We start from the raw sequence: 144179 nt of genomic DNA, 5'->3' as shown, positions 1-144179 counted from the left end.
CCTTTGTGCCGATTGGTTAAAAGTAAGCCTTCTGACTGAATGATGGGGCAATCGACATATAACACAATTAAAAGAAATATACTGATTAACAAATATATGAATTGCGGGTTTAACACTTGAGGTCCTAAAAACTGGAAGGATTTTAATCCACGTGAACTGGGAACATCATCACGTGACCTGGTCGCACGTGCAGGAGGTAATCCAGTACTGTATATCGGCGGGAAATCCCCACTGTACATTCTGTAATTTACGCGTCACCCATTGTTTGGCAGAGCGAATAAAATGTTTGACGTCACAATGAGAAAAGAGCGAATGGAATGTTTGACGTCACAATCAGAACATATAAATTGACGCGTTCTGGATCAATCCTGTTCAGATCATTGATTCTCTGAGCGAAAGCAAAGCTAATCCTTGACAGCTATTACAGACTTTCAGTCCGTAAAACACTTGCATACCAAACGTTTAAACGCGACAAGTCAATAACACTGTTACAGACTGTCGTGAAATAGACTGAGGTAGAAATGCCAAAATCAAATAATCAGCTCAAGAGCGGCTTTTCCCTTCCGGGAGCCATCATGGAAGATGAGTGGATGCCACCAGGTCAGTTAATCACAACATTTGATATTGAACTGATTAACAATTTGAGCCTTTGACACATAAGTTATCTGTGACTCGGACAGCGTCCGAAAACAAGCGGAGACAACACAAGCTTTCGTCAGGGAGATACGCGCTAGGCGGATTTTACTCACAAATTTATTTGCTCATTGTTTTTATAAACTCAATAATATTATTACACTAGACAACCAAACTAGGCACATTAGTACTATGATGAAAGTTTCCGCTGCTAATGAGAACATATAAATCATTAGCACCGGATTTAAAGTGACAGCGCCTCATTTTTGGTCCGTTAAATGATTATTAGCACAGAGTACGAACCCCATAACAGCTTGATATTACTGATGTATAATTGTATATTATGTATAGTGTTAGAAATTTATATTTATAACAGTTTATATTATATTATAAAAGTTCTTTCTGGTTCTTGAAATTGATTGGCTAAGAGCCGTGCGATATTTCTCCTCAGAGCCTTTTACATTGAGAGAGTTACATTGAAATACATAGAGTTAGAGGCAACGAGCTGTGATTTTTCTTAATTAATTCATTGAAATACATTATTTATGTGTCACACCAATATGTGTAGTATTTTTATGTAGTTCTATCAACAATGTTTTTTAAAAATAAAATTCACTAATATGGGGAGATTAGTATGGTCAGGTGCCTTGTTAAAGGTGCAGTGTGTAATTTTTAGAAGGATTTCTTGATAGAAATGCAAAATAATATTCAAAACTATATTATCAGTGGTGTATAAAGACCATTCATAATGAACCGTTATGTGTTTATTACCTTAAAATGAGAAGTTTTTATCTATATATACATGGAAGTCGCCATTTTGTGCCGCCATGTTTCTACAGAAGCCATTAATGGACAAACTTTTTTACTAAGTTGTCTCCGATGACATGTTTGTCCGGTGGCAGCTACTGTCGCTTCTCTATGTGATTAAAAAACGAGTGGTAAGCAGTGGACTGAGCCGTTGGTTGCAGTTCACCAGCACTTCACCACTAGATGCCGCTAAAATTTACACACTGCACCTTTAACATGTTTTACGCCGCCTCAACAACTTTAAAGGTGCGACGAATCGTCTCCTTTATTGTTTTATACTGTTGTCTGAGGTCTACATTTGACGTTCGTGTGGTTTTTACATTCAAAAACATCAAAGGCAATAAGTAATAGGCTAGTTTGTACCCTGGTGTTGAGGCTGGCTCGAAAAAAATGCTCTGTTTTGATGGGCGGGCCGCATTGAAGACTTGGATGTAAACGGCCACTGCCAAATCTTGTTATGTGGTCCAGGGTTTACACTATAAAATCTAAAATATGTTAGATTTTAGTTAATTTTATAAAGTGTTGTTGATTTTTCTGTCTGTCCAGCTGTTAGACAGAATACAATTCTGTCTGCATCAGCTCGTGGTCTCGTGACCAGCAGCAGTCTAGGTGGTGCTCAACGGCGGTTGAACATCTCTAGACCTGCAGCTGGTCACATGAGGTTCACTCTTCCTGGAGCTGTGGAGGATGATGAGGAGTGTAGCCCGACAGGTCAGTCACACTTTTATGATGACACCTCAAAAATATACATATGTAATAATATATTTTATATGTTTTGAAAAGCACATTATATATTTTTTTCACATTAACAGTAAACTCAATAAACATTTGGAATTGAAACACAATGTAACAGTAGCATACTGTATATATAATGTTTGTTAAAATACCACAATAACTATACAGTAAAATATGTTAGATTTTATAGAAGTTTATAAAGTGTTCTTGATTTCCTGTCTGTCCAGCTGTTAGACAGAATACCATCCTGTCTGGATCAGCTTGTGGGCTTGTGACCGGCAGCAGTGTAGGTGATGCTCAACGGAGGTTGAGGATCTCTACACCTGCAGCCGGTCACGTAGAGGAGGACGAGTGTAGAGGAGCAGGTCAGTCATTCATTATAATGACGCCTCAGATAATGAAACAAAAATAAACACATTCACTATATATATATATATATATATATATATATATATATATATATATATATATATATATATATATATATATATATATATATATATATATATATATATGGTAGATCATTGCTTCCCAATTCTGGTCCTTGAGGACCCCCCTCCCAGAAAGTTTTTTTAAGTTTTCTCTTTATTTAAAACACCTGATTCAACTTATCAGCCTCCTTTCAAAATTGTAAACATGTCTCCCTAACAGGCTGATGAATTAAATCAGGTGTGTTAAATATTGGAAACATCTAAAACATTCTGGGAGGGGTCCTCAGGGACCAAGGTTGGGAAACACTGTTGTAGATAGTTAAGACTATTAGAATTCATGAAATTAAAATTTTATTTTAAATGCATAAAAAATAAAGTTATTTTGTCTAGCATAGTATCAGGACTTTGTTCAGTATTTTTGGTGCTTTTGTTTTAGTTTTTAATTTAAATGTGTATTATTATTATTATTATTATTATTACTACAATGTTTGTCAAAATACCACAATAACAATAAAGTATGAAGTTAATCATTAGAGAAGCTTATAATGTGTTGTTTATGTCTGATTTGTCTTCGTCAGCTCGTGGTTTCGTGACCAGCAGCGTTGTATGTGATGCTCGACGGAAGTCAAACGTTTCTACAACTGCAGCTGGTCACGTAAAGTTGCAGGAGTGCAGCCGAGCAGGTCAGTCACACCATTATAATGACACCTCAAATATATACATATGTAATAAGTTTCTCAATAGAGGTGTGGAATAATATAAAGTAACCGTAGCATACTGTATATGCAATATTTGTTTAATATGTTTCATTATGTTTGTCAAAATACCTCAATAACTATACAGTAAAATGAGATTTTACAGTTTATAATGTGATGTTCTTGTCTGGTCTGTTCAGCCGTTAGACAGAATACCATTCTGTCTACGTCAGCTTGTGGGCTCGTGACGGGCAGCGGTGCACGAGATGTTCGGCGGAAGTCAAACATCTCTACAACTGCAGTTAGTCAAGAGAGCACCCCTCCAAGGGCTGCAAAAAAGGAGGAGAGGAAAAAGAAAAAAGCAGGTCAGTCACAACATTATTATGACACCTTAAAGGGACACAACACTTTTTTTTTTTAAATATTCCAAGAGTTAAATATTAGATTTTTACCGTTTTGGAATCCATTCAGCTGATCTCCGGGTCTGGCTGTACCATTTTTAGCATAGCTTAGGACAAAAACATTGAATCTAAGACTGACAGAAAATTAAAAGTTGCGATTTACTAGGCCAATATGGCTAGGAACTATACTCTCATTCTGGCGTTATAATCAAGGACTTTGCTTCCATACCATGGCTGCAGGAGGTGCAATGATATTACGCAGCAGCCGAAAATAGTCCCCTGCTATTGAAAGTTACTAAAGGGATTATTTCTGGGCACAGGGTAATATCATTGCGCCTCCTGCAGCCATGTTACAGCAGCAAAGTCCTTGATTATTACACCAGAATGCGAGTATGTAGCTACGCAGGGAAAGAGTTAACAAATATATTACTGGTATCTGTTGGTAACATTATTATTTGTCTTTTCTGTCTTTTAGATAAAAAACCAAAACAACGAACGGCAAAGAGCATCCGTGCTTTTTTCCGTAGAACAGTCGAGGCTATACAGCATGCCTGCTGTATCTGCCAAAATGAGGATGACCTGGAGTCATCTGATCCAGATAATCCTCAGCCAGGTCCATCCGACCTGGCGTCAAGTACCCGTGAATCTGGACTCAAGCATACGGGTTTTCAAGAACCAGCCTATTGCCTGGCTGGTTCATTTACCTTGGAGAACACAGAAATCCAAGAAGAGACTGATCCTAACCAAGGTCCATTCGACCCGGCGGAGCTTCGTGCTCAACCTGATCAGACTTTTTGTAAGCCAGGCCCTTTCGGCCTGCCCGGAGCCCGTGAGCAAGACAGTCCCTTCGGACTTGAGCAAGCGCGCCATGAAGAACCAGACTATTGCCTGTCTGGTTCATTTACCTTGGAGAACACAGAAATCCAAGAAGAGGCTGATCCTAACCAAGGTCCATTCGACCCGGCGGAGCTTCGTGCTCAACCTGATCAGCCTGTTTGTAAGCCAGGCCCTTTCGGCCTGCACGGAGCCCGTGAGCAAAACAGTCCCTTCGGACTTGAGCAAGCGAGCCATGACGAGCCAGTCTATTGCCAGGCTGGTTCATTTACCTTGGAGAAAAAAGAAATCCAAGAAGAGACTGATCTCAAACACGGTCCATTTGACCCGGAGCCACGCGCTCAACCAGATCAGACTTCTAGTCAGCCAGGCCCATCCGGCCTGCAAAGTGCGGTCTGTCATAAACCAGGCTGTTGCCCACCTGGTGTATCTAAATTGAATCCAACAGATCAAGATCCAGCTGACCCTCAGCCAGGTCCATCTGGCCTACAGTCAAGTGGCCATGACGATTCCCAACCTGCTAGTGAGTTTACTGTTATTATGTTCTGTTTTTTATTGTTAGCTTTATTTTTAACTGCTCTTCTCCTAATTGTTTCAAAACTGTGCCCAGTCCCTGTAATAAGTGTATTTATATGCCATATGTTTATGTAATGTTAGTCTGATGGAGCTTTTTCATTCATCTTGTCCTGATTTTGTTATTTAAAGGGATAGTTCACCGAATAATAAAAATTACGTAATAATTTCAAGTATAGGTCAGAACAAAGAAAGGGTGATCCTTAATTAATGGGCATTTCCAAATTATATAGGCATTTTTTAACCACCCAATGAAAAAAGAACTGAAGCCCTTTTCAATCGTTTGCATTTTCTGTTAACTATTTCATATCATAATCGTGAGAAAACAAGAACCAGAAAAAAACAATGCTTTATATTTGTTTTTTTGCTCAGTCTATCCTTAAAGTAGTTACTGACTAAAATCTTTAAAAGCAATGTTATTGCTATTATGCGCATGTGCACGTGTGTGTGTGGACCAAATGCAAATCTCTTTTGTTTTTTAAATTGATTGTTTTCCAGGAACATTTAAATTGCTTTATGAAGTGGGAAAGCAGATAGGACAAGGTGGCTATGGTACAGTTTATGAGGGCATTCGCAAATCTGATGGCAGAAAGGTAAAACCACTCTTCCCCAAACTGCCCAATGTGTTTTGATGTAAATATGTTTTTATGAATGGCTGTTGTGTTTGATGTGGCTAACATTTAATTGTTTTCCTTTGTAGGTTGCCATCAAAATTGCCAAAACGTCGTTTATGGATGAGTACATTGAATTGGTAGGTTGGCAAGATTTAATACTCAAAATGTATCATGCAATGGGGTCCAAAAATTTGAGAGCATAAAAAAAACAATCTGGTATTTTGAACAAAAAATGATCTCTCTAAGCACAGAAGATGCTCTATGAAACATTTAAATCATGCTGAGGTTTTTTCCATGTTAGCCTAAGGGAAACGAACCAAATAACAATACCTTCTTAAATTCATGTGCTTAAAGTAATCCAGTAGTTATACACATCAGATGTACATTAAATAGATGTCCACATATGTGGGCACACCAGGTCTTAGGAGGTTAAAAATTGTTATTCTAATAATATTAAATCAACAAAAGTTTATTAAATCAGAATAAATGACCCCACTAAATAGTTTACCTACAGTCAACTAAACTCTTTTTAATGTTTTTTTACCAGCCTGGTTATGCCGAGCCTTTGGTTTCAGAAGTGGCTATAAATCTGCTGCTACTAAAACCAAAGAAAAGCCCACACATTGTAGAAATGTTGGACTGGTTCGAGGAAGATCAGCACATCATTGTTCTAGAGTTTCCACATCCCTGCGTGAATCTCTCCCAGCTGTTGGAAAGCAATGATGGCCGTCTCTCCGAACCACAGGCTCGTCAATTAATGCGCCAGGCAGTCGTCGGAGCCAAACACTGCATTGACCACGGCATCTATCATGGTGACATTACGCTAATTAACTGCCTGGTCAATACAACGACGATGGAGCTCAAATTAATCGACTTTGGAATCAGCGAACTTGTGGAAACTTGTGGCATTCAAGGCAAAGTACAAATGGGTGAGTTGACTTTGTGTTTTGTTCACCTAATAGCACACCACTTAAATTTACAGGAATGGACTGGATGCCTTTTTACTACGATTTGGATGACTTTTAGTAATAAAATGTTTTGTTTACATTACAGATCAAGATTTTGCGATGTCACAGACGATCGATTCTCTTGGCGTTTTACTGTACAAAATGCTGCATGGACAAGATCATACTAAACTCTATCGCAAAATTAACAGAAAAGATATGTCTAGCACTATATCAAAAGGTAAGACAACGGCACTAACAAAATATACACTGTTAATCACAAACAAAACTTCTCACATCATGCAGATATAAATTAGAAGATATTGTTTCTTAAACTTTTACCATTGCTTTCACCAACCTAAATCTGAATCTATCTGATGTTTTTCTACATAAAATCATCCTATATGATGTTAAGAACATGGAAAATAACCTTGATATCTTTAATATTTACTGAGTAATGTCATGTCAAAGATTGAGGTTAATGTGAAATCATTGAGGATGTTCCTAAAATCATTATTGGATCATGAGACTTTAGCCTGGATTTCACAGACAGGGTCACAAATGTCTAATCAGTGCTCTTGTTGTGCTTGCTGTACAGAGTGTCGAGACTTCTTTGATTTGTGCTGGTCCCGCGAGGGAGACGTATCCCCAACAATGGAAGATCTCTTAGATCATGAATGGTTGAAGAAAAAATAAAGATCAGGAGTTAATCTTCTAACAGAAATATTATTTTTTCAAGAAAAATAAAAAAATCTATTTTAAAAAATGTGTGTGTTTTCTTGAGATTACATGTCAAGTTGAAGAAGTTTAGAAATTTCTGATATGCAGGGGGAAAAAATCTTATTTAATTTGTATTACTTACTTATTAACATAAGATTTAGCCTACTTTTGTCAAAAAAGAACAAAATGTAAAGGTCTTTTTTAAAATGTTGTTTTAAGTCATATTCATAGCCTATGAAACTTTACAGTAATTATTTTTCCCAATAAATTGAGATCAGATAGATTTTTGTTACTCTTGCAATAGATGATAATGCAATTCATAGATTAAAAAAAGAATGAATCGACCTTTCACAAAACCCCGCCCCCTTGCTCCTAGTGTCAAATTGTGCACTTGGAGAAATGAAAAATTAAGGAACAACATTAAAGACTTCCACAACAAATATTAATTTACGTTCTTATACAATTTAAAACGTTACCTTGGAAGATACTGTCTGTCTAAAACAATTTTTAATCTCGTAATAATATGTGTATTTATCAAACGTAGCGCTCGGTAAATCGCTTATCCAGCCGTCCAATCACAATGAAGGAAAGGCGGGCCAAACACTACATCGACCAACCGGAACATTCTTCCTCTCCTACTGAACAAAAACATAATATTTAATAAAGCGTGTCGATTGATATATAAAAAACAATGTGCTACCATAAAATGAATACACTTTGATAAAACTAATTATATGCATTCTATTCATAGATTTAAAAAAGAGTTCAAATGAATTGACCTTTCACAAAACCCCGCCCCCTTGCTCCTAGTGTCAATTTGTGCACTTGGAAAAATGAAAAATTAAGGAACAACATTAAAGACTTCCACAACAAATATAAATATTAATTTAGGTTCTTATACATTTTAAAACGTTACTTTGGAAGATACTGTCTAAAACTATTTTTAATCTCGTAATAATATGTGCAGTATTTATCAAACGTAGCGCTCGGTAAATCGCTGATCCAGCCGTCCAATCACAATAAAGGGAAAGGCGGGCCAAACACTACATCGACCAACCGGAACATTCTTCCTCTCCTACTGAACAAAAACATAAAATTTAATAAAGCGTGTCGATTGATATATAAAACACAATGTGCTACCATAAAATGAATACACTTTGATAAAACAAATTATATGCAAAATCCGATACTTATAATACAGAAATTTAGCGGAGGTTTGTGTAATAGCAACCAAAGCACATAAGCGCCCTCAAGCGGCCATTTTAAGAACAACGCGTGGCGCGTTCACTCTGGTGGAGTTAATTTTACATCAAGAGATTGAATAAATAAATGACTTAATGTACTGTTCACTGCATATGAATTCTTCGTTTCGTTTTTACTTGTATTTTGAATTAAGTTTAGAAGTGAAAAAAAAAATAACTAACCCTGGATTTTTTTCTAGCAGTGTAGCTATATAACGGCTAAGGTATTAAAGGGATAGTTCACCCAAAAATGAAAATTCTGTCATTATTTTCTCATTCTCATGTTGTTCTAAACCTGTATGCATCTTTTATGATTTACACAAAAGAAGATATTTTGATAAATAATGAAAATATTTTGATAAATGATGGTAAATGCACAGCTGATTTACTTCCATAGTAGGAAAAACAAATACGATGGAATTTATTGGGTAGCCTACCTTTAACTGTGTGCTTACCATCAATTATCAAAAAATCTTCTTCGTCATTTATAAAAATATCTTCATCATCATTTATCACAATACTTCCATGATATTTGTTTTCCTACTATGGAAGAGAATGGTTACAACCAACTGTTCATTTATCAAAATATCTTCTATGTGTTCATCAAAATAAAATGAAAACTCATACAGGTTTGTAACAACATGAATTTTAATTTTTGCCTAATTATAGCCAAATAAAAATGTGTACAGGGATTCAAGTCACTGATTAAAGTTATATTACAACATTAAAACACCTGTTAATATTACAAAAAAATACAAATACTTGTCCTCATTCTTTACTTTACAGTTAAATCAAATCCATTATCATGTTTTATTTTTAACATTTTTAATGATCTAATTTGCGGTAAAAATCATAGTACATTTAGATATTATGATAGAGCAGTCTGACCCCCCAAATGTCAAGCTCACCTATGATAGTATACCATTATTATTCTGTCATCATTGCTACATGTACTGTTGCATAAGACACATAAATGTCATCTTTTAAATTTGGCCTTCATTAAAGACATCGTTTTTGTTATTGCATTAGGACATAAAATCACTAAGCCACATTAAAAATGTATTTTGAAGTCTAGAAACATTTTTTACAAAAATGACTACATAAGTATAGAAGTTGTGATTTTTATTCCAAATAGCATGCAACCTCAAAATATAGAAATTATTAATTTGCAATTGTGTGTGTGTGTGTGTGTGTGTATGTGTGTGTATATATATATATATAAAAGTTAAGATACTTAATACCCTTTTCTCTGACTACATACAAGAAAAAAATCCCAAGGTTTGTTAATTTAAGGAGATTTTCTTGACTTCTAAACAACATAATTCAATGCCTAATTCAAAACACAAGTAAAAACGAAACGGAAAATTAACATGCAGTGAACAGTACATTAAGTCATTCATGTATTAAATCTCTTGAGGTAAAATTAACTCCACTGAAGGCTGGACGCGCCAGGTGTTGTTCTTAAAATGGCCGCTTGATGGCGCTTATTAAATTAAACATCAAAGGCTGAACGCGTCAGGCGCTGTTCTAAAAATGGCCGCTTGAGGGCGCTTTGGTTGGTATTTTATTTTATTTTATTATCTATGGGTATTAAACAAACCTCCGACGAAGTACAGATTTTTCAGATATTTTTTTTCATCAAAGCGTATTCATATTGTGGCAGCACATGGTGTTATAAATATTAATATTAATTAATTAAATTGTATAGTTTTGTTTAATAGTAGAGGAAAGATGTTCCGGTTGGTCGATGTAGTGTTTGTCCCGCCTCTCATTCATTGTGATTGGACAGCTAGAAAAATGACGTTACTGAGCGCCACGTTTTGATCAATACATATTATTACCAGATTAACAATTGTTTTACACATTATCTTACAAAGAAACGTTTAAAATGTAAAATAACCAAATTTAATACGTATATTTGTTGTGGAATATAATTTATTTAAAAAAAAAACTTATTTTAGCCAATGGGGGCCTGCTGCAGTGTCACTTGTCAGACAGTTAATCCAGCCTCAAGTTCAGGCCATTGGTTATGTGAATGCTGTCATTAAAGGCTTGTGTTAGGGAAATTCATGTATTGCTTACTTGTCTTTGCATGTTAAGAGAAGTATTAACATAGAAAACAATGACACTCAATCTTTAAATAAGATTATTGAATAAAATGTTTTATGTAAATTATATAAAAAGATAAAACTATTTTAAACAGTTGAATAACATGACATATTTGAAAGACAAAGAAATCTCAGATTTTCATGGCACTCTGATCAGCAGATCACAGCGTACAATATCAACACTATTTCTTCAGATCTGCAGGCTCAACACTTCCATAGCCATTCATCATTTTAAGGCTGAGTTGGTCAGTAATAGTCAGGGGCTCTTTTCCAATCTGATTGATCTTAATAAAAGTTTTGTTTTTGTTTCAGGGACACGCCAACACACCACAGAACAGCAGGTTACAGAAAGCACCAGCCAGGGGCGTCGGACTGGGGGTAAAACCAGTACTGATTACCAGGGCCCCAAAGGAAGAGAGGGCCCTTGAAAAGTCTGAAATATATTATGGGGGTGGGGCATGGGGGCCCATCAGAACTGCCTATGCATACGGCCCGAGGTCTTGTTCAACGCCCCTGGCACCAGCTGACATCTGTAAAAACATTGCACAATATTCTTACAACTCATTTACAGGTATATATTAAAGTGAGTTAATATAAATGAAGGTAGTTTTGGGTGTTTGTCAGTGTGTGTGCACAGGTGTCAGGATATATGATTCTTATCGTAGCTAGAACCATAGCCATTGTATTATCCTGCATGAGTCCTGTTTTTATCTACAACATGATTGTCATTTTCACACAACATAATCTTTCTCATGTAACACACACCGCATAAATTCCCGACAGCTGCATTCCTGCATTTACCAAAATGATGGTGATAAGTTGCCAGCGCACTGACAAATCCTTTAAGAGCTGAAATACTGAGACGGTCTTCACAGATATCAGTTCGCTGCTTATCCTTCATCTCCTCCACCCCAGCCTGAATGTTACATGAGCATGGTACCAATTCATGGCTACGTCAAGCAGAACAGAAAAGCATCATAATACAAGAGAATCAGACGACAAGATCACATGTTATCATATGCTGAAATGTCAGATAATTAATCACCATAAAACAACAGAAGTAAGTTGTTCTCGCCAAGCGTTGTTCTAAAAATGACCGCTTGAGGGCGCTTAAGTGCTTGGGTTGCTATTATACAAACATCCACGGATTTTGCTGATAATTTGTTTAATCAATGCGTATTCATATTGTGGTAGCACACTGTGTTTTATATTAATCGACACGCTATATAAAATGTTATGTTTTTATTCAGTAGTAGAGGAGGGATGTTCCGGTTGGTCGATGTTGTGTTTGTCCCGCCTCTCCTCCATCGTGATTGGACGGCTGGATAACTGACTTACCGAGCGCTACGTTGTGATTAAATATACATATTATTACCAGATGAACAATTGTTTTATACATTATCCTACAAAGTAACGATTAAAATGTATAAGAACCTAAATTAATATGTATATTTGTTGTGGAATATAATTTATTTTTTATCAAACTCTAACCTAAAAGCTAAGCTTTTAGCCAATCGGAGGCCTTACCCTCTGTAATCTCCGCCTATGCATACTATTTACGATCAAACGCTTTTAACCCTGCAATGTGGGGCACTAAAATATAATTTCTTCTATTAGATCTACTTGATTTGAGAAAATAATCAACATAAGAAACCATCATATTATAAAATGTTATGTTTTTGTTCAATAGTAGAGGAGGGATGTTCCGGTTGGTCGATGTAGTGTTTGTCCCGCCTCTCCTCCATCGTGATTGGTCGGCTGGAGGTTGTGATTAAATATATATATTATTACCAGATGAACAATTGTTTTATACATTATCTTACAAAGTAACGTTTAAAATGTATAAGAACATAAACTAATATGTATATTTGTCGTGGAATATAATTTATTTTTATCAAACTCTAACCTAAAAGCTAACCTTTTAGCCAATCGGAGGCCTTACCCCCCGCAAGCTCCGCCTATGCATACTATTTACGATCAAACGCTTTAAACCCTGCAATGTGGGGCACTAAAATATTATTTCTTCTATTAGATCTACTTGATTTGAGAAAATAATCAACATATGAAACCATCATATAAAAGTACATGGAATGTAAATAGAAACCTCATTAAGATCATAAGAAAAAAAGAAAGAAACAAAAGGAGAAAGGGCATAAATAAATGTACAAGAATATTAATGTAGAATATAAATAGCTTTCTTGTTTTATTAGGCTATTATCAATGATCAAAACCTAAAGCATCATACATCATGATGAATTACAGTTTGACGATAAATTTAAACAACAATTATATTGAAGTAAGGAGACTTAGTTCACACAAAAATGAAAATTCTGTCATCATTTACTCACACTCATTTTGTTACAAACCTGTATGAGTTTCTTTATTTTAAAGAACACATTGAATTCCATCATATTTGTTTTTCATATGGAAGTCAATGGTTAACATCAGCTGTGTGCCTACCATCATTTATCAAAATATATTCTTTTGTGTTCATCTAAAAAAATAAGTTCTTCTTATTCAGGTTTGGAGGAACATGACAATGAGAAAATAATGACAAATTTTTCATTTTTGGGTGAACTTTAATACGTTACCCTTTATATACACTGCAAGAAAAAATTCAGGGTTAGTTCATTTTAATGTTTTTTAACTTCTAAACACAACACAATATGCAGTGAACAGTACATTGTGTCATTCATTTTTTCAATCTCTTGAGATAAAATTAACTCCACCAAAGGCTGGACGCGGCAGGGGTTGTTCTAAAAATGACCGCTTGAGGGCGCTTATGTTCTTTGGTGGCTATTATACAAACCTCAACTAAATTTCTGTATTATAAGTATCGGATTTTGCATAGAATTTGTTTTATCAAAGTGTATTCATGTTGTGGTAGCAAATTGTGTTATATATTAATCGACACGCTAAATTAAATTTTATGTTTTTGTTCAGTAGTAGAGGAGGGATGTTCCGGTTGGTCGATGTAGTGTTTGTCCCGCCTCTCCTTCATCGTGATTGGACAGCTGGATAACTGACTTACCGAGCGGTACGTTTTGATTAAATATACATATTATTACCAGATGAACAATTGTTTATACATTATCTTAGAAATGAACGTTTAAAATGTATAAGAACCTAAATTAATATGTATATTTTTTTGTGGAATATAATTTATTTTTTATCAAACTCTAACCTAAAAGCTAACCTTTTAGCCAATCGGAGGCCTTGCACCCCGCAAGCTCCGCCTATGCATACTATTTACGATCAAACGCTTTTAACCATAGATATCGCTTTTAACCCTGAAATGTGGGGCACTAAAATATAATTTCTTCTATTAGATCTACTTGATCTGTGAAAATAAGAAACCATCTTATAAAAGTACATGGAATGTAAATAGAAATCTTATTAAGATCATAAGAAAAAAATGAGAGAGGGCATAAATAAGTTTACAAGCATATTGAATGTTATAATTTTTAATAGCTTTCTTATTAAGAGATATCAATTCTTGTTTGAAGACATTAAAGTGTTTATTTTTAACTGTAGTATTCTTGGGAAAGTTATGCAGATCCTTCTGGCAATAAATATCACTGAATCTTTCTTTAAAGCTTTGGGCCTTCATTTAAAATGGCAAAAACACTGAAAAACTCAATTAATTATATCAGATAACATTTTGTAATGAACGCTGGTAAAAGGGTGGTCTTTTTTTATTTTAGTACTTTAAACTATTTTTTAAAAAATAGTTGTTTGAAACATTTTAGAAGAAATCCAGCGTCTTTATGAAACTTTATTTACAATTATGTTTCTTCTCAGTTTGGTGGCCTTTGTTTTCTTCTGCTGTGTGTAACCACAAAATTGAAAAATAACCAGCATCACTATCTGCCTTTAATAAACAGGCTCTTTTGGCTTGGCCTCTGATATACATGTGCACATTTTCACCTCATATTTTATTTGGAATAATTGTAATATTTTGTACAAGAACACATTTATATTTTTCAGAATTGGTTTGATAAAACATTTGTTCGTCAGTCAATTAATCAATTCTCAAGGGGTTTTTTTTCATTTTAATTTCTAGATCATTTTCAGTTTTTCCCAAAGAATTTTCAATAGTTATGAGTTTAACCCCATCAGGTGTCCTTGCTTTACTGAGAGGCGCCCATTATTATACTTCTCCAACATCTTTGCATCTGGTCAATACTCCCGTTGGGAAAATTGTGTTTTTCACCTTATAAAAATAATAAATCCATTCACTATTCCAGCAGGACATTCCCAGACGGCATTTTAACATTGAATCAACTTCAAGGACCAAGGTTGAATCAACATTGAATTCTCTTTAGATTTTGCAAATCGCATCAAAGTCGATATTGCGATGCAGTGTCAACTTCCTGTTTTTTCAACACTGAATACAGATTTTACTTTTACACTCCAATACTCACCAAATGATTTACTGTAAATATGCAGTGCAAGTATCATATGAATGCAACTTGCTGCACATAACTTACAACCCCATTCATAATACCAAACAACTGATGTAGGTAAAATTGTAATGTGAACAACAAATTAGATGGCACGTGCCTACCATTTCTAAATAAACATGAAAGCAGCTGTTAAAATTGATCAATAGTTGTGCAGAGGTGAAATATTCAAAGAATAAACATAAAAGATGAAAACAAAATCATTTTTATAAATAATTTTATTCATCTCAACAGAAAACTTTTTATTGAAGGAAAACTGCAAATATGAATTTTGTTGTTGGTTTACCTGACAGTCTTCTTATGGTCATCAGCACCCATCCATTCTGGCACATACTGTAGTTCCCATCTAAAGAGGAAAAACAAAACCACAAGTTATTTCATATTGGCTGTATTTTTATCTTATTGCACATCAGGGCAAGATTTGTGTTCTTTAATAGTCTGATTAGAAACATAGCATAGCTGTCTGATGAAGGAAGAAAGCTGTTTTGTTTACAAAACTGACAATTAGCTTCAGTCAAGATCATCTACAGTCACAGTGCATTCGGAAAGTATTCAGACCACCTTCACTTTTCAATTTAATGTTGTTGCATGAACAATTGTTGATATTTACCCCATGACAAAGTGAATTTTAAAAACCTTTGCAAATCTATTCAGACCCTTTACAACAACACCTGAAATTTTGCTCAGGTGCCTCCCATTTGTCTTGATGGTTGCTGAGATGTTTCTTCATCTTAAAGGTTTCTGATGAGCACAAAGGAATATATTTTGAATAACCAAACAGATCATAAGCAAGATTGACTTCCATAGTAGGAAATACAATTGAAGTGAATGGTGCTTCTGATCAGTTTGGTTACGCAGCAAGCTTTGCAACACCTGGATTTGTTTGTCAGACCTGAGGCTGTAACTGCTGCTTTAACTAAGTACTGAGTAAAGGGTTTAAATACTTAGATGATAACGACTTTATATTTCCACACCCCCAAATGAGACGTTAAACAAAGCAAACTGACTGGTCCATCTGTGAGAGACTTCAACTCGCCCAGACTGGCAAGGCATCGCGTTGGCAGACATCCTGACCTGATCAAAGAATTTAGTGTGAAATGTGATTGAATATCATTTGCTCTGTGACTTATTTTGTGACACACAAACATATTGGGGGGCACTTACATTATGCTTAACTGGCCCGAAGCGTAGTGCAATCATTCCCACTCCCTTGCTGGTCTGCACTCACACTACACTACACTACATGTACAAGATGTGATTGTACTGAAGAAAACATGAAGATGGAGTTAATCGTAATAATAAGTTTATGACTTCTTAGCTTTTGTTGAAATCATGCGCGTTATGCAGATTGATTGCCCTATGACTTTGAAAACAGCACTAGAGTGATTGCTAAGCAGACTGCTCTGAATATGCTTTTACATTTCTTTCACGGCTATTTAATGCCATAAACCGGTTGGTCTACAATGCGCACATTACTTTCAGCATCAGTAAAAAGTCAAAAAAGACAGAGCAAAATTAAACTATACATTTGACCAATTCCTAAACATTCGTTTTGTTTATAAAAAAACATAACCAAAAAATTGACCTTTTTTCTCTCAGAGTCCGACAGCTTCCAGTTCCTCCCCTTCAAACTTTGTTGGTGCAACCCTCTGTGTCAGGCTACTTAAGCACCAAAGCACTCTTGTAAAGCTCCAGCGAGGTCTTGCAGAACAATTACGACGACTTAAAAGTCTCCTGCTGGCTTCTATTCCATAGCTTGCAAACAGTCTGTTTACTGCAACTGTAAATGTAAAAAAATGTATGTAAATTTATCCCATAAAACATTTAACACATTTTTGGCCACCTGCAGCCACGGATGTTCTGCGACTTGGCCTCTCCTGAAGTCTTGCAAGTTTGCTCCAAGTTTGTTTCATTGGATGGCATAACTCCATGACCATGACAGACAAAATCACTCCCAGGCTCCATATAAATGTGCAGCATCATGCCACAAAAGGCACTAAATCACGTTCACGCTCATTTTCCTTCACTACTCCCTGCTGGTGAAATGATCTTCCTATGGGAGTCCGATCAGCCGCATCTCTTGCATCATTCAAAAAAACAACTAAAAAATCATCTAGTCCAAAAATACTCCACCAATTGATATTGACTGCAGACACACCTCTACTATCTTAAATAAAAAATAAAAATGACTAACTCTCTCTCTTAACAGGTACTATTTTGGAACAGTGAAAACTTGTATTATTAAGTGTAATTATTGTGACAAACTATCATCATTATGTTACAAAATTGGTGTTACCAGCAATATGGCAAAGGACCTGCTTTTGGTTTACCTTATCGAATTAAAAGAATGCACCCTGTTTGATGGCACCATGTCTGCCGAGTGCTCTTTATTAGTCACCGCCAGTAGTTTGGCGGCAGTGCTGGCACATGCTACATGCAAGATCTCCCTCACTTTGAAAGGAAGGCTTACACAGGAAAAAACTAAGGAGTGTGACAGATCGATCACAACAAAATAGTAAAAGGGCTGCCATGATTTAGGTTGGAGTTATGTAACAAGGGAAAATTATTTAAAAATAATTTTGAGCTAGCCTTGCCATGTTTGTTTAAAGGTTTTGCAGTTCCTAAAAAGTTTTATGTAGCCTCCTTTTTTGTGTTCAGTTGTAAATGTCACAAAATAAGTAATTTTGATCTATAAAGGCTTTCATTATTTGCTTTTTACCTCTTTGAATAAAAACCAAGAACCATTAGGAATCAGAATAGATGAGCGGAATCGATCAATTTGAAGCGATGCCCAACCCTACTTATGGGCCACTTCGATGAGTTCATGCCAATGAAAGATGTGCTGATTTTCATGTCAATGGAACGAAAAGTACTGTGTAACTGCGGCATGTCTTACATGACTATAATTCACATTTTTCTGGGTTAGAGTTGTTGCATATTACAAAGTAAATTAGTTTAGATTAGTTACACTAATTTTATAATAATAAACAATAGTACCATAATCTGTGTTACACAATTACAGTGGGTGTTACATAGAATTTGGCCATACACATTACAGTACTGTGAGCTCCATTACTAACTATGTTTAAAGAATAATTTCATTTGCAAATCACTTTAATTTATTTGTGAATTCTACCAATTGTAACTAACAACTATACTTACAAAACACATTTTTAATAACACCTGCACTAATCGGTCTACCAACAGTGAAATGCATAAAAGCATGCAGATGGGACAAATTTGTATACTAATATTTTACTACATCCTCACTTTATCTTTTGGTTTATACTTGCACTCTCTGTTACACAACGACTCTGTGCTTTGACAATGAATACATTTATTTAATAATCATGTTGTATTTTTCTCTGTGCTTTATTTTCCTTTGAATTCTACACTTTGATGAATGACTTCTGCCTCTGCTCTCAATCGCTGGAGTCAATTTGTGAATCTGCTAAATCAAGAAATGTAAAGAACTTTGTATTTAGCATTTGACTTTAGTTTTCTTTCCTTTAAAAAGGTCTGTCTTTGATGACCTAATGTGTAACATTTCTGAAAAATATGATCTGCTTCTGACCTTTGTTCCTCATTGAACCATTTAAATTGTAAGACTTCTTCGAATGTTGGCCTTCTGTATAGATCGCGGTCCGTGCACCGAGATATCACCTCATGAGACGCTGTATTTGCAAGTTTAGACAAGAGCATTGATTAGACATTTAGGTTTTATCATAATAATATAGAAACATATAACACATAATCAATGTTGACATTTTAAGGTTTTTCATGATTGTGCAGAATCTTTGCTTGTGTTAAACAATGAATTTTTTGTTAGTGCCGTTCTCTTACCTCTGGATATCGTAAAGTCGCTGCTTTTATGCAGATCTCGTCCATGCAACATTTTGTCCAATAAAATACCCAAACCGCCGACCATCTGAGCAACAGCAAAACTTAGCCCTGTAACATATATATATAAGAGGTGAGAAAATACTTCATTAGTAAAAGTCATCAGAGTAAAACAGCATCCAATCCATATCTGTAAAGTTCAGTAATGTGCTGTCAGAGGAATTATTCAGAAAGTCAACTCACCATTTGGAGATCTTTCCACAGTTCTGCAGATTCCAAAGTCTATCAATTTCAGCTCCATCGTGTCTGTTTTGACCAGGAAGTTGTCGAGCTTTAAGTCCAAGTGATATACACCTCTGTCAATGCAGTGCTTAGATGCGAGCACTGCTTGGCGCATTAATTGGCGTGCTTGGGTTTCAGACAGACGACCTCCATTAATGTTGACGAAGTCGTAGAGATCCATGCAGGGTTGTGGAAACTCCAAAATGAGGATGTACCGATCTTTCTGTTCAAACCAGTCCAACATTTCCACAAGGTAGGGGCTTTTCTCTGGTTTTAGCAGCATCAGATTGAAAGCCACTTCTGCATAAAGAAGCTTTGATTGTCCACGCTAGTACAAAAGCATTAAAAGAGGTTAGCTGAAAAAGCTGAGATGTTCAATTTCCATGCAACACTTTTATAATAATTAAGGTACAGTGGGGTCTTTATTTATGAATTTATTATAGCTGCTTTTTGTAACTTTTGCCTCTCTATTGCCATCTCTGTTTGAACTATAAAACTGCAGTTATTTGCTGAGTAATTTTCTGTATGTGCATTGTGCTTCGAATCTGATGTCTGTGATTACCGAATCAGAGCAGATCGGTCATTATACATCAACATGACAGAGAGAAAACATCCTAAAACTTTGTTTGATTAAAATATGAACAGTAACCTAAAATAGAATAGTTCATATTTCTGTTTGAAATTGTTTGTTTAGAAATCCCGATTGCCTCTTAATGCTCTCAAATGTTTGGACCCCATTCTATGTTACATTTCATATATATTAATTCTTGCTAACTTACCATTTTAATGAAACGGTCATAATCCAACGACTTCTGGATAAATTTGATGGCGACCTACAAGGGAAAGTAATCATTTGTAAGTCATATAAAACTATAACTTATATAAACAAATTTAGATCAAAACACTGAACATGGATTTATATGTTAGGTCACATTTGGCTGTTTGATGAAGAGCGGTTTTACCTTTCTGCCATCAGATTTTCGATTTCCCTCATAAACTTTACCATAGGAACCTTTTCCTATCTGCTTTCCCCCAACATAAAGCAATTCAAATGTGCCTGAAATACAAAAATGAAAATAATTTTTTTGTCTCCAATAGCAGTGCTGCTTATAATAAAATAGACAGAATAAATATTCATGTAATGAGAGTTGTTCAGTACATCTAATGATAATCAGCTACTAGCAGAAAAAAACAAGATGAATGTTTGGGATCAAGTAAGAATAAAAACCGCAGGACAACCATTACAAAAAACCTATATATTAAATTAGAGTCAATCAGAATAGCACATTACATATTAAAACAGTGAGAAGATATTAGTACATAAAAATCTGGCGTATAAATATACTTATACCACAGATGTTGAATGCTTTATTCTGATTGGCTGAGAAATGTTCCATTGGGGTTGATTTTTTTTTCTGTAAACGCACACCTAGCCTATCAAATGTCTTACAAATAGGCACCAGAGCAATGTTTGTGGTAATCGTGGTATAAGAGGAATTATTGACTCCTGTCCTTTAAATTATTTGAAAATAATGCACACTCTGCTTCGCGTCGTGCCGCATTACCACTTTGGGTGTGCATTATTTTCTTACAGCCCGTCAATTATTTCGTACTTATTACAGTCACTGGGCACATGTTTAAAATAATTAGGAAAAGAGCAGTTGACAAGGGAGAAAAATAAAGCTGACAATAAAAGCTGAATAGAGTGAACCAGAACATAATAATAACAGTAAACTCACTAGCAGGCTGGTAAAGTTCATGACCTCTAGACTGCAGGCCGGATGGACCTGGCTGAGGGTCAGCTTGATCACTGTGAGCACTTGGCTCCTGGTTGGACGAACCATGTTCAGGATCAGCTGCATCTTTTTGAGCGGTTTGCTTTGATTTAGATGAACCAGGTGGGCAACAGCCTGGTTTGTGACAGACCGCTGGCTCGAGTGCGAAAGGACTATTCTGCGCACGAGCACTTTGCAGGCCGGATGGGCCAGTCTGATCTGGTTGAGCCTGCGGCTCTGGGTCGAATGGACCGTGTTTAAGATCAGCCTCTTCTTGGATTTCTTTTTTCTCCAAGGTAAATGATCCAGCCTGGCAATAGACTGGCTCTTCATGGCTCGCTTGCTCAAGTCCGAAGGGACTGTTTTGCTCACGGGCTCCGTGCAGGCCGAAAGGGCCTGACTTACAAAAAGTCTGATCAGGTTGAGCACGAAGCTCCGCCGGGTCGAATGGACCTTGGTTAGGATCAGTCTCTTCTTGGATTTCTGTGTTCTCCAAGGTAAATGAACCAGACAGGCAATAGTCTGGTTCTTCATGGCGCGCTTGCTCAAGTCCGAAGGGACTGTTTTGCTCACGGGCTCCGGGCAGGCCGAAAGGGCCTGACTTACAAAAAGTCTGATCAGGTTGAGCACGAAGCTCCGCCGGGTCGAATGGACCTTGGTTAGGATCAGTCTCTTCTTGAAGTTTGGTTTTCTTCAAGGTATTTAAACCAGGTGGGCAACAGCCTGGTTTGTGACAGCCCACTGGCTTGAATCCCGAGGAATTCTGCCAGTCATCTTTACGGGCACTTGATGGCAGGTCAGATGGACCTTGCTGAGGATCAGCCAAATATGTTGGCTCCAGTTCATCCTCATTTCCGCAGATACAGCAAAAACGCTTAACATCCCGCCATTTTCTACGGATGTAAGCACGGATGCCCTTTTTCTTCCGTTGTGTTTTTTGCTTTTCTAAAAGACAGAAAAGACAAATAACAGACGTTACCACCAGAATTCATTAATTAATCTCTTAACCGCTTGACATGTACAGTGCCATATGTGGGATTCAATTCAACATCCCCCAGAGACTACGGTCCAATATGTGGGATTTCTGGATTACTGAATTTGTTGGCGTTATTTTGTCACTTATTGGAAGCAGTATGCTAGCTGGAGCCATTTATTTCCAGTCTTTCTGCTAAGCTAGGCTAGCAGTGGGTGCGTCAGACAGAGTTACGGGAAGCATGGAGATGAAAAAGGTATGCATGGACTTATCTAACTTTGGGGGATACAGTATATAAGCTAAAGTCCCAAAAAGTCGGCGTGTTCCTTTAAAAAGTGCGTTTGAACTGCTGAAAATCAGAAATGTTAATGTTTACATGGTCACTAGGGCACCCATGCCTTCATTTACATAAGTGAGGTGCCTGTACATCCCACTCAAAAACTGTCAGTAAACGTGAAATTTTTGCCTTTTGAGGTTTTTTTGTTTAATTTTAAGTGTTTCCTTTCGTTCTCATTCTATATCTTTGTTTATTTCTTAAAAGTTTGCATACATTTTTATTGACACAAAGGTAATTGCATATTTTGGGGCCAAAACTGTAAATTTTACCAAAAGGTGACAAGTTTGCAATCCTGATATTTTTGTTATAATCTCGGCCTCCAAATGTACTTAAGCTACTTCATTCATTATGACTAAGTTGGTAAATGATATTTTTCACTACCACTTAAATGTGGCTGACATTTCTCAAAAAAGGCTCCAAATGTCACTACAACTCACAGTACATGAACTTAAAACTGAAGTATATACTTAAATTATCTTTTAAAGGTATAGTTCATGCAAATACAAAAATTCTCCAATTATTTACTCCACTTATATGAATTATATTTAGGGTGTCATAATAATTGTGACTGACTGACCTGCTCCTCTCCTCTCCTCACCCCCTGGAGGGGTGATGCTCTCCTGACCAGCTGCAGGTGTAGAGATGTTCAACCTCCGCTGAACATCACGTGCACCGCCGCTGGTCATGAGCCCACGAGCTGACTCAGACAGAATTGTATTCTGTCTAATAGCTGGACAAACCAAACATGAAGAACACATTATAAACATCTGTAAATTCTAACTCATTTTACTGAATAGTTACTGTGGTATTGTGACAAACATTATAAAACATATTATAGAAATAATTTAAATATGTTTTTGTTGCATTGCGTTATTCCACACTGTTAATGAGTTTATTCTTATTGTAAAATATGAAAATATATAGAATGAGTGTAACGTATAATATATATTATTACATATGTATATAATTCAGAAGTCATTATGATGGTGTGACTGACCTGCTGGGCTGCACTCCTCCTCCTCCTCAATAGCCCCAGGAAGGGCAAACTTTATATGACGCGCTGCAGGTGCAGAAACGTTTGACTTCCGCCGAACATCATGGGCACCGCTGCCAGTCACGCCCCCATGAGTTGACATAGACAAGATGTTACTCTGTCTATCAACTAAACAGACCGGACATACAAAAAAACTTTATAATCTCCTCTTAATCAAACATATTTTACTTTATTGTTATTGTGGTATTTTGACAAACATTGTAATAATAAAAATAATAATAATAATAATAATAATAATAATAACAACAACAACAACAAAAATAATTTATTATAACATATGTGTATACATACAGTATGCGCACACACATATACATACATAAAAGCATGTGTTTATCTTTGTTTCATTATATTTTAAATTTTATTACAATGTGAGTGAGTGACTGACCTTCTGGGCTACACTCCTCGTCAATAGTCCCAGGAAGAGTGCACCTCACGTGACCAGCTGCAGGTGTAGAGATGGTCAACCTTCGTTGACCATCACGTGCACCGCTGCCGGTCACGGGCCCACAAGCTGATGCAGACAAGATTGTATTGTGTCTAACAGCTGGACAGAACGGCATAAAAAACACATTATAAAATGCTTTAAAATGTCATTGTGAACTGTTTGTATTCTATAAATACAATTCTATGAAATGACACTCCTGCTATGAGTTTTTTTTTGCACTTGAAGCAAGAAGAGTGCGAGGCTGCAGGCAACAAAAAACTAGCACTTTGCTGCCACGCCCCCATGTCATGTACGGTCGGCTTGCCAAGCGGGGGAAAATAAACCTCTCAGAGGTGCCTTTAAAAACATCGGTCCAGCGGAACACGATTTATATTTTAAACACGAGGGATGTATTACTACAACTCCTTGAAATGCATATCATAAACAGGATTACTACCTAGTGATCTGCTTTGGGACAGAGCGCAGCTCTCTGCACGTTCACGAGAGAGCCGCCAAGATGCAGTGGGTTATATTTTAAACAAAAGGGATAGTTTGCCTTAGCTCGCATGAAATGCATAAAACTGAACAAATACGTAAGGATTACTACTTTAGTTTATTTTTAGACTTTGGACAGATGCGAGAGCGCGTGCACGTGAGAAGGAGAGAAGCGCAGCTGCTTATGACGCACCAGTTTTATTTCAGATGATAGGAGTCCAAGACGCGCGCGCATTAAGTCCATCTGCGTGCAAGAAGGAATCCACTCTCTACAAGCTCTCTCGCGTAAAGTAAAGCCAACAAACCCCCATGCGAGGAAAAGCATGCAATGTGCATGTTAATGTGAAACTATAATAATAATAATAATGATGATGGCATATAATTTTTTGTCTTTCAAACAAAAAAATCATTTAAAAATCGAGAATCGAATCGTGTCATCAGAATAGAAAATGTAATCAAATCAAGGATTTGGAGAATCGTGACACCCCTATATATTACTGCAGTAAAATCGGTTTTAGGTTCAGTATTTGCTTGATATTAATTTTTCCCTGGTTTTGTTATAAGAACGTTATCGTTTTACACATACAACAATACCACAATTACATCATAAGAAATCTGCCCAGGATTTACAGGGTTAATTCTTATGATAGCTGAGCCACTGAGGTGTTCATGTTAAGAGCCTGCAAATGTGCATTAAATACAATTCTAACACAATTCTGATCAATAAAATTATGATTTTTGGTTGAATTATAACTAATTAAAATATGGAGATTTTTCTCTATAAAAATGTAGTACTATATTTGTATAAATATAAATTAATTAATAATTCATAATTCATTAATAATAAATTTAACTTTAAATAACGTCAAACTAACCTCACTGTGAGTCAAATACAATAATTAAAATGTAGTTGACTTTAAATATTAAATATTTAAAGTCATTTGCATGAACAACTGAATAGTTTAGGTTATTTTGCGCTGTGGGGTACCACGATTAAGTTAAGACTTTATTCAAATTATTCCTTTTATAGTGTAAACTTATCATGTATTGATTTGGATTGCGGAGGCATCACTTATCGCTTAAAGTATACTTCCCATCGATTTTTGTATTGCTAAGCCCAACTATTTCGTTTTCTCATTCTTTAAGCAAATCCAAATCGAAGAGTGACAAACTGCATTTGTTTTTATAGCACTAAAATTATATCAAACATTATTTACAACATGAGGATTATATGAGGTCTCTTATATCTGCCACCTCTCAATGCCTCATCAAGTGTTTCTCTTTAGGAAACCGTCACTAAAACTTAGCTAATCAGTGAACTACAGTAAGACAGACAATTTATAATAACTTTAATAAATGTTACAATTTTATTTAAAAAAGGTAAACATTCATAGCTAAATAGCGATATTGCTAGCTATTAATATTCTGCCTCCAGTTGCCAACTCGCTTTCAAGATAATGTTAAATGATCTAACACAACAAGAAACAACTGTCTAACTTGTAAAAGGTAATTCCCTGAGACTTGTTTTTTAGGTCTGTGACTGTCTGTACACTTCAAACTGCACACGACCGAGGCATTTTTACCTCCAGTTACTTTGAGATTAATGAAGAAATTGCCATCACTACTAAAATGGCGGCGCCGTTAACCCACGATGGTACAGCTGAGAGAGGCCATGCACTATTGTTATTTTGTTGTTTTGTTTGTAAACAGCAAAGGCATATTTTGCTAAATTAGCATGGATGAACAAAGAGATTTTTACTTCAGAGATTCGCTCAAGCTGAAATAGATTTGTCAATATTTACAATTTTACAGTGGTGAATTTAGGGACCGTCTTTAAGTTACTTAAAGGAATATTCCATTTTCTTAAAAGAAAAATCCAGATAATTTACTCACCACAATGTCATCCAAAATGTTGATGTCTTTCTTTGTTCAGTCGAGATGAAATTATGTTTTTTGAGGAAAACATTGCAGGATTTTTCTCATTTTAATGGACTTTAATAGACACCAACAATTAACACTTAATTCAACACTTAACAGTTTTTTTCAACGGAGTTTCAAAGGACTAAAAACGATCCCAAACGAGGCATAAGGGTCTTATTTAGCAAAACGATTGTCATTTTTGACAAGAAAAATAACAAATATACACTTTTAAAGCACAACTTTTCATTTAGGTCCGGTCCAGCACGACCTAACGTAAATGCGTAGTGACGTAGGGAGGTCACGTGTTACATATATAAAACTCACGTTTGCTGACTATTTTAAACAATAAACTGACACAAAGACATTAATTAGTATCAGTTGACAAACAACAATGTAGGAACGGTCCTCTTTCACCACATTTGTAAACACTGAGGCGGAGTTTCGCGTTCGTCCTCTGTGACCTCTTGACGTGATGACGTATTGCGTCGGGACACGCTAGCGCATGACGACCGGATTTAAACGAGAAGTTGTGCTTTAAAAGTGGATATTTGTTATTTTTATTGTCAAAAATGACAATGGTTTCTAAGTAAGACCCTTATGCCTCGTTTGGGATCGTTTAGAGTCCTTTGAAACTCCGTTGAAAAAACTGTTAAGTGTTGAGTTAAGTGTTAAGTGGTGGTGTCCATTAAAGTCCATTAAAATGAGAAAAATCCTGCAATGTTTTCCTCAAAAAACATAATTTCTTCTCGACTGATCAAAGAATTTTGGATGACATGGTGGTGAGTAAATTATCTGGATTTTTCTTTTAAGAAAATGGAATATTCCTTTAATATATACGTTTCTGGTTTTAACAGCATTAAAATGTAATGACTTAAAGTCAACAAACAGTCACAAAACCAATGTGTTTATGTGGTTGTCAGCTATAATGCACACTTTCAATATGTATTTAAATAAACTGTGAAATACTATTGAAGATAGAAACGTGTACAGTATTAATTTAGAGATGGTCCCTTAATTCACGAACATGAACCGTCCAACTTTATTTATTTATTAAGTCTATCGGCTTACACATTAGCTACACGTGTGGTAACGGCAAAGACCCCAACTCATATGCATTAGCAGTCCACTTCAAAATACACTAATATTATGGACAGGAAATTTCATTATGACATTTGGATTATCATGTCAGGATAACGAGAAAACAACTTTGTTATCTCGAGATCACGAAAAAAAACAAGCAAGCAAAAATAACAATAGTGCATGTCCTCTCTCGGCTTCCATACTACCGAGCAGCCAATGTAGTCATTTATTTAATGTACGCTTATAACACTATATATCCGTCAGAATACGTGTTAAAAACAAGTTGGTAAAGCGTTAATAATCTGTGCTAATAGTTGTTGGATCCTTTAAGGGTGCAAACCTCCATTTAACAGAAACAAAACAACGTTATGTCACTTTAAATCCTGACATTTACCAGCACAAATAGACAAGAGAGGTGTCGCGAACACTAATGGATTTTTTTATATATTCTCATAATAGCGAAAATTAATTTATTGTAGTATTTATGCGGTTGTCTGTGCAATACATAAAAGTTTGATCATTTAAATGTGTGAGGGAAAACCGCCTGCAGCCGGTTTACACCGCTTGTTCTCAGACGCTGTTTGGCGGCTTTTTCCACTCACAGAAATACGGATGAAAGGTTATCGAGTTCAATATTTGCTTATCGTGTGCTGTTTGACATACCTGCAGGGCTGCACTCATCTTCCAGAACCGCCCCCGGAAGGGCAACTCGACCGGCTGCAGGTGCAGAGATGCTTAGCTTCCGCCGAGCATCACGTGCACCGCTGCCGGTCTTCAGCACATCATTGGATTTAGACATGATGTTATTGTCTAATTCACTCTATTTCACGACTGTCAGTGTTGTACACTAGTCGGTTTAAATAGACGTGAAAGTTTGTTTTGAAAGTGTAAGAATTACTGACTGTAAAGTCCGTAAGATAGAGAGAGTTGTCAGTGCTCGACTAGCTTTCGCTCTGAGAATCACTGAACTGAAGGTTCTGTGATTGTGACGTCAAACGTTCCGTTGCTATGGGGATCCCCTATGACTCCACCCTCGTTGTCACGGTTACGCGTCTGTGCGGAAATTAACTCGTCTTTGTTTGTTTAGTGGCTAAACTGAACTCTGTAACCGATAACTCGGCAAAAATATCAAATATTTTCGTTTCCTAAAGACGAGGGGAGAAAACGATTACGGATTACTGCTATGTAAAGGCAGGTTTGACAGCCGATCTGTAGTTAACATAGTACACATTTTACACCTAACGTAAATTTAGTGTGGTTTTTGATACCCTTTAGCTATGATTTGAACTAAGGTAATCCAGTTGTTGTTTATTTTGCTTGTTATCAGAAATAAACATTTTTCAAATGACTCTGTTATTTATTATTTGCCAAATTTGATCGTAAGTTACGTTTATCCCACGAAAGTCATTTGTTTATATTGTTACTTCTGAAACTGTCTATAGATCTCTCCCTCTGCTTAACTGTTTTATACATTCATCCCAAGATATTTATGAAATATAAGCAGTGTAGTGCAAGGTATACACATGTATAAAGAGTATTACCACTTCTTTATTAGATGGCATGGCACTTATAAATATTTCTAGATATTAATGTATCAATATTTATTATTTAATAATGTTAATTTCATCATATTTTCAAATCCATAAGAAGTCCAGCTGCAATATGACAATATTATAAGTACAATAATTACCCATTTTGGAGTGAACCTAATATTATTAACGTCACCTAATTAAAATAAAAAAAGTGGGGATACATAACATTACTTAGTGACAGATCTTTCATATTCTCATTCATATATTGTGAAGTACAGACCTTTAGACCATCAGCTTTACTTGCAGCCACTTTGATGGGTTTAAATTATACACGCACACACACAGTATATTCCACTAGCTGCTCTTAGTTCCCCTTTCAACATGTTTGCTAAAAGTGTTAAACTGGTAAGTACACAGCTGATTGTAACCATTGACATCCATAGTAGGGAAACACACATGGAAGTTTTGTAATAAATAATGAAGATGATATTTTGATAAATGATGGTAAGCACACAGTCCTACAATTTAAGTCAATGTTTACAATCAGCTGTGTGCTTACAATCATTTATCAAAATATCCTCTTTTGTGTTGAACAAAAAAAAATCATACAGGTTGAGAACAACATGAGGATGTAAAAATGATGACAGAAATTTCATTTTTGGTTGAACTATCCCATTAAGGTCCAATGTCTGGGAAAGAGAGGCTGTATTTGAAGATTTAAACAAAAAAAGACAAAAAACCTATAAAAAAGTAATGTCCTGACGTTAATATTCATACATTACATTACACTTGTTAATATAAATATAATACTCATATTATTCATTGTTGCGTATTGATGTAATTCAGTGGTTAACTAAAGTACCAATTATTAAATCTAAATTAAAAAAGAGCTGAAGAAGATGTAAAACATAGAAATCAGATGGGATTTATTGTTACATGTTTTTTTAACATTTATAGTGTATAAAATGCCTATTAGATATATTTTATATATGTATGCATTAAAGTAACATTCAGCAAATGTCTTAAAATAAAAAAACTTATAGATCAGTCAGTTTATAGTCCAGCGCTGGTGTCGTCTGAAGTCCTTGGAAGGGCCGGTGTCATCGTTCCATATGTGTTTGGTCATCTGATGGAGGTGGGATCCAGACTGGAGCTGGTATAATCTTTACTGTAGTTACCTCAGGAGGAGCATAGCAACAGAAAAACAAAGAGAGAAAATTAGCGTAGCTGCTGTTCATAGCTTTTTAGGTAGAGGATAGTTATTAAGAAGTTATTTATAACTTATTACACGGCTCTCTGGAATGCTTGATTCTGATTGGTCAGTTGAGACATTTGCAGGTTCGTTCTTTTCAAATAATAACCGCTCCAAAATAACGCATAGCCGGACTACTTGCACGAGTAAAATCGCTCCGCGCCAATAAAGATCAATAAAGATTACTGTCTGTTTGGCGCCATCTTGTGACAAACACTCGACAACCACGACAAGACACAGCTTACTGTGACTGAACTTGACAAAATAGAGCATGACAGCTACGAAGCCAACACACAAAAAAATACAGAATGGGCATTAAAACTTCTCAAAGACTCTGGTTAAAGAGAAAAAAATGGAGACAGACAAGTATGAAGCAGAGGATCTTAATAAGGTATTACGATCATTTTATGCATCTGTGCAAAGTTTCGCGGAAGGATAAAAATGTTAATTTAAAACAAATATGCCAATAAAATGTTTCAAATTCATATTCATGTCCAGTTTTTTTTCTTATGTGGCAAGTAGCCGTGTAATCCGCTTCGCGTCGGGTCCTGATCACACTGTCGGGGCTTATTTCCCAATAACTACCGGCTGCCTCTACATTATCCCTTACTTAATGCAAAGTTACAGGGTGCAATTATGTGTATGCTAGGCTGAAGAGATGTGTCTGGGAGAGAGTGCGGTCAGGAAGGCTGATCAACAATTTAGGTGTGAGGTGGGTAAAAGCGCGACCTTCCTTGGTGGATTTTGCAATTAAAAGTACAAAGTGACAGATGCTAAGGTAGCGTAGCGTAGTTGTAATAAGTCATTGCACAGTGAAGAACTGCACTACAAGGCAATATGGAAGAAGTGGTTAAGATCTCTGGTGCCATATAAAGAGTGTTGTGTTTACCGTTCAGTAGTGCAACTACCTTAAGGGGCGGTCACACTAGACTTTGAGCAAGAAAATATTATTTCGGATGTTGCTGTAAATATGGGCATACTCTTTATATTTCCTGCTAGTCACATGTCTTCATGTGATATGAATTCACAGGTCAGAGTTCACCAGACTTGAACTTTGGCACACAGCGAAATGTTAAATATTGTTACACAAGCTTGCATTTTCGATCTGACGCATTCACATGTGCATGACTGGATGTTAATGGCACAAATAGTGTAGCATGACCGTCCCTTTATGTTAAACATTTTTGCACTACATTTTTAAGTACAACCAACTTGGGTTTACAAGTCATTTCACAAGTCTTTGATTTTTTATCTTGACTAATGATTCATTGCTGTAACTTTATTAAGTCAATGAACACATCGTTAGTCGAGTTAAAAAAAGTTGAAGCGAGTTGTAAATCCAAGCTGATTATAGACAAGTTTCCTGTGTGAAATAGGCGGGCCGCCATTAGCCTTTCACTCCGGTTGTGTCTGCCAAGCACTTCCGGTTAGCGAGTTTGTTTTCGCCACGAGTTGTTGCAACCGCGAACAGCACAATATGTCCCCGAGCCATGTCGGCGTGTTACATCATCCATAGTTTAATTTCTTCACGCTAACCAAAGACAGTAAAAGACGCTAACCGGAAGTGCTTGGCAGACACAACCGGAAGTCGTTGGCAGAATGAAAGGCTAATGGCGGCCCGCCTATTTCACCCGGGAAACTTGTCTATACTTAAAAAAATTTTTCAAAGAAAATGCAGTTTTTTAATTTATTTGTAAGAGCAAATCTGTACAATACTATCGTTTGCCAGATGCCACAGGGGTGAACATGTTGTGGCCAGGGTGTAAATTGCTGTGACCTTTCTGGGTGGAACGTGCTTTGTAATTGTCTTCCGGAGTTAGGAACCGAGATTTCCTATTTTCTGAAGTCCAGTCAGAGTACCACACTGCAATGAAGTGAAAATTGTATAAATCAAAAATCAGAGACACAAACAACAACAACAACAACAACAACAACAACAAGTTATATTAATATTAACAGTAAGGCTGGAACTGACAAGACACAATAAATTACTTAATTATCTGTAATAAGTGAAATTGGGCAAGTTTACCTCCAGCACCATCAGCACTGGTGCTCCTCAAGGCTGTGTGCGTTCTCTTCTTCTCTTCTTCCTTTACACCAACGACTGGATTTTAAAACACCCCTCCATCAAACTCTTGAAGTGTGCACTGTGCAGGTCACACCACAGTCATCGGCCTCATCCAGGGTGGTGATGAATCTGCATACAGAAGAGAGGTTGAACAGCCGAGTGTCTGGTGCAGTCAAAACAACCTAAAGCTGATACTGATAATGCAGTAAATATGAAGTGTGCATTCAAGGTCAAGCTACCAAAGGAGGAGCAGCACAGTGATGTGAAAGATGCAAAACTTAGATGATGAGAGTCTATGGGAGGATGTGACCTGGGAAGAGGAAACTGAGAACAAGACAAAGGTTGTCATGTTTTGCACATTCTCTGCAATAAGTTGTGCATGATGGTATGAAAGAAGCAAGGGCCTTTTCTTCAGCACTCATTTATTAAATTAAAACACTAATATAGTCCTATAACTAAGTATATATCTCCAATTCATACAGATTACAAAAAACACAAGGCATGAATGCGTTAAAAACTTTTCTCCTTAAGCACATTTTTAAGCACATCACTCCTTAATCCTGCTACCGAAAGCTAGTTATTTTCGTTTATAAAGTTTTAAATATGGATATTTCTTCAACAACACCGCGCGGAATACCCTCAGAAGACCTTTGTTTATCATCCTGGAGCCGTTTGGATTTATTTTGTGAAGGATGGACGCACTTCTTTTGGACTTGAAGGTCATGGACCCCGTAACTTCACATTTAATGAACTGAAAGATCTAAAACATTTTCTAAAATATCCGAAAATGTGTTTGTCTGAAAAACGATGGACATATGCAACTCGGACAGCTTGGGGGTGAGTAAATCATGGGTTTAATATCATTTTTGGCCGAACTATCCCTTTAAGTGAAATGAACATCCCTATACTCAAGTAAAGGGCAGATATTGTGATTTTGCAGCTGTTTACTAGGTCTTGTCCAAAGTAGATTTTTGGTTGCATGTTCTTTGACTTCAATCAAATTTATGAAATACCAATTAAATAAATAAAGTGACGGTTATTTAAAAAATACTTTTTCACTAATATCCAATAAATAATAAATTATATTTAACATCAATCTCTTTCCTGTCTGCTGTTCTTCTCATCCATCTCTGTATCTGGATTGTGGTGTTAACTCACAACAGAGTAACGGGATGAATGATTTTTATACACATTTCGTATACACATTTAGATAGCTGTATCAAGAGTTTTGAAAATGTAGCAACAGTATTAAACAATGCTTGTTAACAATGTAAATAATGTAAACTATTAATGTTAAATGTAAATAAAGCCCTTAAAGTGTCTTACCCGAGCCTCGTCTGAGAGACTGATCCAGTGTCACATATGCAAAGCTGGTCCACCGCCTCATACTGTAGCAGTGCTATGATAATGACCGTATGCAAGACGCTCCTTTAATTGAATCTTCCATCCGGTTGTCATTCCAATGCGTCAAGCCCTTAAGAAGATAGGCCTGAAAATGTTCATCACTGGCACTGGTTCCTAAAAGTTAAATAAACATATGTACAAAATATGTACTGCACATGAGCTGCTATAAAGTACTGGTTTCCTGCAATTGAGTTATGAAACACATGAGAAATTATTGTAATGCTTATGACATTAGAAAAGAACTGGAATATTATTGCAAGTGCCACAAATCACTTCATGAAATACCAGATGTCAAGGTGCAGTTTAAGCTCATGCCACTCAAAAACATGACCTTCACCTGAGACTGGCCGTGCTGACTACAGCAATCTCTGTTCACCTAAATCACTTTTGGGGCTCTCCTGCCTCCCAGTAGCATTTCATCAGGTCAGCTGCCATGGGGTGCAGGTCATGTCACCCTTCAGCTGTCAGCACAGACACAAAGACTTGGAAGTGTTCATTTTCCACATTTGTGCACAAGTTTCTTTATGACCTATTGCAAAAAATAAAAGGTCAATAAAAGGCTTAACCCGTGCAGACCCACTGGCGTACACAGCTTACAGACACGCAAGACAGGTAAAAGGGGAAGCTCAGCAAACACAGGAGGCTACACAAGGGAGGACCTTGTCACCTTGTAACACTGCAGGTTGCAGGTGGAGGTGCAGAGACACTGGAGGTTGCAAGTTACCTCCTTCTTAGGTTCGAACCTTCCAGACGCTTCACCTCTGCTGATGGTGTTGTGAGGAGCCTTTTTGATGTTGCTGATTGATACATTTTCTGAAATAAAAATCAGAGACTATTAGCTCTAGCAATCTGAAAGTTACCTGCATGTTAACGGTGTAACAATAATTTAACAAGCTACACATAAACCATATTCCTGTGGTTTATAAATAAATATGGCCATGACCACAGACTGGGCAGATGATGGGTTTTCTACAGAGTAAAGGAATCCCTAATATATAAAATATGTAAAAGACCCAGGATAATCTGAAAAACAAGCCTTGTGCATTATAGAGAATAGCCAAGTGTATTTTATGCATCCTCAAAATCATTGAATTATCTTTCTTTCATATCTTACTTTGTTTTAAAGGCAAATATATATTTAACCACGTGCCTTATTATGGACGAAATGCATTTTGTTATCTGAATAAATTAAAAACATAATCAGAATCACTTGAACAAGAACACAGAACAAGTGCATTTCTTCAAGTTTATATGTAGATTCACCGCTAGAGGGGGCACGGATCACACGTAAAAAAGTATGCAAAAATGCGGTCCTGTAATCATTTTATAAAAAGTTTTTTATAGTATATAATTTGTGAAAAAATGTGAAAAAACAGTCGATTGCATTACATTTACATCTGCTTACGTTGCATCAAAGGTTTCTTTTTATTCATTATTTTTGCAGTGTTGATCATTACAGCCAATCACAGACGTGACCGATGAGCTCATCAATGTAATGTTTAAATGAGTTGTAAAAGAAGATTTTTACTCAGTTTTCCATTCATGTCTAAAACTACAATTAAATTAACTCACAAACAATTCTCACCTTGCTTTGGCGTGTATAGTCTATAAAGAATATGGCGTTAAAAGGTTTTGATGGATTCTATATTGATATATAAATTAATAATTATTATTACAGTATGAGTTAGCTGTGCCCCTCTAAAATATTGGTGCGTTCAGCTTTAATATAGCCTTTGAAATTAGCATAATCTGAACGATATTTTGTGACTGACTTTTTAAATGTTTTAAAATGAATAATTCTAGTTTAATATGTTCTTACTGCCTTATTTATAGCCGCTGCTGTCTATACGAAGCCTTTTCCTGCCAGTTGCTGTTGCCCATCGCTTACTTGCGTGCTAACGAGTTTAATAACAGGTTGGTAAAAGTTTGATGCGGGTAACGTTAGGAAAAAAATGATCACGACAAACTTACTTGACTAACTAACAGACTACACTTGATTTGTCAAACTTTAGCAACTTGTACAAGTTATATGTCGATTTAAGAGCATAACATTGTTAGAAACAAACTTACCTGAGAATTGCTAAAGTACCACGAAAGTTGTCGATGAAAAATAAGATTAGGTCACGACCTTATCTTGCTTTTGAATGCTGATTGGTCAAAATAAAAGACGCGAGGAGGATGATTTACACGCGGGGCGTCAGCTTGGAAGATGGCCTGCGAGCGAAACCGCCTACTTACATACTAAATAGTTTTAAGCAATAAAAAAAAAAACATACTAAAAAGTAGGCGAAAAGTAGTAGGCGAGGCGAGGAGTATGTCCGAATTCCTGGTATTTAAAAACCAGTAGGCAAAAAGTACCCGGATTATCTACTACTTCTTGCAACATCCCGAAGTGTTCATTCGATGAGTCCCCGGGAGAAAAGTTATCAAACGAAGAAGAAGATGGAGGTGCGTTGTTTTTTTTTTTTTTTTCAAAAATGTCCAAATTCAAAAGCGGTTATGCAGCTCTATTCAAATGAAAATGCATATATTAAACAGCTGTCCCTTGTGGTTAAAAGTTATTCCAGGTAATGACCAACTTGTTGCTATGACGACGTATGTCACGTGAAGTATCAAAAGGGCGGATGTACGTCCAAATTCATTCATACTATCCATATTCATACTATGTAGAGCGCACTGTTTTAACTGTCGATTAGTGGGTACTTCATCTAATTCAGAACTGTCACAGTATGCGATTTCGGACGCAGCCATAGTCTAATTTGTTACTGGAGAGAAACGCGATTGGTCAAAAATCCACAGGAAAGAAACGCGATTGGTCAAAAAGTCACGGGAGAGAAACGCGACGACTTCTATCCTTTACTTTGTGTTTATTTTTCTGGATTGCCCAAAGTTCCCAACGCCTCGTCAGTTTGTTAAAACCATAACACGCGCACGCTCGCCCGCAACAGTCACATTTTTAATTCCATATTTGAAATGCTTATAAGGTCCCTTCAGAAGATCCGTACATATTGGTTTAGGTTCCTTTGCATTTTTAAAACTTTACTTTGTAAGATCACGTATAAAATGACTGTTAATCTGGTAATAATGTGTGTATTTATCCAAACGTGGCGCTCGGTAAAGTCACTTGACCAATCACGATGGAGGAGAGGCGGGATAAACACTACACCGACCAACCGGAACATCCCTCCTCTACTACTGAATAAAAACATAACATTTTATATAGCGTGCCGATTAATATAAAACACAGTGTGCTACCACAATATGAATACGCATTGATTAAACAAATTATCCGCAAAATCTGATACTTACAGAACTTCCGCGGAGGTTTGTATAATTGCAACCCAAGCACTTAAGCGCCCTCAAGCGGTCATTTTTAGAACAACGCCTGGCGCGTTCAGCCTTCGGTGGGGTAATTTTACCTCAAGAGAATTAATAAATTAATGACCTAATGTACTGTTCACTGCATATAAATTTTCTATTTCGTTTTTACTTGTTTTTAATTAAATTGTGTTGTGTTTAGAAGTTAAAAAAGTAGTAAAATTGCTATTTGTTGCAGTGTATTAATGTGTTTTAATATAAATGTAAGTTTAATGCATTTATTCTGCGTGGATTGCACATTGTGGTGCATTTATACATATGATCCCGGAGACATTATCAAATTAATTAATTAGCGTTTCGCTATTTATTGATATTATGAACTTATCTTTGTGTCTTCATGTGTTGGCCGATCGAAACTCCTACACAAAATCAGACTATTTTATAGGTTAAGTTTATATCTTCCTAATATACTTGAATCCTTATGTTTTAAGAATATAAACCAACATAGTTTAGTATATTAACTTAAAATATTTTAATATTTGGTTATTAATTCCCACTGAGCAATGTGACGTCGAAACAATGTCTTTTTTGCACATCCAATTTTGGTCCCCTGAAGGTGCAGACTGCGACGTATTCAATTTTTTAAAGTCCTAATTTACTTAAATTTTTAAGCCTATTTAAAAAAGCACACTGTGTGTGGGCCGTCATACCAGAAAAAACTACTTACAAATATTTAAACAGTACCCAATTATTACAACACATGTCAGCATCAAGTCGTAAAAAGAAATACCACCAAGTGATCAGGTAAATAGTTTATTATCTTATTACATTTGTTGGCAGCCAACTACAGAGAGTAATTCTTGTACCGCATTGCCACACAATGAAATCTTTCTTCTCACAAGAACAGGCAAACAAAAGATAAAAAAGATTGATTGCACAAGTCACGTGTGTTTTACACAAACACTTCTCCTTTTTAACACTGAAAATGATTTTTTTGAGGCATTTGAGGTGATGGGGTTTATTCACCTAGTAATGGCTCCAACAAAATAAAAAATACTCCTATACAATCCTCAACATTTTATATCAGTAAATATATTTGCTACAGTATCAGGGAATACGAAGTAAATATTGGAAAGGAATAATTAAGGTAACAATTTGGTTTGACTTGATTAATTCATTGTGTCAGACAGACGTCCCTTCTTTTGACTCCTCAGTTTCCTGTAGACAAAGAACGAAATGTAAAAGATGTTAAACAACAAAACCTATTCCTGTTATCGGCATTTAATCTGTATTTTGAATAATTGTATGTGTTACGTTTGTAAAGTACCTTGCCCTGTAGCTGCTCCTGCAGGCTCTTCACGGTCTCTTTCTCTTTGGTCAGCTCTTCCTGAGTGCTCTTCAAAAGATCCTGTAGTGCAGTTGCCGTCTGCTTCTCCTTCTCAAGTCTCTCCTAACATAAAAACACTGTTTGAGAGCAAAATTCTGCGCATACATGTTTAACTTCGACATCTTATAATGTTGTAGAAACCTTTATCTCATCAGATGGTCCTTCTCCAGACGCTTTCAGCTCTACTAACTGGGCGTCAAGATCCCTTACACGCTTCTGCGCCTAAAAAACAACAAGCATGTAAAATTTCAAAGGGTAAACAGCATTCTGCACTACACACAAAAAATACAGGGATATTTTCAACCCAGCACTCAGCCAAAATGTTGGGTTGTTTAAACCCATTGTTGGGTCAAATATAAACATTTTCTGGGTTAATATAACCCAATGGCTGGGTTTGTCCCTTTTTGTAGTGTTCTTGTGGCTTAAATGGTGGAGCATTGGATAAGCAGCACAAAACCTTACATTTTATACTCTTTAAAAGAAAAATGTAAGTTGACAAAAATTCATTTTTGTAAGCGTTACCAATTTAAAACACAAAAATATTAGTTAACTCAAAAAGTTGTGTAAAAATGGTTATGTCAACAATATTTTAAAGTTGAATTAACTCAAACTGTTAAGGCATTCAGGTAACTTTGTTAACATTTGTTTTAGGGATGCTAAACAATTAATCGCGATTAATCGTTAGCAGAATAAAAGTTTTTGTTTACATCACATATGTGTGTAAACTGTGTATAATAAATATGTATGTGTATGTATATGTATATGTATATGTATATGTGTATATATGTATATGTGTATATATATATGTATGTATGTATGTATGTATGTATGTATGTATGTATGTATGTATGTATGTATGTATGTATGTATGTATGTATGTATGTATGTATGTATGTATATATATATATATATATATATATATATATATATATATATATATATATATATGAACACATTCATGTATAATTTTAAGAAAATTTTTTTATATATTAAGGATTTATATATAATATAAATTATACATAAATATACAAATGTATATACACATGTAAACATGTCTAAAACATATACATGCATGTGTGTACATTTATTTATACAAAGTTATTATACACAGTTCACACACATATATGATGTAAACAAAAACTTTTATTCTGCTAACGATTAATCACGATTAATCGTTAAGCATCCCTAATTTGTTTATTTGAATTTAAAAAAATAATTAAAATAAAGGACAACTAAATCAAATTATTGATTTTTTTTAATTTATTTTTATTAGGCCTGATTTTTTTAAGTGTTTAATAAGTGTGCCTTATTTTGATTGATTGATCAGCATTTTTATTGGTTTAACCACAAAATATGTGATGTCCATTCCAGTGGACGCAGGGCCTGAAGGGGTTAAAATCCAATAAAATCCAACTAATATTACAATTAAATGAATATATTTTACATAAATTGAAAATCTATTTGAAATTAACCAAATCAACACCAAAACAATCAAATCTATACTTACTGGATTACTATTTTATCCAAAGCATCTTACAAAAGTGAGAAAAACAAAGCAGCGATTTCTCTTATGTAGCGTTTACACCAGACGCGGAAAAATGCGTTATTCACGCGTAGTTGGACGCTTGAACATTTTGAGTTTACGCGCTTCATTCGCGCTTGAAATTCTAGTCATTCGAGACATTCACGTGTAAATTCGCATCATGGGAGGGGCTTTTATAGCTCAAATTGAGTAAATTTACCAGATTGTTCGACCTTCTTACTCACTTTCTTCCAAACAAGATCCTTTTAATTCCTGTAAAAGTACGAAGATGTCTCGTGTATAGTAGTTTCTGTTGGGTATATTACTGATCAAATACTGTATTAATATTATATTAGGCCTAAGGCCTGTTGTTTCTACACAAGGCTGTAATGACACCCAGTTAAACTTTCGTTTTCTCAGTTAACTTTCGTTTCCTAATTAAAAGAGCCCAGGTGCGATCCTGCCACTATACCCCGATTGTTCTCGCCATGATTAGTTTGAGAAACAAGGTCGAAACAACTGAAAAACAAGAGTACGTCATTTTAGATTAGAGAATTTGTCCGGCTGTACTTCTGCACTTCTGCTACATAAAACAAATAAATTAATTGTGGCAGACCGTGACCAATGAGAAGAATGTACGTCATCTCAGATAAGAAGTGTTTGATCTTACTGTATAAAAATGGAGTCAGATGTTGGGGGCAGATGATCTTTGAGCACCTCTATGAGGGGTGTTGATTGTCTCACTTTGTTGGCTCGAGCGAATAAAGTAATTTTTGTTTGGCACCTGGAACCTTTGTCTCCTGAGTATTTTTCTTATGAAGATTCAAGCTAAGACTTTTTGCCACAACACGTGTAGCGATGATGATTGCCCTCCATGGTTTTGTTTTTCTGCCTCCGCTCGCTCTAGCAGTGACGTGATTACAGGAAGCAAGCTGCTGATTGGTTAACGCGGCTCGAAAATCCGCCAAAGTTCAGATTTTTCAACTCGTGCGGATCACGCGGCACCGCTTAATTCGTGCGGATCGTGCAATTCGCACTACCGCGCCGCAGGATGCCTATTCGCATCTTTGCATTGACTTAACATGTAAATCACTTGCGTTTGCCACCTCTTCCGCGTCTGGTGTGAACGCTACATTACTATATGTTGTCTAGCGTAAAGACAAATTGAAAGCCCACTGACATGCGTTACCTGTTCATAGTCGTTTGCTAGCTGCTGTCTTACATCCTCTTCAGTCTGCAGTTTATTTGTCACTTCTTCCAGCTTCATCTGCACCTGTGTCAATGACAGTGAGATACAACTGTTACGTTACAGCATCCAGACACAACGGCATGTATACAATATGGATGCCTGTGATGGTTGAATGGTTAGACGACTCGGCCTTAACTGAAGAAATCAAGATAAACCAAGACCAAACAAACACCTGTATTCGAGTTAAGAAAACCAGCACTGTATAAACATAACACGCCCTCTGTCACTAGACACACCCTCAGCCATTAGCCACACCCCCAGCATTGGTTTATGATTGACACACACAGGAAGTTCAGCTGACGATGGGAGATGAAAAGTTAGACACCTGCACCAAGGTAAAAGCCAACCAATGTAATTCAAACTTTAAGGAAACCACCAAACCAAAGACTTTAAAGGTTTGAATGGTAAAGGGTAGATGTTTGAGGTTCCCATAAAGCCGAACAGGGTACCATGTCCCTCCACTATCCTAACCTGAGTGGACCGTGTGGTCTTCGCATTGCGTAAATGCTGTGTCATCTCCTGTAGCTTCTGTCTGACCTGAAACCGACAGCTGTCACTCAAAACAAAAAGCCACGTTGGGACAACTTAGGCCCATTCATCATTTGTGACACCAGGGTGTGGACTTCAAGATTTTAACTTCACAGTGTTTTGATTGTGTAAAGACGATAAGACGTTCAACCTACCGATGAAAGTTCTGCTCTCTGTTCCTGAGCTTCTGCTCTGGCAGATATCATCTGGCTCTGAGTTTCTGATAACAATGCCTTCAGCTGAAAGAGACGTGAAGATATGACACACATACATACTCAAATACGTTAAACTAATCCTAAAAAACGCCACTTTGCTTAGGTGTTTACCTGAGACATCTCTTCTTCATATGTTTGACTGATGGTTATGGACTCCAGCTGTTTCTCCAGTTGTGCTTCTAACAGCATCACCTGACCCTTCAGCTGTAGACAAAAGAAAGGAAAAATATGCCGCTACTACAATTGAGCCCATCAAACAACTATCTGAATACATTCGAAATCATTCGAATAGAAAAGAGACCTGAAAGTCATATCAACATTGCTTATATGTGCTTGATGACCATCAAAATAGGAAATTTAAAGTGAAGTGTGCATTTTCACCTGTTCTGTGTCCTGCCTGTCAGCTTTCATCCTCTCCATCGTCTCCTCCAGGACCTTCATCTGATCGAGGGCCTGTATGAGATAGCCAGAAATTCAGGCCACTGAACACTTCAGAAAAATCCATCATTACTGAATGAGATTCTTACCGCCCGTCTCTGCTCCTCTGCATCTGAGATCTTTGATTTCCATGCAAGTTCTCCATCCTCTACAGTCTTCTGAAGAGCTTTCAGCATGCTCTCCTATACACACACAAACATAAAACAAACTCTTTATCCAATAACCAATTTAGATTATAAAATACCTATTTTTAGAGATAATAGGGTTACTGGTTCTTATTTATCTGCCTAAAGATTTTTTGGTTCAACTTAAAAGTTTCCTGGTTGCCTTAAAACGGAGTTAATTGAACGTAAAAATATTAAAGTTTGTTTTTAAATATTAAGTTGAATTAACCCAAGAAATTAGGGCAACCGGGTAACTTATGGCCGAAGTATTATCCATTTTCTACGTGTATGCAAGGGTCCCTTAACAGTGCACGTGACCGCTTTCTTCATCAGAAGAGTATGCGCGTACTGTACGTGGCACACCGCCGGATTTTTGAAACCCAGCATACATTGTACATGCGCCTAGAGGAGAATGTAGTATGTGGCCCAGGAGATGCCAGGAAAATGCGTAAAAAAGGGCTTTACTTTTTCAAATTTAAGTTGAACCACTTTTTGCATGATTAATATGCGTGCCATACCGTTTCACTGAGAGTTGATCTGTACTGTTCGCATTCGGCCTGCAGTGACCGCTGACTCTCCTCTGATTGGACGAGCTTCTGTTGCAGTTCCTGTATGACACAGATACATTTATAAACCCTATTGTAAATGTAAATTGCACCCCTTCAGATTGAACAGTGATTTAAAAAAAAGAAGAGGTTGCAGCAGCCGCACTGCCGTCGACCCAAAAGTGTTTACCGTTACGTTAGTGACTTAGGGGGTCGGACACTGGACGAGAAGCGCCGCGTCCCGTCTAGGACCACTTGGAGATATTGTACACATTATAAGTGCACATTAAATAGCGCAGGCTTAGATAGTGTCTTCTTCAAAATGCAAAATATACGTTAGCAGTGTAAAAGAAAGATAAAATATATATCCATCCGTTTGGTTTCCGCCATTGGGCCAAACAGATGGATATATATTATATTTTTCCTATACAGCAGCCAATGTTAATCCCTAACGATTTGGGACAAATATGATGTTATTTAACTATGTGAGTGGTGTGACAGGGATTTGAGCAGTGTCCAGAGTCACAGCGGACAGATGCTGCCGATGTGCGTACATTCATAGAAAATAATGTGTTCTGTTTTTAGGGGGCGTGTACACCAAAGCGGCTGCAGACGGCGTATGTTTTTAATTGTTTCCAATGGAAGTGCCGTGCTTTTCAAAAACACGTTTAAATGCCTTTGTGTTCCTACCCCCTCAAAACTTGTGAATCTGTGTTTGTGTGCATGCGTGTGTGTGTGTATATAGATGATCTCTGACCCTCAGGTTTGAGTTTGATGCTTCGTGCTGCGATTCTGCTGGAATCTGTTGTGTTCGAGTGAGGGACGCCTGCGCTTCATGTGTGAATGCCTCCAGCCAGTTACTCTACAGCACATATTCAAATGAAATAAAATTAAAAACATAATACAACAACAGATTTGTATATTTATTGAAGTAAAAGATTTATTGGAGCAATGCATATTCATAAATAAAAAAGTAAAGAAGTAAAATTAATTTACTTAAAATACAAAAATATTAATGCAAATATTTTACTGCTACTAAAGTACAATTATACTACTTAAACATTTTTAGTATTTTAGAACAGATCCACCTGGGATCTCTTACCTGATGTGTTTCTATGGTAATGTGAGGGAAGAGACTTTGGAGGGCATTTTTGGCATCACCCTGGAAAGAGTTTAGCCGCTGTTCAACCTCACTCTGCATAAACACAAGACTTTACTTAACAGAGTTTTTAGGAAAAACGATGCTTCAGATGTTTATGAACTTTTCATTCTTGACACGTTTATTGTGTGTGTGTGTGTGTGTGTGTGTGTGTGTGTGTGTGTGTGTATCAGGGTCACCTGTGCAGCCCTAGCTTGGCTCAGTCTTTCTTCACCCAACCGCTCAGCAGCAGCCAGAGCCTCTACTGCAGTATAATTCTTCTCTCTTAGTTCCTGAACAAACAACAGTTGTATTAATGGATGGATGGATGGATGGAAGTTAGAGATTAAATGAAAAATAAACATGCTGTTAGATGGATGAATATATAAAATGGATAGATGGATATAAAAGAATGACTGTGTTAGATATAGATGAATGGACTCACATTGCTCTTAGTCTTTATTCGCTCCATCTCTTCTTTAATCTGATGAAGTTCCTCCTCCAGTGAGATCATACGAGCATCCTTCTCCAGACTAAAAACAAAATTCAGTGATTATAATTCAATTCAGAGAGGACAAAGAGAAATTCATAAAGAAACCGATGAAAATTGATCTCTCTCTTACTTCTCAAATGGTGGCTCTACTTCAGCGGTGTTGGCCTGTAGATATGATAAAGCCATGAACACATGTACTACACACACACACACACACACACACACACACACACACACACACACACACACACACACACACACACACACACACACACACAAGTATTCATTTATCAAATGCTGCACTTACGCTTTCCATCTTCTCCAGCTGAACCTGCAGGGATGCCACCAAATCCTCCTTTTCTTTCAGACTGATGGAGGGAAAAAAACATTGAATCAAAACTGTTTACGGACACTAACAAAAAATGAAAAGTAAATATATATAAATATATTTTATATTTATTAATTTGTATTTATATAGCCGTGGAAAAAAATTAAGAGACCACTTTATTATTTTCAGTTTTTCTAAAATTACTATTTATAGGTATGCAGCGTTGCCAGGTCCTCTGCCTTTCAGCATTTTTCTGTATTGGGCTATTTTTAAAAGGTTTCTGCCGGTTACAGATGAAAGGATTTGGTTAATAAGTTGTTGGTATTTGGGCTGTAAATAGTCAGGATTCTTTTGAACTACCGTAATTTTGAATGGCCATTGGGCTGGTTTTGTTTGCGAATCGGTCAACCCTGTAGGTATGTGTTTAAGTAAAATGATCAATTTTATATGTATATTTTGTATGATTTTTGTATAAATACTGACAACATTTCTGCCGTGTTCCTGATAAAAATAATGTTTTGATTAGCATTTATTTACTTTAAATTGAAATGGGGAAAACATGGTCCAAATAACAAAAAATATAGTGTTTTCTGATCTTAAATACAGGAGAGAAAACAAGTTCAAATTCATTTCTTAATAACAAACAGCTATTACAATGTTTTTTTCTTCTTTTTACATTTTTACAAAGTTTTTTTTAGTAAAATTTCAGAAATATAAATTTTATGGAATAACCCTAATTTTTAATCACATCTTAAATGTGCCTTTGTATTCACTCAGTCTTTTACATTTCTGTTGGGTGACTTAATGTCGCTCATGAGGTTTGCTTTTGTTGGAATTTAAAGGGACATATCACGAAAATCTGACTTTTTTCATGTTTAAGTGCTATAATTGGGTCCCCAGTGCTTCTATCAACCTAGAAGATGTAAAAAAGATCAACTCTGTAACTTAGTTTTGGTAAACCATTCTCTGCAAGCATGTGAAAATATAGGTCATTGAAATGTGGCTCCCCTTGTGATGTCAGAAGGGGATAATACCGCCCCTTAATCTGCACTATCCAACCAAGGCACTGCCATTTAGTGCAGAGATCAGCTCTGAAATGAAATAAGGCAGCGCTGGATTTGAATTTGTCCATCGAGATCTGATTGGATCATTTGAAGTTGGGTCATGTTGCTAATTGCTAATCACAGCGATGTTCTCCCGGACCCCGCCCACCTGCCATTCATTATGACCGGAAGTAAAAAGAGATTGTTTTTAGGAAGGTAGGAGATTTGTATTTTTTTGATTAAAGCTTATGAGGGCACATGAATTTTTTAAAATTAATGAAGCTCACAGATATATCATTTGTAAAAATACCACAATAGTACAAAACAAATGACAGTTTTTTATTTTACTTTTCATTGCGACTTTAACAGCACTGGACAGAACTGGTCGTAACACATGAAGAAACTATTAAAAGCAAAACTGAAGTGGTCTCATAATTTTTTCTTCGGTAGTATATATAAATATAGATAATAAGATGTATTGTTTACCTGGTTTTAAGTTGTTCAATCTCAGCCGTGTATTCTCTGCATTCTGTATTGGCCTCATTTATCCTAAAAACATATTATAATAATAATAATAAATATATATATATATATAATTTTACTTATTAAATGTTTAGGTTATATTAAGATGTATACGATATACTGTTCTTTGGCATAAAAATGAAGCAACACTGGCCAAATAAACTGTGATAGTCACAGTAAAATGTTTACATTATCAGATGTAAACACATAACACTGTCTGTGAAAATCCATCTGAAGTCATTTTTTTGTATAAAATCATTATAATGTAAAGATCATTTTGTGAAAATATAACACTGATATTTAGGTCTTGTCAAAGAATGAAATTAAAGTGAAATCAATAAGTAAAATCAAACTCTGATGCTCCTAATCTCATCATTAGATTGTGACACTTTATCTTGGATTTCACAGGCAAGGTCACAAATAATCCCAACACCACATAATTTGAATAATATCAGGTGCAATACCTATTCTGAGCAGCCTCAACCTGAGTTTTCTTTATTGTGTCAAGCTCCTCCCTCAAATGACTAAGCTCCGCCTCCAGTGATTTCAGCTGATCCTCCCTCTCTTTCAGACTGCAGTTAACACATTCGTATAGTCAAATAGGCATAACCATTAAACTTTGAATATTAATTTTAAATAGCAAATGGTGTACAAGTCCACATTACCTGCCCTTCAATTGCTGAATCTCCTCCGAGTTGTCATTCTGTACAGGACCAAAATAAAACACAGTTTAAGGAATTATTATAATGATAATGTCTGAAGTTTGACATGACATTAGATATTTGATATTAAAATCTTAGCAATTGTTTAAAAAAAAAAAAGGTGCACTGCAATTTAGAATAATATTGGCACATTTTTGTACCTGGGTCTCAGCCTGTGGTGCCTGAGACAGCTGGGCTCTCAAAGTCTCCAACTCTTTGCATTTGTCCTTTAGCTCTGCTTCTGTGACACCCATACTTTCCTTGAGCTCTATGACATAAAAAGATGAGACCTTATATGGCGCATATGATGGAAAATACGATACATATAGTAGGCTATATGCAACATTGTAAAAAAACAATATTATGTAAATATTATTTACATAATATTGTATATAAATGGTGTTCCTTTGGCTCATTTGGTAGAGCATTGGATCATCAGCGCAAAGGTCATGGGTAATAAAATATAAAGCAAGTCGATTTGGATGAAAGTTTCCGTTAAATGCATAAATGTATAAGTATAATGAGAAAAGATGTATTCATGTCTACTTACCATTGAGGGTCTTGGCCTGCTCTTTTGCCGTGTCTAGTTGAGCCTGTAGGGCATTGCTACTGTTTAACGCCTGGCGAAGTTCTTCACTGACTCGATCCAACTTCTGCTTTGCCTCCACATGGGATGCCTAAACACGTAAACAACATAGACCCTATTAACAATCCTCTTTAATTGAATACCAGTTATGTTCTTGTTGCTCAATTGGATGATTATTGGTTAGCAATGCAAAATGTGCTGTAAACATAGAATTCAAAAACGCTACGTCGCTACCTAAATGAACAATGTGGGAGTTTTATTAACAGTGGTTTACATTGCTTGCATAGTTCAGCTGAAAAATTCCCCACTCACACAGACACCCAATCATGGTTTCCTGCGAAAAATACCACTAATCCCAAAAGACAGACAACATTGCTCATAAAGGTTAAGTATTTGTTAAAAAACGTACTCATGGAAAACAGAATTTCCATGGTTTAAAGACCACTTCAGGGAGATGAAATAGCAGGAAAGAGGTCAGAGGTTTACTTTGGTTTGTGTTAGCTGTTCTTCAGTGGCAGCCATCTTGGCTTCCAGAGCCTTTCTGCGCTCTTCCTCAGCATGCTGAGCGACTGAACGATCGTTCAACTCCCGAGTGAGACGTAAACAGTCTTGACGCAACTTCGCCAACTCTGCATTCTGCCTGTGGATGTCAAAACAAGCCATAAAGAAGTCTTATAAAAATAAATAACACATTATGCACTTAGATGCATGGTAAATGGTATGTAACGTTTTTGTGGGGTAGCGAGGAGAGAAGTGATTATTTTGGGAATGGAAGGGAGACACGTGACTGGGACATGCTCCAGAGTAGATCTGAATCTGCAACTACATGAGCACCAAAACCATAATAATGGCGCTTTTCCATTGCATAGTACCCCACGGTTTAGTTTAAAACGTTTCAGCTCACCTCACATTGGCGTGGTTAGCTTTTCCATCGAGTTTAGTATCACTTCACAGTGGGAGGGATTATAGGCATGTCGTTATATTTGCGCAGCCTGCTGTGACATCATACAAGGGAGAGCGTCGTTGTATAATCCCATACAGTTATTTATTTCTCAGTCCGCCACAAAATTAAAATTGACCACCACAAACAGATGTTTGCACATCGCGTTTATCACTATACCTCTGTCTCACATGACAGTTTCTGTACAAACACACGCGGCGTCAGCCGACGGCGCTCTGCGGAGCCTCATTTAGGTTGAATTTAAGCATAATAATGCTGACGTGCTCGTCGCAAATGTTCAGCCACAAACTGCAAGTCTGGAAAAAACTGTTATGGTGTCACTGATTCTCAACCTGTGGATGTTTTTCATCGCTTAATGGTTTTGGAACTTATAGCAGAGCAGATGACAACATGTTTGCTCGAGACAGCGCAAGCTAGCATTGAGGTAAAGCCAATCTTTTACAATATAGCGATGACGTGACGATTCTCTCAGACCAATCAGTGATCTACAGTGTTTTCACGTCACGTTTGGTATCAGCTCGGGTCGCTTGGAACCCCAACCGAGGTGGTACGAAAAAAAGTATCGGGTACTACGTACTGCACCCAATGGAAAAGCTCCCAAAAGTAAGCTGACCCGACCCCAAACTAAACCAAACCATGGGGTACTATGCAATGGAAAAGCGCCATAAGTCACAATCAATATCGCAAACAAAACTAATATAAGGGTAGCATTTATCTAATACCTGCTCTCTGCCTGGCTGGTGGCTTTGTTGAGGGCATCTCTGAGAATGGAATTCTCCTGTTCCATACGGGCAAGCTGAGCGGTTGGTCCATTTTCCAGCTGCTCTTGAAGGCTCTGGATCTGGGGCCACACACCACAGACATTTACTAACATACTACACAGGAGAGCAACAAAAGGACTTCTCACACTTGAAATAGTTAACCCTAGGTTATTCTAAACCCCAGGTTAACTGACTCCTGGGTTAATATTCTAACCATGCTTCGTTTCACACTGCATGCGTTTGGCTTTTAAGCAGGGTTTCATAACCTTAGATTTATTTCAGGGATAACCCTGTTTCTAAATTACAAGTGTGAAACGATCCTTAAACTAGTGTTTAAAGCGGGGTTTAGATCGAAGATAATCCAGGGTTAAGCGTAGTGTGAAAAGCGCTAGAGACATTGTGAGAGGTTAGTGACCTTGCTGTTGAGCTGCTGCGTCTCGAGGATGTGCTCCTCTAGAGATGTCTGCATGCGTGCCTGCACAGCTGCAATCTCCTGACTACGGGTACTTAGCTCGGAGCTCATTCGGGTCTCAATAGAGGTCACCTTGCTCTTTGCAGAATTCAGCTCCTTTGAATTCAAAAGCAGGAAGAAGGTTAGGACAATGTTTGGTGGGCAAAAATGTTGGTCAAACATGGAGAGAAGCTTCATGTTTGACATCATTGATTTACTTGGTAGTGTATGTTGGAAGGTGTTACCTTGGTAAGCTCACGGACACGGGTCTTTGCTGCGACTATGTTTTCCTGCTCAGCAGTCAGTTGCTTTTCCTTTTCTTCCAGTTGCTTCTTCAATGCCGCCAATGGGTCACCCTTCTGAGATGCCTGCCAGTCAGAAAGAAAAGAGAGGTAAGAGCTAAAAGAGGAAGATGGGTATTCATTGAGAATGCAAGACGGGTTTAGACTTGATTTTGTACCAGTTGCCAGGAGTCCTTTCCTGCCTTCTTGCTGATGATCTCAAGCAGTTTCTGCATTTCGGGTTCACTAAACGAAGTGTTATTCAGATTGGAAACCAGAGTTTTGAAAGGTGACAGCTGGGGGGCATCCACCGCCTCTACAGTAACCACTTAAAAGAAAAACAGTCTTGAGTTATACGTTTTATGGCTACTATAAAAATTAAACTGCCGTCCTATTTGCTCAGTGGACACTTACCTGGCTCAGACTTTTTCTTGGATCTCTTCTTAGTTGGAGTTTCAGTTTTGGGTTCTTCAGCTTTAGGGGAAGCAGAAACCTCAGAGGCGACATTTGCTTTCACCTTCACCTCAACCACCACTGGCTCCGCCTTGACTATGACCTCAGGGACCTCCACAGGCTTAACAGGGGCTGGTTCCACCTTGGCAACCTTCTTCTTCTTTTTCTCTTTCGGGGATGGAGCAAGTGGGGCTGCTACTACACTTACAACAGAAGCAGTAACACACTTAACAACCTCAACAACTGGTTCAGGTACAGCTGGCTTGGCAATAACTTCAGGCTCGGGTTTAACAACAGGCACAGGTTCAGGTTGGGGTTCTGGCTCCAGTTTGGATACTGGTTCGGGCTCGGTACTCTCGACGACCGATTCAGGGGCCGACTCAGCCTCAGATTCGGTAAGCTTTCCATTTGGTTTCTCATCTTTCTTCTTGGCCTTGCTTTTCTTCTCAGATGCCTTTTTCTTCTTGTCAGAACGCTGAGTTTGAGTCTTGCCTGATTCTTGTCGTTGTTTGGCTAAAGCCTCCTCAAAAGACGTTTCCTTCATGGAAAACGTTGATACAAGCGTGATCCCTATGGCAGAAAATACCATGAAGCCACCGAACACCACGATGCCAAGAGTTTGAGGGTCGTACACATCCATCGTTGCCTTGTCCTGTCCGTCCTAAATCAGATCCTACAAGGGACAAAAATCAATTGTTACTAAAAGGCTATTGTTTTTTTTGACACTTTATAAGGCAAACAAGTCTTATTCAATGTTAATGGATGACAACATCCCAACACAAGTGGTTATAAGTTTGGGGAAGATCGAAGATTATCCTGCAAAATGTTCCTGGGGTCACTTTAAAAAAAATTATCAAAGCAAAAGTGTTACATTTTATTAAAGGCGGAGTGCACGATTTCTTAAAAACGACTCAAGACGACTACCAAAACACACTTGTAGCCAATCAGCAGTAAGGTGCATGTCTACTAAACGACATCATTGCCTGGGTTGCGCATGTGTGGGGCGGGTCTATCAAAAGAAGTTCCAGATTCTATTTGGGTAGGGGCGTGTTTGTTTAGATGATTTCAAATGTCAACACTGGCTTTCAGAGATCATGGACCCTGCCTTTAACTCTTCATTGGCCGATACGATAGTGGTCTTGGATTTCATACTGCCATCTATCTGCAGGGATACAGCATTAGGCAAAAGCGTTTTCAGTTATATGTAACATCACACATTATTCACCTATTTTGTCTAATAATATGAACTCGGTCAAAATAAAAAAATAGTTTTCAGGTGGTCATGTGACCCGCTAGTCACCTTAATATTTCATATTTCAAGCATTTTTTGTATATGACTAGATTCTTCATGTCATATTTACATAAATTTAAACATGTTCGTCAAAAACACTACTTATTTGTTCAGGTGTAAAACGTACCGGATAAAACCTCACACAGCGCCGAGTTGTTGACAGAGGAAAAGTGATGCCTTTAAACAGTGTATCAAAACTTATAAAAAGAAATGTACATTTTACCAAACAAAAAACCCAAAACCTTATAATAACTCTTGCCCAGTGGAGTTCATGTTATGCAACACCCCACCGAAACCACGCTCCTTAACATTCCCTCACGCAAACACACAAAGGCATACATTCAATGTCCAGGGTACAGGTTTGTGTGCAGAAAAGCACAATAACCTTCCCCCAAACTCACATTTGAACAAACCAGAGCAATTCTTCACTGGAATGTTTAAGATTGGGGCTTTATAGGTTTGCCCCAGGTGAAAGGGTCAGCTTTAAAGGAAACACATCCCTTCTCACAGGCACAAAACACATGCAAGCTTTCCATATAAAGCACACTATACAAGCTTAATTTGGTTCTGTGTGCCTTTATAAAAAGTATTGCAGTTTTACTCCAATTTGTATCTCCATTCTGCAGACTCACTTCATAGATATGCACATATTTTCCCATCATCACAATTTTAGCATCCAAATTTGAAATTCAAACAGCAGGGCTCAGGTAACATTAGCTTTTTGCAGTGTTACTGTATACAGTACAACACATCTCACTGAATGTGGGTTGCTTTTTTATGTCAGACATTAACCCTTTTAGTACTATAACATCACAGACATTACATAACAAGTGTGCTACAAAGTATCATTTAACAAACCTACCCTTGGTAACTATTTAAAATACATGAATAGCTTTAAAACCACTTTTCTGATGGGTGTAAAAAATATTTCCTAAAAAGTGAAAAGTACATTTTAATGGTAAATGTACCTTTGATTTACTCAACAGTTGTCTAAACGAGGTAAAATTGGTGTTAATAATATATTGCGCAAAGCAGAAAATCAAAAACTGTGTCACTGGAACAAACACATTAAACAAACAGCCCATGAAAGATCAATAAATGACACGTAACTTACTCTTGTGAATAAGGTCCGTACACACAAACTATTTGAAGATGCAAAATATCAAACGTAATCCGAAAAAGGCAATTTGTTACAAGACCGACTGTTAGATTAGGAGATGACTCGACTAAATATCACAAAATAACTTTAGTGTTCATCAAACGCTTTTATAACGGTGATAGAAAAGCGGTCGCTTACCTGCTGTTCAACTTGCAGAAGTTCACAATCACCGCTGACTTTTGGAGTCGTGGCACTTTCTGCGAGCGCCCGCCTCTAAAGCTGATACTCATCCTCATGCTGACGTCTGATTGGATGAACGCCTGTCAATCAACGCCCTTTAAATTGGCACGTCACGCGCTGTATCCGCAAGCTGTGGGCTTTTGTGAGCGTGTATTGATATATAAAATAATAATTATTAGAAAAATAAAATAGAATATATGATGTAAAAAAAATTAAAATATATGATTTAAATCTGTTAATAAAATTAAAATATAAAATCAAGGTATTGATGCAATCTGTAAACAATACACCCACTACATCCTAACCTAAGTTTCCTAACTAGATAGCATTTTGTCATACAATTTTGGGGTATCACACATTTATGGTATCAGATCGTAACAGATGGTACTTCAATTCATATCATAGTAAGCTATTAAATGGCATCCATCATATTAAATCGTTTTAAAGGAATAGTACACCCAAAAATTAAAATGTTGTCATTATTTACTCACTCTCATGTTGTTACAAACCTGTATAAATGTCTCTGTTCTGACGAAAACAAAGGAAGATATTTTGAGGAATGTTTTTAACTGAACCGACCATAAGCCCCATTTGCTTCCATAGTATAGGCCACTGTTTTTTCCTACTATGGAAGTGAATGGTGCTCACGAATGGTTTGGTTACAAACATTCTTATAAATATATTTCTTTGTGTTTATCAGAACAAAGACATTTATACAGGTTTGTAACAACATGAGAATGTACAAATGATGAAAGTATTTTTATTTTTGTGAACTATTCCTTTATGCTAAAGATTGTCCTTACTGTAGTGTCCTTCAGTATTTACTATAGTAAAACTGTAGTATGCTATAGTAATAACTACATATATAGTAGGCCTATTAACTATAGTTTAGATGAACTGTAGTAGGCTAAGCATTAAAGTATACTTAATATTTACTAAGGTAAGGTTCAAAAACACTAGTATCCAGGAATGACCAGTTTACTATAGTAAATACTAAGTTAGTATACTACAATATTTTGTAGAACTAATATTTTCTGACATTTAAGATTATAAACTAAAATTAGAGTGAAATTAAAGTCAAATGTTCTAATACTTGATTAATTTGATGTAATCCTTTTTAATTCAATCAGCTGCTATTTGATGACGACATCTTACAGCATTCACCCAAAGCTTTGCTCAGAAGGTCACTGAACTTTTGAAGATACATTTGAGTACACATCCACCCCCTCACACCCACATCCACTAAAACACACACTGTTTCTTTTTCTCGGTATCAAACTGTGCAAACTGTAACATTGTAGTTTGTATAAAGGGGAGGGGGGTTCACACATTTCCAGACGTGATGCAGTACAGGACAAATCATCAAACAACAAGGGAAGCTGTTCACTTAGTACCAATACGCCCATTCCTATGCTGATTTCTATGTAACACACTGCTAAGTAGCACCCAACTACTAACATATCTTTCAGTATTAATGGTAGATTGACAGACAAAATAACAAAATCAGATGCAAGTTCATTTAAAAGCCACCAAACCTGACTTTATATCCTTTATATAAAATCCAGCACAAAATTATGACATAGAATAAGAGGTGGAATTTTTGTTTATATGTGACCCTGTCTGTGAAATCCAGGTTAAAGTCTCATAATTAAATTTTAAGTTTAGAAGCATCAAAGTTTGACTACAATCATTGATTTAACATTAATCTTAATCGTAGTCAGTCGATTTTAAAGATATTAAGGTAATATTTTCATAACATGTCTTTACTTTATAAAGGAAGATTTTATGTAGAAAACCGTAAATGACTTTAGCTGGGTTTTCACAGACTGGGTCACATATTATACCAACAAATACTGCCTCTGTTATACCAGGGTTCCCACGGCTCCTTGAAATCCTTGAAAGTTTGTGAATCTGGGAAAAAAGATTCAAGGCCGCGGGAAGTTTTTGAAAATACATAGATACAGGTCATTGAAAGTGCTTGAATCTTTTTGTGCAAGAAGTTTTCTGGAAAAAAATTCATATTATTCCCTGTGTAGTGTAGGATAATATCATAAAAATTCTAGACTTTTTAAGCACACGTGCTAAACTGTTAGTTTTAAATGTTTATATCTTCTGTATGCGAGTGTTGATTCATCCCAAAATGCTTTTTTGCATAGTTGTGTTTGACAAATAAAAATGTCTTGGGTTAACTGAGAAGGGAACGAGACGCTGTGTCTCCCTTGCCATACTTCCTGGGTCCCTATAACGCCATCTTTGGCAATATTTCAGATAGCGATATACTTCCTGGCTCCCGCGTCACCCTGTCTTTGTCGTTAAGCCTTACTATTGGTTGAATTTGATATACACATTCAGACGCACTTACCCTTGGAGGTGTCCCCAAAATGTCACCGCAGTGACGCAGCTCAAGTTCCCTCTAAAGGGAACTGTAACAATGTATCTTTAAAGGTAACACAATGTAACCTTGCTCTCACTTGAATTGTGTCCCCACATTTAGTCCTTTTATTTGAGGGTATTGGACCTGGAAAGTCCTTAAAGGTTTCAATTTGCAGTTAACTAATGTGTGGGAACCCTGTTATACGAACGCAATAAAGATAATTTCAGCAATAAGCATAATTTTCACTAGCCTTACCTATATTATTACTCAGCTGTAATAAAAATATGCCATAATAGCTTAATATATAAAATCTAATAACACTCAATTCATAGCATTCAATACATTTTTGAAAACAAGCCTATAAAACATAAGACACAGATAATTCTCTCAGTTGGTCTGAAACGGTCATACACTGGCCCCGGGGCTATGAGTCCATTCTTACTGTTGAGTCCTGGTATTTGGATAACTACTTCAAGCCCAACCAGCCGTGTTTTGGGAACAACCACATCTGCAGGCAGCGGTAAGCACAATTACAGAGCAGTGGAAGTGAGGGGGTGAAGTATGCGGGGAAATCTGGATGTTTGCTTTAGCTGTCACTGGCGAGCGCTGCTCCATCAAACAAACCTTTATGGCAACCCCACAGGACATGCGGCCGAGCAGCTCAAGAGCACCAGATGTGCACGTTCATCCTTCTAATTCATTCAGGATATGACTACTGCCCAGAGACACAGTCAAGTCTTCTCATATAGCACTTTCCAGAGAAAACCATCAGTCTCACTGCACTGTTGCATTGTGGGTATGTTTTAAATAATTAGTGTTGCAGCCCCTAAAGTCAGTGACAAAATCTCCCATTCATAATTTTTTCTTGTGTAGTAGTCACTCATAAAATGTCTTTTGGCTCACATACACACATAAGGCTGGTTTAGAGGCTGGAGTCCAGTTTAAATCATTGTGCACTGATGAGTTCACCACACATGTGCAGAATGTTGTACAATACATAGCATGACAAACATAATAAGACATGCAACAGTATTTATTTATTTATTTACAAGTGTCATCTAAAATCCCATTGATGGGATTTAACAAAACAACATGTCTTTTTTGGTATTAGTCAAAACCCCTCATGTAGATAATCCACATCTATTGAGGATTACCTTTACACCTTGAAATTGAATGTTCGCACATGATTTTTTTTTATTTAGTATAGTAAATTGAAATACACTGTAGTATTTTAATTAAACTTTGGTAATGTATAGTATTCTGTAAACTATGAATTGAGAAACTGTAGTTAATACTGTAAACTCGCAAAAATAAAGGTATAAAAGCTATCACTGGGATGTGGGATGTTACCCTTACGAACAAATTTTACAAATTAAATTTTTTGTACTTTCGTCCCTGCTCTCCCCTACTTTATTAAAGCATCCTATGGTATCGCACCAGACCGGTAGGTGGCAGTAAAGCGTCTGACATACTAATGTAAACACTACAGAAAAAAAAACATCTGCTCATCCTGTTACCACAGTACCCTAGCCGAATATTATCCTGCTGTTGTTTAAATCAAAGTAATGCTGTTTAATAATGTCTACGACCTCTAAGGTTGTTCTGGGAGTGTCGATAGTCCTCACTATCAGTACCGTTGCAGGCGTTCATATAAAGCAGAACTGGGACAGACAGGTAACGTTAATACACTCGTGTACTAGCAAACACCATGCATTTCTGTGGAGGTCGTGCACTCATAGCATTAGAAATAACTCACCGTACAAGTGAACATTATAAATACTAGTCTGAATCACAGGTTATTATAGTTTATTGGACATCGGACTCAATAAACGACCATTTGAAATGCGCATGCTTGTTTTAGTGCATGCATTCATGCAAGCTGTTGTATGTTCTGCTTAAATACAAGAGATGTGTTCAAACTCAGGAACACACAAAATATTAAGATTGAATGTACTATATGCATGTTATTTATTGGAGAGAGGTTTATTTTATCTAATGCATCATATAGACAATCATTGCTTTACTATAGTAAACAATAGTAAACTGTGTAATATAGGTTAGAGGGTTAGAAGACTTTTTAAGGGTTCACATCCACTGCTCGGTCATAAAATCCTGGAAATCCAATTTAACGTTTTATAATTCCATGTCTGACTAAAACAAATAAAATTTATTTGTCATGTTATCCTTAAATATTTTTTTGGCTTTACATTGCTCAGTCACTATAAAGTTATTTTTGACATTGTTTTGTTCTTACGTCAAATACCATACATTTACCTATGATTATTATTCGTGATTTTTTTAAATATGTGTTAGTTAAACACGTCTGTAACCTTGGCAGAGGCTGCACGACGGAGTGCTGCGTGATCTGGAGCGCGTGGAGCGGAAGCGCGAGAACCTGCGCACGCTCGAGGAACAGATCCAGCTGACGAGAGAGCTCGTGGCCGAGCGAGAGAGACGCGAAGGTGACAAGACGGGAACACACACTTCATAAACTGACCATATTAACGGTATAAACAACTAAGTTACTTACATGTTGTATAACTATTACTAAGGTCTCTCTTATGATTTGTTTTGGCACGGGTAGGACAATTACCCATGTAAAAATTTACCATGGTAATAATTAATACAGCAATTCCCAGCAAAACACCATATTACCGCATCAAAACGTGGTATTTGTAACCCAAAAGCTTTAACACCATGGTCCAGTGATAAAAGAAATATCTTTATGATAGTGAATTAAATATTCAACCATGGTTTATTGTAGTTAAAATGTTGTAACTAACTACACTGATACATTTTTTGTAAAAGTTCAATCCAATATGTTTAATATGAACACCTACCAGTGACAAATCACTTCTTTCTATGTAGAAATTTAATGTTCTGGCTCTTCCCGCTTTATTTTCCAGATTAAGACATGGATAGCGGGGACCAAAGGAGCCTTGCGGCACAGGATGATGAGACCATGTGCACGTCTGCTTCTGAGGGTTTGGAGGAGGGTGAGGTTGAGGGAGAAACTCTGCTCATCGTGGAGTCTGAGGACCAGGCGTCTGTGGATCTGTCTCACGACCAGAGCGGAGACTCTCTGAACAGTGATGTTGGAGAGGACGGAGAGGGGAGCTGGAACGAGGACATGTCGTTTTATTGCGACAAGTGCCACAAGTGGATCCCGTCCGGTGAGAAGCCGATTCAGCTCTGGTACCAGAAGAACAGGCTATCGGCTCCGTGTGGCTGATATGCACTAATATGACTACATCACTATATCTGTTTTATAAACTCAATAATGATTTGACAGTAACATGTAGTGCACTTTATGTCTCAATAAAGACTCGTCCTGAAAGGAAAACGTGCTTGGTCTTGGTGGTGTCTTTATTTATTTTCTTTGTGTGGTTCAGTCCAGCTTCGTGGAGAGCAGCCCAGCTACCTGAAAGGGGACAACTTCTTTAAGTTCATCTGCTCGGACTGCGCAGAAGACGGAAAGGAGAGTTTTGAGAGAATGAGACTGACCTGGCAGCAGGTACGTGAGAGCTTTAACCACAAAAAAGTGCCAAGAATGTATTTTAGTGCTTGTTTTTAATAATCCTATGCAATAATTAAATTATAAAAAAGTAGACATTTTGGGGAGGTTTCCTGTAGAGGGCTTATCCTAGTCTCAGATTAAAATGCATGTTTGAGGTGTCTTAAAGGCGGGGTGCATGATCTCTAAAAGCCAATGTTGACATTTTAAATCATCTAAATAAACACACCCCTACCCCAATAGAATCTGCACCTTCTTTTGGTAGACCCACCCCACACATACGCAACCCAGGCAACGATGTCGTTTAGTAGACACGCACCTTAATGCTGATTGGCTACATGTGTGTTTTGGTACTTGGCTCGACTCCCTTTCCCAAAGCGTTTTTCCAAAATCGTGCACTCAGCCTTTAATTCAAAAACATCTTGTACTGACGTATCTTAATATATATCAGTGCCATTGTTTTGTCTCAAGATGCACACCAGTACTGTTTTTTGTAAGGTATGTTTGTAAAAACTACTAAAATGTCCTGGATTAATCTAAACCCTGTCTGGAAAACTGCCCCTAAGTTTAAAGAAAAGTTTAAGCATCCATAACAATTTAAAAGCAGATTTGCATTCTGTTTTTTAAGTGGTGAGGTGCGTTGGAGATGTGCATGCATATGCGGTTATTGTTAAAGTCACTAAATCTCTGAATTTATTGATATCTGAATGTCTTTAGGTGGTGATGTTGGCCATGTATAACCTCTCCCTAGAAGGCACAGGACGCCAAGGCTATTTTAGATGGAAGGAGGATATCTGTGCATTTATCAGTCGGCACTGGACCTTCCTTCTTGGCTCCAGGTGGAAGAGAAGACTTTATCAGACTGAATTTTAAAATCTATAACCAGTTTAAAGGGACACCCCAATTTTTTTTTTTTAAATATGCTCATATTCCAGCTCCCCTGGAGTTAAACAATTGAGTTTTACTGTTTTGGAATCCATTCAGCCGATCTCCGGGTCTGGCGGTTCAACTTTTAGCATAGCTTAGCATAATCCATTGAATCTGATTAGACCATTAGCATCACGCTTAAAAATGACCAAAGAGTTTCAATATTTTTCCTTTTTAAAACTAAACTCTTCTGTAGTTACATTGTGCACTAAGGCGGACGGAAAATTAAAAGTTGCAATTTTCTAGGCCGATATGGCTAGGAACTATACTCTCATTCTGGCGTAATAATCAAGGACTTTGCTGACATGGCTGCAGCAGGCGCAACGATATTACGCAGTGCCTGAAAATAGTCCTCTTGCTAACTTTCAATAGCTGGGGACTATTTTTGAGCACTGCGTAATATCATTGCGCCTCCTGCAGCCATGGTACGGCAGCAAAGTCCTTGATTATTACGCCAGAATGAGAGTATAGTTCCTAGCCATATCGGCCTAGAATTTTTTTTCTAAGTACACGATGTAGCTACCGAAGAGTCAAGTTTTAAATAGGAAAAATATCCAAACTTTTGGGTTATTTTTGATGCTCTTTGATGCTAATGGTCTAATCAGATTCAATGGATTATGCTAAGCTATGCTAAAAGTGGTACCAGCAGACCCGGAGATCAGCTGAATGGATTCCAAAACAGTAAAACTCAAATGTTTAACTCTAGGGGAGCTGAAAAATTAGCATATTTAAAAAAGTGGAGTGTTCCATTAAGGCAAATTTTTTTAAAAAATTTTTGTTTAATTATGTTCAGAAAGAAAACGTCCACATGGTGGAGCACCGTGGCGGGGTGTCTGTCGGTGGGCAGCCCAACATTTTTCCGTTCTGGAGCTCAGGAGTTTGGAGAGCCTGGCTGGTGGAAGCTCGTGCAAAACCGACCACCAACTCTACGGCCTGAAGGGGAGAAGAGCTCTGCCTCTCTTAAAGCCAAAGGTAGTAGTGGTTAACATTTTATTTAATATTTTAAAGAGCACCTATTGTCCGATTCACGATTTTACATTTCCTTTGGTGTATTAGTACATGTTAATGATATGCAAAAGGTGCAAACCCCAAAGTAAACGATGATGCGAGTTATCATCTCCAACGTAAATATCTTTGCTTGGACTACAGCAAACACACAGATTGTAGGTAAAGTTTACTTTCTGGGATTGGTGATGTAGACAAGAGCGACATTATCATAATTCCTCATAAATTAACTTCTGTTAGCAACCAAATCTTTTAAACATGGTAAGCAGTGCCGGTCCTAGATGCTGGGGGGCCCTAAGCAAAGCTGTAACTGTAAAATACGTTTAGAATTTGGTGCCTATTTGACCGAGAAAAGGGGTGTTTGTAGTCTCACTCCCTCAACAAAGACATTGCACTTCCTTTTTTCAATGATGCAAAATGATGATTTTTACATCATTGAAAGTAGTGCTGCCGCGAATAGTCGACGTAGTCGACGTAATCGACGATGAAAATTTGTCGACGGCAATTTTTTTAGTCGAGGAGTCGCATATTTATTTTTTTCCGTCTCAAACGGCCCACTGTAATTCTGTCTCATGTCTCAAATGGCTCAATGTAATTCACCTCCACACCAGTCTGTGCGCTGTGCGCGCCCTGCTGGTTAATCTGCTACGCTATCATCTTTCTTCCCTCTCCCCCTGCCTTCACTGCTTTAATTTTGAAAAATTGGCGGTGCCAGGTGAGTCTATGGAATTATGAGTCGGAAAGCTTCCGAAGTATGAAAGTATTTTAAGCCAAGTTGTGATAAAAGAGTGGTCTGTTACACCGTGCCAAACGTCGCTGGCTTATCACGGGAGCACAACGACAATGCACGAGCATCTCAAACGAAAACACTCGGGAGTTATTGACGATACACCCACAGAGAATAGGACAACGTAAGTAACTGTTATATGATTATTAATGAAATGGCGAGCTAGTCAGTACTGTTTTATTAACTCTTTTGAGAAGTACAATGACTCTGTCTTTGGATGTTAAAGGCTATGTGTGCTCGTGATTCCGCCACGGAATCAACACTGGACGCAACAAATAGATTTTTCATGATTCCCATTTACATTTTTATTTTACTATTTTAAACGGCTCAATTCATTGTTGCGAGTGTTCAGCGCGTCTCTCTCTCTCTCTCTCTCTCTCTCTCTCTCTCTCTCTCTCTCTATCACTCATGTTGCTTGCAGCGCCTCGACCGCGCGCGCCTCTCTCTTACGTGACAGTGAAAAGGTGGCAGTGTTTTTAATGTACTTTCTTTTTTGCGTAAACGTAACAGATAACAGATGTCTCTGACAAAGACGACTGATCGAGTTAACATGACTTGAAGAAAGATTAGCAGTAGTGTGAGTCTGTGTGCGAGCTTTCTCCCTCCCTATGACGCTGTATGCCGTGTTCTGTAGTCTATGTAACAACAACAGTGTATTCTCTTATATTTCTGAATTTGCACCGAATTGTCTGCGCTATATCACTCGCATTTAAAATCAAGAAATGGCTCAAAACACAACAACAATTATGAGAAGAGCAACAGCAGTAAAGCTACAATGAAAATGTATGTTGATTTTTGCATATCTAAATCAGGATTTTAGCAGCAGTTAAAGAAACAGCTGGTTGGATAAAAACGAGGTGATGGGTCATGTTTAGTCACTATTTTATAGGCTACAACAGAACAGATAATATGTAAAATAGCATTCAGTTGTGTTAAAATGCAATATAAGATCAAAGAGTAGAAGTGAAACATTTCATATTTCTGTTAAGCATCTATAGTCGACTTAGTTTAGAATAGTCGACTATTCGAAAAATTAGTCGAAAGATTAGTCGTTAGAAAATTAGTCGTTAGTGGCAGCACTAATTGAAAGAAGGAAGTGCAACACTGAAATCTGTATTTCTCCTGTCTCAGCGGCAACTGAGGAAATGATGCACGACCATTCAAAAACATGACGGGGGTTCTAACTACAAAGCCTAATGCAAATGGGTGAAGTGTCCCTTTAAAGCTGTCCCAGAGGTTGACCCCAAATATTTTAAAAAGAGTGTCTGATTTTAAATATTGCAAATCTATGAGTTTGACACCCTATATCCATTTGTTGCACATGTCATTGTGCACAATTGATCAAACTTTAAGGAAGTTAAAAGAATCAACCTCCTTGAATAATTCTAGGCATAAGATGCCCAAAAAGACTCAATTAACAAGAAAAGGTACAACACACAGTACTCTATCAGCAACATGTCTTATAAATTAGCCATAGAGATTCCCTATGCTGGTCAGCAGCGAAAACAATCATATAGTTAGGTTTTTTTTGTGTAATCAAAATACATTATTTTATTAAACTATACAATGAGTTATATCCAGTGTTATCCAGTTAACATACTGTAATTAGACGAGTGACATATAATTTAATCCTTTACAAATTTCAAGTCTTCTATTAAGTTTAATTAACTTTTAAATCTACACCCGATTAATCTACACCCTACCCGGGAATTATACGTATTTGCATGTTGTTTTCCCAGCTGTGTCGAAGCCATCCTTGGACCCCATCATCACGGTTGAGGGTTTGAGAAAACGTGGAGGTCGAAACCCAGTGGAGAGCGCCATGCAGCTGAAAGAGAAACGTTCCCGCACGCAGGAGGCTAAAGATATCCGGCGCGCACAGAAGGAGGCCGCCGGCTTTCTGGACCGCAGCGCTTCATCCACACCCGTCAAACTGGGCAGTCGTGTGCGCCGGTCTGAGCCGTACCTGGAGAAGGGCGAAGTCATCGACTTTTCCTCCCTCAGCTCATCAGACAGAACCCCTCTCACGTCACCATCGCCATCCCCTTCGCCCGATTTCTCCGCACCCGGAACGCCCGCATCGCACTCCGCTACACCCAGCCTGCTCTCGGAGGCGGATCTTATTCCGGACGTCATGCCTCCTCAAGCACTCTTCCATGGTGAGATGCTCAACTTGATGTGTTAATGTTTGATGCTTTCATGTTAGTTCTGAATAGAACGTATTCATTGTATTGTGTTCCATCAGATGATGAAGAATTAGACACAGAGGGCGTTATCGACCCTGGAATGGAGTACATTCCCCCTCCCAGCATGCCTCTGGCCACCGGCACCATCATGGTCAGGAAGAAGCTGCGTCCAGCCGAGCTGATCAAACAGGAACTGGAGAGCGAAGATGAAGAACGAGGTAGAGACCCCGAGGACGACGAGGGTCAGGATGAAGGCTTGTTGGCAGCGGGTCGGGGACGTGGCGCAGAACGAAGGAAGATTCTTCAGGATAGGGCAGATGGCTGCGTGTCCCTGCCCACGCCACGCTACACATTCATGAGCCTTTACGAGGAACGCATGCTGCTTCACAAGCTAGAGGCGTGTCCGCAAGCATTGGCCGTAACGCCGCAAGCTAAAAGGCTTCATCGCAAGCTGCTGGTGCGGCAGGCCAAAAGAGAGCGAGGGCTCCCCCTGTTGGACGTAGATCAGGTGGTGAGCGCTACGCTTAGCCTGGTGGGTGGCGTGTATGGGGCACAGGGGGGAATGGCCAGCCACAGGATGAGCGGAGATGAGAAATACAGAACCACCAGTCAGGACCTTCGTATTCTTGATCGCTTTCAGGTAACGCATAAAAACGATCATTTGCTAATCTGATGCTGCAGAACGAACATACTATTTAGAATTAAACGCATCATGTTTTGTTGTTGTGCAGTCATCTGCGTCCTTACGGAAAGGCTTTACCCAGACCACAGTGTCTTTTTGGCACAGGCTGATGGGTTCTGATGCCTGTCTGGATCAGAGCATCAAGAGCCCTTACACATCCAGAGTACTCAAGCCATACATCAGGTATGCACATTTTGAATGTACAATAGACATTTATTTATTAAGGGCACCTATATATATTTTTTTTTAAGTTCTATTATTAGTCTAATTTGTATAATGATATTTTAAAAGCTTGTAAAATATTTGTTTATCTATTTATCTAGGAGAGACTATGAGAGTCGACCACTAAAGCTCCGTTTGCTCTCAGAGATCCGCGCTTATCATCATAGAAAGGACCCATCATGGGTACCCAAACCTGATGCACCTATAGACTATTGCTATGTGCGACCTAATCACATCCCCTCTGTCAACTCAATGTGCCAAGAGATCTTCTGGCCTGGTAAGTGACTTGTTTTTAGTTTTTTATCCTGTCACATCCATATTTAGTTGCTAAAGGAGTTACAATTATTTTTATGCCCAAAAGGTATCGACCTATCAGAGTGCCTGCAGTACCCAGACTTCAGCGTCGTGGTGCTTTACAAGAAGGTCGTGATTGGTTTCGGCTTCATGGTGCCAGATGTGAAGTACAACGAGGCCTACATCTCCTTTCTGTCAGTGCATCCGGAGTGGAGGCGAGCAGGCATCGCCACGTTCATGATCTACCATCTCATTCAGGTGAGACAACTACAATACGTAGTTTCATACACCGATTTAACCTCTGTGAGTGCAGAAAACTTGAGGAATTTCTTTCTGTGTCCTCTCTCTAGACGTGCATGGGTAAGGATGTTACTCTACACGTATCGGCGAGCAACCCCGCCATGCTGCTTTACCAGAAGTTCGGCTTTAAGACGGAGGAATACATCCTGGACTTCTATGACAAATACTACCCAGTGGACAGTAAAGAGTGCAGACATGCATTCTTCCTGCGCTTGCGACGATGAGGAATCTAAGGTTGAAGTTTGTTCCAGTTTGGCTATGAAGTCACTGTATGGTTCACAGCACAAACTGGAGATGTCATTAATTGAGTGTTTATTAGTTATTATTATGTGTTCATATTTCAAATAAGTCATTTTTTGTTTGATTTAATCGAAAGGGAAGAAAACTGTGTTATTTTTCATACACCAGCGTGATAAGTCACATTTTTGTATACGTTCACAATTGTGCAGATTTAAAATGCTGTCACGTAACTGTTAATTAAATATCTAAGTATTGTTAATAGTGTCTGAATAGTGTCCTTATTAACTTATTTTAGCAAGTAAAACATTTTTTTAAATTAATAATAACAAACAGGCACTCTTATTTATTAAAGGGCCCATATTATACAAAATCCACTTTGGACAAAACCACCCTACAATGAAAAAATCCCCCCTCCTTTTATAATCCCATTAAAACAAATCAATCTAATTACACTGCAAAAAAATTATTTAAAGAAAAAAATTTCTTCGTATTTTTGTCTTGTTTTAACTCTTTCACCGCCATTGACGAGATATCTCGTCAATTAAGAGAAAACGCTTCCCCGCCAATGACGAGATTTTCTGTCTTTCCGCAATACCGCTATTATCCACCAGGTGGCACAACTTTTTAAACCCGGAAGTATTGCCCTATGGCAAGCGGCTGCATGTCCGTGTCTGTTTTAAAGATCGCTCCGAATGGGATCTCTATGAAAAGTCCGTCACAAAAATTGAATTATCTCTGCTTTTTGCTCAAAATGTGGTGTTTTTGCAGAAACCTACCCATTATTCAAAAGCTGGTTACAAAAGAACCACTGAAGGTAGGATGAAACCTTTTTTTTGTTTGAAAGCAGAGGGTCTGTTCTTTCATTTGGTATATTGTATGTTTATATATTTAAAGAAGAACATTTTCTGGAAGGCATTAAACTTTGGTGAAAATCATTAAAAAAACGCTGGCGGTAACTGGCAACTTTTTTTTAAAACGCTGGCGGTGAAAGAGTTAAGTAAAATATCAAAAAATTCTTAAATTAAGATGTATATAATATACATATATAATATACATTTTTAGTGATTTTGTGAATAAAACAAGCAAAACAATCTGCCAATGGGGTAAGCACAAAAATCTTAATCTTAAAAAATTCTTAAACACTAAAATCAAGAAAAATTTGCTTACCCCATTGGCAGATATTTTGCTTGTTTTATGCACAAAATCACTTAAATTTGATATTTTTGGTCTAAAAACTAGACTTATTTCCTTGGGTCGTTTTGCTCATCAAGAAAAAGCATCTTAATTTAAGAATTTTTAGATATTTTTACTGAAAACAAGACAACAATACTAAGATTTTTTTTCTTGAATTTTTTTTGCAGTGTAGACATGCCGTTTTGATTCTCTTGTTAATGTGATGTCACACTAACAAAGCCCCTTCCACTGCCACTTATTGACTGGTTAATTTTCCCCAAATCTTTTCTAAATGTGTTTGTTAGGATGTTGTAGCACTAATGTTGTTAAAGATACTATTGTCCCAGACTGTGTTCACACAGGAAACACTTCAAATCTGTTGGCGCTTTTCTATTGCATAGCACCCCACGGTTTGGTGGTGGTTAATTTTAATTTTGTGACAAACTGAGAAATAAATGAATGTATGGGAATGTACAACGACATGTATGATGCCACAGCAGTTGGCAACACAAATATAATGACACGCCTATAATCCCTCCCACTGCGAAGTGATACTAAACTCGATGGAAAAGCTAACCACGCCAAAGTGAGGTGAGCTGAACCAACCTGACCCAAACCGTGGGGTACTATGCAATGGAAAGCGCCATTATATTACATCTTGTAAAAATTGGCATAATATTGCCCCTTTAAAATCAGAATAAAATCATCGTGGAATACACAAAAAACATAATTGTGTGTCTAGGATCACATGGGTAAATTAGAATGTAAGCAAACACATTTATGAATGTTCTTAATGTTAGTATATATGGTGGTTCAAAAAAAATGTACTATAGTTAAGGTTGGTTGTAAAGGTTGGTTGTCTATCTTATGAAAAAGTATCCAGTCCAGAGGGGTTCCTGGCCTTGGTGTGGCGCTGCAGGAGACCCTGACCCATGTGAGCCGCCATCAGTGAGACCACAGAGTTGTTCCCTGTTGCCACAGCAATATCATATGCAGTCTGGCCTCTGTCATTCTGCTTTCTGAAACTTGCATTACACCTGCACGAGACAAGGACGATATGTTTTTCTTAAAAATGATCATGCACATTGCAGTCTAAACTTGAAAACATAATTCTTTTTAATGCAAAACCCTCTAAGTGCATCTGACATGTTTTCTTGTAAATTAGCTTTTTTTATCAGATTCTTAATGGATTCTGCAAACAAACCGGTATTTCTGAATGGCCTGAACGGTATGTAATAAGGTATTTAATAAATGTATAATGTGTGCTGAGAGCATTCGGGTTAATATCATCTCAATTTTGACAGAAGTGTTGAGCTGCTTTTGCATCTCATATAGTTCTCAATCTTCTATTTGGTTGGTTTTCCAGTTTATATTTCAGTTTAAGCCTTGTAATCTCACCCCAGCAATATTTCGGCACTTTTCAGACCGTCAACTCCCAGAGCTGCAGCCTCGTGGAGGGCGGTGTTATTCAACCTGTGTGCATCACAAAAACATCAAGGCTGTAACCCACGGCACCTTATTTTTACTCCACTTTTCAAAGTAAGGTTGTGTTTGGTCAGACTCACGGCCCGGATGACTGGTTGACATTGGCTTCTCTCTGCACCAGCACCGGAATGACATCATGATGCCTGTTTAGCACCGCAACAACTAGAGCGGGACGTCCATCACTTCCCAAACATGCAGGGTCAGCACCCTGCATACGCACACCATCACTTTAAAACAACAAACTTTATAGAGCAAAGGGTTAGAAGTGTACTTGAAGACTATTTGCCGCTCACCTCATCCAATAGCTGCTGCACCACAGAGATTTGGCCACGGCCCTCCGGTCCCAACTCTTTGAGGAGCAAACTGTCCTTGGACTCCTGAGAAAGACATTAACAGTTATGATGATATTTTATTAACATATCTGTGTGTGTGTGTGTGTGTTAGTACTGACTGGCTGCTTTACTGTAATGTCTGGGCTCCAGATCTTTTTCTGCTTCTTTTTATTGGCTGAGGATCCTGCGGTATTACTCTGATCTACTGTACACAGGGAGCAAGCATTGGCTCGTCAGATGTCACTTTGGATAAATCTACCTAATGCATTAGCATTACGTGTTATGTACCTGGGCTGGCTGAATTTCTTCCCTCCGTCACAGCGCTGAGATTCTGATTCTCCGATGCCACAGATTTACTCTGATGTCCTGCAGAAGATGCCTGGAACAAAGATATTACACAAATACGTGATCACAAATGTACAGAACCATGTTAAACTCAAAATACTCGAGTATTTTATACCCTAGATGCTTCAGGTGAGGCGGAGATGAAATTGATGCGCAGGCTGACTTCATAGCTGTCCTCCTGAATAACAGCTGAGATCATCTGGGAAGCGGATCAACACAATAATAGTCCCAAATATTTGTTATTACTACATGTGATGTAATTGTATTATTTTTGTGGTCTTACTCTGCCCAGACGAGGTTCTCCAATCAAAGCTCTAAACTCAGTATTATTTTGAGTGTAACTGCGCAGGTGTGCGCAGATGTGGTCTAGTTGCTTCCTCCAGTACCCTGCAATCATACACACCGCTAACATTTACCAGTCATGCTTATTTATAAAAATAAAACATATATATATATATATATATATATATATATATATATATACACATATAGTATGCATTAACGTACCACGGCCTGGGCTGATGGCAGTGAGGAGTGGCTTTCTGTCACTCATCTGCTCCTGTCTGCTCAGCTCCGCCTCCCTCTGTTGGCTCCTCCTTTTCAGCTCGGTACCGGATGGAAAAAACAGACCCACCGTTTGCGTCTGTGCATCTGCCAATGTGCGCAAGTCTACAGCCGGAGGCACACTCGTTGATTCATGAGCAGTAACCGTCTGCCAGGTGGCTGAGGTCTATATGAGAAAAAAGGGTGAATATGCATGTATGTGAATGAATGAATGAATGTTCCTCTGTACTGATACTGTACTGTACCTGATCTGATTCCTGTGTGTTCTGTACTGGGGTGGTTCGGGAGGGAGTCCTGGGTGGGCCATCCAAAAAGACACTGCAGCCCCCACAGTAATTAGCATAAGGGTGACACCTCGCTCCACACTGACTGCACTTCACACTGCCTCTTGAGTGGCCGGGCTAAACATACAGCATTTAGGACTATCACATAAATTCAGGAATAAATGTATATTTGGCAACCTGCTGGTTTTAGACTTTACATTATACAACACACAATACATGTACAAGTGTGTAGTAATTTGGGAGATTATAAAGAACTTAAAGGTGGGGCTTGTCACCTTTGCCCCACACCAGTCACAGAATCGAGCATCCGAATGGTTGACTCTATTGCATTTGGAGCATGAGACCATTTTTCCCTCTGTGGAAGGTTGAGGTGCAGCTCTTTGTCCACTTAAAACAGGCTGTGGAATTATAAAGTACCAGTACAATGACCTTTCACCTTACACAACAATTTTGGTAACTGTGATTGGTTATTTTGCTAATATGTTGGGCGTGACTCTTACTGTGCTTTCCTGAATCAGCTTGGATTCGCAAGTGACGCAGTGTGCCATGTTGGAGGGGTTTCCTGTCCCACATAAGTGACAGATGATCTTATTCTAGAATAAAACACAAGAGGTATATATTTTTTATAAGATTTTATTTCTATATATATATATAGATAGATAGGTAAACCTTTACCTGTAGTCTTAGACTAGCCTGCGGTTGTAGCTGTTGAGCCAGTGGAGACTCACACACTACACACATGGCCGTGTTCAGAGGTACCATGGTTTTACAATGCACACACAAACCCATCTGCAGAAAAATTAGGAAAATGTTTGAAGTGTGCCTTCCTTAAAATCTGCAACCACAACAGTGTATTTTCTTATTTGAATAAAAGCATTATAAACATAATAAATAAAGTTATTTACTGGCAAGTAACAAAATATAACGGTTTTACATGCACTAGACTATTTTATGTTTGGTCCCTTAGTTGTATGATCCTGTTGCTCAAATGTAGAGCATTGCATTACCAGCACAAAAGGTTGTGGGCTTGATCCCAGAAAACACACAAAATGATCAAATGTATACTTTGTAATGCACTGTAAGTCGCTTTGGATAAAAAGCATCTGACAAATGCATAAATGTGCATGTTTAATTCAAATTTAAACTCACATTGTGTCTCTGTTTTGTAAAAGGGATAGTTCACCCAAAAATGAAAATTCTGTCATCATTTACTCACCCTCAAGTTGTCTCTGCTGACCACAAATAAAGATATTTAGAAAAATATTTGTAACAAAGCAGACCAGGGGCACCATTGACTTTTATAGTAGGAAAATAACACTATGGAAGTCAATGGTGCCCCAGATCTGTTTGGTTACAAACATTTTTTAAATATCTTCATTTATGTTTAGCAGGACAAAGAAATGTATACAGATTGAGGATGAGAATAATGGCAGAAATGACATTTTTGGTGAACTATTGCTTTAAAAGGACACTCGAGTTTTTCTGAAAATATGCTCATTTTTCAGCTTCCCTAGAGTTAACTTTTGATTTTTACAGTTTTGTAATCCATTCAGCCAATCTTCTGATCTGGCGGTACCACTTTTAGCATAGCTTAGCACAATCCATTGAATCTGATTAGACCATTAGCATCGCCCTCAAAAATGACCAAAGAGTTTCGATATTTTCTTATTTAAAACTTGACTCTTCTTTAGTTACATCGCGTACTAAGACTGACGGAAAATTAAAAGTTGTGTTTTTCTAGGCAGATATGTCTAGGAACTATACTCTCATTCTGGCGTAATAATTAAGGACTTTGCTGCCGTAACATGGCTGCAGCAGGCGCAATAACCTTACGCAGCGGCTGAAAATTGTGAATAAGAGTATAGTTCCTAGCCATATCGGCCTAGAAAATCACACATTTTAATTTTCCGTTAAGATGCTAAAAATCAAATGTTTAACTCCAGGTGAGCTGAATTTTTAATCTATTTTCAAAAAAGTGGAGTGTCCCTTCAATGTACAGTAACGGGACATGTAGTACCTGTCCTCCCTCAGTAGGGGGCAGCCTTTGTCCGGGAATTGGAGGCACTGGTGCTCCACAATGCAGACAAAATCTGGCAAAGGGGTCTGAAGGGCGATGACTCAGGCATTTTGGACACCTACATAAAAATGTCATAAGTGGTACTGACCACAGCAAATTACCAGGTAACACTTTACAATAAAGTTGTATTTGTTTACATTAGTTAATGCGTTAGCTAACATGAACTAACAATGGACCATACTTCTACAGCATTTAATAATCATAGTTCATATTCATTTCATATTTTAAATGTAAAGTTGTACCATGAGTTAATAAACATATACAATTGAAAAGATTCATAAATGGCAAACCAATAAACAGCACAAACATCTCTGGATCTCTTTAAGCTCACCGAAGGAAATCTGTTTCTCGCTGGAGACGAGACATCTGAGTGCTTGTCAAGTTTTTGAAGGGGCTCTCCACAACATCTGCATTCTGGCTCTGTTGGGAATGAACACATTACAAAGGATGTGCTTTGTGTATAGTTTAATATAGGATCGGTCTTATGGCAAATATCATTCAGTTGTGTCTTACTTGTGTGCTTTGTGTTGACAAGCATGCAGAGGAACGAGGGTCCAGGCGTTGTGTGAGGAATCGAGGGCCTTTCGAAACTCGATGAGGTTCAATGCTGGGAATATCTGACACATAAAATCAGCATCATAAATAGAAAGTAAGAAAGCGTAACTGAATGAAGATATCCAATGATCCAGATCCACATGAATATTACCTAAAAATTTAACAGATGTATCACCAGCTGCATTTTCGTTCCCCTTCAAATTCATAAATGAATTCTGTTGAACAAAGTTAGATTTGTAATGCAGATACTTAAATATATGTGACCCAAATTTTTGTGATTTACATAAAATCATCCTATATAATGTAAAGAACATCGTGTGAAAATATATCTTTAAAAGGTGCCAAAGAATGCATTTACATAATATGATAAATTGTTCTTTGATATTTACATAGAAGGTATGTAACTTTATTAAAGGGGACATATCATGAAAATCAGACTTTTTCCATGTTTAAGTGCTATAATTGGGTCCCCAGTGCTTCTATCAACCTAGAAAATGTGAAAAAGATCAACTTAGTAACTTAGTTTTGGTAAACCATTCTCTGCAAGCATGTGAAAAAATAGCTTGTTGAAATTTGGCTTCCCATTTTGATGTCAGAAGGGGATCTTTTATAATAATACTAAATGTAATGTGTAATTTAATGTTGGGACCGTACATCTCGATTGCAACGTCACAGTTGGTGTTATGTTGAGATTGTTGAGTCTTTTGCATGCACGAGGTTTACATAAGAATGAGGAAACAAGCGCGATATGTCATGTACAGAGCTCTTATCTATGCCTAGATAAATACAGTTTTTTATTCTATGGCACCTTTAATATTGACTGAGTAAGGTCATGTCAAAGATTGAAATGAATGACTAAAATCAAACTTTTTTTGCTCATGATCTCATTATTAGATTATAAGACTTCAGCCTGGACTTCACAGAGAGGGTCACATAGAAAATGTGTGTCCTTATAGCAAAATTAGGATAATTATGTTTAAAACTGACATCTTTGCCATTGATCTGTCTTTCGTCATTCAAAGAGTCATCTTCACTGTTCTTCGTGAGTTCTTGCTCATCTATAGGAGAAGATTCCACTATGAAAATCTTGGTGACAACAGCGCTCTGTCTTCCATCACTGTATTATAAAACAGATTTATTGTGAGCTTTATATAATAATGAAAAATGAAGGCTGTGGTTAATAGTGAAAAATAGCTACCACCATAGCATGAACCAACCTGCTGACAGCCATGGCTCTTACAGACACTTTTCCCACAGGTAAGCGTATAGGTCCGGTATACTTCAGGGTGCTGTCACTCAATCCTGGTCTTTTTATAGTCTCAGGCTTACTGCCATCCAGTGTGTACAGGATACTCACATCAGATGAATCTAGAATATAAGCAATTATTCACAACACATATAGATCTCATTATTCTGATCCTTGAAAACAGTGTGATGTCATATCTCACCTGATTTGATCTCAACAGGTGTGCGTGAGTCTATTTCATGCTTGGCTTTGCCGGGAGGAGGAATGCGAATGGGAATGATCTGTGGAGCTGCTAGTGAACCCGCAGTCATGTTTGCACTCTTTAATCTGGTAAATGCAACGTATGAAAAAAGTGGCAAAGACATTAGGAATACTGATAGTAGTTGAGGCATACATTACGCATTAGCAAACGGATCGGCAGCATGTTTACAAGCTTAAACTGTAGTATCGTAAGTGAATTACAAGAGAAGAGGCTATATAAAATACGCCACATGTATGTGTATAGAGAGGTTACAAATTATATCACAAATTATATAAAAAATAGCTTTTTAACACTACCTACAGCTCAACGCTGTATCCAACGGCGCTGCAATGATACACTCAACAAACAGCTGGGCATGCGATTGGTGCGTGACGTAACCCATAGCAACCACCAATAGAGTTTATTTTTTTAGTTTTGTTTTAGTTTCGTATTGCACGAATAATATATTTTAAATAAAAATGTAGAATAGAAGTATTGTAATTACCGATAAAAACATAAATCATTTAAAAAATTACTACGGATGATGATAAATAAATATAGTTATGTAAAAAAGTAGAATATACTTGTGACATTTATTTAATAATGTAATAACTTCTTAATATATTTTTACGTAAAATAAAAACAAGAGGCTTCCACAAGCACATCAATAAGCGATCCGATATTCCGAGGCAGTTATTATTATTATTATTAAAATAAATATATTTGTGACAGTAAAAATATAAAGCCCGAACAAAATTAGTTTACAATAATTTATTTAAAATAATTTAATTAAATAATGCGGTTACATTTTCTCTAACAGACAAACCACAGGATTTTCACACAGGCATAATCTGGGACGTCTATGCATGTAAAGCGGAAGTTCCGTGCGGTTGCAGGACCCCTGCGTGCATGCTGAAATGTTGACATTGCGTTGCACTTAACTTAAAACGTTATATCTAAATGGATATTTAAATGCGTTTATTTTTCTGCGTATTTCTAACTTTGTTCTCAAATTGGTCATTTCGCATGAGCAATGACGGAAGTTAAAGTGAAAAAAGAGTCAACGGATCCTGTAGATATCGAGAACAGGTGAGTAACTTACTAAAGTAACGTTCGTGTATATGGTGTGCAACACAGTTTTAAGATATTTTCAACTTATAAACTTTGTAAAGCATTGTTTATTTTTGCAATGTTGTATTTGTAATGTCAGTTGCTAAATATTTGTTTGTCTTTTATTACAGCACTCACAGGCGTTGTTGTACATTAGCACTCATATATAGAGAGTCAGTACAACAGTCTTTCTCGGTTAATATTGCTTATATGTCTTGTGTTGCTCTGTTTAAGGATTAAAGAGCTTTGTCAGCAGTTTCCACATGGGATCACAGACCAGGTCATTCAGAATGACATGCCACATGTGGAGGCTCAGCAAAGAGCCATGGCCATCAACAGACTGCTGTCCGTGGTGAGATATAACGACAATCACTTATCAGTGCATAATGTCTAATGCTGGATCATATTCCTCTGAACTGATTTCTGATTCTGTGGTTATGTTTTTTAGGGGCAGTTAGACTTGCTTAAAAGCAGCAATGGCCTGTTATACAGACTCAAAGATACACAATCTACCAGGTGAGAGCAATTCCCAGCTGTGTTCGAAATCGCATACTCCCTTAAATAAATATTTTTCCATGTTTAAGTGCTATAATTGGGTCCTCAGTGCTTCTATCAACCTAGAAAATGTGTAAAAGATAAACCCAGTAACTTAGTTTTAGTAAACCATTTTCTGCAAGCATGTGAAAAAATAGATCATTGAAATTTGTCTCCCTTTGTGATGTCAGAAGGGGATAATACCGCCACTTAATCTGCACTATCCAACCATGGCACTGCAGAGATCAGCTAATTTGCATTTTAAAGGACACACCCAAAACGGCACATTTTTGCTCACCCCCCAAGTGGCAATTTTAACATGCTATAATAAATTATCTATATGATTTTTCTATTCTGGGGACACCAAAGATTTATTTACATCTTAAAAATGTCTGGTGAAATGCCCCCTTTAATGCATTGAATTTACACCTTTATTGTATAATTTTTTTTACAGTAAAGTAAAAGGCTCTGATAATCAAGAAAAACTAGTTTATCAGATCATAGAGGATGCTGGGAATAAAGGTGAATTGAATATCCTTCACTTGTTGTGTTGTCTTTTATTTAAAAGGCTTTTTAATCAACCACTCTTTCTGCTTTTAAAGGAATTTGGAGTCGAGACATAAGATATAAGAGTAACCTCCCACTGACAGAAATCAACAAAATCCTCAAGAACCTTGAGAGTAAGAAACTCATCAAAGCAGTGAAATCTGTTGCGGTGAGTCGATTGATTGCAAAGCAATGAGAAGCACAGATCCTCTTATAGTGTATTATATTGAACATTACTCTATAGCATTTTATCACTGTGTCGGTTGCAGCCATCTGGTGGTCAAAAAGAGTACTACTATCATTTAGTAAAATAAGGCATTTTTTTGCTTAAATATAAGTGGTTCAGGGTTAACATTTTTACTTAACCTCCTTTCTGAATATGGCCCCTGGTGTTATACGTAACATCACAGGCATTGGGTACCAATAACATTTTTCCTTTCCATCAGGCTTCTAAAAAGAAGGTTTACATGCTGTATAACCTGCAGCCCGACCGCTCCGTGACAGGAGGGGCTTGGTACAGCGATCAGGATTTTGAGTCGGAGTTTGTGGAGGTGCTGAACCAGCAGTGCTTTAAGTTCCTGCAGAGTAAGGTGAGATGCTGCGTAGCACCTTAATGTCGTTTCATCTCACACTGTGTCTGCACCACATGCATTATTCATGAAACTCAAGCAGAACGAATTTTTTATTTAAATCTTAACTACAGTCACGTTACTTGTCCCATACAATGGGATCATTTATGCACAAATGATTTTTTTGAACGAGCGCAAATGTTCATTTAAGACCTTGATGTCTTTATTGTCTGATTTAGTTTAATCTTAAAGTGACAGAAATCTCTGCGGTTTTAGGCAGAAGCAGCGAGAGACAGTAAGCAGAGCCCCATGGTGCAGAGGAACAGTTCATTTGCTACATCTCATGAAGTTTGGAAGTACATCTGTGAGCTCGGCATCAGCAAAGTGAGTCTTAATACTACCAGCATCCCTTTAGGATAGTTACGCCACTTGGGGGCCATGTTTGCAATTCCTCCCGGCAGCTGTTTCAGTCATGCAAGACTTGAGTCTTATCTACTTGAATGGGAAAGACAGTAATCTTTTAAATCCTGTGAAAAATAACAATTACACAACATCAGGCCCTGGGAAGTTTTTGAAAATATACATACATAGATACAGGTCATTGAAAGTGCTTGAATCTATTTTATGCAAAAAATTTAAACTGTTCGCTTTAAATGCTTATATCTTCTGTATGCGAATGTTGATTCATACCAAAGTGCTTTTTTGCATAATTGTGTTGTTTGACACATAAAAACGTCTCGGTTTACATATGTAACTGTTGTTCTCTGAGAAGGGAACGAGACGCTGGGTCTTCCTTGCCATACTTCCTTGCGTCCCTGTAACGCTGTCTTTGGCAATATTTCAGATAGCGATATACTTCCTGGCTCCCAAGTCTACCTGTCTTTGTTGTTAAGCCTCACCATTGGTTGAATTTGATATACACATTCTGGTGCACTTACCCCTGAAGGCGTCCCCAAAGTGTCACCGCAGTGACGCAGCGCGAGTTCCCTCGATAGGGAACTGTAACAATCTATCTTAAAAAGTAACACGATGTAACCTTGCTCTGACTTGAAATGTGTCCCCACATTTTGTCCTTGAATTTGAGGTTATTGGACCTGGAAAGTCCTTGAAAGGTCCTTGAATTTGAAGTTAACTAAGGTGTGTGGGAACCCTGAACATAGTTCTGACCAACAAAAGGCCAGAGAGTGCTCATTTTGAGTGTCGCATTGTCTCCTATTCATAGTTACAGGAGTGCTCAATCTTGTTTTATGCAATACCTTATGTTATATTATTATTGTGCTCGCCATGTGGTTAATTCTGCATCTCTATGTAGGTGGATCTCTCAATGGAGGACATCGAGACCATCTTAAACACACTGATTTTTGATGGGAAGGTGGAGATGACTATAATCGCTGCTAAGGAGGGGACAGTAGGATGTGTCGACGGACAGATGAAGCTCTACAGGGGTGTAAACCCCATCATCCAACCCACCGGGCTGGTCAAAACTCCATGCGGACTGTGTCCGGTAAACTTTCTACTGTATATATTGACTACCTTTGTAAAGTTTTGAGTTTTTAATATATAAAATTGCTTCTATTGGAATATTGTGCTACTGTATGAACGGTGTAACCATGGTAACTTTGTGCCCTAGGTGTTTGATGACTGCCACGAAGGAGGAGAGATCTCTCCATCTAACTGTGTTTACATGACTGAGTGGCTGGACTTCTGACCAGCTAACCGGGTGTCTCTCTTTTTTCTCTGTGGAGAAAGTATCATTTTAATGCAGCGATTTGATGCAACTGTGGATTTTGTTTTATTTATATTGAACAATTATAGCTTTAACGAAACAAACAGCATCCTTTTGGTATTCACTGTTGGTATGATGTATTGTGTGTTTTTTTTTTTAGGTTATTCTTATTGCATCTAACACACACACTATCTTGTCTGACCTTTACATCTATCCATAAAAATAAATAAATCATTTTTGTTGATATGAGTGCTACATGTTTTTTCCTATTTTGTGTGTTTGTGTGCTTAGAGCTGCATTTTCCAACCCTGTTCCTGAATGCACTTAGTTATTTCCTATCTTGTAATCTCTAATAATTAAATGATGAATGGATTTAAGTGTGTTTGAATAGTAAAGTTGGGAACCACTGGCCTATAGTGTTTTTGTATTAGCAAATAAAACACCGTATAATCACTTCCCAAGGGTTAGTGTTCCTCAAGATAGATAAATGTTTCCTGTGGCTCAAAATCATTGTGTTAGGAGCACAAAGGTCATGGGATCAATACCCAGGGAACACACATAGTGAGAAAATCTATACCTTGAAGGCACTATAAATTGCTAAATGCATAAATGTAAATGTCTAGAGGATTAATAATGGAAAACAGCAAGAGGCCACAAAATACAGGCCACATAGCAAAGAGTTAGGATAAAAATAAATGCAGCCAGGACATTGCTTAAATGTGTGGGGGTTAATCCAGGACAGTTTAATTTATTATAGATTATCTTTAGGGCAAAATGTCTTTAATGTCTTGGCTCTTACATTTATTTATAAATTTGGCAATTTAGTACAAAACTGATAATAGGGGTCTGCTTTCACAATATAAATCCGTACAGTAGTATTATGTTAAAAATGTTGTGATATTACATTAAATTCTTGCTCAATCTAGATATTCTGTTTGAGGATTTTATATAACTAATATACATTCAAGCTACAATATTTTATTAGGTAGAAATTGTGTTTTAAGGGACTTCAAATGTTGTATACAGTTGAGAGATTGAAGTCTCAAACGTTAAGATTCACTTCTCTAAATTGACCATCAGGTGTGTAAAGATCTTCAAATTTGTATCATTAAGATTTTATAATATTGTATAAAAATGTCCTATTTTTAAATTTTCTGTGCCTCACAGCCTGTTATCCCTGTTCTGCCAAAGCTATCACAGATGATGTCGTGAACAAAAGGTGTTTACACCAACGTGACCCATCATGCATTCTCATCACAGGCTCTCCTTTGCGCGCGCGGCAGCCATGGCAACCATCCGGATGGGGCGCTTAGCAACACACAGGAGGAGGCAGAGAGCGCGCGAGGAACTGCCAAGAACAGAGCAAAATAACGGATGCGATCGACGGTTACCGATTGTAAGATCGTTTTAAGTAAATATTCAATATCTATGAAGCCAAATTGAAACTTCAATTTATCAAAAGTGCGTTTGTTTGTCAATCCAAAGCGTCGCTATGAAGTTCGTCGTCGTTTTAGTCGCCGCTGGCCTTTTGGCTTTTTTTGGGGCGGTCATCTGCATAGTCGCCGGCGTGTATTCGCGATCATCCGCCGCGCCCCACGGGAAAGACAACCGCTCGCTATCGCTCGTGGATCCGCTCTCGGGATCCGTAGCGCGCGCCGGGCCGCTCGGTGCTCTCCATGGTGCTGAATCCTACGAAGGCGGCGGATTGGATATCGGCCTTGAGATCCCAACACTCAACGAACTGAGTACCGGTGATGTAACGGGCCCGAAACAGTTTACACTCAATCGACTCATCTGCACCCCCGTACCCGTCGGTGAGTGCAGATCGAGGAGTCTCAGACACCAATCCGACGAGGAGGATTGGACCCTCCGCACCACCGCCGAGGAGCTCCGGCAGCTCATCGTGCAGCAGAACGATCAGATCCTCATGGACCAGAAGACCATCACCGAGCTCACCGGGAAACTCTCCGAGTGCGAGAACGGTCTGGAGGAGAAAAGCCTCAACGAGAGGAGCATGGGAGTCTGGGCGGGGAACCGACGACACATGGCCGGGGATGACGTGAGCGGTTCGGTTGCGGTGCAGCTGCAGACGGCACGAGCCGTGGAGGAACTGGAAAGAGCGATTCTACAGCTGAAAGACCGCATAGAGAAGCTGGAGGTTTGTACTGAGACTATCAATGCTTTAGGTTTGAAAATATAAGGTTACATTTAGGAAACATTATAGTAAAGTATTTCTACTATAGGAAGTAAAGTTTTTCTTATTACATCCATACACAGATGTAACCAATTTAACAATAAAAAAAATGCTTGGTTTCAACCAATGGTTGCGTAAAATATGGACAAATTATGGCTTAAGTAAAATTTTGAGGGTGTAATTAAACCGTTTAGGGCAGAGGTTTTCAACCTTTTCAGGCCAAGGACCCCTTGATACAGAGAGTTACATTCCAAAATATTAAAATAATCATTTTTGATATGCACACATACGTTTAACATACTACATAACATTTTAAAAATACTGAATCGATTTTAACATTTAATTTTCGAATTTGTATTTATTACTAGCACAATAATTCATTATTATTAAATAAAAAACATTTTAAATTCAAACAATATTTGGAGGACCCCTGGTAATACCACCAGGGATCCCCAAGGGGCCCCGGACCCCATGTTGATGACCCATAGTTTAGGGCGTAAGATTTGTGTTCAGTTCTTTTGATTGTACCATTGTGTTTAATATCTTTTGTAGGGCTGTCAAAAGATTAATCGCGATTAATCGCATACAAAATAAAAGGTTTTTTTTTTTCAAAATATTTGTGTGTGCACTGTGTGTAATTATTTTATATATATTAATACACGTGCATGTTTGTATTTAATAAACATTTATATATATATATATATATATATATATATATATATATATATATATAAATAAAAAAAATCATACATAAATAAACTTTTTCTTAAATGTATACTATACATGTATGTGTGTATTTATATATACATAATAATTACAAACAATTCACACAAAAATCTATTATGCGAACACAAACTTTTATTTTGTATGTGATTAATTGCGATTAATCTTTTGACAGCCCTAATCTTTTGTAACACATGTCCAATTGTTTTTAAAATTTTGCATAAATAAATGATCAGTTCTTTTAAGACTTCTGTTAAGTTTAAAATTTTTTGAAAAACCATCTTATCTATCTCTAATCAGAATATTGGGCGATGTGTCCTGCCAAAATTCTATAAAGGTAACATGCTTTGGTATTTTAATACCCCCCTATTTTTCTCTCCAATCTGTTAAAGGCTTCTGTTTTTCATCTATTTTGCTTTGTGCCACCTCCTAGGTAAAAAAGCAACAGCCAAAAGTGAAGTATCAATGGCTTTTTTGCATTATTTACATTTAATTCCCATAAAAAGGAAAGAGTATTTAAATTTGGTTAAGTAATTTATTTTGCAAAATTATTTGACTGAAAGGCAAATATGGTTTTCATTCAAAAGTGCAAAAAAAATAAAAAATCCTATACTGTCAAAAAAATGGTCAAACAATGATCCAAGCTGTCAATGGGGCAGTACCCTTTAAAAAAAGGTCTTACTATGTGCAATTTAAGTACATATATGTAGACATTTGGTTCCATTATGAACCTTTGAGGTACTAATATGAACTCTTTAGGCGCAAAGGTGTACTTTAGGGTTTGCCTCTGTGACAGCTAAGAACCATTTTTTGACTCCGTTAGCTTTGTGCATGTAAAAAACTTTGCCAAACGTCCTGGGCGAAGCTTCAGTTTACACTCCAAGCATAACTACACAAAACACAAACACAATTTTATAAATATAAAATATTTGACTTAATGGCAAGAGAGTCCAGATTTGAACATCACTTTTGACCCCTACTGTACATAAATAATAAAAGAAACAAAATTACAGGTTGATATCATGATACAATGTCCTAATGATGTTCTTAAGATGCAAACAAATCTATGTTACACAATAAGAGTCACATCGTTTTTCTCTCTCTCACAGCTGGAGATAGGGCCTGCTGCTATGAACCACACTGAGCATGTTGCGAGCACATTGGGGAGCGTGGTGGTGGGGGAACCTGGCAGACCTGTGGAGGATCTGGAGGGAGAGCTGGAAAAAAAGATCAGGCTGCTGGAGAAAGAGAGGAAGAACCTTCGCAAAGAAACCCAGGGTCACCATCATCACATCGACAAGGGAATCAACACCCTGCAAGAGCGTATTGCAGAGCTGGAACAGAGTAAGAATAGGGGGAGGATATGAGATGTAAAATTGTGACCCTGTATGAAATTCAGGATCATTAAAATTTCAATCTTTGCTATGACCTCACTCAGTCAATATTAAAGACATCAAGGATTTATTTTCACAGGATGTTCAATGCAAATGCAATACCCTACTAGTTGAGCTAAAATGAACACATTGCAACTTCTCTCTCTTAAACTCAATTTGTCTCACTCACACCTCTCCAGGTCTAACAGAGTACAATTACCCACAAGGGTATAAACTTTCCTTCCCTGTACGGACCAACTACATGTACGGGCTAGTCAGGCGAAACGTACCCGAGATGTATGCCTTCACGGCGTGTTTGTGGCTCAAACCTGCCGAGAACGGAATCGGAACGCCGTTTTCTTACGCGGTGCCGGAACAGCCAAACCAACTTGTGCTGCTACAGGGAATTCATAACCCTGCAGAACTGCTGATCAATGATAAGGTAACGCCTGGTACACTTTGCATCGCCACTTTGCATTGCACAGACTGCTTATTTGATTTCTTGATTTATTTGCAGGTGGCACAGCTGCCCCTGTCTTTGCCCCAGGGCATCTGGCAGCACATCTGCGTGAGTTGGACTCTAAGGGACGGGGTTTGGAAAGCGTATCAAGGCGGCAAGTTAAGAGGCCGGGGTGAAGGACTGGCAGCATGGCACCCGATTAAATCTGGAGGTGTGCTGGTGTTGGGACAGGAACAGGTGAGCGGGACGGCAAATAATGGGGAAGTTAAAAAGAAAATGTTTTAGTAGGAATAAAAATCACTATTTATTTTGTGTTTGTATTGTACTTCTGCAACAGGACACTCTTGGTGGGCGGTTTGACGCATCTCAAGCTTTGGTTGGGGAGCTATCACTGTTTAACCTGTGGGACCGCGTGTTGACGCCCACAGAAGTCGCCGCTTTGGCAGCCTGCACAGAATCACCGCAACTTGGCAACGTGGTGCCCTGGACTGACCGTGATGTGGATGTTTTTGGGGGAGCAGTGAAAGAACCTGTGGACCCCTGCACTCAGAGCTCACATCCCCGACAGTGAGCGAAGCCATGAGTCCATTCACTCTTTTGAGTTGTTCGAAAGGCAAAGCTATGATTATTGTATGATGGTCCCAGTGTATTTAAGAATGTATTTACACTAGAAGTATACTCAAATGCGAGTATGTACTTCCAAAAGGAGGGGATCTGCTTGTGTCAGTTTGGATCTGTAGAGCTGTCGCCAAAAGCTTTAAGGTCTTGTGTTTTTCTTTATAAACATTACAGCACTGTGGTTTCGTCGGACACAAATGTGTTTTGTAAGACGGATGTGGCTCATTTTCACAGCACGTTTTTATGCATTATTTATGTAAGGTGGAGCTTTTGTGTCTTGCAGAGCGGTCTCTATTTATTTGTTTATATTACTGTACAGTAAAACGTCAACATGAAATCTAAATCGGCACTATTTATTTTTTTATTACACATTCTTTATAAAATTATCAAATGAAATTATGATAAAATTGTTTTTTCATGTTGACCTATATGACCTTTCAGTTTATCATCTCATTTATTTATTGTCTCCAGGTTTAAAGAGACCCCACAGACTTAAATATTTTGAATGTTTAAAACAGTATTCAGCATCTTACAGCATCTTGTCGTGTTACCATTGCATTGTCCTTGGCCATTATAGAGAAAGATTAGGAAAGTGCCTGTCTATTTATTTGACTATTGCTACGATGATGATGATGATGATCAGCTGTTATGTTACTGTAGTGCTGCTTCATATTTGCACCAAGGATGTAAAGATATTGTGAAAATATGGATGAAAATAATAAAATTGTGATGAAAACAACTGTTGCATTCTCTTTATAAATATTTAATATGACTATAGAAATGTATGCATGATAAAACACAGAAAAATCCTTTTAATTGTACCATAAGCCATCTTCAACCTACTCCACTGCTCCCCATCCAAAACCAAATATTATACAAACAGGAAATAAATAGATTGTGATTTCCTGCCATGTCTTTAATAATTTAAATTCATGCAACTCCTCGTAAAAGCTGTTTCTGCCTACTACTGCAGTCTTACTGTCTCTTCAAGCTGCTGCTGTTGAATTATAAATGTGTGATATTCACCCCCCTCAGTCACATTGACCCCTGCTGCATCTCTCCCACCTCCTTTTCTCTCCATGCATCTCGATTTTTTTTCCTTCATACATCCTCTGACATTACCATTTGAATCCCATTTTTGCAATCATTATCATGAACAAGCACGCTGGGAATTCTTACAACAAACTAAATATTGATTTTAAAGTATAGATAGTGAACAATAAGTGCCTTTATTTCTCACATCATAAGTCATTTTGTCCAATTCATTTGGCTACACCGCACAGCCATTTTCACAGCTTGCCATCTGTTGCAAACCATCTATCCTCATTACTCTTATTCATTCTTCTAGGTGTTTTCTCTCCTCCATTTCTGTCCTCTTGCCTCTTCTCATCATTTCATCGCTCCTTAGTTTTTTCTGTTCCATTCTTAACCTTCTCTTACATTCTTGCTCCAATCAGATGTTAGATTACCCCCTACTAGAGATGCGCGGTTGGCGGTTACAGCCGCGGACTCCGCGGATAAACCGCGGATCGGGCGGATGACGTGACGAAAAATAATATTTTAATTAGATTCGGGCGGGTGGCGGATCGACTGCTTGTTAGCTGTGTCCTTCTAAGCATGCAACCTTAAAAGGTGAGCACTCTGTCTTTCAGGGTGGCAGCCTCAGAAGTTCTCAAAGAGAACTGAAATGAGACGGTCTAGCCTTCTGAGGACCCATAATTTGCGTCACCTGTTGCACGCGCCCCCAGTAGCCCCCACCGCGCCTGTCAGCAGAAAACAGCGGAGACATTTCTGACTTATTAAAATAAATATGTAATCAAAAATATTAATTTATTTTAGAAAATATGACACATTGATGTAGATTAAACTATTCAACAGTATATCAAATAATCAACCTTATGTTGCAAATATACGCAACATAAACAGAATAATATTAACACAAAACATAACTTATAATACTAAAACAGTGACAAGAAAAAGTTTTCTAATACACTTTTATTTAATAAAGGTTTTAATTGTTTGGGATAGCCTCGGCATGTTAAGAATCCATTCGTTCTATCATTAACAGCGCAGAGAAATGAGGACGCATTTTGACATAGCTCTTATCAACGCCTCAAAAAATGAGAATAAAAAACAAAGGAAATAGAAGGTCAGAAAAGGTTTGCCTGGAATAAGTTTTACAAAGTGGTAAATCAGGATGACACCAGTGCAGACTATGTAATTTGTGCGTTTAATTTAGGCATTACTGATTTATTTATTTATTTTTGTCCCGTGTGCGCCGATCGGAGACTGAGTTCACTGCTGATATTCTAGAGCTTTAGTCTCGCGGCTGTCATCACATCGCCCAGTCAGCGGATGGCGGGCGGGTGCGGTTTTGAAAACTGGTCAGAAACGTTGGTGCGGATGGATGGCGGACGGATGATGAGTTTTGTGATGCGGTTGCGGATGAAATAATAGCCCATCCGCGCATCTCTACCCCCTACCCTGCTTTTATTTGTAATCTAGAAAGTGAAAATCCGTATAATCCACGAAACTGAAATCAAAGCATGGTCTCTCTGGGATACTCGTGGAAAGCTTTTAGATGATCACAGTATGTGTCGAAATATCAACACGGTCTAATGCAATGAATAACCAGTCAGAGTCAGCAGTAGCAAAAATACAAGTGGCATATTTTTTTATCATACTCATAGTCATGCATTTGTCTACTCCAAATAATGCACGCTAAATGTTTGGTGCTAAATCACACCCTTTTAAAGATTTTGCACTGTTTATGTGCACCATTTTTGGGCAAAAAAATTAAGCACATTTTTGTTTTAATGTTTTTGTTGACAGTATTAAGTGACTTTAGGAAAATGTTAGAAAACTACAAGACTGTTCCATGCATAACTTAAAGAAAGAGAACAGTGGTGTCTCACAGTCAGATCTCAAAACAGTGTCAGTTATCTGGGGCAACACCAAAATCACCCACTGGGCACAGATGTGATTGGAGATTAATACAGGTCAGTAAAGGCTAAGAGAGAAAACAACAGCGAGATGAATGTAATGCAGCAGAAGGCCTCTGGAGCTGCTGTCATTTAAACTGCAGGATTCATTTATCAGACTGCAGTGGGGTTATGTGGGGATATGTCACAGTCTGCATCTGTGATCATAAAAACACTCAGTTCATCTAAAAATGATCTGTCTGTCTGTCGATCTATCTATGCAGGGACGATTTGTAATACACAAATGCAATTACAAGATGACTGTGTCAATGCCCCAAAACAAATAAAAGAGCCATTTGCACTGCTTTCCGAAAACTATTTTTTACCACAGCATTTGTTATATTTTTTTATTTAAAAAAACATATCTTCAACACCCCTCTCTCTCTTTTACAGGAAAAAATTTACTTTTTGTCTTCACTGGTTATCCTGATAAATATAATAAAATGTGATAAATGATTAATTTAATTTAATTTAATTTAATTATTTTTTGATTTATGATTTTGCTTTCTGAATTAATAAGTTATGGCAATAATAACCATTCATTCCTACTAGTAGAACTCACATTTCTGATTTTAAGGATTATATATTTTTTGCTATTAAAAACAAAAATGTTGATATCAAAAATAGTGTTATTAAGTAAGTAAGTAAGTAAGTAAGTAAGTAAGTAAGTAAGTACTGTAAGTAAGTAAGTAAGTAATTAAATAAATAAATAAATAAATTCAAATGTAAATAAATATAAATATAAATTAAATTAAATTAAATTAAATTAAATTAAATTAAATTAAATTAAATTAAATTAAATTAAATTAAATTAAATTAAATTAAATTAAATTAAATTGGTATACTTTCGACCAAAAAGAAACCTAACTTTATAATTTTGCTGTAAGCAAAGTAAGTAAGCAAGCAAGTAAGAAATAAGTAAGTATGTAAGTAGATAAATAAATTAATAAACAAATAAATAAATAAATACATTTAAATGTAAACAATAAATATAAATAAATATAAAATGTATTATTTGTATACTATTTTCTCCCCTTTGCATAAAATTATATTCTTTATCTTCACTGGTTATCCTGATAAAGATGAAAGTGCATTTAATTTTAATTTAGTTTATTTAATTTAACTTGTTATACTTTTGACCAATGCAAATGCAAAGAAAACTTTATGGTTTTGCTGTCTGAAGTAATAAGTTATGGCAATAATAGCCTACTAGTGGAAATTACATTTCTGATATCAAGAATTATATTTTCTACTAGTGAAAACTAAAACGTTGCTATCAAAAATAGTGTTTTTAAGTAAGTAGCCTAAGTAAGTAAGAAAATAAATAAATAAATTTAAAATGTAAAAAAAATGAATATAAATAAATATAAAATGTATTATTTCTATACTATTTTCTCCCCTCTGCATAATCGAGTATCCAAGCATAACTTGCATTTATTCAAAGCAATATGTTTTATTATATCAGTAAAAAAAATACTCGTCAGGGGGCTTTTTTAGTACTCGTTTTCAGCATAGATATGTATAAAGGCCTTTATACATATCTATGGTTTTCAGCCTTTTGAATGAGTGACACGTCTTCGGATCAATCACGGGCAATAACGTTGAACTGGGGGCGGAGCTACGCCGGCTACGGTCGCGTAGGAGTGGTTGCCATGGTCGGCATGTCTCCCTAGCGACGTTGTTTTAGGTACATTGCACTTCATTTTTCATTCATAACGGTACGTAAATAGAGCAAACATCAATTTTTCATTTAAATAGTATGCTACGATCAAAAATGGTTAATGGATACTCTTTAAAGGAAGCGGCATAGCAACCTAGCAAACCAAATTAGCTTACAATGCTAGCTTGCTAACTGTTTGCTCATGAAACCAGTGACTGCTTACCTAGATATATTCAGGCATATGGTACTAACATTGATGTTTGATATTTTACATAAATAATATTCATTTAACGTATTTCACACTGTAAACTCGTGAAGTTTCTTGATGCATTTTGCTATGTATTACAGTATTACCATCTGACATTGTAACTGTACTGTGGTAACACCTCAGTACATTATCAGGCTAGCATGCAAACATTTGTGTTTATATTAAAAAGTAAAAACAGTATGATTGTTTTACCTAAACAATGATCAGCTAACTTATATTTTTATTTATTTGTCCATGCTAACCAATACAGCTGCAACAGGGTCATGATCTACTATAACAAAGATATGGATCAATGCATTGCATCTAACCTTTTTAATATCTTTAAACCAGTGTTTTATTTCTTAACACAGAGGGGAAGGCAATGGCAGAGACAACTGACAACAAGAAAGATGAGGCAGACTACAAGAGACTGCATAGTTTCCCTCTTATACGGGTAAAGCATCACCTCTCTCCTTTATAAATGCATTTGATTCTCTACTACATGATCCAGTAATCTGATTTAGAAACCTTACCGATTTAAACTGTCTCAGGTTACATAGTTTTTGTCTTAAGCACACAGATATGTCCGAGGAGATGAGGGTGGAGACCATGGAGCTCTGTGTTACAGCATGTGAAAAGTTTGCCACTAATAATGAGGTATGTGTGTTATATGTAGTGAACGTTACTACAGTCATTGCAATGTTTTATTTATTTATTGTATTTATTTCTACAAAAACACAAATTACGACCTTAAGTGACAGTATAGAGCTAGAAATCGCACTTTTGATTGCACATAACTGAGCTTAGTTTAGGGGAACATCTACATATAACAACCATGTACAAAAAACAGAAAGTTTTGCTGTTCACATGGATTTGTATTATACATGCCAGGCCAGTAGCTGGCGATGTCACACAACGTCTAAACACATATTATGCATACATATGATAAATTTTTTAATATGACGACCCCTCTAATTCTTCTTCTACTTTGGTAGACTCCTTTCCAGGGGTTCACGGGATACTAGGGGATAGTAAAGTGTCCGTCGAATGCACATTTAAGTAGTAGGTCATTCGGGTACCTTTCACCTACCCGGATCTAGACATACTACTCGCCTATACTGATTTTCATTTAGTATATGTATAAAACTATGGAAGAGTTTTTGGACACAGCGACTGTTTTCACAAATATGCATTTCAGTAGTTTACATTTAGACAATAACGGTATCGCTTTCAAAAACATGCACTTTGAAACCTATTTTCAAAAGTTTTCACCCCCCCCCCCAAAAAAAAATTCAGTTATTATGTAAATGAACGGCTTAAAGGGATAGTTCACCCGAAAATGTAAATTTTCTTATCATTTACTTTCCCTCATGTTGTTACAAACCTGTATACATTTCTATGTTTTGTTGAACACGAAGGAAGATATTTTAAGGAATGTTTGTAAATAAACCGTTCATGAGCCCTATTCACTTCCATAGTATTATTTTTTCCTAATATGGAAGTGAATGGGGCTCATAATATTCGGCTTGGTTTGTAACATCATGAAAGAGGAAATGATGACAGAATTTTCAATTTTGGGTGAACCATCCCTTAATATAAATAAAGTTCAGTTTTAGTTGAAAATTATGTGATGTAAATGAATTAGGGCTCTTAAAAATATTAATCGCATACAAAATACAAGTTTGTATTTGCATAATATATTTGTGTTTTTATTGTTTGTAAATAAATGTTATATATATACAATATAATAAATATAATATAAACTATATCAAAATATCAATATTAAATGCAAAGGTTAATCGCATACAAAATAAAAGTATTTTTTTTGCATAATATGTGAGTGTGTGCTGTGTGTAATTATTATGTATTTATAAATACACATACATTCATGTATGTATTTAAGAAACATTTACATGTATGTATATTTATTAATATTTTATATATTCTATATGATATATAAATGTAAAAAAAAATGTATATTATATATAAATAAAAATGTCTAAAAATTAATATATGTATGTGTGTGTGGTTAAATATGTATAATAATTGCACACAGTACATACACATATATTATGCAAAAAAAATCACTTTTATTTTGTATGCGATTAATTGTGATTAATTTATATATATATATATAAAAACAAAAAATGACTTTCTTACTTAGTATTTTTGTCTTGTTTTTTAGTAAAAATAACTAAAAATTCTTAAATTAAGATGCTTTTTTGCAAAATGACCTTAGTAAATAAGTCTAGTTTTAAGACAAATAATATACAATTTAAGTGAAATTGTCCTTAAAACAAGCAAAATTATCTGCCAATGGGGTGAGAAAAAAAATTGTGAAATAAGATTTCTTTTTTCTTAAACACTTAATTCAAGTAAAATTTTCTCACCCCATTGGCAGATATTTTTGCTTGTTTTAAGCACAAATTCACTTAAATTGTATATTTTTTGGCTAAAAAATAGTATTATTTTCTTAGGTCATCTTGCTCATCAAGAAAATACATCTTGATTTAAGAATTTTTAGATATTTTTTCTGAAAACAAGACAAAAATACTAAGTAAGAAAGTCATTTTTTGCAGTGTATATATTATATTATATTATATTATATTATATTATATATATATATATATATATATATATATATATATATATATATATATATACACACACACATACGTACACATTTCTTAAATACATACATGCGTGTGTGTGTGTGTGTGTGTGTGTGTGTATTGATATATACAAAGCAATTATTACACTGTGCATACATATATATTATGCAAAAAATACTTTTATTTTGTATGCGATTAATCACGATTAATCTTTGCCCAGCCCTAAAATAAATGCACCCTACAACACTGTAGATATTTCTCCCTACACACCCTAAAAGATATTTAATACAAATTCCCATTCGCTCTTTTTTTTAATCTCATTGCCATCAAGGAGAACCAAACAAGATCTAATTCGTGATTTTTCTTTCGTAACAGAGCGCGGCTAAAATGATAAAAGAGTCCATGGATAAGAAGTTTGGAAGCTCTTGGCATGTGGTGATTGGCGAGGGCTTCGGTTTTGAAATTACGCACGAAATGAAGAATTTACTCTACATGTTTTTCGGTGGAAGTTTGGCAGTGTGTGTATGGAAGTGTTCCTAGCCCAGAGCGCCTCACAAACACAGACTGTTCGGCAAACACAAGCACACTACAAAGCCAAACCAACGGGCAAGAACAAAATCTTCAATTTGCCTTATGCTTTCCAACAACTTTATACACTTGTGTGTGTGCTGGAAAAATAAATTTTTTTGTGTTGTTTTCTTATCAGTTCACTACCGTACAGGGTCATAGATTCATTTCTTGAAGTTTATTTTGAAAGTTGCATTTTGTCCTCGTCTTCCTTGAAGCTGATATGCCATCTGTGTGTTTTATTATTCATCTATTTGTCACATCATCTTTCTGTCTGTCCATTACTTTTATACTCTGTTTTGTATTTCTAAAATCCACCTCTTTCATTTCTTCTGACAGATATTGTATTTTTATAATATAAAAGGCTATTTTTTAATTAATATGTGAATACATATTAGCCGTTTTTAAAACTTCTGATATTTTATAGGCTGTAATTGTAAATTTTATACAGCTGTATTGTATGTTTGTTTTAATTATTAGAATAAATGCAATTAATGACTATTAATATCTTATGTAATAAAAGACCTTTAAAAGTAAAAGTTGTACTTATTGTGTTTGCTCTTTAAACATGAAACTGATATTATGAGCAGTGGTTAGATTGTGTGATAACTTGTGGTTAAAGCTGTCTAAACCACATCCTGTGTCTGGCTTGTTGATAGATTTAATGTAATATAATAAAAGGACTGTAGAGGGAGTTATTTTAAAGGGAAAGTTCTCTCAAAAATGAAAATTCATTATATCTTACTCACCTTTATGTTGTTCTAAAGAAGAGTTGAGTATTCATTGACTTCCATAGTAGGAAAAACGAAATACTATGGAAGTCAATAGGTACCATTAACTGTGTAATAAATATCTTATCTTATTTTATGTTCATCAGAAGAAAGAAACTCATACAGGTTTAAAACAACATGAGACGAATAAGTAAATAATGACAGTATTTTGATTTTTGGGTGAGCTATCCCTTTAAAACATAAATGATGTCAAGCAACATACTGTAGGCTCAACCAAGTTTGGTGCAAACATTCACATTTTGAGGGTAAAGTTTTTGAGGTGTGTGTTATTGACAGATTATTGCACAAGAGAGTGTACAAATCTGAATTTACTTAGAGAGACACATTGACCAGGTTACTGTGCCCTATGTGCAATTTACACACACATTAGCCTTTATGTGCTTTAAATGACCTTTTATTCACTTTTAAATATTTCCTACTTGTAACATAGAAAGTTGTTATTAAAAGATTACATTATTGCTAAATACTCTCTTCCATATCTCATTTGCACTTACAGTAGGCTACAAGGATAGCGTCAATCCCTAGATTTAAAGGTCACCTATGGCAATTTTTCAATATGTTGTAATATTAGTCCCAGGTGTCCCCAGAATGTGCCTGTGAAGTTTCAGGACCAAATACAATATAAGTCATTTATAACACCATGTTAAAAAAGGCTTTTTGTGTGTGTCTCTTTAAATGCAAATGAGCTGCTGCTTCCCTCGCAGTTTACTGTTATACTGAAAACACACCATGTTTAATAAAGACAAACACCTTACTTTACCTTACATCTTACTAAAGAAGATTTAAAATTTAAATAATTACCTAACTGTGGTCTAACTGTGGATGGTTGTGGGCGGGGCCTTGGCAGTGTGATGTCAGTTTGCTTAGAAAATGCCAAAAGCTTTTCCCATGAGACTGTTGAGGTTTTATAGGGATTTAGAACAAAGGAGTTGGCAGATTTATATATTTTCTTTATATCTATATCTTTTCATATTTATATTGATACACTGTTAAAAAATTCCGTAAAAATTACAATGGTATTGCAGCTGGGTTGCCGGTAATTTACCGTAGATTTAAATTTGTTATTTTCTGGCAAGAGTTTGTTCAAAGTTAATTTTTTTTTAAATATTAACAAGTCTTTATCTTTACAGAATAAAAATATACAACAGCCTCAAGGCATGAGCATTCATCATCAACCTTTTTCTGTTTTTGCTTCAGATTTTGTTTCCCAGAATGTTTTGCTTGATGCTGTTTTTTTAGTTTTACTTTACTCTGTAAAGACAAAGACTTGTAAATGTTTAATGTTCATTTAACTTTGAACAAAATGTTGCCAGTAAAAAACATAAATTTAAATCTATGGTAAGTTACCGGCAACCCAGCTGCAATTTCTATGGATTTTTTTTACAGTGTATATTACAGGATGGTTGTGTAGTGGCGACACATGCGACACACAATTATGTTCAAACAACATAGAATATCATATTTGGTGACCTTTTAAATTTTTTATCATTATTTTAAATTCATTGCATATGAACAATCAGCTGAAATATGCATCAAAATGATATATTTTGTCTTCCAAAAATTAAAAACATTTAATGCAGAAACGAATGAATAAGTAATGGATTTTTTTTATTATTGAGTAAACTATTTCTTTAAATGTACCTGCCTGTCATTGTGCAGATCTAAGTTTGATGTTTCATTGAGAAATATCATCTATATCAACCACAGTTAAGCTTTTCTAACATGTCACTTAAAAGGGACATTTCACCAAATCTCAAATAAATCTTTGGTGTCCCCAGAGTACATATGTGAAGTTTTAGCTTAAAAATACCTTACATATAATTTATTATTGTATGTGAAAATTGTCAATTTTCCGTTTATGGGTGTGTTCTTTAAAATGCAAATGAGCTGATGTCTGCACTAAATGGCAGTGCTGTGGTTGGGTATTGCAGATTAAGGGGCGGTATTATCCCCTTGTGACATCACAAAGGGAGCCAAATTTCAATGACCTTTTTTTACATGCTTGCAGAGAATGGTTTACCAAAACTAAGTTACTTGCTTAATCATTTTCACATTTTCTAGGTTGATACAAGCGATAGCAAAGTCAGATTATCATGATATGTCCCCTTTAATAAACACTCTTTTAAAGAGTTTATAGGCACACTCATACTTTGCTTTAAAAGTGCCTTTGCATTTCCTACAGTATGTTACTTGGCAAACCACAAGATATAAATGATCATATATGATCAATATTTTGCCACCGAACATTTTCGTCCGAAAATGTCCCAAAAGAGCTTTTTTTTGAAAGACTTTTATCACTGAAACAATACGGCCAAAATGTGATGACGCAAACAGAAACTGCGACCTGTGATTTATGCAATTGCAATGCTTTGATTTTAGTAAGTTAGTACACAGCCATAGCCATATATGCAATGGTACTAATAATTGCCATAATTTCTTTCAGTTTTTCGGTTTTCAGCCTTGATTTCCTTGTTTTCGGTTTCGGCCAAGAATTTTCATTTCGGTGCATCCTTAAAACGAATCCTCAATGGTGTGAATGTGTCCTTTATAAGTGTTTATAAGCCTATCTGTCATCTCTTTCATAATTAGCATTCAGTAACACCACATTCTTCACATCCTTGTGTATCTAAGCTTCTCTGTGCTTGTATCTGATCGCATGTCATGCCAGTCAAAACTATCCTGCATGGCATAAACACCAGACGGTTTGAGGTGTTTTCCACCAAGATTATTCATCAAAAGTGACACGATTAGATATGATGCGATTGTGGGCGAATGTATGCGTGAGAGACGTGTCACCACGCGTGTGTTTCAGAAGGTGATGTGGTCCCATTCAGTTCTTAAAGATTATTAACATAGCAAAGTTTCTTATTTTATAGTTTGACTTAATCTTGTATCTGTAAGAATGCAATGGTGTAGGGGTAAAATGTGCCAAAATGTGTAAACTATGTGGCTCCTTTAATTTAGGAAACTGTATTGCGATGGCATTGGCAACCCTATCAGATATACATGTGAAAACATTGTTTTTTTTTTGCATTCCCTACATAACACAGTTGATCTGTTTGTTATTGCAAACTTTTCCTGGTGTAAATATACTGTATATCATATATGTTGGTGACTTATAAAACTATGCATTTCTGGGCAATGCAAAAGAGAAACTTGCAAGGGAATGATCATATCTGGGGGTCTTTTATGAATTTATAAACTTTATCCTTGGTGTAGAGGACAACTTAAATGCACACTGTTTGGTTAGAAGATAAATCTAGTAATGAGTAAACACACTTTTATTCAGATCAACCTGACCTGGCATCTCTCCTCTGTAATGTTTGAGGGAATGAGTGAGAGAAAGAGAACAAGCAGGGCTAAAGAACGAAATTAGCTTTCTTTTAAACCAGTTGCTCTGAGGAGAAAGACTTGAAGACGGGTAAGGTTTGCTGTATATTCTTTAACATCTTGACTATACATGGCTTAAATTTAAAGGGATACTTCAATCATAAATGACTCTTGTCATTTACTTACCTTCATGTTGTTTCAAACCCATCTGACCCAATCTTCGGCAGAATTTTAAGGACTTAAGGCTGTATTAATTTTTATTGTACACAGAAATGCAATAAAAAGGTGAATGGCAACTAAGACTGTCAACATTTTGCTTTTGTGTGTCACAGAAGAATAAAACATATGGGTTTGAAACGAGTAAATGTTTTACTTTTAAACAATTCCTTTAAAGGGACACTCCACTTTTTTTTTTTAAATATGCTAATTTCCAGCTCCCCTAGAGTTAAACGTTTGATTTTTACCGTTTTGGAATCCATTCAGCTAATATTGTAAATATAGTTTTTAATATCTCAATGTTCATGTTCACTTGTTTTATGGTGTTCTGTGCTCCCCCTGCGGTGAATGGTAAGAATTGTACCTGCCTTGGCACTTCCTGTGGGTAGCCATATTAGACAGGAAGTGATGTGGCAAGGGTAAGTGGGAAGGGAGTTTTTTGACCTACATACACAATATGGAGTTGGATGTATTTTTCACTTGTATTTGAAACTTTTCAATTAAATCATCCTCATTTCAGCTATGGAGTAGTGTCAATTTTACTTTCCCACCAGAAATGGCTAGATTCAAAGGGAAGCCATTACACTCCGTGTCTGGCGGTACGACTTTTAGCATAGCTTAGCATAATCCATTAAATCTGATTAGACCATTAGCATTGCGCTAAAAAATAACCAAAGAGTTTAGATATTTTTTCTATTTAAAATTTGATTCTTCTGTAGTTACATCGTGTACCAAGACCGCCAGAAAATTAAAAGTTGTGATTTTCTAGGCGCAATGATATTAAAGCAACACTTAAGAATTATTGCTCTTTTCTCCCCCTACAGGTTAGAAGCGTAATTGTTCATTAGCACTGTAGTAAATACTGCAGCATAGCTGGCTCTGATTGGATTGTAGGTCTGCCGTAAAGCAAGTTTTTGTAGTTTTCACTCGAACTACAGGACCACTACCCGACGGTCGGAAACTTCTTTAGTGCGGTTTTGGCCGATAGAGGGCTGCAAAGCGAATATGAAAGTGCCATTCACCGTGTTTTGAGTGGATGAACCACTGAAACTTTTTTGGAAACGTTATTTTAAGGTAAAAAAAACTCTTTGGTGTTGCTTTAAGCAACAGCCGAAAATAGTCCCCTGCCATTGGAAGTTACTAAGGGGACTATTTTCAGGTGCTGCGTAATATCATTGCGCCTCCTTCAGCCATGTTACGGCAGCAAAGTCCTTGATTATTACTCCAGAATAAAAGTATAGTTCCTGGCAATATCGATCTAGAAAATTACAACGTTTAATTTTCTATCGGTCTTAGTACACGATGTAACTACAGAAGAGTCAAGTTTTAAATAGGAAAAATATCAAAACTCTGGTCATTTTTGAGCGCGATGCTAATGGTCTAATCAGATTCAATGGATTTTGCTAAGCTATGCTAAAAGTGGTACCGCCAGACCCGGAGATCAGCTGAATGGATTCCAAAAAGGTAAAAATCAAATGTTTAACTCTAGGGGAGCTGGAAAATTAGCATATTTAAAAAAAATTGAGTGTCCCTTTAAGACTCTTTACAATTCTTTTCAGCAATATGAGGGTATGTATGCGCCGGCGTTCACGGACTTTGCGCACATGGTTGGTAGTTTTCTTCCTGAGTCTGCACTTTCTTTTGGTTTTGCTAATGCTGACCATATACCACGCTCCCTGCGAGGTGCGTTCATACCCTGACATCCATTCCTCTATAAGCCTTTCCAAACACAATGCATCAGTGAGCACCGCGGCCACTGCAGGAAGTGACATCACGGAGAAGGGAACAAGAGGTGCAGCGGCAGACCGTGCCAAACTGGAGGCTCTGTTTTCTCACCCGTTGTACAATTTGCCCACTCCACTGGTTCCTGACGGTGACCGGCTGTTGAAGGTTCGGACAAAAACAAATGAGGAAGTACAGCATAGCACACAGCAGTGGTGAGAACGTTATGACATCATCACTTTTATTTGTCTGCATTTAAAGATGCACTTTTCTACTGTACAAAAATATTTTCAAAGTCAAAATCTTATGATCTGTTAACGTTGTTCCCATTGTAGGCTGAGTGCCAATGAGGACGGTTACGATCCTGTCCAGTGGAACACCAGCACAGAGACGCATCCACCCTGGCTACGCTTTCACCTTGGTATATCACGCTGGCAGATGTATGGACACAAAGACCCCAACCTGCCAGGGCTGATTAGGCAACTGGCAACCCACCGCATCGTGAGTGCAGGTAGGCAATTTTGCAACGTAAAGATTTTGTATGAGAAAAAAAAAAGGACACAAGCTCACAGCTGAGAGGGAGCACAAAGCCCTTTGTAAAGTTTCTCTGGTGATGTTTTTCCCAGTGCACAAATCTGGCGGGACGCAGCTGAAGTTGGTGATGTCATTTCCTAATTATGGACAGGCGCTCTTCAAACCCATGAAGTGAGACCCAAACATGAGCAACATGAAAAATTTTATTTTCTTTTTAGCACACATTAATGCTTAACTATTCCCTCGCCAAAAATGCTTCCCTGCCAATGACGAGTTTTTACGGCAATCTGTATTTTGCGAAAATTACAAAAAATGCTGGCGCTGGCTGGCAACTTTTTAAAAAATGCTGGTAGGGAAAGAGTTAAAGAGAGATGCTTGAAATAGATTTACTTTTGAGTTACAAAAAATAAAAGTTTGTATTATGGTGCAGCAGCTCTGATATGTTTATATAACTCAAAATTATTCTCATTCATCTGAAGACAGGAACGACATGAGGAGACCAATGCCAATCTGTATTACTTCTCTGACTTTGAAAGACACAACGCAGAGATCGCAGCATTCCACCTTGACAGGTAAGATAGCAGACCAGTGGTGGCTGGTGACTAGTGATGCACCGATGCATCGGCCGCCGATATTTATCGGCCGATTTTTGATGAATTTGAAACCATCGGCATATCGGCAATAGCACGAGAAAGGCCGATACCGATTGTTTATTAATTAACCGCATAAAGTCAATGAATTGCATGTCTGTTGTTCAATTAAAATGATTTAATGTTTGGGTGTGCACTAGGGCTGTTCCGAATACAATTCTTTGAGCTTCAAAGCTCTAGTAGAAATCAAATCAAATATTCAAAGCTTCGGAAGGAGGGGCTGAACATATTTTTCTCTTTAATAAAGGCAGGAATCTGTATGCGTATGTAGCGGCGTGCCTGTCAATACTTAAGCCTGTCTATACTTAAGCACCGACAGAAAACCTTTGTTGAGCTGGCTCAAATGTCTTGGACAATAAAAGAAACAGACAGCACTTTAGTGGGGCAAGAAGTCCAACTTTTTTGAAGTAGCAATATTTATACTCTGTTTAAAGCAATAGCACTGGCATTATTTATGTTTATTAAAGAAATCAAATATATATGTAAAAAAAATTTGTTAATGTTGTTAATAAAAGAAATGCTGAATAGCAAAAACCACCTTTGAAGGTTGTCATGTTGTCTTATTATATTTGTTTTAGCTTAATTTGTGCCTCTTATTATGTTGGTCAGTTGAATGTTAATTAGATCCAATCCATGTTCAGTAAAAATAATTTGATGCAGAAATAAACTAGCTAATAGACAAACTGTATAATATTGTAGGCTAAAAGTGTTTAATATCGGTATCGGCATCGGTATCGGCCATAAGTTGTCTGCTTAAATCGGTATCGGTATCGGCCCAAAAAAATCCTATCGGTGCATCCCTACTGGTGACTGCTGTTTTGTATATTATTTTGCATTTCGGTCAAGAGATGCTTCTAAAAATTACACACTGCACCTTTAAGTGCAACAAGTAATATTTTTTAAAGTTTATGCCAGTATGTTTTAAACGTTCATCTCTCTTTTTCTTTCACAATAAGGATACTGGGTTTCAGAAGGATGCCGCCAGTGGTTGGTAGGCTTGTGAATGTAATAAAAGAGATCAAAGACGTCACCACAGACCATAAACTGGCCACAACATTTTTCACTTCCCCAGGTTTGTTCCTCTTTATGTAAAACATGGTCTGTTTTGATGTATTTTGGTTTGTCACACTCTCGTCTTTCTCTTTCTGTAGTAGGGAATTCGTGTTTTTATGGCCAATGTTCGTATTACTGTTCCACGGAGCATGCGATTTGTGGACGTCCACGTATAATCGAGGGGTCTATGGCCACTATGTTGCCAGACGTGTCTTTGGCTCCTCGCAGGTCGTGGCGGAGTCCGTGGAGACGCTCTTATAGCCGAAGCAAGCTGGCAGTGTGAGTTAAGTGTTATCTAAAGTTGGCTATACATCCATAGGTATCTAAATAATGTGATATTGGAAGGTGAACATTGGGACATTTATTTATTTACTTATGAAGATAAGGGGCCCTATTTTAACGATCTGAAACGCAAGTGCAAAGCGCAACGCGCAAGTGAGTTTGTGGGCGGATCTTGGGCGCTGTTGCTATTTTAAATAAATCGGGCACGCCATGCAACGGGAGGTGGATCTACCTCTACACAGACGCCAGCAGAGGACATCGCTGCGTCCACCCTCACCGCTGAAAGGGTTTGGGGGCTTTGAAATCGGACTCATATACATTAAGGTTTCTTATGAAAACATTTTAATTATTATTAAAAATAAAATAAACGTTATACAGCCACACAACAAACTTATGAAAATATTTTAATCGTTATTTGCATGAGAATTTTTTAACGCAGCCACACAATAAATAAAAAACTATATCCACAATGCTCACCACTATGATTTCCCTTATCTCGTGTATTAATATTTTTTAGTGTAACAATTTATGATTTGCAAAAGTAACTGTTGCATCTGTGTAGATTAGATGCAAAGTGTGTGCGCGTTGTGCTCGCTATACATTATGGTCAAGCATGCGCCCTTAAAATAGCATAATGAACAACGCGCAACGCGCCACTGACTTTAAACTTTTTTTTTCTGGTCAGTGGCGCAATTGTTTTTTGAAACTGCAAAATAGCACCAGGGATGGTTTGCGCCGGAACACGCCTCTTTTTTTGCGCTGAACCGCCCAGGGAGCGCAAGTTCATTCCCTAGTTTGCCGACGTGCGTCTGTGGAGGGAAAAACCCGCTGTGCGCCGGTGCAAAATACGAATGATACATGCGTCACTGACAAAGTCAATTGCGCTGGTTGCAAGATAGGGCCCCTAAAGTGTTTAGACACAGCTTAAAGAAAACCATTTGTAAATGCGTAAACAATGTAGATTTGAGGCACTATTAACTCTTTCCCTGCCATTGATGAGATATCTCATCATTTAAGAGAAAACATTTGCATAAAAACGTGTTACTGATGAGGTTTTAGGGTTATCTGTAATAACGTGATTTACAATTTATAAAAAACTATAAACAAAAAATATCTTTTAATTGTACACTCCGTTTATGTTTTGATAATCGTTCTGAATCTGATCTCTAACAAAGTTCCATCACAAAAATGCTATTATTTCAGTTTTTTTGCTAAAAAAATATTTTTGAAGAAAAAAACCCACATTTAGGAGTTTATAAGCAGAGAAAAAATATAGATACGATGAAAGTTTTTTCCCGTTTTGTTTGTTTGTTTGTTTATTGTTTGTTTGAAAGCAGAGGGTCTGTTCTTTCATTTGATATATTTTTATGTTTATATATCTTTAGAAGAAAAATTTCCTGGAAGATTTTTTTATGTGGGGCAATGCGAATGACGCGATATGGGCGGCGCGTTTGCAGCGAAAAAACACGCTGTTCGCATCAAACGCATTTTCGTCTAAGTTGAAAATATTCAACTCGAGCGAAAAATTGGCATGACACGAAATTAAATCCCGCGAGTAATTTAGAGCGAGTAATGTGATGCCTCGTGTTTGCTGTGTACGTAGCATAAGTCGTTTTGGAAATGCATAACTCCATTAAAAGCATGCGTTTGGGGCGGGGCTACCTGTTTGTCAGCCAATGGAAGGCGTGGGAATTTTTGCTAGTGGACCACAAATGAACTCTTTCCCCGCCATTGCAAGTTATCTCGTCAATTATAAGAAAACATTTCCTAGTATTGAACACACTTTATTTAATACTTTGTAGAAAAGCCTTGTTGGTGATTACAGCTTCTAGACGCCTCTTGTATGGAGAGAACGGAGTCGTCTGCATTGCTCAGGAGGGATTCTGGCTCATTCCCCAATGTTCAATAGTTATTTCTGGTCATATCACTTTATTTATTATGACTCAACTTGTATACTTAAATGTTCAGATTTCTTTGTATGAATTCAAAATTTGGCTTGATGGCTACATCTGGTGTAAATTTTGTGTCAATAGCCCACTTAGAAATCCCCTTACTGATAAAAATGCTGATGTGTTAAATATTTATTTTTCCCGCGGTATTTATAGAAGAAAATTGTCCTGGAAGACATTTTGTTAAACTTTTATGAATATTACCTTTTTTAAAAACGGCTGGCGGTGTATGAGTTAAACTCTTAATTTTAATGCAATTTACAGCGATGTCTATAAGGTTATTCGGTCTATAGTAAAAGTAGAGCAGACTCTCCATAATATATATTTCTGTGACAGATGGGAGACAGACCCAGACTATTGTGATTCAGTGAAAACCTCTCATCCCTATGATCGAGGCACGCGATTGGTGGATCTGATAGACATGAGCATTCTGGACTTTCTCATGAGTATGTCTTGCATCCCCACAATACTTTCTGTAATGCAGCAAAGTACATTTGATAAAGCCTCACTTCAGCTCTCCATCGCAATCTTCTATCTCTCTTATCTACCTCCCTCAGGTAACATGGATAGGCACCACTACGAAACCTTTGAGAAGTTTGACAATGACACGTTTATCATACACTTAGACAACGGAAGAGCGTGAGTAGCCTGAATCACTACAGAAGATATGGATAAAACACTTTGTGTGGTCGATTGTATGTTTACTGAATAGATTTGAAATCAGTAACCACACCCAACAAGATCTAATATATTGTATTTCATGTTGCATTTAAAGTCCAAAAGGTATCTACTGACTATAAAAGTGCTATGAATCTATGTTTTGTAGATTTGGACGCTATTCTAAAGATGAACCGTCCATACTTGCTCCCCTTGTGCAGTGTTGCAGGTATACAACAAACACCAAATCTGTCAAGCCTTTTTATTATGTCATGCATTTAAATATTCCTTAAATCTCCCTCTCGCTCTCAGAGTTCGTCGTTCCACCTTGCTTCGTTTACGTCTGCTCTCTCTCCCCGAGTATCGCTTGAGTGATGTCATGCGTGCCTCTTTGTCTCAGGACCCCCTTACGGCCGTGGCCCCTCTCCTCACTGAGCCACATCTGTCAGCTCTGGACCGTCGCCTAGCGACAGTCATCGAAAGCATCCAGGAGTGTTTGCGGCAGCATCTGTTGCACAGTGACGTCATATATGATGACATCACCGATTACAGTGGCTAAAATGTGACTGGCCAGTCATATATTGGCTTTATATCTGAGACTGTGATGTCATATACTGTATGTTGTGCTGCCTACACATTAATTTATTGAAACACAGGATAAATGAACATTAGATGCATTAATTTGCATAACCCTAACTCAAAGAAAGATCTGTTGTATAGGACTTGATGTTGATATGATTTACAAAATTAAAGAATAAGGACCGTGTCTCTAATCTAAAGATAAATGCAAAAGAGAAGCCAGATCAACTGTTAGGGTAGCCAATCAGCTTCAACCAAATGCAGAACATATTGTCAGAAAGTTTATTTCCTGCCGCTCCAGACTGATCTGTGTCTTGTCTTCTATGATTTGTGTATGCATTTTGACTCTTATTTTGAAATATTCATTGACTTTGAGTTTGTATTCGTTTCTGTTGTTCCTTCTGTTCACTTTTCCTGTTTGTCTCTCTCTGTAGTTTCTGATGATCAGCCATCAGCTTTTTCTAGTTCAGTTCATTCACACTGAGTATAAATAAGCACATTTATTGTCATAGTGTTATCCTTACCTTCAACATTAAAACCTTTAAATAGATTCAGATTCCTCTTTGTCTCTTCTTCTTCTACACAATGTGACAATTCGGATCATATACACATATAACTGTAACAGACACTTCAATTCAAGGCAGTAGATGTAAAGTAAATATTTTAAGCTATTCATAGTCATTTTTAATGGGTATCGAACCCAGAACCATGCTCAACCAGTTGAGATAAACAGGATCTCAGGGGCCTCATTAATAAAACGTGCGCACAAATTTGATCATAAAGTGTGCGTACGCAAAAAGTCCATATAGTTATAAAAACTGTTTTTGATGTGGAAAGGGGCTTAGCGCCACATCGGGGTCTGAGTACACACTTTTGTTTGTCCGATTGCTGCAGGTTTTTGGAAATTAAGCCATTCTTGCGGCTTGTAAAGGGTTTAAACATTGACAAGCGCTCTTTTTTATAATTCTTTTTTGCACATATAAGATTAAGGTCTGAACTTACAATAACCATTATTTTTAGAGGATTTAAAACATTTCCTATAAAATTATTTACATTTTAAATAATACATTTATAGATTATCATTATAAAAATGTATCATTACCGCAACATGATATTACATTAAATATATGCATTTACAAACTCATTTTTCGGTAATGAGAACTAAAAATAAGAACTGCTTACCTGGTAGCCATCTTGAGTGTCACAGTAAATTGTGTCCTTTTCAATAATTTTTTTGAAAATGTTAGTTCATTGAGGGCTTAAACAATGATTGAAAATTGTTGCGGAGGATGAGAAAATTGGTCCTGCTGGACACATTTATATTCCTTATTATTGTCTCTACATTTACAAATGATTACCAAATACCACATGTTTCTTTACTGTAAATGTTTATAGTATAACATGCACTGAAGCTTTTTATTTTTTTATTATAAATTTTCCATGTCAAAGAACCCAAATCCAGTCATGGACACATTGTGGTAATGAAAATTTTCCCCTTAAATGTGGAAAAAAAAACAAATTGGTTTGTAAGATGTCATTTGAAATCATGTGCTAAACAGTACATGAAGAGATGTTTGTAACTGTATGCTTCTTATTTTCATACTCTTACTTTGCATTTACTTTTTTTATCAAAATATTTCATGACACCTCATAGTCTTATTTCATGAGAATCACCCTGATATGTTAAGTTAATAAATAAGAAATAAAACATTTTGTCAGAATTTTTTATTTATTTATTTATTTTTAGATGATCCATTACCACTAATGGATCATCATATATATCATCTGATGGGGCTTAGTCTCAGACTAAAATGGACTTTTGAGCTGTTTTAACATATATCAGTGCCATTTTGCATGAATTGGGTAACTATACACTGTAAAAAAATCCGTAGAAATTACAATGTTATTGCAGCTGGGTTGCCGGTAATTTACCGTAGATTTAAATGTATGTTATTTACTGGCAAGAGTTTGTTCAAAGTTAAATATATTTTAAATATTAACAAGTCTTTATCTTTACAGAATAAAACTATACTATAACAGCCTCATGCAAAGCATTCTGGGAACCAGAAATCATCATCAACCTTTTTCTGTTTTTTGCTTCAAATTTTGTTTCCCAGAATGATTTGCTTGATGCTGTTTTTTTACTTTTACTCTGTAAAGACAAAGACTTGTAAACGTTTAATGTTCATTTAACTTTGAACAAAAATGTTGCCAGTAAAAAACATACATTTAAATCTACGGTAAATTACCGGCAACCCAGCTGCAATTTCTACGGAAATTTTTTACAGTGTAGATCCGTTTTTACTGCATTTTTTTATTTGTAAATAATTACACTAGTTAACTATTAAAACTTATACCTGAGATTCACACTGGTTCAAAGGCGTCTAGTCCTACACCTAGGAGTGTCCTACACTCTAACAAACAAAGGTGCTTGGTAACGCTTTACAATAAGGTTAATTAGTTAACATTATTTAACTACATTAGTTAACATGAACTAATAATAATAATGAACTGCACTTATACAGCATTTATTAATCTTTGTTAATGTTAATTTCAGCAATTAGTTTAATGTTGTTAACATTAGTTAATGCACTGTGAACTAACATGAACAAACAATGAACAGCTTTATTTCTATTAACTAAAATTAACCAAGATTAATAAATACAATGTATTGCTCGTGGTTTTTTATGTTAGTTAATACATTAACTAACGTTAACTAATGAACCTTATTGTAAAGTGTTACCAGGTGCTTTATAGAAGAACCATGTTTTGCTTCCTCAAAAAAAAAAATAAATAAATAAATAAATAAATAAATTCAGGAAATCACACAGTTTTTATAATCTAAAGAACCTTTAATTTACTACATTTATTTTTTGAAACAGCAAGGTTCTTCAGGTTCTTTATGGAACCATACACCCAAAAATTGTTCCTCTATGAAGCACCTTTGTGTTTAGGTGTAATATGAAGGGTTATAAGTAATAGTTTAATTAATAAACATTTAATAGCTGGATAAATCTAAACAAGGTCCGGGAAACTCCCTGTAGATTTTTTAAATAGTTCAAGTAATGCCAGTACAGCATATGTTTGTCAAAACCTAAAAGTCTTAATTAAGTAAGGTTAGATCGATTTAGTCACTCTATTATTTGGATAATAAAGGGATCAACCCAAACCAGTTGGGTTGTAATTTAACCTATGCAGGGTGCAACATGATCTCACGGCAAGTCGTGTTATAGTCACAAAAATGTGATTCATTTGTTTGTGTCCATGAGCCTTGAGCACAAATGTCTTTTTCATGTTACTCAGCACGAATTTCTATAAATTGTTTTTCGTGTCCGTGACACGACTTTCTTTTTAGTGTCATTTTACGTATTTTTTTCTCTTTTTCTTTTATTTTTAAATCATTGTCGCTTGGGGTTGGGGTTAGATTTGGGGTTTAAAAAATTTGCTTAAAAAAATCACCACGTTTTGTTTTGTGCCACCATACTTACTTGTGTAACTACTCATTTAAGGAGGGAAAACATGGAAGTGTTTGGTGGCTTCTAAATTCATCCCTGTTTGGATCCTAAGGAATGAATGGGGCTAGGATCAATGCTAACACATTCACGATGCGCTGTACAAAGACTTAGTGCACGCATTGAAAAAAGATAGGTATGTATTCATTTGTCTAAGTTAAAGGAACAGTATGTAAGAAATGTATATCAATTAATCATAAAATGGCCCTGATATCACTAGACATTAAGAAATCATTTTCATTTCAAATACTTATATCACTGACAACAGTGGTTTGGCCAGAATATTGTCATTTAAAAAGTGGAGTTGCAGCCCTCAACTGATGTTTATGTTGTCATTTTGTGTATTGGCCACCAGTTGTGTGATTGCAGTACCAGTTTTAGCCACAAGTTTTGTGATTGCAATACCAGTTTTGGCCACAATCCTACATACTTTTCCTTTAAGGTAAGAACATAGCAAAATATTGAAAAATGATGGTGTTTTCCTTTAAAACACAAGTTGTGTGTCTTTGTGGTAATTTACATAATCCAAACTGTTAACCTTCATTAAGATTATGTGTCATTTTATTTATTTTTTTTGTGTAAAAGAACCTGTGGAAATCTCAGTGGCTGAGCATTTGCATTTTGACATCTTTCTGATTGTGTTTGCGGTTCAAATACTCAGTATAGCAGCCATCTGGGTGTGGTGAGTAAAAGTTTGGTGGTCATAATTTAAAGTTAATTTAGAGTACAGAATTGAATTTTAAATTAAATATAAAATATAATCCTAAAGGATTTTCCTGAAAAAAAATAAGGTGGTCTAAAAAGAAATTGAATGACAAAAACAAAGAGGTGAGACCTTAATATCTTCTTTAATGCAACTACATAATGACTTTAATTATTAATAAAAGTTATCTATTTCTTATATCGTCTGTCTTTTTTAGACTCCAACATCGGGGAGTCAGCTGACATTGGCTTAACTTGGCACCCTCTTCTATACATTACATTATCAATTCGCTCGCTTGTAAAGTTTATTCATAGCCGCTTTATTTTTCTACTTATGTTGTCTGAGGATTTTTCTGTGTTTTTCCCTGCTTCTATTAATGTAAAGCTGCTTTGAAACAATTACCAATTATGAAAAGCGCTAAATAAATAAAATTGAATTGAATATGTCTGCATGTGTATCTGCTGTTTATCCACTGGTGAAGTGAACCCAATGACACACTGATATCACATACAGTGGCATAATAATAATTATGGACCGATACAAAATATCTGTGCCTGTACATATAATCTGTTATTTAGAATGCCAATAGTGATAGATACTGATAATTCAGCTTTTTTAATATTTATAAGCTATTCTGTGTATGTATATGACTGTTAGAATTGTGAGCACATCAAAGCCAAAAAGATCAGTGAGGTGAAGACAGAGACTTAAATCAAAGTCATGAGGTAAAAACTTTAATACAAAAATTATTCAAAGGCTACAGTTAATGAGAAAGTCACAATGAATACAGTTAGGAGTAAATACTATCTAGCAGCGGTTTATTACAGTATATAATATCTTTTCCTTTGTATGGTATTAAAGTATTTACAGTGGTTTGTGTGATGATGTCCTAGTTTTACGAGGTGTCAATCACGACATGGTTTTAGAAATGTAAATGTGTTAGACATTATAACAGGTTTGACCAACTTTTAGGCATCATTTGTACACTGTAAAAGATTTGTTGTTTAAGCATAAAAAAGAAAGTTACCTGGTTGCCTTAAAATGTTGAGTTTATTCAACTTAAATATATTAAATAACTAAAAATATTAGTTTAAAACATTGCCGTGTCAACTAAAACTTGAATTACTTGAATTAAAAAAATATTTGAAGGCAAGTAACTTACTTTTAATGTTGAACCAACTTCTTTTTTTATTGTGTGAATGTGAAATGTGACCATTTTGCTGTCACTTTAAATTCTCCACACTCTCAGAAAAAAATGTACAAGAAAGTACAAAAGTTGTCACTGCAGTGTAAAAAATTATTTGCTGCCTTAGTAAGTTATTTTAGGTTACTATTATTTTAGTGCTGGGCAAAGATTAATCGCGATTAATCGCATACAAAATAAAAGTGATTTTTTGCATAATATATGTGCGTGTACTGTGTCTAATTATTGTGTATATTTAACCACACACACATTCATATATTCATTTCAGAATTGTTTTACTTATGTATATATATTTTTAATTTATTTTTAATATAGAATATATAAAAATATAAATAAATATATATAAACATGTAAATGTTTCTTAAATACATACATGAATGTGTGTGTATTTATTTATACATAATAATTACACACAGCACATACTCATATATTATGCCAAAAATCACTTTTATTTTGTATGCGATTAATCGCGATTAATCTTTGCCCAGCACTATATTATTTATATTGACTTGAGAGATAAGTTGTTATAACTTATAAATTATAGTTGAAATAAGTCAACTTCCTTTTATAATTTGGAGCAGCAAATTTCTTTTAAAGATAAATAATAGTAATTTGAAATGACTTAAAAAACTGATTACATATAAAAGGTACCTATCTGTACCAAAATGGTACATATTAGGACCTTTTCAATATCTTTCCATTGACAACTTATACCTTTTTTTCTGAAATTGCATTCTGTAGGGTAGAGCAGGTGCGAAAGTACAATTTTTCTGATTTTTTTTTTTTTAAAGATAATGTTTTAAAAAGAAATATATTTTTGCTGTGGTCAATAACAACACAAGTGTTGTCTATCAATACCAGGTGAAATTTTGATCAAGTGTTAAACGACTTCAGTATAAATTCGGTTTGAACATAAGTAGCGCATTTGACCCTGTCAGCTGGGACGAAAGTAACACACAGGTGGGTCAAAAGTAACACAACAAAACAAGATGCATTTTTTGTGTTACGCTTGATTTTAGTAAATATACATGACTATGACCTCATTAATATGCAAATATATTTTGTCGTTTATCTTTGCAAAAAATAGTTAAATTACATTTTATTTTAAATTTCAGTTTTATCGAATTTTTTAAAGCAACCCGAGAGTACGAACTTGAATTGTTGGAAATAAAAAAATTCAACAGTATGAACACCATGGAAATTAAATTAAAATAATATACATTTTCAACATAATGCAATAGTATTAGCAGTAGTAAAGTGCAAGTGTTACTTTCGTCCCGACAGAATCTCCTCACATTTAAACCCGATTTACTTTTATTTTGAAAAACTCTGAGAAGGCAAACTTCAAGATTTGTTAGAGCACTAAATAATCTGTAGATTGATCATACTTTAACACATAAATATCAGAAACAGAACGCGTTATAAGAAAAAAATACTTATCATGGTTAAAAACAGCTTTCTGGACCTACACGCGCAAAACGGTCACACAATAATGCGATATTTGGGTTGCATGTTAAAGATGCTGTGATAATTTGGATTGCAAATGGAATGAGGGCTCGGGGGAAAACCGCTTTGTTACTTTATCCCCGAATCTTCCCTACTATTTAACTGTAATAGGTAGGGGAGAACCGGGGCAAAAGCAACACGCGTCGAAAGTAACAAAGCGATTTTCGCCGAGCCCTGATATCATTTGCATCACAAACTATGACAGCACACTGTAAAAAAAGTCTGAAAGAAATTACAATGGTATTGCAGCTAGGTTGCCGGTAATTTACCGTAGATTTAAATTTATGTTATTTACTGGCAAGAGTTTGTTCAAAGTTAAATAAATTTTAAATATTAACAAGTCTTTATCTTTACAGAATAAAACTATACAATAACAGCCTCATGCAAAGCATTCTGGGAACCAGAAATCATCATTAGGGATGGGAATCGAGAACCGGTTCTACTTAAGAACCGGTTCCCAGTGAATCGATTCCATTGAATCGTAAGCATGCCTGCTTAACGATTCCGCTTATCGGTTCCGCTCGTTGCAAATGACGTCACACACACGCTGTGTTGTTTTGGTTTAGAACGCAGCAAACATTGCATCGAGGCAGAACGATCCAAAGTTTGGTTATATTTTGTGGTGGGCAGAGCGAGGCTTCGCGAAACACTGAAACAGTTGAATCAGTAACTTATATTTCACGCGAACATAAGACAATACGGTCGCGTTGCAGGACTGTCGCGTGTTTGATACACTATACACAACAACACCAGTGAGTCAAGCACCAGCATAGCTAACGGGACGCCATCTGAAGGTAATGTGTTAATGTTAATGTGAGCGCCATTTCATTATGTAAACTTTTACTATACGGATAATATCCGGTGTCATTGTCCATCAAATTGCTGACGGCCAGAGTCTGGCTGGCTCTCACACTGGCTCAGAGAGATTGCAGAAAGTATCTCTCGTGGACCTCTAGCTACTCCGTTTACAGAGGCAGGGAGGAATAAAATGACCGAGGCGAGGATAAACACATTTCACCGAGCAGTAGAGGCGGACACTACTTAAGTATTTCTATTTAAAAGTACATTTTCAAGTATTTGTATTTTATCAGTGTTTTTGTATTTTTTTGAAAACATACATTCCAAATATTATCATAATTGTAACTCCACTACATTTCATAATTTCAAGTTTTTGGTTTATATTTAATATTTAAGTTCATTAAAAATCTAGTAATGTTTTTTACTTTTACTTAAGTAAAAAGTACTTTTACTCAAGAAAAGTAAAAGTACACAATTTTTATGTAATTATGTATTAAATCAATTTTAATATGCAATATAAATACACAGTATGATTCTATGCTTTAGAATGTAGTGAACATTTGTTAGTAAAGTAAAGTAATTTTTTTACGAGACAACACTCTGATAAAGCACAGATGCTTGGAAAATGAAACTAAAATACTCAAGTAGTGTCCCCCTCTGCCGAGCAGTGACTAAGTTTGTGGTAAAGGGTTTGCATCCGTTTGCAACAGTAGATGCCTCTGCATTTCGGTAGGTTTATTTGCTGTATTTTTTCCAGCATCATGTCTTTAAAAGAAAATAACAAATGCATGCATGACCAAAAGTTGCAGGTTTTACGTCAGTCTAGTTCTGTTTTATTAATTCCTATCACATTTACTGGTTGAGAAACACTGCCCTAGACTATAGGTCCCTGGACTTTACTTTAAGAAGTAGCTCACCTACTTTTAAGTTTGTTCATGAGGTTGCTAGACATAATGTATGTATACTCTGTTCTGTGTCTTCTGAACAGATATTAAAGCGAGTTAATACAAACATACAAATTTGTACTTATTCCCTCACCCAATGAGAATCGATAAGAGAATCGATAAGGAATCGGATTGATAAGCAACATCGATAATGGAATCGGAATCGTTAAATTCTTATCAATTCCCATCCCTAATCATCATCAACCTTTTTCTGTTTTTTGCTTCAGATTTTGTTTCCCAGAATGCTTTGCTTGATGCTGTTATTTTAGTGTTACTCTGTAAAGACAAAGACTTGTAAATGTTAAATGTTCATTTAACTTTGAACAAAATGTTGCCAGTAAATAACATAAATTTAAATCTACGGTAAATTACCGGCAACCCAGCTGCAATTTCTACGGATTTTTTTTACAGTGCATCTTAGGCAAACAACCCTTGACAGAGCTGACAAATATTGCGTTATTTATTCACCGTTGTCCCTGTGTAGATCCAAAAAGGTGTTTTCAACCTTGATAAGTCCTAAAGCAGTCATCAAACTGAAAAAAAAAAAATATATATTTTTTTAAAAGATAAATTACAAAATATGTTTGCAGTTACATATTTACATGGTCATAGTCATGTATAGTTAATAAAAAAAAATGTGTAACACAAAAATCTATCTTGTTTTGTTGTGTTACTTTGGTCCCTGCAGGTGGGGTCGAAAGTAACAAATCACTAGTTATGTTTAAAGTGAAATTATACTGAAGTTGTTGTACATTTTTACAAAATTCCACAATAATGAGTTATTGACCACAGCAAAAATATATCTCTGTCAAAAACATTATCTTTTAAAATTAAGTTTTTATGAAAAATTGTACTTTCGCCCCTGTTTTCCCCTATTTTAACATTTGTCTATCAATGAATCTTTTCAACCACCTTCCTACATTACATTATTACATATACTTATTTTCAAATTATAGTTTTAAATACATAGAAACATCAATGCGTCAATTACATTCATTAACATTTCTTCAGCGTTAATTGTTAGTTTCCACCCTATGATGACCTTTACGCTGTATCTGAAATGAATAGAGGTTTATCTGAAAAAGAGCCAATAAATCATATTATGCCAGAAGTATTTAAAGTTGTATATTTTAATTTGGTTAAGAACTTAACCTTACTCTTGAGTGCATGCTTACGCCAAGCCCTACATAGAGAGGTTTAGTAAATGTGGTCTGGACTCTGTGAATAAGGGTCAATTTATCCGAAACATTGTAAAATGATAAAATTCCCGCTTTGTGATCCACATACACTCCTATTTTAGAGCAGCTTGAGATCACAGGGAGATTGGTCATTTTTTTATTATGACAAAATGAGAATCTGGAGGGAGAGCAGAACAAACTCCAGGACTGATCGTTGTATCCGAATCTACACTCGTCACCCATTCCCTTCCGATTTATGCTCTTATATGACACCGATATCGACACTCCATAACTCCCAATCAATTCAACCTCCCAGTAACACTGATCACTCACACTCTCCTTACACAACACCTGCTTCCAACCATGAAATCTGTCGGGATGTTCGGGATATTGATGGGAGGTGTCCTTGTCCGTAATCGCTCTGTTCCCTTCAGACAGATGAAGGCTTTTATTCACCGTGTTTACATCCAAAGTAAACTTGCGGAAATCTATAGACAAGGAACATATCCGTCATGAGATTCCCTAGATTAACACATTATTGAGATTGAAGTGTTGTTGTATTAGGCTGTTTACATGACAACAATGTAGTAAAAAAACGGAAAAGTATAAACTATAAAAAAGTTCATGTACACATGACAACACTCTCAGTGGATCCACAAGCATGACTAAATCTGCTGTATTATTGGTACCAGGCCAGTAGATGGCAATGTCACCTTGTAAAGAAACACTACACCCTGCAGAGTGATTTATACAAACAATCAAGACTGTAAAAGCATCGAGCAGATTTGTTTAGATGGATTATGAGGTAGGTTTATTACTGCAAGTGACCATGGACTATAAAGGGACAAAATTGTTGGAGAAGCTCTAACAAACTCATTGTCTTGAACAGCACACACAAAGTCCTGTAAGCCGCCATGTTTTTTTGTTTATACTCACGCATGCCTATAGACTGAATTAAGGGGGGGGGGGGGGTTAATGCTATTTCATACATTCTGGCTTATGAGCACAGTTAATAAAAAAGTTATTAAAGTTGTATTTTTCATGCTATACAAATGCAAAGTGTCAAAAAGCAGTTCCGCGTATTTCAAAGTATTTCTGGGCCAAACTCACGCCTCTTCTTTCCTACAAGTGTCGGAATGTTTTTTCCAAACATGGTACATGTTATGTATTCAACATGATCTCACAGGGAGTCGTGTAATAGTCACGAAAAAAGGGCACAAAAAAGCTGAATTTTGTGCCATGGACACGAATAAATTAATCAAATGTTTTGTGACTTTAGCACTTAAATGGTTCAGAAGTTATCTTTATGAGAGTGAACAGTACGTCCATGTTGAAGACCACAACTTCACTTGTAAGCCCATAATCTTTGGGGTCCCCCAGAGCTCCATTTTGGGGCCACTCTTATTCATCCTATACATCAATGACTTTATAAATTCCTCTAAAACATTTCACAAATTTATTTACATCACACAGGAAGCCAATTATTATACAAGATACAGTCAACTCAGAATTAATCAAAGTTGATTCCTGGTTTAAATGCAATAAACCGTTAATAAATGTCAGCAAAACAAATTTCATTCTGTTCAAATTGAACAAAATTGTTTTTATTTAAAAAACACTGCTCACTACCTGATTAAAATTAATGGGCAGGTGAGAGAAAGATGTCATATCGACCATCTTGTAAGCACACTGTCAAAGTATGTTGGCTTGTTTTATAAGATTAGACATTTCCTTCCTTTATCTGCTCTTCTTTTGTTATACAAAACTATCTTTGAACTGCATCTTAATTATTGTAATGTGATATGGTGTAATACCTTCACAAAGTCTTCTTAAGTAAATTCCCCCACCCACCCTCTATTTTATCGCTTTGAGTTATTGAGACTACCTGGGCTAAATAAATATCATAATACCTGCCTTATGTTTCTTGTTCCTATCTCTAGCCCCCAACACATATACCAAACGAGAACCAAATCACTTATATCAGGTAAATGTCGGCAACATGTACACGCTAGTATAAGTGTTGTTTGTGAGGGGCCGTATATCTGGATCTAATTCAAAGAAGCTTTAGAGGAATGTTTTAGAGTAATTTATAAAGTCTTTTATAGAATGAATAAGAGTGGGCCCAAAATGGAGCTCTGGGGGACTCCAAAGATTATGGGCTTACAAGTTGTGGTCTTCAACATGGAAGTCACGAAACATTTGATTAATTCTGTACTCTCAATTGTATTATTCTTATGTTCAAAGTGGTAAGATGTGAAACAAACAAACAAACAACAAACATATAAAGGATGTGATATAGGTACTCAAGATTAACATGAGATGAGCAGAAATAGCTTGAGTTTACGTATTCAAATTTACGTACAGTGTACAGATAACAAGGCATTGCTATCAAAAACTTGCACTTTAAAACCACTTTCCAAAACGCTGTTGTCATGAAAATGAACAGTCAAACACCATAAAAACTTTCCCGTTAACACCTGAAATTGTTGTCGTGTAAACGGCACCTTAGTTGCAAAGTTCTTTACCATTAGAGTGGTAAACTTACATCTAAGATATTCCTCCCGGTTTTCGTTCACAGGACCAAGAACTATCTGAATATTTTTGACTAGGAAGACCAAAAGACATCAGCAGTTTGTTATCCATGTCAAGAGAAAATTGATATTTACACCTTTTCTACTTAAAAAAATGATTGTGCAGCAGTTCACCTGTATCATACATCATTTTAATTTCCCCTCTGCAGAAACTCAGCAGTTTGTCTCTGAGTTTGTCGAGAGATTTCCCGATATCATCGAAAGAGAGGAGAGGACTGACTGCAATGTTGGGTAAATCTGAGGATCCAGAGTCAGAAAGACGCCTGGGGTTCTAAACAAACAAAAGATTAAATGACATTTAATTACACCACAGGGCTGTTGAATGCTTAATTCTGATTGGTTGGGAAATGTAACATGGGTATGCATTATTTTTCGATAAATGCAAACCTGACCTGTCAAATGTCTTTAAATAACCAGCCGTTGTATAAGCAGGACAATTGAATCCGGTCCTTTGAATTATTTGAAAATAATTCACGCCCTGCATTATTTTTGAATAATTCAAAAGCCTGATGTCAATTACTCCTTATTTAAAAAAAAAATGGGTGTGTTGTTTACCTGCAAGCACAATAGCTGGGTGTTTTATGTGACAAGCTATACATTTTTCTCAGTATGCGTTTTCTCTGAGGGATAACAACTTTTATATGTCATCCTTTCCAAAAATGATTTTCAAGAAAAAAAAGTATTTTTGTCTTGTTTCTACCGAGCCCTAAGGTGACATTGGAGTAAAAAAAATCAAAAGTTACGTTTCATGTGCTCACGTAAAACTTTTGTGTGCTCACGTGAAACTTTCGTGTGCTCACGTGAAACTTTCGTGCGCACATGAAACGATCACGTGCGCACGCGAAAGTTTCATGTGAGCATGTGAAACTACCGCGTTTAGTTTCGCATGCTCACATAAAACTTTCTCGTGCGCACGTGATAGTTTCACGTGAGCATACGAAACTTAAATTACAAAAAATTCTGCACATGAAGGTTTCACGTGCGCATGCGTAAATTTCACGTGAGCATGCGATAATTTCACATGCGCACGCAAAATTAAACGTAACTTTTTGCTCCATGTGTCCATAGGGCCGCGTATGTTTCAGTAAAAATATCTAAAAATTCTTAAATTAAGATGCTTTTCTTGATGAGCAAATCGACCCAAGAAAATAAGTCTAGTTTTTAGACCAAAAATATCAAATTTAAGTGATTTTGTGCATAAAACATGCAAAAAATCTGCCAATAGGGAAAGCAAAAAAATCTTGAACATTTTTCTTATACACTAATTTCAAGAAAAATTTATTAAATATAATTTTCAATCATTTTTGCTTGTTTTATGAACAAAATCACTTAAATTTGATATTTTTGGTCTAAAAACTAAACTTATTTTCTTGGGTCATTTTGCTCATCAAGAAAATACAACTTGATTTAGGAGTTTATAGATATTTGTACTGAAAACAAGACAAAAATACTAAGTAAAAAAAGTCATTTTTTGCAGTGTGAAACAATGTTGCTTACAAAAACCTTGAATGTAAACATGTGACCGTGAAATTTAGTCAAATTAATGAGATTGGGAGTATAAAAGTTTGATTTTACATTGATCTATACATTGATTGTTATATTTTCTTTACATTATGTAGAACAAAAAAATGACTTCATCTGAGGTTTCACAGGCAGGGTCACATATTTGCAGTGAATTAGTGAAATGATATCTGTAATTACAACACCTTGCCAAAGTCGACCGTCCTGTTTTCTGATATGTTACCTGGAGGAAATGAATATGATCGTCTGTGTGTGAAAGTTCCTCCAGGTCTGCGTCCCTCCTCCTCAGATCATCGATCTCCTCTTTCAGTCGATCCAATAGTTCCTCGGCTCGATTCACCGCAGCCGTCTCCTGATTTCTGATCAGCTGGGTCACTTCAGAGTGACTTCTCTTTATGAATGAAATCAGCTCGGCAAAGATCTTCTCGCTGTTCTCCACAGCTGCCTGAGCGGAGCGCTGTCAGGACACATATAAAAATACACTATCACAATCTGTCCAGTCTTAATCGAGTCTCAAACTCTTTCCTTTTTCTCACCTTGTGAGTCTCCACTGCTTCTCGAAGCTTCTGAAACTCCTGATCTCTCTGATGGATCAACTGCTTGTATTTCTTTTGCATCTCCTTTAAGTGACCCTGTTGGAGAACAAAACAGAGCTTAAAAATTGTTCCTGTAGCTCATTACGTTATTAGTGCAAAGGTCACGTGCTTGATACAAATAAAATTTTATTTGGGGGGTAAAATAACCCACAAAATGAATGAATGTAAAATATAGAAAAATAAAATTACATATTACAAGTCATTACACTGTCAGAAAAAAGGGTCACTGGGTTAGTACTCTTTAAAAGAGTCCAAACATTGAGCAGATATGTATACATTTGGTAAAAATATAACTATAAACAAAAACTAATATGCACTCTTTTTTGATGACCTAAAGTCTAAAATTTCTGGTTTTATTTCATTTTGAAAGAATATTTGGGGGATAATTGCAAAAATGTCAATTTGGTGTAACCACTCTGTCTCAATTGGTGTAACTTGTATTTTTTTTAAAATGAACATATAAATATATTCATAAAAAATGTGGAATAAAATATTTTATTTTGAAAGAATATTTGGGGGATAATTGCAAAAATGTCAATATGGTGTAACCGGTCTGTGTCAATTGATGTAACTAGTATTTTATTTATGAAAATATAAATATATTCATTAAAAAGTGGAATAAAATATTTCATTTTGAAAGAATATTTGGGGAATAATTCCAAAAATGTCAACGTGGTGTAACCGCTCTGTGTCAATTGGTGTAACTAATATGTTTTTAAATGAAAATATAAATATATTCATAAAAAATGTGGAATAAAATATTTTATTTTGAAATAATATTTGGGGGATAATATGCAAAAATGTCAATATGGTGTAACCGCTCTGTGTCAATTGGTGTAACTAGTATGTTTTTAAATGAAAATATAAATATATTCATAAAAAATGTGGAATAAAATATTTCATTTTGAAAGAATATTTGGGGGATAATATGCAAAAATGTCAATGTGGTGTAACCGCTCTGTGTCAATTGGTGTAACTAGTATGTTTTTAAATGAAAATATAAATATATTCATAAAAAAAATGTGGAATAAAATATTTCATTTTGAAAGAATATTTGGGGGATAATATGCAAAAATGTCAATGTGGTGTAACCGCTCTGTGTCAATTGGTGTAACTAGTATTTTTTTATTAAAATATAAATATATTCATTAAAAAATGTGGAATAAAATATGTTATTTTGAAAGTATATTTGGGGGATAATTGCAAAAATGTCAATGTGATGTAACCGATCTGTGTCAATTGGTGTAACAATGTTTTTTTAAATGAAAATATAAATATATTCATAAGAAAATGTGGAATAAAATATTTAATTTCAAAAGAATATTAGGGGGATAATTGCAAAAATGTCAATGTGGTGTAACCGGTCTGTGTCAATTGGTGTAACTATTTTTTTTATAAAAATATAAATATATTCATAAAAATGTAGAATAAAATATTTAATTTTGAAAGAATATTTGGGGGATAATTGCAAAAATGTCAATGTGGTGTAACCGCTCTGTGTCAATTGGTGTAACTATGTTTTTAAATGAAAATATAAATATATTCATAAAAAATGTGGAATAAAATATTTTATTTTGAAATAATATTTGGGGGATAATATGCAAAAATGTCAATGTGGTGTAACCGCTCTGTGTCAATTGGTGTAACTAGTATGTTTTTAAATGAAAATATAAATATATTCATAAAAAAAATGTGGAATAAAATATTTCATTTTGAAAGAATATTTGGGGGATAATATGCAAAAATGTCAATGTGGTGTAACCGCTCTGTGTCAATTGGTGTAAGTAGTATTTTTTTATTAAAATATAAATATATTCATTAAAAAATGTGGAATAAAATATGTTATTTTGAAAGTATATTTGGGGGATAATTGCAAAAATGTCAATGTGATGTAACCGATCTGTGTCAATTGGTGTAACAATTTTTTTTAAATGAAAATATAAATATATTCATAAGAAAATGTGGAATAAAATATTTCATTTCAAAAGAATATTTGGGGGATAATTGCAAAAATGTCAATGTGGTGTAACCGGTCTGTGTCAATTGGTGTAACTATTTTTTTTATAAAAATATAAATATATTCATAAAAATGTAGAATAAAATATTTAATTTTGAAAGAATATTTGGGGGATAATTGCAAAAATGTCAATGTGGTGTAAGCGCTCTGTGTCAATTGGTGTATTTTTTAAATGAAAATATAAATATTTTCATAAAAAATGTGGAATAAAATATATCATTTTGAAAGAATATTTGGGGGATAATTGCAAAAATGTCAATGTGGTGTAACCGGTCTGTGTCAATTGGTGTAACTATTATTATTTTTTATTAAAAATATAAATATATTCATAAACAATGTGGAATAAAATATTATCATCTAGTTTAGTGTAATTAGATTTTTCCCCATAAATTTTTACCTCATCGGTCAAAGATTATTTAGAAAACAGAGTCTGGACAAATATTACAAAAAAGCATTAAAATGTACATTTAGAAATAACAAGTAAAATGATATTTTAAAATGTTTTTTTTTTTTTTACGATTACGCTTACATGCCATCAAGGAGGATAATATATTTAATATTTCTCAAGTCTTTGTCGCAATTAGCGGTTACACCATTTGACATTTTTAGGTCCATTCAATCTTAACTTTCATAAAAATGGTGCAAATGTAATTTGTATTGCATAAAATCAACATGCATACACTGTGTGCATTGAAATATACCTGATGCATGCTTTTAAAACAAGTTTTTTTTAAAGATTTCTGAATTTCTCATCTTGCCAAACCGTTTTTGTGACTGACTCATGTACCTATAAGACACTATAAACTCCTTGGTGTACTTTTTTAAAGAGTACCGCCCTTAGCGACACCTAAGGGCTGCTTTATTCGGACAGGTGTGTAGCACTTAAAATAATGATCTGTAGAAATGTACAGAAATTATTTTTATACCTGCATTTTGGTCATCTCTGCCTCAGCTGGTACAGTTTCATGATTTTTGTGTTTATCTGTCACGCACATCGTACAAATACACTGCCTGTCAGTACGACAGAAAACGTCCAGAAACTTTTGGTGTTGGTGACAGACCATCTCCTGTAGTCGTCCGTTGGCTTCGATCAACTTGTGCTTCTTCCCTTTGATGGAATTCTCATGATGTTCCAGGTGATTTTGACAGTAGGACTTCACACACATTGGACAAGACTTGACGGCTTCTTGTTTGCAGACGTCACACTCCAATCCTGGCGCCGGAGCGTCGGCTTCACTCGACATGCTCTTCAGTTTCTCCACCATTTCGGCAAACACTACATTCTTATATAAAGCGGGTCTTGAAGCGAACGTCTTTCTGCACTGAGGGCACCTGTAAGCTCCCTTTTGTTCATCCTGATCCCAGTAGCATGCAATGCACCTCATGCAGTAACTGTGTCCACATGGAATAGTCACGGGATCCTTTAGCAGTTCCAGACAGACCGAACAGCTGAACTGCTCCTGAGCCCATGAAATATCGGCCTCTGCCATTTTCACGTATGTCCGCACAGACAGATTTCGTACACGCAGTAGCACAGCCTGAGAAAAATGGTTTCCTCGGCACTGGAAGGGTTGTTTATCTTACGGATTATGTCTTTGCAAAACAGGTTTTTCTGCTGGGTGTGTTCTTTGTATGTGTGACCCTATTTGTTTACAGCAAAGCCAAATGCACTGCATACTTTAATGAACAGAAGCGAAAGCATTTGGTTTTGACACAGGAATGCATTTTTTTCCCAGATAAGTTTAACTGTAAACATACTGTTTAAAACGCTAAAATATGATATGGTGCCGATTGCATTCCAAATATTGTGATGACAGTTCTAACTAGGTCAATCAAACAAGTTGTTAAGCAACTATGAAAGGGAGTCGAATAGCATGCTCACACTTAAAAACGAAGTGGGAGTTACTAATAGCCGGACTATATTTAGTAATGACTGCTATTGCATGCTGGGAAATAATGTTTAATAATATGCAAAATTTTTTATTTTATTTTCTAATTTCCCAGCTGTATATAAAATAAACTCTGTGTGGCAGAGTTACCTTTAAATGTTTGTGCTAACAAACTGGTTATTTTCAACATAACGTCGGATTTAATTAACCCAGAAAATGTTTGTATTTGACCCGACAAGGGGTTAAAACAACCCAACGGGCTGGGCTCGTCCCTTTTTGACCCAACGCTGCATGTGTTGAAAATAACTTTTTTTGAGCGTATAAACAGTGGCTAACTCGCTAAACAGGATCTAGATGTAGGAGTAAAGTGGTTGTGTTTTTTGCAGCAATGCGAATAATTACCAATAATTTTGCCTGTTGGAAACCAGTCATGCTTGCTTGTGTAGCCAGAAGCATCTGACTTACTTGCATGCTTAGGGCCATAACAAACAGATAAGGATCAGTATTCATTTTGCTGCAAGTCATGGCGAAGATTGCAGTCTCAGTGACTGACTTTTACAGCATCAATGACTAACTGAGTCTCTAGGAACAGGGTTCCTACGGGTCCTTGAAATCGTTGAAAGTTTGTGAATCTGGGGAAAAATATTCAAGGCCCTGGGAAGTTTTTGAAAACATACATATATAGATACAGGTCATTGAAAGTGCTGAAAGTTTTCTGAAAAAAAAAATTCCATATTATTCCGTGTAGTGTAGGATAATATACAAATTCTAGACTTTTTAAGCACACATGCTAAACTGTTCACTTTAAATGCTTATATCTTCTGTATGTGAATGTTGATTCATACCAAAATGCTTTTTTGCATAGTTGTGTTTGACAAATGAAAACGTCTCGGGTTACGTATGTAATTGTTGTTCCCTGAGAAGAGAACGAGACACTGCGTCTCCCTTGCCATACTTCCTGCATCCCTGTAATGCCGCCTTTAGCAATATTTCAGATAGCGATATACTTCCTGGTCCTGCGTCACCTTGTCTTTTTCGTTAAGCCTCACCATTGGTTAAATTTGATATACACATTCAGACGCACTTACCCCTGGAGGCGTCCCCAAAGTGTCACAGCAGGGAACTGAAACAACATGACATAAAAAAGCATACAAAAGTGATTCAAAAGCAGACTCATTTTTATTATTTCTGGAATCACTCTTTCGCTGTACATTGACAGTTCTTGCGTGATGCATGAAGCCGAACACACCCAAATAAAATAATATTTCTCTTAAGCCTGGCTTTTATACGATGGATGAGAGAAAAGAAGGGAACTATGCTATTAAAAGGCTGTGACTGCCATCAGCCAAGCTGTGGAGCGGATGTCAACCTGTTAAGAAAGTGTCTCTGGGCCATCAATCAAGCTTGAGCAGGTTTCTCTCTGTCTCTATGATACATACACACACACACACACACACACACACACACACACACACATGCACGCGCACACACACACACACACACACACACACACACACACACACACACACACACACACACACACACACACACACACACACACACACACACACACACACACACACACACACACACCTTTTTCTATAAGTCTGCACTCAACTATCTTTAAATATTTTATGACAACAACTATATTTAAAAAATTGTCTTGGTCCTTTCTCTTAAAAAGTCTGTCACCAGTATTTTTTCATGTCTGCTGGTGTGTTCTGGAATTAAAAGGTAGAATACACTAAAACATTAAAAGGCGCAATATAATGTATAACGCGAAAAAGTGTATAATAATAATATGGAATAAAAACATTTGTGTGTCCTATGCCTAATGAAAGTCAATGAACCGAAACATTGCTTGTGTTAATAAACATATACATTTAGTAAGTAAGCACATTGTCCCACCTTGGCCACACAAAGTTACTACTTGTCCCATATTTGGTTTGTTGGGTGGTGGTTTCTTGGGTGGTGGTGAGATCAGGCTCAAACCGGGACCCCCCAAATGAATGTACCATGAACGTACAGGCTTGTGAAAGGACTACAAACCTAACCCTAGATTTTGGTGTATGCCATCCAGCGCCAACCTACTTACAGTTCATATGTGTATACTTCCCTTAAATGTGTTTTCACATATAATATATATATGCATAGAATACATTAACTTCCGGGTCATACTGTAATATAAGTATATATAATTGTGAACAGAAATAAACAAAAAATGTTTTTGTTAATTTTCATAAATCATATTTTCTTAATGCACTTAGTGCATCAAAAAAGGTTAGAAAAAAACATGCCTACGTGAATATTTTACCTGTCACAAGAAGATCAAGCTTGCCCTCAGTGAGTGTTGCCTGACTCGTCCTTTTACTGCAAAAATGAGCTATTTTTAAACTTTTGCCACAGGTTATTTTTGTCTTAGGGGGTTAAAAGTGGAAAAATGTGGGCCATCATTTGTCAGTCGTAAGATGAGATTTTTTTATTGATGAAAACAGTCACTGTAAAAATTCCTTGTTGCATTTACATTTTTAAGTTTAATTAACTAAACTTTAATTAAGTTTAAATAAATAATGTACAATGTAACAAAATGCAGCTTCAAGTTAAAACAACTAAAAAAGTCTGTTTTTATCATACTATATTAAGTTTTGACTTATAAATAGTTGACATAACTTATAAAAGAAGTTGAAATTGCTTAACTTCATTTTTTAAGGAAAGTAGCATAAAATACATGTTGATTTGACAAAAATGCTGAATTTTTTTACAGTTTATAAATTACAAAATTATAAAAAGTTGAATTAGCTTAAGGGTGCACTCAAACAATTTAAACCAAACCGCACCCATGCGCCTTTGACCCCCAAAGCCTTGTTCGTTTTACAAGTGTGATCGCTCTGTATCGCGCCCGGGCGTGGTTTGGTTAATTGTCGGCTTGCAGAGGTGGGCTCAGACGCTGTTGCCATGGCTAGGCAACAAATTCATGACGAAATCATAGAAACAGGAAGTGTCTTATATCTAAGGCAAAAAATGTCTTATTGTAAAGACAAGTGGGGTGTTTGTTTGGCCAAGGATTCCAATTGCATCGATGTGCCTATTGTGGGTCCTGGTCTAGGCAACACCAACAAGTGCCAGTAAGTGTGTCAGTCACAAAGGTGGATTTTTTACAGTTGCATGTGGTAAACTTTTAAATAATCCACCTAGGGTATTTATGTGATGGACACCAAAAGTGGTCAACATGATGCTGAGACCTTAAAGAGGCTAAATTGTGAAGGAATTTTTGATATCACAAATTCTTCCCATGGCAACGCGTCAAACTTTACTTTCATTTTCAAGCATATTTAAGCCTTACAGTTGCATGCTGTGAACTTTTAATATTCCTCTTGGGGAATTTATGCAATTGCCAACAAAGTGGTCAACATGATGTTGAGACATTGGTGATGATAAATGGCTAGGCGACAAATTTATGGGAAAATCAGAGAACCAGGAAGCATCTTATATCTAAGGCAAAAAAAATATTGTAATGAATTTTTGCCCAAGGATTCCGATTGCATCAATGTGCCTATTGTGAGTCTTGGGCATAGCGTCAGCAACAGGTGCCAGGAAGTATGCCAGTCGAGTGGTTATTTTGACAATTGCATGTGGTCAAATTGTAAATACTCTTTCTGTGGGATTCATGTGATTGTCACCACACTTAAACATAAGTAAACATGATGCCGAGACATTGGACTTGCTAAATTGCGAACAAATTTTTGATTTCTCAAACACTGTTGACATGGCATTGCATCAAAATGTACTTTTATATCAGGCAAACAGCGGGGAAAATAAGTATTTGACACATCAACATTTTTATAAGTAAGGGGATTTCTTGTCAAAGAAATCAGAACATTTAAGTATACAAGTTGAGTCATAAATAAAGTGACACACAGGGAATAAGTATTGAACACATGAAGAGAACAAGGTGCAAAATGAGATCACCTGAAATCTGTCAGTATTGAGAAAGAAACCCTGCCCCTATCAGTACTAATGGATATCAGCTGCTTTAGTCCTAATTGATGGCCTTTAAAGGCTTCTCATTACCCAGGAAGCACACAGGAAAGACTTCATGATGGGTAAAAGCAAAGAACTCTCTCAAGATTTTTGTAATCTTATCGTTGAAAAGCATTTTGATGGGAATGGTTATAGGCGCATTTCCAAAATGCTGAATGTTCCTGTGAGCACAGTGGGGGCCATTATCCAGAAATGGAAAGAGCATCAGTTCACCATAATCTGGCCATGATAAGGTACTCCATGTAAGATCCCTGTCCAAGGAGTCCAAAGAATAATCAGGAGAGTTCTCCAAGAACCAAGAGCCACTCGCGCTGAACTTCAGGAAGACCTTGCATCAGCAGGTACTGTTGTTTCAAAGAAAAACATAATCAATGCACTGAACTGCCATGGCATCTCACCACGCAAGACTCCACTGCTGAACAAAAAACATGTTGAGGCTCGGTTGAAGTTTGTGAAAGAGCATTTGGAAAAGCCTGTGGATTATTGGGAGACTTTTTGGCAGTCATTCTACACGCCATGTTTGGAGAAGAAATGGCACCGCCCACCACATTAAGAACACCATACCCACAGTAAATTTGGGTGTGGAAGCATCATGGTTTGGGGCTGCTTTTCAGCAAGGGGTACTGGCAGACTTCATATTATTGAAGGCAGGATCAATGTAAAATAGTGCCGGGACATTCTGGATAAAAATCTGCTGCCATCAGAAAGCTGAAAATGAAAAGAGGGTGGACATTTCAGCAAGACAATGATCCCAAACCCAAACAAGGCCAAGAAAACAATGAAGTGGTTTCAAAGAAAGAAAATCAAGTTGCTTGAATGGTCCAGGCAAGCACCTGACCTAAATCCCATAGAAAATTTATGGAGAGAACTGAAGATCAAAGTTCATAAAAGAGGCTCAAGGAACCTTCAAGATTTAAAGACCATTTGTGTGGAAGAATGGGCCAGAATCACTCCTGAGCATTGCAGACGACTGGTCTCTCCATACAAATGGTGTCTAGAAGCTGTAATCACCAACAAAGGCTTTTCTACAAAGTATTACATAAAGTCTGTTAAATACTTATTCTCTGTGTCATTTTTCTTTATTTATTATGACTCAACTTGTATACTTAAATGTTGTGATTTCTTGGGGTGGGGGTACTGTCATGACTTTGGTCTTATCGGCCGCCTTTTTCTGTGTTGTTCTGTTTTGACAGGTCAACACGTGCACTGTCCTTGTGGCGTTTTCCCCTCCCACCTTGTTATCTCCTAATCTCATAAATTGTTTCTCACCTGGTCCTTGTTTTCTACCTCTCTTGCTGCTATTTTTTTCGTGTATTTTTGCTGTCAGCACTTCCGCATATTCTAGTCTAGATAAAGCTCTATAAAGTTAAATTGGCCACTATTATAAATAAACACTAGACACTTGATTGGTCTTGGAAATAATTTTTTTTATTTATGGTCTTGAATTGAGTCATGTGTGGACCCTGTTTTGATCTTATTTTGATTATTATAGAAATTAAACTTTAAAAGGACATTGTTATAATGTACTAATATTTTACTCGCAAATGTGTTTAGTCTTGATATTGATGGTAGCACTGCATGCAATTCCTTCTTTTGCTGATGTAAAAATTATTTATGGTGTTTATGGTATTTGCTAGTGTTGGCTGGTTTTAGAAAAGTTGTGGGCAGTTTTCATCTGGTCAGGCTGAGAGACATTAAACTCGTTTAGATAGGTTGTATCATATACGGTACAAAATTGAGCACTTCTCAATGTCACAGATGTACATTCTCATACTGTCATACAACGTCTGTAACTTTTAAGTACGTAACATATGATATTTAAAATTATAGTTGATCAGTTTGGATGATTACCAGTTTTGGTTAACTAGTGAGACAACAAATAGGAAAGGGATGTAAGGGGGATTTTGTTATATCTATAAAAAACGAAGCCCAGCAACGAGTGGACAAAATGTAATGGAGGCTGCATTTCTTTGCACCAGCTTTAGAGAAAAGGAAGGAAATGGCATCATCCACTTTTTAAAAATGACCCTCACTTTTTTAACGCAATGCTGCAACGTTTTTGTTAGAGAACTTTTGTATAGAGATCTTCATTCTCTGAAGCGGGACTGAGATGTGAACATTATTATTTTTACTGTAGATTTTCTGAGCAAACATCTAAGCAAATATTTGATGTATTATTTATGTCAGATATACACAATAGTAAAAGCATGGACTTTAACTTTGCACTCGTATCACTGATCCTACTGATAAACATTCAAGGTAAGACATTTATTGTTTTAATAGTATTTATTTGCTTTAAAAATGAATGAGAATTAATATGTAAAAACCTGTTAATGTAAAGCCATATTAATTGAAATGTAAGGGTGGTGGGAGTACTAATGTATTTCATCCTGTATATGGTAAATGGATGGGAAATGGACTGCATTTATATAGCGCTTTTAACAGACCTATGGCCATCCAAAGCACTTTACGATCAGCCCTTACATTCACCCATTCACTCACACATTCAAACACCGACGGCAGTATCAGCCATGCAAGGCACCAGCCAGCTCGGGATTAAACCACCAAACTTCTGGTTTGTAGACAACCTACATGAACCACTAGGCCACTGCCGCCCGTATATAAAGACCACCTGCTTCCTTATGAACATAATTTGATACTTGGATCATTAACAAAATGACTCAACTTGAAGGTATAAAGATGTTGTTGTCTCAATAAAGTTTTTTTCCCCAAGGCTCTTTAACATCAACATACAGCTTACCATTTACGTGTGAATACAACAATATTTGTGCAGTGAGGGAGACCAATGTGACACTGAAGTGTTTTTACTCAAACATCAACATCAAAACTGGATTCTGGTTCAGCCCGAAACAGAGAACAAACTGGAGAAACAAAGATGAACCTGAAGATTTGACTTTAGATTCAGATTACTCAGGACGATTGAATCAGCAGATCACAATCTTCCGTTCATATCTCACAATATTTAATCTGAGAGAGAGCGACAGTGGAGAATATCAGCTCATGATCATTATGAAGGATGGAGTTAAACATCTCAGCTCAGTCACAGTCAATCTAACAGTCACAGGTACATTTACATTCTCATCAGTCCAGTTCAGATTATCTTCATTTGTAAATGTTTTTCTGTGTTTTTCTTTATTCAGTCCTGCAGGTGAGGAAACACCAGAACAAACTTACCTGTGATACCTCCTGCCCTTTATCTACAAGAGTTTGTGCTTTAGTGGGATCAACAGTAGATATTCACTCTTCATACTCACATCCTACTGGAGATACAGTAGAGAAAACATACTGGCATTTACCAAACAATAATACTTTGGATCTGCGTGATGTTCATCAGTTTGCTGGTCGTGTGGAGTATATCAACAACACACTGAAAATCAAAGACATCAACATGAGCGACTCTGGTGAATATCGATTCAGGATCATCACTAACACAAACTCTTACTCTGGTTCACCTGGAGTCATTCTCACTGTTACAGGTAACTGCTCATAATGAAAACTACATATGGAAAACCAAAGTTGGTTATAGCCTGCTCTCATTGGTGTCATTGGTTGAAGTCAAAATACTGATATTGACAAATTGATAAAATATTTTTAGATACACAGGTGATAAGCAGCCCAGTCACTGTGTCAGAGAGAGGAAAAGTGATATTAAGCTGTTCAACCAAATGCACTCTGGATAGCAAACATACTTACATCTGGTATAAGAATGGACAAAAGGTAACAGATGGATTGAGATTATTAAACAAGCTGTACCTGGACTCGATCAACAGTGAGGAGATACAAGAGTATTCATGTAGTGTAGGAGGTAACACAACATCTCATCATACATCTGACTTTAAAGCAACACCAAAGAGTTTTTGCTCTTTGCTCCCCCTACAGGTTAGAAGCGTAATTGTCCATTACCCACTGTCATAAATACTGAGGCATAGCTGGCTCTGATTGGATTGTAGGTCTGCCGTAAAGCAAGTTTTTGTAGTATTCACTCGGACTACAGGACCGCTACCCGACGGTTGGAAACTTCTTTAGTGCGGTTTTGGCCGATAGAAGGCTGCAAAGCGAATGTGAAAGTGCTGTTCACCCTGTTTAGAGTGGATGAACGACTGAAACTGTTTTGGAAGCGTTATTTTAAGGTAAAAAAAACTCTTTGGTGTTGCTTTAATGAAAGACGTTTCCAGATGTTGAAATATCTAAGGACAGAAATTTTGTGTTTGATTTCTGTAGTTGCTCTTGGATTACATCTTAGTGTCGTTCAGCGACTTGCAAAAATGTTCGGCTCAATGAGTGTGATTGATTACATTTTTACAGTTTTCAGTGCCAGCCCGAGCCTCTTGGGGGCCCTAAGCAGAATTTGCAAACATTTATAAAAAGAACAAAGTTGCACATTAAAGGGATAGTTCACCCAAAAATGAAAATTCTGTCATCATTTACTCACTATCATGTTTTTACAAACCTGTATAAAAGGAAGATATTTTGAGAAATGTTTGTAACCAAACCGTTTGTGGACCCCATTCACTTCTAAAGTAGGAAAAAATAGTACTATGGAAGTAAATGGGGTCCACGAATGGTTTGGCTACAAATATTTCTCAAAGTTTGTGTTCATCAGAACAAAGAATTTTATATTTTAAAGGTTTGTAACAACATGAGAGTGATGAAATGATGACAGAATTTTCATTTTTGGGTGAACTATCCCTTTAAGTAAGGGCTAAAATTAGCATTAGGTACAGAAATCAAATCAAATGAATCATAATACTGTCTTTATTGTATAAATTAAATATAATTATTATTTTTTTAAGCTACAGAAGTGACTTTCTCTTTGTCTTAGGTTGTTTGATTAACATTAATGACACAGACTTAAGTAGGTTAATTGATGTTACTGTCTCTTTAAGAGAAGTACGGACTTGGTTTCTGCCTACAATATATAACCTAAGACATAAACAAATGTTTTTATTGGAAAAAGAAATTTGTGGAGATCATTTTGTTTGTATGTGCCCTGTCAAGAACAGAAAGATTTTACGTTTGCTTGCTTTCTGAAACGCGTCTCTCCATGTGTGCACTTAAACACACACACAGACAGACAGAGAGACAGACGGAGGACAAATTACAAACCGCGCAGCATAAAAACGTTACGTTGTTTTTTAGTGCTCTATTCCTCAAATGTATGTTAATGGACTACAGTATGACCCACATTAGCACAACTTTCTCTGAAGTTTAAACATCAAGTGTTCTGATCTCTGAAAGGCATAGTGAGGATCACCTCTGACTGGAGCTGGACCGGACACATTCAACCGCATGTGCGTCCAGAGAGCTGCTCACTTTAGCGCCTTTTTTCCCTATTTAAATTTGCGTATTAATAAATATATAAATATCTCTTTACATAATTATTATTTTTGTCTATTTAAAAGCTATAATTTTGTTATTTTACTAACCCAATGACTCCTCAGGCATAGACTACAGTCTTTAAAATAGCATATATGCATTAGTTATATTTTCAATTTAATTTATAGAGCAATTCCCGCAAAGATTTTAGGTTAACTATAGCTAGTGATATCGATGATATCGTCCATCGGCACAACCCTAATGCAAACATACCTTTATCTTGCTCTTTTTTTCTCCTCCTCTGTCCTTTTCTTCTTTCTCTATTCGGCACCAGAGGGATACATCCTTTTTTGTGACATGGCTTATCATTTATTATAGTGACGTGCACTTGCGCGCCGGGCCGAATTGTCAATGCACGTGAGGTGTCTATATTGTGCATGACTCAAACGCTAGCACTGCAGACACACAGCAGTTGTCTGCAAATCAGAATTTTCTTGTCTTGAATTATTCATTTAAATTCATTCATTAATATTACTTGTTTAAGTTATTTAATTGTAAAAAAAAAAAAACGGTGGCCAGGGGGCCCCTAAGCTGCCGCCTCAGGCCGGCCCTGACAGTTTTTTGTAATTAATCACACGAAACTTAGAAACAAAATGTAAATAATTGCTTTTTTGATGAATTTACATGTTCTTTAATTATCAGTTTATTCATGAGTGTCATTAAAGTTGAGTCTCTTATGTTTTTGTGTTTAGATGAATCAGTGGAAATCTCAGCGTCTGAACATTTTTTCATCTTTCTGATTGTGTTTGTGGTTCAAATATTCATTATAGCAGCCATCTGGGTGTGGTGAGTAAAATAATAATGGTGAAAAATTCATAATTTGGAATTAATACAGTACTGAAGAATTTAGTATTAAATATTAAAATATGGTCCCACAGGTTTTGGACTAATCTGAAAAAACAAATAAAGCACAAAAACGAAAAGGTGAGAATTTTGACTAACATCTTTAATGTAATTACATAGCTAAAATTAGTTAATAATCAAGTGTTATCTATTTCTTATAATATTTATCTGTTTTTTATAGACTCCAACATCTATTATGTTTTGATGCACATCTGCTGTGCCTCGAACAGAACCGGTGATGTGAACTGAATGATAAAGTGATATCATATACTGTACATGAATAATAATAAATGCTAAGTTTGCATAATCTGCATACAATAATTCTGTGTTAAAATCTTTTGTTTAGTAAAATAATTCATCAGGTTTTCTATGTACTGTATAGACTGTTTCATCGGGCGCACGTGCAGTGATGCAATAAAGGGGGTCGCACCCCGGACGCGCAGCTCAGTGTCGCAGCGCTTTGAGTCGCGTCTAAGACAACTCGGAGGTATCGTAAACCGGAAATGCAGCTTAAATAGTGCAAGCTTCGTCAGATAGCGTCTACTTCAAAATGCAAAATATACGTTAGCAGCCAATGTTAATCGTTAATGATTTGGGACAAATATGATGTTATTTACTGTTAAACTATGTGAGTGGCGCTCTGTTGCGTGACAGGGATTTGAGCAACTTCCTGAATCGTAGCTGGGCGGTGCGGACAGGCGCCACCTGTCGGCGCCGGTGTGCGTATACTCACAGAAAACAATGTGTGCGATTTTTTCCGAACGGCGCGCTGCTGAGCTGCGCGTCTGGTGTGCGACCTCCTTAAGCATCTGATCCGAAATTTACTTCCGGTTATGGTTTCGTTTGTTTAATGGTCTGACTAGTTGCTGAAACTGAACTCTTAAACAAATACCTCGTCGAAAATAACAAATGTTTTGGGTTCCTATGTAATCTACGTGTTGTTTATTTTGCTTGTTATATAAATATACTACTTTAAAAGGACTTTGTTGTTATTTATTCTTTGCAGAGTTTACCGGAAGTATCGTGATGACCAAAAAAGCCGCGTGTTTATGTTGTTACTGCTGAAACCATCTATAGTCTACTACACATTTAATATGATAAACTCTTAACCACAGCACAGCTCTTGTCTTTCAGTAAAGTCATAAACAGTGGCGGCTGGTGACTGCTCTTCCGAGGGGCCCAAATTAAAAATATGTGTTTGGAGTATAATGTGTGTTACTTGCGTTTTCAAAATATGTGTTGTAAAAGGTTGCGTCATGTTAACCATGTGCATCACATGTTTTGTCAAAAAAAGTGAATGCTGCATATGCGTTTATGATAAAAGAGACGCTCACGTTCACAAAATACACGCAAGACACTCCCTTAAAGGGATAGTTCGGCCAAAAACTATATTAAACCCATGATTTACTCACCCCCAAGCTGTCCGAGTTGCATATGTCCATCGTTTTTCAGACAAACACATTTTCGGATATTTTAGAAATTTTTTTAGATCTTTCAGTTGATTTAATGTGAAGTCACGGGGCCCACGCTCTTCAAGTCCAAAAAAGTGCGTCCATCCTTCACAAAATAAATCCAAACGGCTCCAGGATGATAAACAAAGGTCTTCTGAGGGTAATCCGCGCGGTGTTGTTGTAGAAATATCCATATTTAAAACTTTATTAAAGTAAATAACTACCTTCCGGTAGCGCTGCCATCTTAGACTCCTCTGTATTCAGGAGAGAGTATTAGCGTAGTGTACGCACTTTTCTTAGTGATGTATGACAAATTCGGAGGGCGGGGGCACAGAGCAGCAGCAGAGTAGCCTCCGTAGACTGCGTAAGCTCTCATCTTTGTTTATCATCCTGGAGCCGTTTGGATTTATTTTGTGAAGGATGGACGCACTTTTTTGGACTTGAAGGTCCCCGTAACTTCACATTTAATCAACTAAAAGATCTAAAACATTTTCTAAAATATCCGAAAATGTGTTTGTCTGAAAAACGATGGACATATGCAACTCGGACAGCTTGGGGGTGAGTAAATCATGGGTTTAATATCATTTTTGGCCGAACTATCCCTTTAACAGTAAATTCTGTTTATGCATGAGATTCTGTGAGTATCTGGCACTTTTATTATAAGGCACTTATTTTGACAAGACACGTGATGCACATAGGATCACTTGACACGCCAAACACATATTTTGAAAAAAGGAACCACAAACATGACGGGCTACATAAATGTTGTGACAAACTTCGCATCGAGCGCCCTCGAAAAAAGAAGTCACCCGCCCCCACTGGTCATTAATATTGTCAGTATTTCAGAAATATTTATTTCACACAGTCTAATAAACATGAGATTTGTTTCTTAAGATGTACTTCTTAAATCTTCCAAAAATAAACACATTTTTGTGTAGAAACTGCTTTTCAGATGTTCCTGCTCTAAAGTATAAATAATTATTTTTAAAAGGTTACAAAAGTTATGTTTGTTTGTTTGTTTTTAATTTTTGTTGGTAAATGAAAAAGTCAATAAACCTGTACTGTAAATCATTAAACTAATAAATGTGAATGTATAAAATAAAGATTTGAGGAGCTCAGATGCAAAGGCCGCTAAATGGCACCTCAAAAATGAAATAATGATATTTACCGAATGCTCTTGCATCAATTATATATGTTTAAACCACGGGTATATTGAATGCTAAATTCTGATTGTCTAAGAAATGTTCCATGGGTGTTGTTTATTTTTAAATATCTGCACACTCCCACTCAAGCGATATTGCTTAATCATCATATATCTTCACTTTAAATCCATTTAATCCCAGCCTCAGGCCATTTAGAAATATGGCTTTGTTGGCAAAATCAGCTAAATGCCACCTACATTTTTCAGCAAAGTCCTTACTCTAGATTCTAACTCCGAAGCATTAGATCAACACATAAGATTCGTTATTCGTAAAGGTCCGAAGTTTTGTAAAGTTATACATTTGCCCACTATTATTCCCAAATTCCCAAAACTAATTTATGAGTGTTTATGGTATTTGCTGATCTCTTAGATTGGTCTGTTGTTGTTGGCAGTTTTCATCTGGTCAGGCTAAGAAACATCAAACTGGTTTAGACTGGGTTTATGTTTATCAGATGCTGTATTTTACTTAGTGTGTGATGTACGGTTGTATCCTATAGTGAGAACTACTGTCACAGATGTACAATACTACACTGCCATACAATGACTGTAACTTTTATTTACGTAACATATGTGATTTAAAATTATAGTTGATAGATCATCAGCTTGAAGATTACCAGTTTTGGTTTACGGCTGAGTCAACAAACAGGAAAGGGATGTAAAGGGGATTTTGTTATATTTATAAAAACGATGCCCAGCAACGAGTAGACAACAAGTGAAGGAGGCTACGTTTCTTTGCACCAGCTTAAGAGAAAAGGAAGGAACTGACTTCATCTAGATCATCTACTTTTTTAAAAATGACCATTACATAACACAGTGCTGCAACTTTTTTGTTAGAGAACTTTTTTGAAGAGATCTTCATCATTTGAAGTGGGACTGAGATGTGAACATTATTATTTTTACTGTAGATTTCCTGAGCAAACATAAGCAACTATTTGATTTGTTATTTATGTCAGATATACACAATAGGAAAAGCATGGAGTTTAACTTTGCATTCCTATTACTGATCCTACTGATAAACATTCAAGGTAAGACATTGTTTTAATATAAATCAGGGATGCCAACTTGTCACCTTTCGACAAAATTTGCTCTTTTAGAGCCAAAATAGGTCACTAGTGTGAATCGTATAGATCCATAAAGTTTTTCAAATTGGGGGTGGGGTGGTCTTGGATGACTGGTCAGGATTAGGTGACACAGGTCACGTTACGAGTAGTATCCCGAAAGGGGCGCCTTCAGCATTGTCCTCCAGTTAAAACACAACTGCAGTCTGTTATGTAGCCTATGTTTTTTATTCGCTCCAGGCTCTTACTTGGTGTTTCGAATCTGTTTACATGATGATAGCATATTTAATGTCAAGTCCTTAAACTTTAAACTTCGCTTTGTGTACATGACTCAGCCTTCGCTCCGCGCAGGGTTTTAACCAGGGGTGGAGCTAGGACAAAGATTTGGGGGCTTAGCCCAAATCTAAGGGTTCCAAGGAATGGTCCCCTGAGTTTATTTTAACCATTAATGGCTGCTTTATAATTTTTAATCTAAGTGTTTTCTATATTATCATTCTAAAACTGTAACATAACATATTTTGACAATGAAACTTTAACTTCTCTTATCCAAAAATAGGCAAAATATGTTTGCTATAATCCAGTAACTATAAAGTTACATAAAAAGGTAGATTAGGAATTTGGAATAAACAGCATCACTAATCTTGAAGCCTATTTTGTTACTGGATGAATAATTATCAGCTGGGTTAATAAATTGACTGTTTTAGGTAAGGGATAATGTAGAGGCAGCCGGTAGTTATCGGGAAATAAGCCCCGACAGTGTGATAAGGACCCGTCGCGAAGAGGAGGGTCTTGTATCACACTTAAGGGGCTTATTTCCCAATAACTACCGCCTGCCTCTACATTATCCCGCTTATTACACGGCTACTTGCCACATAAGAAAAAAACTGGACATGAATATGAATTTGAAACTTTTATTGGCATATTTGTTTTAAATTAACATTTTTATCCTTACGCGAAACTTTGCACAGATGCATAAAATGATCGTAATACCTTATTAAGATCCTCTGCTTCATACTTGTCTGTCTCCATTTTTTTCGCTTTTAGCCAGTCTTTGAGAAGTTATAATGCCCATTCTGTATTTTTTTGTGTGTTGGCTTCGTAGCTGTTATGCTCTATTTTGTCAAGTTCAGTCTCAGTAAGCACTCTGTTTCTTGTCGTTGTTCGTTCTTCTATCCACTGTTTAAATGTTTTAGATTTTTCCGTACATGTGGTTGTCCAGTGTTTGTCACAAGATGGCGCCAAACAGTAATCTTTATTGGCACAGATCGATTTTTATCGTACAAGTAGTACCGGCAATGCGTTATTACTTTGGAGCGGTTATTATTTGAAAAGAACGAACCTGCAAATGTCTCAACTGACCAATCAGAATCAAGCATTCCAGAGAGCTGTGTAATAAGACAGAGTAAGGGACTGCAAAGCAGATTTATGCCTTGTCCACATGCAAACAGGTATTTTATAACCGGTACTTTTTTACACGATTCAGTCATTCGTACACATGGGAACGCAGTATCAGGGCACTGAAACCGAACATTTTGGAAAACCCCTGGATTTTCAGAAACGCCGGTTTCAATGTTGTTGTATAGACAGTAAAACTGGAGTTTTTGCTTTTGATTAAGGCTCCTGATTGGCCAACGTGGCTTTACGATTAGGGTTATATCACCGCCTGCTGATGTGGCATGCTCTTGACAGAGCTTGATTGGGTGTTTATGCATTAAAGGGGTCCAATGCTCTTTTGGCTCACTGTCACAAGCAGATTCTGTAACATTTTATTTGGTTGATTTGTCTCATTTTGTTTTTATTTATTTTGATGCACTTTATTTCACATGCACTTTAATAAAATGTTGGACCTATTCTATATGTTCTTGGCTTTTATATAGTGCCTGAACTGATTCCCCATTATGAAAGCAATATCCTGTAGCACAGTTTGTTTCAAGGGTGTGTGTGGAGGGGGTTTGGTTGCCTTGTGCCTTTGTTAAATTTTTAACCCTGATGAGTTGGCATCCCTGATTAATTCTTATTAATTTAAAACAAATCAGTAATAAGTAAAAGCCTGTTTATGTAAAGCCATATAAGTCGAAATGTAAGTGTGGTGGGATTTGCCTTACGGCTCTAACAAACACTAATGTATTTTATCCAAGATTTTATCTTATGAACATACTTTGATACTTACCTGTAACAAAATGACTCATCTTGAAGGTGAAAAAATTTTGTGGTCTTAATGAAGCTCATTTTCCCTAGGGTTTCTAACATCAACATACAACATACTAGTAAAGTGTGAACCCCAAAACATTTGTGCAGTGAGGGAGACCAATGTGACACTGAAGTGTTTTTACTCAAACATCAACATCAAATCTGGATTCTGGTACAGCCATAAACAGAAAACAAACTGGAGAAACAAAAATGAACCTGAAGATTTGACTTTAGATTCAGATTACTCAGGACGAGTGAAACGGGAGATCAAAAACTTCAGTTCATTTCTCACAATATCTGATCTGAGAGAGAGAGACAGTGGAGAATATCAGCTCATGTTCATTATGAAGGATGGAGTTAAACATCTCAGCTCAGTCACAGTCAATCTAACAGTCACAGGTACATTTACATTCTCATCAGTGCAGTTCACATTATCTTCATTTGTAAATGTTTTTCTGTGTTTTTCTTTATTCAGTCCTGCAGGTGAGGAAACACCAGAACAAACTTACCTGTGATACCTCCTGCCCTTTAACATCAAAACCTCAACACATCTACTGGAAAAAAGATGGACGATATATAGAAGAAAGTGAATCTAAACTGTTTTCTTTGTCATCTGCTGCCTACTCCTGTTTTCTACGTCCAGACTTCAAAATCTCTTCTGATCCTTTGTGTAAGTGTGACATTTACTTACGTACGTATGAACACACATTTCTATTACATTACTGTTTTATAAACATGTTCATATTAGGGATGGGCACGAGTACTCGATTGCTCGAGTACTCGAATGTGGCATCGATGATCGATCACGAAAACGATGATCATGTGGGTTTATTTATTTATTTATTGTGGATATGGTGGCATTTGGATGTCTGGTTAGCGTTACAAGCGCATGTGGTAGTAAAGACTGGGTCTGAAGATGCGTGTTGAACATCGTGTCGAGCTACGCAGACCGACGTATGACATCAGTAACTTTACCATGCGTGATTCAAAAACAAACAGACAATTCCACGCAACTGCGCTACAGCAACCCGCCGATCCTGTGAAGCCGGCCACAACTCACATCACTGAGGCACTATGGTTTAAAAGGATGCCGTGATTTTCGGAAATACAGTCAGTCAGGTGCAAAATGTACAGCGCCGTCAAAAGTTCAATGGGTTATCATCTCATATTTAAACATCAAATGTCAAGAGATACCAGAGAGCCATATGAGCATTAACATTACATCTTGACTGAGGTAGGGAACGACACGACACAGCTAAACGCTAAAATTATAGCAAAACACTTAAAGCTTCTTAATGTTATGAAGCTTGAGCTTTGACAGGACGTGTTTAAAAGTGCGCTGTTTATGATGCAGTTAAACTTTCTTTTTTTAGATAACTTAGTTGAAAACTTAGTTAAAGTCTTGCATTTTATGCAGATAGATGCACGTTGTACATGTTGTATAAAGGCTTACCATAGAGTGCGTCATATAGAAAGCAGTTTGTGCTTATTAACCCTTTAGTTTCACTTCATCACGCAGCTTTTCCTGTTAGAGGTTTCTGTTAAAAACATTGAATTCATTAAAAATCTAATATGTGTTCATTGTTCTGTCATAGTTTCTTCGAATTAAGTTTTATTTGAGTGTTTTTAATAAAAACATTTTAATTTTTACCATGACGTGTGAAAATTTGATTGCCCCGCCCCCAGTTAATCGAATACTCGTTATTCAGACCTATGGATTAATCGAAATGAAAAAAATTACATAAATGTGACTCTTTCAGGTCTTTCTAACAGTGGCTGTTGGGGTGTGACTTACACCTCTACAAGAGTTTGTGCTTTAGTGGGATCAACAGTAGATATTCACTCTTCATACTCACATCCTACTGGAGATACAGTAGAGAAAACATACTGGCATTTACCAAACAATGATGTTTCAAAATATCAAGATCTGCGTGATGTTCATCAGTTTGCTGGTCGTGTGGAGTATATGAACAACACACTGAGAATCAAAAACATCAACATGAGTGACTCTGGTGAATATCAATTCAGGATCATCACTAACACAAACTCTTACTCTGGTTCACCTGGAGTCATTCTCACTGTTACAGGTAACTGCTCATAATGAAAACTACATATGGAAAACCAAAGCTGAAGATAGCATGCTATTATTTATTGGAGTCAAAATACTAAAAATTGACAAATTGATTTATTTTTTTAGATACACAGGTGATAAGCAGTCCAGTCACTGTGTCAGAGAGAGGGAAAGTGATATTGAGTTGTTCAAGCAAATGCACTCTGGATAACAACATTAAATACTCGTGGTACAAGAACGGGCGTCCGGTAACAGATGGAGTCAAACTATATAACAATCTGTACCTGGACTCAGTTAACAATAAGGAGATACAAGAGTATTCATGTACTGTAGGAGGTAACACGACATCTCATCATACATCTGACTTTAATGAAATATGTTTTGAGATGATGAAACATCTTACAACAGAATATTTGTGTTTGATTTCTGTAGTTGCTCTTGGATTACATCTTAATGTACGGCTCAGTGAGCGTGATTGATTACTGTAAATTTTTCTTTTTTCTAATTAATCACACGAAACAAAGAAACAAAATGAAAATAATTGCTTTGAAAAAAATTCAAGGTGACCATGCATCGAAACCTTTTTCTGATAAATGTACATAATTTTTAATGATCAGTTTATTCATGAGTGTCATTAAAGTTGTGTCTCTTATATTTTTGTGTTTAGATGAATCAGTGGAAATCTCAGCGTCTGATTATTTTAACATCTTTCTGATTGTGTTTGTGGTTCAAATATTTATTATAGCAGCTATCTGGATGTGGTGAGTAAAATATTAATCGTGAAAAGTTCATAATTTGTAGTGAATTTACAGTCATGGAATAATTTAGTATTAAATATTGAAATATGGTCCCACAGGTTTTGCCTGAAAAAATCCTATCTGAAAAAACAAATAAAGGACAAAACTAAAGAGGTGAGAATTTTTGCTGATATCTTTTATGTAATTACAAAGCTAAAATGACTTTATAATCAAAAGATATCTATTTTTTTCTCATAATATTTATCTGTCTCTTATAGACTCCAACATCCATTATGTTTTCATGCACATCTGCTGTCCCTCCAACAGAACCGGATTATGTGAACTGAATGATAAAGTGATATCATATACAGTGGTATAATAATAAATGCTCAGTTTGTGTAATCTGCATAAAATAATACTGTGTTAAAATCTTTTGTTCAGTAAAATTCTTTGTATAGTCTACTACACATTTAATCTGATAAACTCTTAACCACAGCACAGCTCTTGTCTTTCAGTAAACTCATAAATATTTCCTTTTTACTTAAGTCTTCTAAAAATAAATAAATTTTTGTGTAGAAACTGGATGCTCAATTTGTTAAGTGAACAATACAACATATTAGATATCAAATGCTTTCCCTCTGGATGTAAGTACTGTACCTGCTCTAAAGAATAAATAATTATTTTGAAAAGGTTACAAAAGTAAGGCGTGAAGCGTCTGGAGGTCTGTTTACATGGGTCCCCTTCCTTGAAAGGGCGCTTGGTGTTTAGAATTAACCCAGCTAGTATATAATCGCGCACAGGCACTGGTCACTATCAGCGATTCGGGACACTTGCTGAATTATTTTCGGTGATGTGAATATTAAAACACGGGGCAACAGCACTGATATTTATGAGTATCACACAGAAACGTCATTTCTCTAGGTTTTTTTAAACTTAGTCTGTTTCATAGTACTGACAAGATACAAAGTCTAGTAAAGAGACAGTGCTCATTTGTTCGCTGAAGTCACATGACTGTCAGTTAGATTCTCACTCCGAAGCATTAGATCAACACATAAGATTTAAAAGATTAAAGTTATAAAATTGCCCACTATTATACTATTATAAACACTACACACATGATTGGTCTTGGAAATTAATTTCTTAAACTGTTTTACAGATAGTTTGGATTTCCTTGAAATAATTTTCTTAATTTATGGTCTTGAATTGAGACTTTTATAGACGTTGTTTTAAACCCATTTTGTTTATTATGGAAATTGCACTTAGGATGTACTAATAATGTACCAAAGTGTTACTCACAAATGTTTAGTCTTGATATTGATTGTCTTTCTTGTTCTGAAGAAAAAGTCATTTATGAGTGTTTACTATTTGCGGTGTTATGAATTGTTGGAGGACGAACCCAAATGCAGATGAGGATGGATGAACACAAAAGACCTTTATTATACTAATGACAAAACTGAAAACAAAACCCACGAGGGGGCAACCAATATAAACAGGATAACAAGAACACTAAACTGTACAAGACTACACTTAGACACTAAACAGGATAACATGAAACAATAAACTAGACTGTATACAATAAACTCTACTATACTTCAGACAGCGTACTCACACGATGACAGAAACAATGCACAAGCACAGGACAAAGAATACAAGAGGATTATATAAGGGAGCAAATCAAGGGGGAACAGGTGACATGAATCAAACAATAATGAGGAGGCTAACAAGGGAGCGGGGAGAAAGAGACAAGACACAGGGAACACGTGGTCCAGTAAATCAATACTGAGACCACGTGAACCCACACAAAACATGGGTCTGTCATGATTCTGCCACAAGACTAGATTAAATAAAGGACAGGATGGCAGAACCATGACAGAATCCCCCCCTAAAGGAGCGGCTTCCAGACGCTCCCCAGGGGAACACTAGACACGGGACAAGACAGACTGGCAGACAGACAAAAACCAAGAAAACATGACAAATAAACACAGGGGCAGACAAGAATACAATACAAAGGGGTTGGGGTGACACAATAAAAACAACAAACAAGGGAGGGGGGGGGCGGAGGCAAAACAGAGTTCACAAAAGGAGGAAGTCCAGGCAAAGTGGAAGGCGGGGGAACAAAAAAGTTTACAGGAGGTGGTCCAGGCTGGGTGGGACTCTGTGGGGAAGGAGTCTTAGGTTCGGGGGTGGCAGAGGGCTTGGAACGAGGTGTCCGGGTGGGCTTGGTGGGGATCTTGGAGGGAGCAGGCTTGGTGGGGGATGCAGACTGGGTAAGCGGTACAAAGGGAGGCAAGGCAGGGTTCCAGGGCGTGGTAGGGGTAGACAAGGGAGCAGACGGGGGCGAGCCAGGACTCACAGGGTAGGGGAGAGAGTTCAGGGAGGACATGGAGACAGAGGCCGGGGACGAGGCAGATGCACCGGATGACAGTGCTGGGAAGGAAGCAACAGAAGGAGCTGGAGAGACAGGGGGCGCTGCGTCCGGCAGCGGAGACGAGACAGGAACAGAGACAGGGGGCGCTGCCTTGGCAGCGGAGACGAGACAGGGGGCGCTGCGTCCGGCAGCGGAGACGAGACAGAGACAGAGACAGGGGGCGCTGCGTCCGGCAGCGGAGACGAGACAGGAACAGAGACAGGGGGCGCTGCCTTGGCAGCGAAGACGAGACAGGGGGCGCTGCGTCCGGCAGCGGAGACGAGACAGAGACAAAGACAGGGGGCGCTGCGTCCGGCAGCGGAGACGAGACAGTGACAGGGGGCGCTGCGTCCGGCAGCGCAGACGAGACAGTGACAGGGGGCGCTGCGTCCGGCAGCGCAGACGAGACAGTGACAGGGGGCGCTGCGTCCGGCAGCGCAGACGAGACAGGGACCGTGA

At 36.6% G+C, this 144179-nt stretch overlaps 9 protein-coding genes and 1 long non-coding RNA gene across 15 annotated transcripts; 6 read left to right on the top strand and 4 right to left on the bottom strand.

Moving 5' to 3' along the window:
• Positions 1–33570: 33570 nt before the first annotated feature.
• LOC135741226 (uncharacterized) lies at positions 33571–36035 on the bottom strand. 2 transcript variants are annotated; one of them, XR_010529385.2, is made up of 4 exons: positions 35706–36035; positions 34303–34448; positions 33973–34164; positions 33571–33749 (listed from the first exon to the last, which is right to left on the bottom strand). It is a non-coding gene; the product is annotated as an uncharacterized lncRNA (long non-coding RNA). The 2 variants fall into 2 exon arrangements; XR_010529384.2 differs by having other exon boundaries at positions 33571–34164.
• A 1718-nt stretch (positions 36036–37753) lies between these two features.
• On the bottom strand, positions 37754–53376 carry rrbp1b (ribosome binding protein 1b). 2 transcript variants are annotated; one of them, XM_065259591.1, is made up of 28 exons: positions 53308–53376; positions 50681–51392; positions 50446–50594; positions 50231–50353; positions 49950–50102; positions 49496–49614; positions 48299–48452; positions 47777–47903; positions 47388–47494; positions 47191–47228; positions 46990–47097; positions 46490–46552; positions 44940–45000; positions 44763–44797; positions 44585–44672; positions 44340–44432; positions 44104–44196; positions 43759–43863; positions 42975–43064; positions 42382–42474; positions 42236–42307; positions 41966–42058; positions 41795–41878; positions 41583–41648; positions 41052–41135; positions 38482–38562; positions 38281–38403; positions 37754–38171 (listed from the first exon to the last, which is right to left on the bottom strand). In XM_065259591.1, the coding sequence occupies exons 2-28, from the start codon at positions 51357–51359 to the stop codon at positions 38136–38138; spliced, it is 3117 nt and encodes a 1038-aa protein (XP_065115663.1). In that variant the 5' UTR covers positions 51360–51392; positions 53308–53376; the 3' UTR covers positions 37754–38135. The 2 variants fall into 2 exon arrangements, with proteins under 2 accessions (XP_065115663.1, XP_065115664.1); XM_065259592.1 differs by lacking the exon at positions 41583–41648 and having other exon boundaries at positions 47191–47229; positions 47386–47494.
• Positions 53377–57193: 3817 nt separating this feature from the next.
• Positions 57194–58768, top strand: pet117 (protein PET117 homolog, mitochondrial). 2 transcript variants are annotated; one of them, XM_065259590.1, is made up of 3 exons: positions 57194–57397; positions 58062–58185; positions 58630–58768. In XM_065259590.1, the coding sequence occupies exons 1-3, from the start codon at positions 57302–57304 to the stop codon at positions 58632–58634; spliced, it is 225 nt and encodes a 74-aa protein (XP_065115662.1). In that variant the 5' UTR covers positions 57194–57301; the 3' UTR covers positions 58635–58768. The 2 variants fall into 2 exon arrangements, with proteins under 2 accessions (XP_065115662.1, XP_065115661.1); XM_065259589.1 differs by lacking the exon at positions 58630–58768 and having other exon boundaries at positions 57197–57397; positions 58062–58214.
• Positions 58638–66139, top strand: kat14 (lysine acetyltransferase 14). Its single transcript, XM_065259584.1, has 10 exons — positions 58638–58896; positions 59116–59237; positions 59955–60076; positions 60958–61136; positions 63696–64115; positions 64202–64782; positions 64874–65007; positions 65148–65323; positions 65408–65598; positions 65691–66139. Exons 1-10 carry the CDS (start codon positions 58638–58640, stop codon positions 65862–65864), a joined length of 2358 nt encoding a protein of 785 aa, XP_065115656.1. The 3' UTR covers positions 65865–66139.
• Positions 66140–67878: 1739 nt separating this feature from the next.
• Positions 67879–74718, bottom strand: dzank1 (double zinc ribbon and ankyrin repeat domains 1). Of its 2 annotated transcripts, none has more exons than XM_065259587.2 (21): positions 74504–74718; positions 74144–74268; positions 73913–74063; positions 73683–73812; positions 72847–72910; positions 72654–72757; positions 72472–72560; positions 72081–72198; positions 70739–70852; positions 70564–70656; positions 70339–70461; positions 70025–70180; positions 69723–69945; positions 69499–69602; positions 69331–69414; positions 69159–69249; positions 69002–69075; positions 68832–68915; positions 68619–68746; positions 68452–68526; positions 67879–68090 (listed from the first exon to the last, which is right to left on the bottom strand). In XM_065259587.2, exons 2-21 carry the CDS (start codon positions 74250–74252, stop codon positions 67919–67921), a joined length of 2286 nt encoding a protein of 761 aa, XP_065115659.1. In that variant the 5' UTR covers positions 74253–74268; positions 74504–74718; the 3' UTR covers positions 67879–67918. The 2 variants fall into 2 exon arrangements, with proteins under 2 accessions (XP_065115659.1, XP_065115657.1); XM_065259585.2 differs by having other exon boundaries at positions 68990–69075; positions 74504–74716.
• Positions 74719–75061: 343 nt separating this feature from the next.
• polr3f (polymerase (RNA) III (DNA directed) polypeptide F) lies at positions 75062–78911 on the top strand. The gene is made up of 9 exons (XM_065259588.2): positions 75062–75271; positions 75527–75644; positions 75741–75808; positions 76281–76348; positions 76429–76541; positions 76819–76962; positions 77218–77325; positions 78254–78445; positions 78572–78911. The coding sequence occupies exons 1-9, from the start codon at positions 75216–75218 to the stop codon at positions 78647–78649; spliced, it is 945 nt and encodes a 314-aa protein (XP_065115660.1). The 5' UTR covers positions 75062–75215; the 3' UTR covers positions 78650–78911.
• A 1044-nt stretch (positions 78912–79955) lies between these two features.
• nptxrb (neuronal pentraxin receptor b) lies at positions 79956–84774 on the top strand. Its single transcript, XM_065259583.1, has 5 exons — positions 79956–80825; positions 82694–82928; positions 83158–83399; positions 83475–83654; positions 83755–84774. The coding sequence occupies exons 1-5, from the start codon at positions 80160–80162 to the stop codon at positions 83986–83988; spliced, it is 1557 nt and encodes a 518-aa protein (XP_065115655.1). The 5' UTR covers positions 79956–80159; the 3' UTR covers positions 83989–84774.
• Positions 84775–88570: 3796 nt separating this feature from the next.
• On the top strand, positions 88571–92629 carry dnal4b (dynein, axonemal, light chain 4b). Of its 2 annotated transcripts, none has more exons than XM_065259885.2 (4): positions 88571–88703; positions 89295–89377; positions 89497–89580; positions 91911–92629. In XM_065259885.2, exons 2-4 carry the CDS (start codon positions 89306–89308, stop codon positions 92073–92075), a joined length of 321 nt encoding a protein of 106 aa, XP_065115957.1. In that variant the 5' UTR covers positions 88571–88703; positions 89295–89305; the 3' UTR covers positions 92076–92629. The 2 variants fall into 2 exon arrangements, with proteins under 2 accessions (XP_065115957.1, XP_065115956.1); XM_065259884.2 differs by having other exon boundaries at positions 88610–88734.
• Positions 92630–96168: 3539 nt separating this feature from the next.
• fam20cl (family with sequence similarity 20 member C, like) lies at positions 96169–104415 on the top strand. Its single transcript, XM_065259582.2, has 11 exons — positions 96169–96314; positions 97999–98376; positions 98497–98672; positions 98788–98866; positions 99175–99267; positions 100302–100417; positions 100497–100677; positions 102966–103075; positions 103187–103268; positions 103456–103515; positions 103599–104415. The coding sequence occupies exons 2-11, from the start codon at positions 98003–98005 to the stop codon at positions 103843–103845; spliced, it is 1518 nt and encodes a 505-aa protein (XP_065115654.1). The 5' UTR covers positions 96169–96314; positions 97999–98002; the 3' UTR covers positions 103846–104415.
• Positions 104416–113588: 9173 nt separating this feature from the next.
• LOC135741224 (tripartite motif-containing protein 16-like) lies at positions 113589–122276 on the bottom strand. Its single transcript, XM_065259883.2, has 6 exons — positions 121362–122276; positions 118359–118454; positions 118046–118279; positions 116416–116572; positions 116256–116315; positions 113589–114198 (listed from the first exon to the last, which is right to left on the bottom strand). The coding sequence occupies exons 1-6, from the start codon at positions 121923–121925 to the stop codon at positions 113672–113674; spliced, it is 1638 nt and encodes a 545-aa protein (XP_065115955.1). The 5' UTR covers positions 121926–122276; the 3' UTR covers positions 113589–113671.
• Between the last annotated feature and the right edge of the window lie 21903 nt (positions 122277–144179).

Source organism: Paramisgurnus dabryanus, chromosome 24 (assembly GCF_030506205.2).
Source record: "Paramisgurnus dabryanus chromosome 24, PD_genome_1.1, whole genome shotgun sequence".
NCBI classification, from domain to species: Eukaryota; Metazoa; Chordata; class Actinopteri; order Cypriniformes; family Cobitidae; genus Paramisgurnus; species Paramisgurnus dabryanus.
Note: the sequence above shows the minus strand (reverse complement) of the source record. Positions and strands in the feature narration are given on the sequence as shown.

Excerpts from the sequence above, each read along its gene's own strand:
- rrbp1b (XM_065259591.1), bottom strand. The coding sequence starts at position 51,359 with ATGGATGTGTACGACCCTCAAACTCTTGGCATCGTGGTGTTCGGTGGC. Across the intron at positions 48,453-49,495 it reads ACCAGCCAGGCAGAGAGCAG|GCAGAATGCAGAGTTGGCGA; the intron begins GTATTAGATAAA and ends TGACATCCACAG. Across the intron at positions 47,098-47,190 it reads ATTCAGCAATTGAAGGGCAG|TCTGAAAGAGAGGGAGGATC; the intron begins GTAATGTGGACT and ends TGTTAACTGCAG.
- pet117 (XM_065259589.1), top strand. The coding sequence starts at position 57,302 with ATGTCTACGACCTCTAAGGTTGTTCTGGGAGTGTCGATAGTCCTCACT. Across the intron at positions 57,398-58,061 it reads AGCAGAACTGGGACAGACAG|AGGCTGCACGACGGAGTGCT; the intron begins GTAACGTTAATA and ends TAACCTTGGCAG.
- kat14 (XM_065259584.1), top strand. The coding sequence starts at position 58,638 with ATGGATAGCGGGGACCAAAGGAGCCTTGCGGCACAGGATGATGAGACC. Across the intron at positions 58,897-59,115 it reads CCACAAGTGGATCCCGTCCG|TCCAGCTTCGTGGAGAGCAG; the intron begins GTGAGAAGCCGA and ends TGTGTGGTTCAG. Across the intron at positions 65,008-65,147 it reads GTACTCAAGCCATACATCAG|GAGAGACTATGAGAGTCGAC; the intron begins GTATGCACATTT and ends CTATTTATCTAG.
- dzank1 (XM_065259585.2), bottom strand. The coding sequence starts at position 74,252 with ATGACTGCGGGTTCACTAGCAGCTCCACAGATCATTCCCATTCGCATT. Across the intron at positions 69,250-69,330 it reads CCTCACCTGAAGCATCTAGG|GCATCTTCTGCAGGACATCA; the intron begins GTATAAAATACT and ends TCTTTGTTCCAG. Across the intron at positions 68,527-68,618 it reads GTCAACCAGTCATCCGGGCC|GTTGAATAACACCGCCCTCC; the intron begins GTGAGTCTGACC and ends TGATGCACACAG.
- polr3f (XM_065259588.2), top strand. The coding sequence starts at position 75,216 with ATGACGGAAGTTAAAGTGAAAAAAGAGTCAACGGATCCTGTAGATATC. Across the intron at positions 75,272-75,526 it reads CCTGTAGATATCGAGAACAG|GATTAAAGAGCTTTGTCAGC; the intron begins GTGAGTAACTTA and ends GCTCTGTTTAAG. Across the intron at positions 75,645-75,740 it reads TCAACAGACTGCTGTCCGTG|GGGCAGTTAGACTTGCTTAA; the intron begins GTGAGATATAAC and ends TATGTTTTTTAG.
- nptxrb (XM_065259583.1), top strand. The coding sequence starts at position 80,160 with ATGAAGTTCGTCGTCGTTTTAGTCGCCGCTGGCCTTTTGGCTTTTTTT. Across the intron at positions 83,400-83,474 it reads AACTGCTGATCAATGATAAG|GTGGCACAGCTGCCCCTGTC; the intron begins GTAACGCCTGGT and ends ATTTATTTGCAG. Across the intron at positions 83,655-83,754 it reads TGGTGTTGGGACAGGAACAG|GACACTCTTGGTGGGCGGTT; the intron begins GTGAGCGGGACG and ends CTTCTGCAACAG.
- dnal4b (XM_065259885.2), top strand. The coding sequence starts at position 89,306 with ATGGCAGAGACAACTGACAACAAGAAAGATGAGGCAGACTACAAGAGA. Across the intron at positions 89,378-89,496 it reads ATAGTTTCCCTCTTATACGG|CACACAGATATGTCCGAGGA; the intron begins GTAAAGCATCAC and ends TTTTGTCTTAAG. Across the intron at positions 89,581-91,910 it reads AGTTTGCCACTAATAATGAG|AGCGCGGCTAAAATGATAAA; the intron begins GTATGTGTGTTA and ends CTTTCGTAACAG.
- fam20cl (XM_065259582.2), top strand. The coding sequence starts at position 98,003 with ATGAGGGTATGTATGCGCCGGCGTTCACGGACTTTGCGCACATGGTTG. Across the intron at positions 100,678-102,965 it reads AGCCGAAGCAAGCTGGCAGT|ATGGGAGACAGACCCAGACT; the intron begins GTGAGTTAAGTG and ends TTTCTGTGACAG. Across the intron at positions 103,269-103,455 it reads CACTTAGACAACGGAAGAGC|ATTTGGACGCTATTCTAAAG; the intron begins GTGAGTAGCCTG and ends TATGTTTTGTAG.
- LOC135741224 (XM_065259883.2), bottom strand. The coding sequence starts at position 121,925 with ATGGCAGAGGCCGATATTTCATGGGCTCAGGAGCAGTTCAGCTGTTCG. Across the intron at positions 118,455-121,361 it reads CAGAGATGACCAAAATGCAG|GGTCACTTAAAGGAGATGCA; the intron begins GTATAAAAATAA and ends GTTCTCCAACAG. Across the intron at positions 118,280-118,358 it reads AAGCAGTGGAGACTCACAAG|CGCTCCGCTCAGGCAGCTGT; the intron begins GTGAGAAAAAGG and ends GTGTCCTGACAG.